Source organism: Notolepis coatsorum (genome assembly GCF_963971535.1).
Source record: "Notolepis coatsorum genome assembly, chromosome: 7".
In the NCBI taxonomy this organism is placed as follows: domain Eukaryota; kingdom Metazoa; phylum Chordata; class Actinopteri; order Aulopiformes; family Paralepididae; genus Notolepis; species Notolepis coatsorum.
Genome location: NC_140171.1, coordinates 114,569,422 through 114,713,600, shown reverse-complemented (window position 1 = coordinate 114,713,600; position 144,179 = coordinate 114,569,422). Strand labels below are relative to the sequence as shown.

At 43.3% G+C, this 144,179-nt stretch overlaps 2 protein-coding genes across 5 annotated transcripts; both read right to left on the bottom strand.

The window, feature by feature from the left end:
• Positions 1-1,371: 1,371 nt before the first annotated feature.
• LOC311232472 (uncharacterized protein) lies at positions 1,372-57,672 on the bottom strand. Of its 3 annotated transcripts, none has more exons than XM_084319283.1 (4): positions 57,537-57,672; positions 9,175-10,379; positions 8,843-8,953; positions 1,372-4,492 (listed from the first exon to the last, which is right to left on the bottom strand). In XM_084319283.1, the coding sequence occupies exons 2-4, from the start codon at positions 10,333-10,335 to the stop codon at positions 2,822-2,824; spliced, it is 2,943 nt and encodes a 980-aa protein (XP_084175409.1). In that variant the 5' UTR covers positions 10,336-10,379; positions 57,537-57,672; the 3' UTR covers positions 1,372-2,821. The 3 variants fall into 3 exon arrangements, with proteins under 3 accessions (XP_084175409.1, XP_084175410.1, XP_084175411.1); XM_084319284.1 differs by having other exon boundaries at positions 1,372-4,483; XM_084319285.1 differs by lacking the exon at positions 9,175-10,379 and having other exon boundaries at positions 57,537-57,644.
• A 16,820-nt stretch (positions 57,673-74,492) lies between these two features.
• scrn2 (secernin 2) lies at positions 74,493-138,257 on the bottom strand. Of its 2 annotated transcripts, none has more exons than XM_084318759.1 (9): positions 138,203-138,257; positions 137,295-137,457; positions 134,776-134,957; positions 122,504-122,703; positions 121,949-122,164; positions 109,228-109,393; positions 108,759-108,939; positions 108,468-108,624; positions 74,493-75,449 (listed from the first exon to the last, which is right to left on the bottom strand). In XM_084318759.1, the coding sequence occupies exons 2-8, from the start codon at positions 137,454-137,456 to the stop codon at positions 108,472-108,474; spliced, it is 1,260 nt and encodes a 419-aa protein (XP_084174885.1). In that variant the 5' UTR covers position 137,457; positions 138,203-138,257; the 3' UTR covers positions 74,493-75,449; positions 108,468-108,471. The 2 variants fall into 2 exon arrangements, with proteins under 2 accessions (XP_084174885.1, XP_084174886.1); XM_084318760.1 differs by having other exon boundaries at positions 74,493-75,080.
• Positions 138,258-144,179: the final 5,922 nt, after the last annotated feature.

The following is a 144,179-nucleotide window of genomic DNA, read 5'->3' as shown; positions in this document are numbered from 1 at the left end:
TCGATTCTCTCATTTCCTCAACAGCACACACACATATACACATACGGGACACGCTGTTATCTCAGTGAATACAGCTCTGATTATCCTAAAACTGGTAACAGACTCCTTACCTTAGATCAGATGTTCTCCAAAAAGATTATTCAAATTCCTGATCGCCATCCCAAATATCGATCGCGTTTATTGATTGATTATTGGCTGCTGTAAATATATATTCCAGGCTGCTTTCCATCTCACGATCACTTCCCTGTTCATCAGATCCCTCGCCAGCATAGTGGAGCGAGGAGGCTCCCCCTCCACAGATCCACCAGTATAATCGAATGGCCTGCAGTTACACAGGGATAGACGATAGGGGGCAGTATTTTCCCATCGGAGCTCCTAGAGGGGCTGCTGTACCAACGGGAGACTGTTGATGAAATATGAATTCAGATCGCTAATAAAAAAATCAAACGACAATTCACATCGGTGGCACTCAACGGGGGGCATGAAATGACGACATAACACGTCTGTGGCACTCAAAGTGTTAACATAGTATATTTTGTTCTTCTATATGAAATTGCAGTTGTCACTTTAAGAGATTAAAACAAGTGTGACATGGTCTGGAATTCTGGATATATAAACACCATCAGATTTGTCAAATATCAAATGCCCCAAAATCTCTTCTAAGAGGCCCATGGCTCCTAAAAAACCCACATTTCACTTGTATCGACTGGAATGTGTTTATAACATCACATTAGTGAATGAGTTATCTAGTCATTTGAGATAAATAAATACAAATTTCCTCTACGCCCAGTCGCCCACTAGCCTAGCTGTTGGCCAAAAACACCTTTCCTGGAGTTTTAAGCTAAGCTAGTGGTCCGTATCGGTTTCCATTAATTTGTGCTAAACTAGGCTAGCTTGCAGACAGATGGCTCTCTCCTAAACACAGAGGACATTGGTATCCATATTCTTGTCTGACTCTGGAGAAGACTGTAATTGCATTTCCCATAATGTTGTCATGTTATTTTTACAAACCGCCATCATCATTCTCTCAACAAAGGATTTCCATGACACCCTTCTGGTTGATAATGTGGCTAAGTTCACAAGTGGGTAATATATAATAATATATTATACATAATACAATGGTTCAACAGGTTATGAGCCATTAATAAGTCCTAATGAAAAATATTGACATTGCTTTCTTAAAACATTTCCAACTCTTTTTTGTTGTCAAGTGAAGGTTTGTGAAATGAAAATAAAAAAAGTAGAATAAAATAAATCTCGTTCCAAACGTCATAGCATTTAAAGCATTGAATTTGTTCCAAGATTTCAAAAGGGACCTAATGCAATCTTATTTATCTAAATGAAAATGTACTCACAATAAGAATGATCTACCGTAGCTTAGTTGTAAACATTTTTACTTGTTTGCTAAACTGACAGCTGCAAACTTACAAATTTTCTTTCTACAGGTTCCAGTGTCTGTGGAACGCAGCACATACATCAGAAATGTGACATACATTTTCCCCCCAGAGAAATCATATCAAGGGCTATAGCAAGTGGGCATGAAAAGGCAACTCTGTACTCCGCTATCAGTCTGCATTTATTCAATATTATTTACAAAAACAGTTATTTCACATGATGTATAGGCCTATATAATAAGGAAATGTGATTCAACCAAGAGGCTAAAATATAGAGTTCAGCTGGTAATTTAGATTTAAAGGTCACATATTATACCCCTTTTGAACAAGTTAATATAAGTCTCTGGGGTTCTTTTGAAGGTGTATGGTGAAAACACCACTCAGATCATGCAGTCTAGAATGTCTTTATGCCCCTCGGTTTCTCTCTGTAGCTTTAAATGCAAAGTAGGAGGGAGAGACAAATCTGAACGGCTTGTCTAAAGGCACAGTTTCTGAATATGGGCTGTGTGCAAAATCTGACTGGCTTGTCTTATTTCACAGTTTATGTGTTAGTAGGACCATCAGAGACCCAACTTGACAGTTTTTCCATAATATGTGACCTTTAAGCATAACTCTTAGGATAAGTTATTAAATTATATTGGGCTATTAGTGCTACAGACCATTTTATCTAAAGTTCTAAACAGACCCCGTCCAATGAAACAATTTACAGTAGTACAAAAAAAATGCAATAAAATGAAAGCAAATGGAAGTTATTAATACAAATTGTGTGTGGACCAATTCATTGAAACTGATGTGAGGCTTGCGCGAAGTAAACACAGTATTACTACTCCCGACTCTTGGGGCTCTAGCTCTGTCAATCATTGATTGGACATGGTTGTAGCCAATGAGTGTGGCTTTCCAATGATACCCCACCTGGGGATGTACGAATCAGGGATCTAGGTGAAAAGTCACAAGCAAAAACAGGAAGAGAAAAACCGCAGAATGAATTGAAGTCTGAGGAAAAAGAAACCAGGAACGCTACACAGTTTACCAAAATCACTCATTTCTGAACGGATTCTTATGAAATTTGGACATGTACTACATAAGACTTCAGGCTATGGACCCAGGGTGTTTCCCCAGCCATACCAATTTGTGGGGAAATATACTTTTGTATATTGCAACTACTACAGAAAAACGTGAGTACACAAGTTCAAGTTCTACTCAAGATCAGACCTATGTTACTCTATTTCATTAGCACTAAAAGTGAATTTTCTTGTTATCTTTCAAAAGAGACCAGGCTCATGCATGTGCTATAAGTATAAAGTATAGTGTTCTGGTTTGCAAAAAAAGTATGCAGTCCTCAAACAATTTTGGGGGCGCCTGTTAAGAGCTTAATAATAGGATCTATATTTGCTTTCATCAGATTGAATACGCATCCCAGATGCGTATTATTCAGCGTCTGCCGTCGATTTCACAACTCCCTTGTTAACAAGCAGCCTCAACCTTAGGAGTGTCTTTTTATTCTTTGCGTCTCCCGACACTTTCCCCTGGCTTTTAGGCACCGTCTCTAAAGGAGCCCATTGACTAAGGGAATCGAACCCTGGACCTTCTAGCTGTGAGGCGACAGCCGCGACAGTGTTAACCACTACACCACAGTATGACTTTTTGGCATGCGAGAGTGCACATTTGTATTTATTTGAACTTTTATCCCAGGCAAGGCGGTCCACATCGAGTTTGGTCGAGCACCATTTATGTTCAAGTTTGCGGGCCGTCCTTTTCAGGATACGAATATCCTGCGTAAACCAGGGAGTTGTTTTAGGAAGTTTATCTTGCACGTTAACATACGTGAGCTGACGACCGCTAACGATCTGTTGGGGTGTGTGCGTGTTCTTTTGGGTCAAGGAAATTTGAGCTTGCACGTTAACATATGTGAGCTGGCGACCGCTAACGGGTTGTTGGGACGTGTTCTTTTGGGTCAAGGCTGGTAGATAGTTATTCACCTGCGGGACTCTGGGATGAGGAGGATAGGGGGGAAATGATAGTAGGTCCGGCTTTGTCGGAGGTGGGCCAGGAGGGTACATAGGGGGGAACGGCAGATACGGCATGGCTCCCATCCCCCAGGCCGGAGGAGGGACAGCGGTGTTTACCGTTGAGCATGTGTATGGAGAGTACGGGCCTGCAGGATAAGTTGGCATAATAGGCGCAGCTTGGGATTGAGGCATGGGGTAGAGAGGATAGGTAGGATAGGAAGGATAGGTGGGATACGTAGGATCATGAGAAAACGAGGAGTGAGGCGCAACAGTACTTTGCTGGGACTCGCTTCCCTCCTCGTCAATGCTGCTCTTAACACCAGTATAGCCACGTTCAAAGGTTTGATTCACAACTGCGATGTCCCTCGGAGCCTCACTCAAGTCTTCCTTCACAACTGTGTTGTCCCTTGGAGCATCGTGCAAATCTCTCGTCACGTCTGCGATGTCCCTTGGAGCCTCATGCAAGTCTTTCTTCAAAGAAAACGGCTGGGTCGGGTGGCCAACACCAGAATTGCCCGATGACGAGGATCTACTCTGGCGTGTCGGAGAGTACACTCGCCTAGTCTCCTTTTCCCTCTTTTCACTATCCCGCTTTCCATATAACCGCTCCTGAATTCTATTTGACATTAGGCCCAACTCTTCTAATCCAAAATCCATGCCGATGGCCTGCAGTACATCCTGCATATGTCTGCACTTTTGCTCTTCTTCAGGTGTCACTTTACTCTTTTCCACCTCAGCCAAGTGGCTGCCTCCTGCATCCTCCCTCGGTAGAGACTTTTCACGAGATGGAGTGGGACAGGGTAGTTCAGTCATCCTCTCTTCACTGGCCAAGTCAACGTGGTCCTGTCCTAAGTTCTGCCCCCTGTGGGGTGCATTTGTCATGCTTTCCTGTTGCCTTGCTCCATCCACAGTGTTCTGTGGTGGGACATGATCTTCTCCAGGGGTCTGACAGACTATCTTTGTGAGCTTGCTGATGTCAACCCCTTTATTGAGCACGCTAAGGAAACGCTGGAAGCCCTCCTCTGCTGTGCTCTGTTCATCAGTTCCCCAGGAGAGTCCAGTGCCTTGGTTGGTCACATCCTGTTTAGGCTCAAAGGAAAAACACAGAGGCAAAACTAAGCAATCATACTTTTTCTGAGATTAATTTGTCGTATATGTTGTTGACTACTTGTAATTGCATGATGCTATACACATTTCTAAGGGTGTCATGATTAATCGACTCGAATAAATCGATTAGAAAAAGTTATTGATAAAATATTTAATTGGCGGCATTTAAATGTTCCAACGTGACTAATCTGACAGACATAGAAAAAAGGGGAATTTATTTAATTCAGAAGCAAGATTGTAAAAATAAATTAAAAAAAAATCTCTAAAATGACTATGTGAAAGTGCATGCTTTAATTAGATTTCAGTGTGCATTCATGGGGGAAATAAAATACAAGTAAAATTAAATGCAAATGTTCAATTGTCTGAAAAAAATATATTTTTTAAATAAAAATGAATTCATTGCTAAAATGCACAGATTAAATTATAAAATAATCGCTGAATCGGTTACTTAAATAATCAATTAGCAGCTCTACAAATTGTATCATCATTTCAAACTGAATATATATTCAACTAAGTAATCCATCGCACTACCAAAACCTTCGGAGTAGGCTTGGGCGGTATAATTGTTTTCATACCGTCATACCTTGCTGCGACGGTATGACTTTCATTTTCATCAGCGGGGGGGGGACGGGACCTAACAATATACTCGTTATCACCATACATAACGCTTATATTGAAACACGTTGACATAGCGGTTAGGTGGCGTAGCGGAGATTGCGTTCGTCACCAACCCCGGAGCTGTGAGCTGGATTCGCCTGTTCGAATCCAGCTCACAGCTCCGGGGTTGTCACCGTTCACACTAATACAATTGGCTGTATTAGAGGGTGGGAGAAGCTGGCGGAGTGGGTCCGGGTCGTTGTAAACAGCGACTCCTACAGTTCGGTCGGAGCGCTTGCTAAGCGCGGATAGGACCCGAGTGGGATAGTGTGATCCTTCCACACGCTACGCCCTCTCAGGGAGGATCCGCGCTGCCAGGTGAAAAGAAGCGGTTGATTGGCTGGACGTGTGTCGGAGGAAGCACGTGATAGCCTCCACTCTCCCAGATGATCTGACTGTGGGGGGTAAGTGCGCAGCGACCAGGAAGGGGATTGGGAATTGGCATACGACTAACATTGGGATGGGAGAAAATCGGAGGAAAATGGAGGGGGAAAAAGATAATAAAAAAAAAAAAAAAAAAACACGTCGACATTAGGGCCGTTCTTTCAACCTAAAAGTGCACTTTCTTCAACCTCGACCCTAAATTCCTTAGAAACCTGTGTTACCAAGTAAACAAATCACAGAACGATAGCCACGTTAGTTAGCCAGTGCCAGCCAGGTACCAACGCTAGCTCACAGAATGATAGCCAGTTAGCCAGCACCAGCCTAGTACTAACGTTAGCTCACAGAACGATAGCCAGTTAGCCAGCACCAGCCTAGTACCAACGTTAGCTCACAGAACGATAGCCAGTTAGCCAGCACCAGCCAGGTACCAACGCTAGCTCACAGAATGATAGCCAGTTAGCCAGCACCAGCCAGGTACCAACGCTAGCTCACAGAACGATAGCCAGTTAGTTAGCCAGCACCAGCCAGGTACCAACGCTAGCTCACAGAACGATAGCCACGTAACCCTCTGCTGGCGCGTGCTGTGCACTACAATAAATATGGTCAGTTAAAATAGATCTCAGAAGTAGGCTTGGACGGTATTACGGTATACCAGGATATGTCGAAATCCCACTGGTATGATTCTCAATACCGTGACGTCACAGACTGCTATTACACTGACACGTAGTTGATTGTAGTGCACAGCACGCGCCAGCAGAGGGTTACGTGGCTATCGTTCTGTGAGCTAGCGTTGGTACCTGGCTGGTGCTGGCTAACTAACTGGCTATCGTTCTGTGAGCTAGCGTTGGTACCTGGCTGGTGCTGGCTAACTGGCTATTGTTCTGTGAGCTAGCGTTGGTACCTGGCTAGTGCTGGCTAACTGGCTATCGTTCTGTGAGCTAGCGTTGGTACCTGGCTGGTGCTGGCTAACTGGCTATCGTTCTGTGTGCTAGCGTTGGTACCTGGCTGGTGCTGGCTAACTAACTGGCTATCGTTCTGTGAGCTAGCGTTGGTACCTGGCTGGTGCTGGCTAACTGGCTATCGTTCTGTGAGCTAACGTTAGTACTAGGCTGGTGCTGGCTAACTGGCTAACGTTCTGTGAGCTAACGTTAGTACTAGGCTGGTGCTGGCTAACTGGCTATCATTCTGTGAGCTAGCGTTGGTACCTGGCTGGCACTGGCTAACTAACGTGGCTATCGTTCTGTGATTTGTTTACTTGGTAACACAGGTTTCCCCCGCTGATGAAAATGAAAGTCATACAGTCACAGCAAGGTATGACTGTATGAAAACAATTATACCGCCCAAGCCTACTCAGAAGGTTTTGGTAGTGCGATGGATTACTTAGTTGAATATATATTCAACTCCTTTCTAGGGCTGGGCGATATGGAAAAAAATCATATCGCGATAACGATATGATAATTTTATTTTATTTCTCGATATCGATAATTATCGAATTGTTATAAGTATAACTTTTTTTTTTTTTTTTTTAACAACAGATGTATGTTTATTTTGCAGCAATTCTTTGTCATTGCCGCCATCTTTAGTGTTACAGCCCCTCACACTCCAGTTCTCAGGCTGCAGCTGGTTTAAAAGCTAAAGTAAACCGGCTTCTCTGCTGGCTGTGGCTCCAGAGGAGTTGAACAGTTCTGGCTCTGCTCGTTTATTTTCGATCTTTTGGCGCTTTTTTGGTGGACAAACCACCGCACATGTGCACTGTGACTCGTGACTGGAGTCTAGTTCTGCTAGCACACATAGCCTACTGTGTACAGACGGTTTCAAAATGTATTTTAAATTAGAAAGCAAACAAAATAAATGGACAAGAGAAAAAGAAATCTGAATTTGGTCAGTATTGTCATTTGGACAAGCAAAGCCATTACTTTAAGTTGCAGGCAAGAAAGACAAGTCTGTCCACTGTCTCTGGTTTTAAAACTGCCCTGTTGCAGGTAAAAAAAATAAAAAAATAAAAAATAAAAAAACGATTTTTCGATTTTTTTTTTATTTCGATATTCGATATCGATTATTAAAATATATCGCGATATTTATCGTTATCGTTATATCGCCCAGCCCTACTCCTTTCCACCCGCTACCTCTGCCAATTGAGATAGTATGACGACTGGCCCAAGCCGCAGGCAACACTGACTCGGGGAGTCGAGACCGGAGTTTCTTGCATTGGTGACGAGCGCAATCTCCGCTACGCCACCCAGCCGCATCGAGTATTTGTGTTCTTATGCACGATACAAAAGCGGGCTGAAAAATCATTTATTCGTGGCGCGCTCAGCGCCTAACGCCACACACACATTGTGAACGCTGTGAAAAAAAAAAACTCTGATTAACCCAATACTGGTAACCCAATACTGGTAACATACAGTCCTTACCTCAGATCAGATGTTCTGCAAAAAGATTAATCCAATTCCTGATCGCCATTCCAAATATCGATCGCGTTTATTGATCCAACGTTATACCCGGAAACACATAATCCACGCTGCTTCCAGTCCCCTCAGTGAATGCAATAGTTGCATGCCCCAGAAGTTTTACTACCTGTATACTGTGTTGTTTTACTACCTGTACCCCTCCCCCCCTCCCCCCCATGCTGCTATGATGCCTGAATTTCCCCAAGGGGATCAATAAAGGAATATCTTATCTTATCTTATCTTAAGTAAAACGTGGACCGGAGTTTTTTTCTTCTGATGCAGTCTCATCGAATCCAATGATGTGCAATACCATCCGGGAGACGATAGGCGGCGGTATTTGCCCTTTTCGAGCTCAGAGCCATTCCCAATGATAACGGCAGGCTGGATGGATGAAAAATTTATGGATATCGCTAATAAAAGAAATAACGATTAAATAACGAGAAAACTCGTTATTGGCACTCCGTGTTAAAAGTACCGGATTTGGTACCCATCCCTACACCTCACCGTCATGTTCTTGAAGACGCTTTTCCAGGCACTTCTTTTTATGTAACTTGTGTAACGTTAGCAGAGGTAGCAGCGGTAATCATTGGTATCGCACTTTCGATTCTCCATGTACACTGCCGCGCAAGAAAAGGTCCAATCTGATCAGCCTTAAATTTAGATTTAGACTTGTTTCTTGAAAAAAAGTCAATACAATTATTGAAAAGATGCATAATTTGTCCCATTTAATTAAATTAAAATATATTTTTTATTGTTGGCCAGTGGCCACAGAAATCGCACCTTCACCTGATGGGGAATGTGCATGATTACCATTTTCAAGGACCTTGTGGAAGAAGCTTACCTGTCCATTAGCTGGTCTTGTAACTTCACTCATTGGACACATCCTATTTTGACGATGATCCTCATAGTCTGGGTAATGATGGTCTTTCCCGTCTCTGGGTTTGGTGTGAACCTGATCAAAATGGAAGAAAGTTTTACATGTTAATAAAGAATTTGGACAAAAGATGGTGGCTGCTCGTTACAACACGAGGTTTGGGTTGATCAGTCAACAAAGCATGTATCGACAGTACACAATAATGATTGTAATTCTTTTATTTTTAAGAATTGGACTATTTGTTGCAATTTGATCGTGAATCTGATCAAAATGAAAAGTTAATCAAGTGATAAACATACCCTTGGAGGAAATCCTTCAGCTTGTGTCCTATCCCACAAATCATCATTGTTCCTGCCTTTAAAAGGTTCATCCTTGTGATATTCAAGTGGTTGTCTATATGTGAAATCTTCAGGTTGTTGTTTATGTTTCGGCAGTTGCCTTTGTTTGAATTCCTTAGGTGGTTGTCTGTATTTGAAATCATCTTCTGGCAGTTGCCTGTGTTCGAATTCATTAGGTGGTTGTCTGTATTTGAAATCATCTTCTGGCAGTTGCCTTTGTTTGAATTCCTTAGGTGGTTGTCTGTATTTGAAATCATCTTCTGGCAGTTGCCTGTGTTCGAATTCCTTAGGTGGTTGTCTGTATTTGAAATCATCTTCTGCCGGTTGTCTTTGTTTGAATTCCTTAGGTGGTTGTCTGTATTTGAAATCATCTTCTGGCAGTTGCCTGTGTTTGAATTCCTTAGGTGGTTGTCTGTATTTGAAATCATCTTCTGGCAGTTGCCGGTGTTTGAATTCCTTAGGTGGTTGTCTGTATTTGAAATCATCTTCTGGCAGTTGCCTGTGTTTGAATTCTTTAGGTGGTGGTCTGTATTTGAAATCCTCAGGTCGTTGCCTGTATAAATCATTAGGTGGTTGCCTATGTGTGAAATCCTCTGGCGATTGGCTGAACTTAAAATCTTCATCATCGCCCTCTGTAAACCTCCGGTGTTTCATTTTGTGTTTCTTTTCTTTGTTCTGTTTTGGTGAAGTCTCAGGGCAAGTTGAAAACTGTTTGATAGCAAGGGAAGCTTTCTTGTTTGTAATCTGGTCCTCGATCAACTGTAGTTCTTTCCTTTTCCGCAGTAGCTCCTGGTCCTCATTCCTAACTTCTGCATATTCTCTTTCCAAGTCATTGTCCACATCGGGGGTGATTCTGGGAGGAATGCTTCTCCCCGCCGGGCTTCTTCTCCGGTCCCTGTTCAATGGCTCTTTACTGTAGTTTTTCTCAGGCAAGTCATTATACTCCCAATTTCCCCTTGTCCTCTTCATGCTTGCGTGTTCCTCTCCACCGTACCCGTGGTAGGAATCCCTTGATGCGTCACCGCCGTGTCTTCGTTTGTCCTTCCGTCCGTTATCATGGTCGTCCCACTGTCTCCCGCCTCTGTCTCCCCAGGGACAGTACTCAGACTCCCTCAAGGTCATTCTCCCAAGATGATGTTGGCGAATGGGTGGTTTTCAAAGCTTTACTGAAACACAAGATTTTTTTTTTTTATTGCAATTGTTTTTAATAGATTAGATTCACTTTATTGTCATTACACAGTACAAGACAGTGCAACGAGATTGTGTACGTCCAACCAGGATGTGACAAATTCAATCAACAGTCAGTTGCAATATAAGACACATAAATAAACATGTACAGTAAAGTGCAATGGTGAGAATAAAAGATAATCATTCAAATAAAGTCTACATAAGATATGGCTATAGTATATATACACAGGTATACAGTGAGGTGCAGTGGGCTAAGTAGGGTTTTGATTCAGAGGTCTGACAGCTGAGGGGAAGAAACTATTCGTGGTACTGTTGGTTCTGCCTGGGAGGCTGCGGTAGCGTGCCCCAGAGTGAGTACCCCGCAGGCGGGTGAACAGTCCATGGTTGGGGTGAGAAGAAGCGTCTTTGATGATGTTCCGTGCTCTCCGTGAGCACCGCTTCTCATAGATTGATGAGAAGAATAGAGTGATAAGCCACAGCCGTACTTCACTGGAAAGCTCGGATTTATGCTCGATATTCTTGTGTATGTAAATAAATCAACTGATTACAACAATGTTAAATATTTCTACAAGTTAAGGATATTGATCCACAAACATTAGAACAGGAGCATGTACGGTCCACTCAGTAAATCTACCAGTTGAGTACATTCCAAGTTTCCAACTATGGAAAATAGCCGACTACAACTATTACTCTAGTATATGTTGGTCAGTTTAAATCTATAATAGCCAACCATTTCACCTCAGTCTTTAGTTGTTTTAATTTAAATAATTTAATTGATGACTGATTGAATTTTCTGTTTCAATATTGTTTTTGTATTATGTAGTCACTGTACCTCTCGACATCATTGTGAATGAGTTTGCTGTCAATGATCGTTCAAGATTCAATAAATATTGAATGAATAAACAAATTAACCAAGATGATTCTATCATCAGGGTTCGAAATTAACGGGGGCTTGGGGCAAAATGCCCTCGAAAATTTACCAAATGCCCTCGAAAAATAATTGACTCGCAGTGTGCGAGTGAAGATTACAAACGCTCCGCTGTTAATAGTTCAGAAACTACAAGTCCCACATTCCACAAGGCGCATAAACGTCCAATCACAGTAGCGTTACCTGCAGTGACGCGGCTGGTTTCATGCGAGTGAAAGGAAATGAGAACGCAGTACGCGCTGGAAAAGAAAGTCACAGTACCATAGGCAAGTTATACATTCAAAATCAGACAACGCAAAAAATTCAGCCAGCCATGAAGCCTGTTCATTTTTATTTTGAGCAAAAGAGAGATGAGGAGAAAGAGGAATCCGGCGAGGCAGCTAATGTTACCGAGGCGGATAACGTTAGCGAAGTTAGCACACGCACATACACGCACACTGTGGGCCAGCCAGTGACTTTGGTGGTGTGTGCTATTGCACAGATGCGTGTCTCGTTCACGTTTGCACACACACATACAGGGGGCGAAATTGGAGCCCGCCAAGCGCCATTGGCGGTCAGTTTTTACGTTTGGCGGGTGCCACTGAGAGGTCTGCCCGCCAAATAGTCATGTAAAAATAAAAAATCTGCGGTGTGTTTTGGTTTTACGGCAGTCGCAGTTTTTGGCAACCCCGTCTCTCACGGCGCGTCATCTCGTTGGCTTGTTTACCAACGTGACATCCGCTACAAGTATGATTATATAATATATATATTTTATAATAAAAAATTAAAATTTGGCTGGTAAGAAATATGCTTGGCGGGTAGATTCTTCCCATCTACTAGAGCCATATGGAATCCGCGATCACGGAATCGCGGAATTGAGCAATAAAAATGGAATCAACTATAAAAAAAATTAATTAATTTTTTTGTTTTTTTTGTTTTTGGGACTTGTACAGCACTTTGTTCAACTTTGTCAGTGCTGTAAAGTTTAAACCTTTTTAAATCTTAGACAAACAAAACACTTTGCTTTCATGAAATATTGTAAGCAGTCATTTGAGGCTTCATAAAAGCAGCACAATGAACACAAATCTGTCAGTGCCGAGTCCGACCTCATCTTAAATAACAAACGGCATTGCTTGTTGTAGTTAACAAAGAGAGGCAGAGTTGATTTTGCAAAAATATATATACCTTTTTATTTTTTTTAATAATCAAATTTTATTTTCATATTCTAATGAAATAAATGAATGAAGCTTCGAAGTATTTAAGACAGCCCTATTAAATGGACTGTTATATCTTATTAAATTGTGGACATTTATTCATTCCCACTTATTAGACACTATTTCTGATGGTAAAATGAGCGTACAAAGCAAAATACAGAATTCTGAAATATTAAAACGGAAAAAACGGAATTTGGAAAAAAATAAAATGGAATTTGGAAAAAAATAAAACGGATTTCATATGGCTCTAATGCCATCTACCCGCCACTGGACGGTGAGTCAAAAAGTTAATTTCGCTCCCTGCGCACATAGTAAGCCATCACTGGGAACGCTCAGAGGAAAGGGGGGCTGTGTGTGTGTCTCGCACTCTCTCCCCTCTACATCTCTCTCCTGAACCTATTTCATTCAAAAGGAAGACATTGATGGACAGTAGCTATACGTATAAATTATAGCTCAGTTGTAGCTGTAACAGAATAATGGTATTAACTTATTAACTATTATTCAAGAGGAGGAGGGGCACACTTGTCTAAGACAGCGACGATGCACATGAGTATATAATACCTGACAAATGCACCATGTTTATGTAGACAAGAATGGCTCTATGTTTTAATGTAGATTTATTTTTTCGTTTGGTGTTTTCTTTCTGTTTTGGTACTACTTCCCATTATATTCTCGGCTTAGTCTAATTTATCTTTCTATTTTTTATTTATTTTTTGTTATGGTAGAATTTTTCGTTTTTGTTTAGGTTTACTTATTATTCGAATGTCTTTATTTTTTATTTTCTGTCTTCAGGGGGGTATCAGTGTAACCTAGACGTTAGGGGTCCAGGTGTCTATGTTGTCCTTCAGGACTGACCCATGCTGATGCAAAATATGTCATTCATTGTATTGTCCTGAAGTACTGTGTGCAAAAAGAAAAAATATGCAATAAAGTATAAGTCATAAAAAAAAAAACTATTATTCAATAGCGTTTCAATTATAATGAATTAAATAATTGTATAAAGAATGGGCGGCTACGTGGCGTAGTGGGCAATGCGCTCGCCACGAATGCGGAGACGCTGGGCTCGCCGGTTCGAGCCCAGCGCTCCACATTGCTTTCAGTTTAGCTGGTTGTTAATACACATTGGCCGTATTAGGGGGTGGGAAACTGATGGGTGGGGATCGGGCGTTGTAGACAGCGACTCCTACAGGTCGGTTGGTGCGCCTGCGCAGTAGAATCAGGAAGTGTCGGGGGCAGCGTGAGCCTCCCACGCGTTACTCCTCGCCACTGAGAGATCGAGCTGCGCAGGTGAAAAGATGCGACTGCTGTTACCTCAAGTACCGGAGGGGACTTGTGCAATGTATGACTTAGTCCACATTGCAGCCGGCTTGTGGGAGGCAAGAAACAGCGTTCGTGACAGGGGAGGGTTGAATTGGATGATACGAAATTGGGATGGGAGAAAATATAGAAAAAAATGGGAGAAAAAGTGGATAAAAAAAAATTGTATAAAGAATTTTCCATGTTCTGTCATCTAATAATATATTCCATTGCCTTTCCTATCTGTATCAAAGTCAAAATGTTGGTATCGTGACAAGACTACAACATACAAAAGCAGCTTGACAACCGATATCCTATGCGTCTAGTAGGCATGGGCCAATTTGTGATTTTGGTGGCATGTGCTATTTGCACAGATGTTTAGCCCTTGAATGAATGAATGAAAACTTTATTTAACAGATTGCAGAATGGGTACAATTAGGGCTGTCTTAAATACTAATGTAATGGAGCGTCTGTGTGTCGTACGGTTCAGATGACGCGCAAATAAAAAACTTCATTTGGCGGAGCCGGGAGAGGGGGGCACTGGCTGCAGGCAGCAGAAGCACTGCAGCCAGGTGCTAGTCAGTTTGTGTAAATGGCAAGCACAATATAAATCATTCTTCATTACGACTTTAAAAACATAGCCATTAACATTACATAGGCCTACACACATCTTGCCATAGCGTTAGCAGTTTGTACTACACAACGCATGTTGAACTATGGTAGCACTAGCCCCAGCTAATAGTCAACGAAATGTTACCGTAGCTCAGTGCTTCTCAAACTTTTTCTGTCAGGCCCCCCTTTGGCAGACCAAAATATATTGGGCCCCCCCCCCCCTCGCCCCAACAAAATAGTCATGAAATGGGCCATGTTTAAATTTATTGAAATAACACCAATATCGTGACCTTTCAAATTGACAACACCTTCCCTCGCGAGAGCCACCTTGCCTCGCTGTGAAACAGCACTGCAGAATGGTCAGCTCCCATCTCCTCACACAGCGCAGAGAACAGGCGCGCTTTCAGGGCTCGGGTTTTGATGAAATTTACCACGTTTATAACTTCTGTCAAAACCTCATTCAGCTCAGGGCTAAGCTGTCTTGACGCTGGCGCTCTGTGAATTTACAGTGCGTCCATTGCGCGTTTGGCGAGACCCCCTTGATGAGCGCCTGTAGCCCCCTCCTTTTCCCTGCCATGGCCTGCGCACCGTCAGAGCAAAAGCCCACACAGTTCTCCCATTTCAGTCCATGTTCTGTCAGGTAACTGTCAATAATTTTGAAGAGCTCATGTTTTTGATATATTTGCAAAACAGCAGATCTTCACTCAGTGACTGGGAATTTACAAAGCGAACATAGGAAATAAGCAAACAGTCTTTATTGCTGTCAGTCTTTGACAAGGCAACACGCATGTCATCCTCAAGGCTCAACTTGGTCCTATATTTAGTTTTCAGAGCTGTCATGGATGAAAAGCCAGCTTCACACAGATATGTGGTGCTGAATGGTATCAACACCTTAACTGCTGCATCATGAGATACTTGGTACTCAGCACCACACTCTGAAACTAGCTCTCCAGGTGGTATCAGATGAGATTTCAATGAGTTCTTCAAAGAGTTTGGATGGAGATGTGTCAGGAAGCTTTGTCTCAATGTTGTCTGTAAAGTTTTTTTTATCGAGAGTAACTTGGTGATCCTTTTCTGTGTTTTATTAAATAATGATTTTCAGATTTTGAGAAATGGTCAAACTTATCCAAATATGGTATTTTCATGGAGAACAGTGCAGCTGCAACAGATAGCACTTTTGTGATAATTTTCTGTAATCCAAAAAAAAAATGTATAATAATCTCAAGGCTCCCCCTGTCATGCCTCTGCGCCCCCCCTGGGGGGCGCGCCCCCCACTTTGAGAACCACTGCCGTAGCTAGTGCTATTAGCTAGCAGCCTAGCAGAGGAGGAAATGAGAGTCTGAGAGGCGGGGTGTTTAAAGACAATGATAGCGTTTATTCAACATCCAAGAAGGCTAACATACAACTGTGTTTTACTAACTCCAACCGGGACTATTGCTGCTTTCATGCTGCTTGTTGATGTTATGAACTCCTCCTAACGTTACCGGAGCTGAAGGTGCCACACGCTAAAATGTCCGTGGGGACCCGGCGCCAACCCATAGATAGTTCCAACTCAACGAATTACGTAATCCACCACAGTTGCACTCAATATTTAAATAATGTTAGGGCCTAACAAAAATAATAGTTGGTTTCAGGTTGCCGACCGACCCTGCCGATTTAGGTGCGACCCAATATATTTTATGAGTTTAAAAAAAAAAAAAAAAAAAAAAAAAAATCTGATTTTTTTTTTTTTTTTTTTTTAAATAATAAAGTTTCATAGAAATCTTAGTCAAACATTTAGTATTATGGATATTAAACATGCTGGCAGAGTACATGCATCCATGTTGTTGTGAACATTTTAATTAAATAAAGAAATTCCCTATCCATAGTCGCCATGGGAAAGAATAAAATAAAAAAATAAAATAAAATAAATTCCCTACCTACCCATGGCCAAACTGACAACCAACCTGAAACCAACTATTAATTTTGTTAGGCCTAGTCTAAATTAGGGATGCACGATATTGATTTTTTTGACACAGATAACTTTATGCTCCTCAAGCCGATATTTATTGTATTATAATATTTTTTTTAACTGTAAATATATATATGTATATATATATATATATTTTTTTTTTATCAATTTTTTGGGGTATTTATAAGCTCCGACGTCATCGGTACTGCTATCGGTACTCGAGAAATTATGGATTTTTTTTTTTAGGAATTTAAACGTCACAAACTAATCTTGTTGGCAGTTGTCTATTATCTCTCCTGCCTGTGTCTCTGCCTGCTGTGCTCTCCTCTCTTCTCCACCCACCCACCCACCCACCCACCCCCACACACACACACACAGCTCTGCTCTCATAATGGACAGAACGAAATGTTCAAAAGTCTGGGTCTATTTTACTAAAGTCGATGCTGACAACGCTCATTGCCACAAGTGCAACAAGACATTTGCCAGTAATGTATAAGCGCTGGTACTTGTCAATGTGGCTGGCGGGGAGATAACGTTAGCTCCGAGTAGAGTAATGGCTGACAATCCGGAGGTAAATAAACGAACGAGAGCTTCTGATTGGTGGTAAGAAGAAGAGGTGGGTGCAAGCCGTGGGACGTAATTGGCAGATCGACTGTCTGTCTCCGAATCTAACGTGACTATGTCACAGCCAAGAAGGGGAGCGCTGGATTTGTGAAAAACTCCCTGTTCCTAAACCACACGCTATCAGTTTTACCACAGTACTGGCAAAAGGGAGGAGGCTATAATAAAAACAAGCGCCCTTCATCCAAATCCACCCACACCGGATTTCTTTTAACCAAAAAATGTATTATATGTTATCGGAGCCATCAATAACGTTATCGAGTTTATCGGGATGACGTCATAATTGCTGATATCGGCCCGATAATTATCGGCCCGATAATTATCGGCCCGATAATTATCGTGCATCCCTAGTCTAAATAAATGTAGACAGATACATAATTTCAAGCAGAAAACAAATCTTTCCATTAAGAACTGACAATCAGGGAATTTAAACATGGTTGACATTGTTTTTTTGTGTTTATATTAAAGAAAGGAAAGTCTAGTGCTGGCTGAGCATATTGTTTGTTTGCATTAAGTTAATACTTTGACAAATGTAGCCTAAATTTTTCAGTCAGTTCGGTCTTTGTGTGCCAAACATTATTTAAGGCTGTAAACACTGTAACACTGTAAACCTTTTTTATATGTGAATGAGAAGAAATGAGAAGCATGTTTAGATTTGAGTGTTATTTTTTTTTTTATAAAAATTAATGTATATCGAACCGAACCGAAAACCGTGACCCCAAAACCGTGATACGAACCGAACCGTCCATTTTGTGAACCGTCCCACACCTACCGTTTATCATAAAAATGCAGTGCCCCCGAAATACAAAAAAAGCCCCCGAAAATCAATTAAGGGGGGCAAAAAAAGCCCTTGAAAAAAAGTTAATTTCTAACCCTGAGCTTCGAACATAAAAAAAAAACGAAGTGAAAAAAAAAATGCATCTCCAAGGGAATATCCATTGGAGTTGTACACGACGGCGACGCCACACAAGACATTAATAAGGCTATGCCTATGCTGCTATGACTAATGTGTTACCAAGTTGGCTAATTTAATTGTAATCATCTGCTTTTGTAGGTGCATTGTCTGATATAATTATAAATTAAATATAATATAATTGTTTGCTTGATAGACGAAGGTTGCAACATAATTATGTAATGTCAATGCACCCAGGCAGCGCAGCCGAGTGAAACCTTGTTGGCTGCGGTCACAGTCACGAAAGGGGCTACTTAATTAATTAATCCAATCCACTTTATTTATAGAGCACATTTAAAAACAACAAAGTTGACCAAAGTGCTGTACAAGTCCCACAACATAAGATTTTTTTTTTTTTATAATTAACACTTTTCCCGCCAATTACGTCGTACGGCAGGTTTCAAGTTCATGCAAATTCTGCCAATAACGGTGTACGACGTGTTTCAAGTTCATATTTCAGTCATGGTATTCATATTTCACTCACTGAGCCTATTCCGTCCGGCCACTCGTTTATCGTCGCGAGACTCAATACACACACCGTGGATATGGATCCGTTGCCATAACTCAATAATCCACATGATTTGGGCGTAGGGGTGGACGGTATGGTCTAAAATTTATATCACAGTATAATTTGAAGCATAGACGGTAACGGTATATATCACGGTATCAGTGTTTCCGTTAGAATATTTTTTTTTGCCTGATAGGCAGGCTATATAAAGAATGACATCCTCAAGGCATGTAGATTTATAATATTTTAACTTAAAACTAGGCTACTTTTGCGTATAAAGTCATTATATTCCAAATAAAATAAGTCCCGAGTCGAGACTCCGTGCTGCTCCCATTGCAAACAGCGAGGCTGGATGCTGGATTTTGCTAGAAGCATATGTAGCTGCAGAGCCGCAGAACCATTGGCAATTCAGCCGTTGGGTGGGGGGGCGCTGTTGAGCGGGCATGTGACCAGACATAAAAGCGCCCATGGTTCTGCGGCTCTGCAGCTACATGCTATTCGCAACTCCACTGCTGCAGCCTTCCTCCCGCTGCAGCCGTCGTTATCATAACACTACACACATAATGTTTAGGGCTGTCTTAAATACTTCGAAGCTTCGTTCGATGGCACAAGCTTCGAACATAAAAAAAAAAATCAAAGTTTAAAAAAAAAAAAAAAATCAATTTATTTTTTACTTCGATTTGTGTGCGTGTGTGTGTGTGTGCGTGTGCGTGTGTGTGAGAACTACCCATCCCAGTTAGGACAGCCGAATCCCGTCCAATCTTTCGCCGTCGACTAAAGACTCACTTCTTCAACCATTATCTGAAATGATTAAAAAAAAAAAAAATCTAACTGGGACTAACCTTACTGTCATGCACTTGTCCTAATAAACTAACCTACACTGTAACACGCAACACTTTGATAAACATTGTTACTCAGCTGATAGAGTTGTACCCTTCTTGCTGTCTTGTCGTACAGAACTTGTAAGTCGCTTTGGATAAAAGCGTCAGCTAAATGACTAAATGTAAATGTGTGTGTGTGTGTGTGTGTGTGTGTGTGTGCGTGTGCATGCGCATGGGGCCATTGGGTGGGGCCGGGGGACAAATACACTGGAGGAAAGTAACCCAGTTCAGCACTGCCCAAATTATATCACTATTGCCTGTTTGAAGGATATCATCCTCAAATACATATACACCTACATGCCTTGTAGAATTCCACACATAAGAAAGAAAGACACTGGGATGAATAAACAAAATAGGAAATAAAATTTAGATAAGGTGCTACTGAGATGTTTTGGTGAGTTCTTTGTTTTTTGTGGAAGTTGCCCTTCTTAAAAATGCATGAACATTCACTGATAATTGGTCTGTAGTGGAGTCTACAAGGTCTACATTGCCGGACCATGTAGAATCCGGACCTTGTAGACTCACATAATTCTGTGCATAGTTTAGTCTACACAGGCCATATTTCAAATAATCAAAATCTTACTTCATTAATCTTAAACATTCTTGATTTGGGGGATTGGTAGTTCCCATGAAATCTGAAGTTGTTCAAACGACAACAGCGATCCACCTTGAATTAAATCACACAGCCGAGTGAAACCTTGTTGGCTCAGTCACGAAAGGGGCTACTTAATTAATTAATCCAACCCACTTTATGTATAGAGCACATTTAAAAACAACAAAGTTTATGAAAGTGCTGTACAAGTCCCACAACATAAAAAAAAAAAAAAAAAAAATCTTTATTTTTTCGAAGCTTCGAATTAAAATCGAAGCTCGGCCCCGAAGCTTCGATTGCCAAAAAAAGCTTCGAAGGTCAGCCCTAATAATGTTTACAGCAAACTGTAGTTGATCACCAGGTATGTTTTATTAACGTAGAATAATTCATATAAGAAAAACGATAGGGAAATCCCTTACCTTTCTCCACTGGTTAAAAATGCCAGGAACTGAAATTGAAACTTGCTGTGCGCCGCAGTGATATGTGTTTATTATGAAATGACAATTACGTGTCCACTGCGCGAAGCCTCCTAAATAACTTTTTCCAGTTTGCACATATCTATTATCTATGACTAATTCTATCTATTTTTAGGGGCAAATGCGATTGAAATAGTCGCGCTGTGGTTACATGACGTCATTGCTCTATTAGAGCTGCTCTACCGGTTACACGGTATAGTCAAAATCCATACCGTAGAGCAAATTCATACCGTTTATACCGTTTATACCGTCCACCCCTATTTGGGCGTATATTAGTATTATACAAACCGGAACTGGATCGCATCGATCCACATCATATAACTGGGATCTGTTGGCTCCACTCTCATCGCCCAACGGTACGAGGAGACTGACGTGAGTTTCAGCGTTTTTCTTTATCATTTTCGATACAAACTGCTCTGATCTATATATCACCCATACTACATAAATCATTTAACGTCAGTAAAGGAATTATAAACGACCCCCCCCCCCCCCCTCCGTTCACCCGCGGATGATCAGTCATAACGTTTAGGACCATGTACAGTTGACATTTTTAATATAACGTTGATCGATATCAAACGGCATTTGATAATCTAATATATGCATTTATGTCTATATCTAGAGCCATATGAAATCCGTTTTATTTTTTTTCTAAATTCGATTTTTCTCCGTTTTAATATTTCAGAATTCTGTATTTTGCTTTGTACGCGCATTTTACCATCAGAAATAGTGTCTAATAAGTGGGAATGAATAAATGTCCACAATTTAATAAGATATAACAGTCCATTTAATAGGGCTGTCTTCAATACTTCGAAGCTTCGTTCGATGGGCATGGGATTCGAATATGAAAATAAAATTCGATTATTAATATTAAAATAAAAAAATAAATTATCTTTTAATTTTTTTTGCAAAATCAACTCTGCCTCTCTTTGTTAACACTTTCAGTGCCACCAGGGGGCGCACGACTTAGTGCTTGAATGCCACCATCCACTTCAATGTTAACGTTAATATCGCCTAATCTATGTTTTAAATTATGGCCATGTGTCTAATCTGCCCGTCGCTTATCAAAGAATCATTTTCCAGTCAGTGCTGTCAAGGCAGATTGGTTTTTTATCACTTCATTTCCGTTTGAGAGCATTTTGAAAAGCACCCGTTTTGAGGTAAAAAAAACAGCCCATTCTGGGCCATTCTGTGATAATCGTCTTTTACTGGAATAAAAATAAACGCTAGATGATCAATATTATACGTACACGCACGCCCATTCGAGCCGCACACTGATAATAGCCGGTTTCATTTCCTCATGGATTTTACAGTGAAACCGATTTCACACATTTCACAAAACAGCTTATATCTTCATCAAAACGAGTCTGATTATCCTAACACTGAAAACATAGATTCCTTACCCGACATCAGATGGTATCCAACTGGTATATTCCAATTCCTGATCACCATTAGAAAAAATAGATAAGTGTATAGATCTAACGTGTATACAGTAGAACTCATGATCCGCGGCGCTCAGAGGATCCATAATGAACTCTGGTAACCCCCGGCTGCATCAGTGGACTGGAAAATGTGCAGTACAGGATTTTTTCCCCCATCCATCTTCATTGAGTCCATTCCAAAATCCCTGATGTCATCTGGGAGACGATAGGGGGGCGCTTTTTTCCACATCTGATCGCCGGCGGCTCTTGGGTAGGCTAGGGTAGGCTCGCGTGATGAAATATGATTTCAGATCACTAAAAAAAAAAAAAAAAATCCGAGAAATCTCGTGAGTGGCTTTCAACGTAACTATTATAAATCCGAGAAAACTTGTGAGTGGCAATCAAAGTGTTAACTACAACAAGCAATGCCGTTTGTTATTTAAGATGAGGTCGAACTCGGCACTGACTTATTTGTGTTCATTGTGCTGCTTTTATAAAGCCTCAAATGACGGCTTACAATATTTCATGAAAGCAAAGTGTTTTTTTTGTCTAAGATTTAAAAAGGTTTAAACTTTACAGCACTGACAAAGTTGAACAAAGTGCTGTACAAGTCCCACAACATTATTAAAAAAATTTTACAGTTGATTCCATTTTTATTGCTCAATTCCGCGATTCCATGAACGCGGATTTCATATGGCTCCATCTATATCTCACGTTCTAGGAAATACTGCAGAAAACGATAAAAACATATTTATACTCTAGACGGTATTTTCGTATGAATGTGTAAATGAAAAAGTAAAACGTTCCTACATCCTGAACGATAGCTAATCGATACAATACAATTTAAAAAGTTATAGCCCTGCAAAGAAGGTGAACATCTCCATAGACTTACAGTACTGGCAGAGAATGGTTTAGGATGATCAAAGTGGTGGCAGAGAATGTGTTAATATATATATTTTTTTTTCTCGAAGCTTCGAATTAAAATCGAAACTCGGCCCTGAAGCTTCAATTGGCAAAAAAAGCTTTGAAGGTCAGCCCTAGGTACAATACAGTACAGCTCAATACACACAAATGTTAAGGGGATGCAGACCAGAGAAAGACGTTTGTCTTGTTTACATCAGGGTCCCCCATTTTCAATTCATAGTGTGCACATGCACAGTATAATATGCATGTAATAAATAGTTTGTTAATAAACTCTGTTACTTGAAAAATGTTCACTGTGTGCTCCTAAATTTCTTTGTGTGCTCCTACATTTTTATTTAGATTTTATTCATTTACATTTTATTTTATTTAGGAGCACATGTTCTCCTTGGGAAAAAGGTTAGCGTAGAGCCCTATATATGACAACATTAACATGCAGCTAGATACTAGTTCTCCCAGCATGGTCTACCTGCTGGGCTGCAGCTAGATACTAGGGCTGGGCGATAAAACGATAACGATAACTATCGCGATAAATTATTTCCTCGAAATAAACATGAAACGTGGTCGCAAAGTTTCGATATATCGATTTTCCAAGCTTGGCTCCGTTCAGCCTCGGCTCAACACTCACTAACAACAACCAGCGTTACGTGATGACGTGCTTACGCACAACAGCTAACAACCAATCAGTGAAGGAGATGGCCGAGACCCGGAAGGAGGTAGGACTCACTCAACAACAAGGCTTGCTAGGCTAATTAGCTTGCATGGCGTTGTTTTATATATTTACGTGCCGAGTATGTGTGTGTTTTGAATTCTGAGGCCACGTGTATGGTAGTGTGGGATATACAGTGGACGCCGTTTCATATTGTGGCGGAAGAGAGTATTTTAGTGTCATATTTAGCACATTGTCATGGAATTCACCGCTTAGAACCAACAGGCTGGCTAGGATAACTAGCTTGCACGGCACTGTTTTATATATTTACGTGCCGAGTATGTGTGTGTTTTGAATTCTGAGGCCACGTTTATGGTAGTGTGGGATATACAGTGGACGTCGTTTCAATATATTGTGGCGGAAGAGAGTATTTTAGTGTCATATTTATTGTCATGAGATACTCCGCTTGTCGGCTAACGTGCGCAGACTGATGACGACATCAACTCGGCTTGAGACATTCGCAGCAGCATAAGAAGTTAATTAAACTTGACGGACATTATATCGACGATAATTATCGATATCGAATTATATGAAAATAATTTTATAATTTTATCGCGATAACGTTTTTGGTCATATCGCCCAGCCCTACCCTACATGTCTTTGACGGCGCACTTCATAACGTCCGACTGGGAACTGGGATCAAAATGTCTTCAAACCAGCTTTTTCCCAGAAAATCACACAGCCGATAACATCAGTGAAGCCCTCAGCGATGCAATCACAGATTGGGGTTTGGATGATAATAAACTGTCGGCCATAACCACCGACAACGCAGCAAACATCCAGGCTGCAGTAACAAAAAACCTTAAGTGGCCGTGGCTCAATTGTTTTGGGCACAACCTTAACCTGGCCGTAACAAATTCACTGGCAGACCAGAAGAATAAGACTGATGGGGCATTTGGAGTATGCCGGACCATCATAGCCGCCTTCTCCCACAGCTGGCCACGAAAGAGGGAACTAAAGAAAAAGCAGCAAGAGTTGAGACTACCTGAGCAGTCTCATAACGGTAAGCTTAGTTGGCAAATCATTATTCTATCCAAATTATAGGCTATCCTGTCCTTTGCTTAGGTTAGGTAAATAAGGATACACCTCTATTAGTTATTAATAATTATAATTTATAGCTTACATGCTTGCTTGCTTGCTGTAACTATGCAATGCTTCTATTATTAGCGTTTATTATTAGGCTATTATTATTATTATTTTCGGCCATTATTAAATATTAATACTATATTTCCATGTGCAGGACTGCCCTACTCGCTGGGGTTCGAAGCAACAAATGATTAGTCGGATAATTGAGCAAGCTCGAGCCATTCGACAGGTGTTGTCAGATGACAGACGGGCAACAAACCACCCGACATGGCAAGACATTGATGTCCTTAAAGCGGTCACCGCGGGACTGGAACCAGTTAGCACATTCACAGATGCGCTGTCGGGTGAAGCGTATGTGCAGGGCTGTATAGTGCGACCAGCTCGTCTCAAATTGCCCCTTTAATTGGCCGTTGCGATTGGTAAATAATATTTGGGGGCGGGCTTGCGAGTAGGGATTTCAAGCCTTGCATTCGCATTTCACTCCTAAATTATCCAAGCCGTGTGATGACGCCACTCACGTGAGCTGAGCACTCAGGTATGAGAGTGGGGAAAATCGATTGAGCACTCTGATAGACTGGCTGACTGTCTGATTTAGCTATGCCTATGAAGAAAAGTAAAGTTAGTATTGCTTCATATTTTCTACGCGTTCCACCTCCTAGTGAGCCGTCGAATGAAAATGTGACCGTCGAGAACATTGAGCCAGCAGTGGCAGTAGCCACCACCGCAGACCTGCCTTTGTACTAGGGTTGGATGCAGTTCCCTGTTGGTCAGTCTGTGTCTGTTATTCCATCTTCTTCTGCTCTGTTTAACGTTATACACTTCAAATAGTGCAGCATGTTTGAGAGTGCTCCCTTGACTGAGAGGATGGCTAGAGGATGGCCGGAACCACGAGAACTTTTATTAAACATTCTATTAAACATTCTGATATTTCCGCGGGTCTCGTGCAGTGGTCTCGTGCCACTGTCAACTAAAGCGAGCACTCGGAAGACACGCACCGTTTGACAGTGATATGCGCACTGACAGTCGCCGCAGTTGACATTTTCCAAGTGGGGGAAAATAAATCCTCTTCGTCCCGACTGTGTCCCGGCCCCGTGGAGGATTTTTCTTCATCCCAAATACATATTTTATTTCCCCCGGGACGACGGGGCGGTGTTAGTCTCAAGCCCTGTCGTCGTATACCATTATCGATCCCCAGGTACTGGTTCAAATGTGAACGGTACCCAACCCTAACTGTTCAAAACGAAACGTCCCATTAAACTAAATAGTTCAGATAGCTCCTGATATCAATGTCTTATAACACTGAGTCGATGCGTATTCGAGCTGAGGGCACGCTGAATATAGTCAATAGGGTCCAGCTGCAGCGCCGGAGAATCCTGGCCGTAGCTGGAGGCTACAGTATAGGGTCCAGCTGCAGCTCCGGAGAATCCTGGCCGTAGCTGGAGGCTACTCGAGTACACACAGTGGAGCTGGTTGCATATAGCGAGCATTTTGACTTGTTGCGTGGTGGCGATGTCTCGCAGATAATACAACTACAAGTATGATTATATAATATATATATTTTATTAAAAAAAATTATATAATTTTTTTTTTTAAATCAAAAACAATCGATATAAATAATGGTAAAATTGTTATTTAAAAATTTGCCCCTAAAAAATATTTTTTGCCCCTAAATTTCTCATTTAGGGGCAAGTGTGCCCCTAGTGAAAAGGCTTAGCGTACAGCCCTGATGTGACCAGCTCATCCATCCTCCCCATTCTACAACTAAAGGAGGACATTCTGGCTCCATCGGAAAGTGATGTGGAGTTAACCGCTCAGCTGAAGTCGGGGATGTTGGCAAAGCTGGACACCAAATATGACAATGCCTCTGTGCAAAAACTGCTGCGAAACTGCACCTTTGTAGACCCCCGCTACCGTGAATATTACAGCAATGATGTGGATGAGACAAAACGGGAGATTGAGACGGAGATGATAGTGCTGGGAAGGAGTCATGTTCAAATCAGAGTGGAGGAAGGAGAGAGCGCGCAACAAGATGCGGGAGAAGAGCAGCCCGCCAAGAAGAAGAAAGCAACGTTGGCCAGTCTGCTGGCAAGGAGAGCGGTTGCAGCGAGACCAGTCCTCACTGTAGTGGAGCGAGCACACGCAGAGCTGGTCGTGTACACACAGGAGGACGCAATCGACACGGGGGAAAACCCACTAAGTCAGTGGTGGAAGTTAAACAAGACACGTTTACCGTTGCTGTCCATGGTGGCGCGCAAATACCTCTGCATATGTGCGTCAAGTGCAGCGTCTGAGCGTATTTTCAGCACCGCAGGGAACACAGTGACACCCCAACGCGCACAACTAAAGCCAGAGAAAGTTAATATGCTTGTCTTTTTAGCAAAGAACCTATAGGTTGAGGTCCGCCAAATGTGAAATTGATTTGCCATTTCATATTCGGCTAGACGGCTACAGTACAAACCATATGCCATGCTTGTAGGCTTATTACAGGTTTTTTGTTGAAGTTATTATATTAATCCTTTTTATCAGACGGGCCGGCCCAAGTTAAGCTGTCCTCCTTAAGTTTTATAAAAAGTCTATTCCCCTTATTTTTCATTCTCCGTTGAACATTTATGCCATTTATTGTTTTCATATTAGGCTACAACCCGCCCTATTTATAGGCTAAGGGGATTTAATTTTTAATTAGGGCCTAAGTTGTAAGTTATTAATATTCAGCATTTTTATTTGTATAATTAGGCGGGCCCTATTTTTCTATCTTGCTTGTTCAGCCAAAAGTGCCATTTGTACTATTTTGCCCTTATGCAAGTCATTTTCATTCTCTGTTGCCATTTATTTATTGTTTTCATATTTAATTAGGGCCTAAGTTTAAGTTATTCAGCCTTTTTATTTGTATAGGCTGGCCTTATTTTTCTATCTTGCTTGTTCAGCCAAAAGTGCCATTTACTATTTTGCCCTTGGCAAGTAAGTTTCATTCTCCGTTGAGAACATTTGTGTGCATGTGTGTAAATAAAGTTATCTGAAACATATAGAAGTTGTAACTGTTTTATTGATGGAAAAATTACGAATGTATTACAACGGGGACACATTTTTAATGAAACGAATTTATTACAACAGGGATGATTTAAGAAAGACCTATATTATTATTATGTACACTGTGCATTATGTAACAATTTAAATATATCAGCAAATACATTTACGTTATTCTATAATGTATTTAATTGCACTTCTGCGTGCTTCCCACGTCACAAGCGACAAATTCTGTTTCCTAATGATTGATTGGCTATTATGAGTCACGTGAGGCGAACACAGATGTGCGTCACACTAACCTAACCTACGGTCTACCTGTATGCATTTCCTCTAACTCTGAGCAGCTGCTAAAGCTTAAGCAATAATAATATTAATAATATGATGTTATTGAACGATGAAGCGTCGAAGTTAACCACCGTCACTCCAGCCCACGATGAGCTCCCTGACCACAGATGGCTAACGTTTGGTCAAACAAGAGCTAAACTTGCACACACTGTCGCATTTGGACAATTAAAGGACTGCAGTCTGTTTGGATTTAAGCAAAACCCTCACGCCATGAGTCGACTCACCACCAGTGACTTCATCCAGCACAACGAGACTACGAGAGACGGAGGCACTTCTTTGGGAAGGTAATATAAAACGGGGTGAGCGAGTGTTGACATTTTTTAATCCTAATGCAACTGGCTCACGTCGATACATGGTGCCGGGCTGCCGGCCGGGCTAACTAGCTACCGTTAGCTCACGTCGATACCTGGATGGTGCCGGCAGGCGGCAGTGTCTACCTTCTGTGAGATTTGTTTACCTCAAGGTTGAAGAAAGTGCACTTTCAGGTTGAAAGAACGGCCCTAATCTCAACGTGTTTCAATATAAGCAAGCGTTATGTATGGTGATAATAACGAGTATATTGTAGGGCTGACCCCTATTAATCGATTAGTCGACTAATCGGTCGAAAGGGGCCGTAGTCGACTGGCCAACCTCTTAGTCAAAAGTATTACTTTTTTTTTTGTATCATTCTTTCCAAAAGAAAATAGGCCTAGACGCGTGGCTAACGCTAATGGCACGCATACCAGAGGCTAACTGCCTATGAAAACAGGCACAGATGCACTAAAAGAGGATTTCACCTAGGGCTGGGCGATATGGAAAAAAATCATATCGCGATAACGATATGATAATTTTATTTTATTTCTCGATATCGATAATTATCGAATTGTTATAAGTATAAAAAAATTTAAAAAAAAAACCCCCTTTTTTTTTTTTTTTTTTTTTTAACAACAGATTTATGTTTATTTTGCAGCAATTCTTTGTCATTGCCGCCATCTTTAGTGTTACATCCCCTCACACTCCAGTTCTCAGGCTGCAGCTGGTTTAAAAGCTAAAGTAAACCGGCTTCTCTGCTGGCTGTGGCTCCAGAGGAGTTGAACAGTTCTGGCTCTGCTAGTTTATTTTCGATCTTTTGGCGCTTTTTTGGTGGACAAACCACTGCACATGTGCACTGTGACTCGTGACTGGAGTCTAGTTCTGCTAGCACACATAGCCTACTGTGTACAGACGGTTTCAAAATGTATTTTAAATTAGAAAGCAAACAAAATAAATGGACAAGAGAAAAAGAAATCTGAATTTGGTCAGTATTGTCATTTGGACAAGCAAAGCCATTACTTTAAGTTGCAGGCAAGAAAGACAAGTCTGTCCACTGTCTCTGGTTTTTTTTTTTTATTGATATTCGATATCGATTATTAAAATATATCGCAATATTTATCGTTATCGTTATATCGCCCAGCCCTAATTTCACCCATCTAATGAACACACTAGACTAGACAAATATCAAGATGTATCCATCAGTGCAATTGCATGCTTTTGCAGAGGACAAGAAGCCTTCAGTCGACTCCTTCAGACATTAAGCACCCCCCACAGCCAAAAAAAAAAAAAAAGAAAAAAGAACTTTCAAAATATTATACCCTTTTTTTTTGTCGACTAACGGCAAATTTTGGCCAATCCTAGTCGACCATCCAAATCCTTAGTCGGGAACAGCCCTAGTCAGGGTTAGAAATTAACATTTTTTTTCAAGGGCTTTTTTTGCCCCCCTTAATTGATTTTCGGGGGCTTTTTTTTGTATTTCGGGGGCACTGAATTTTTATGATAAACGGTAGGGGTGGGACGGTTCACAAAATGGACGGTTTGGTTCGTATCACGATTTTGGGGTCACGGTTTTCAGTTCGATATACGTTAATCTTTATTAAAAAAAATTTTAACACTCAAATCTAAACATGCTTCTCATTTATTAAAAATAAAAGGTTTACAGTGTTTACAGCCTTAAATAATGTTTGGCACACAAAGACCGAACCGACTGAAAAATATAGGCTACATTTGTCAAAGTATTAACTTAGTGCAAACAAACAATATGCTCAGCCAGCACTAGACTTTCCTTTCTTTAATTAATATAAACACACAAAAACAATGTCAACCATGTTTAAATTCCCTGATTGTCAGTTCTTAATGGAAAGATTCGTTTTCTGCTTGAAATTATTATGTTTCTGTCTACATTTATTTAGACTAACATTATTTAAATATTGAGTGCATCTGTGGTGGATTACGCAATTCGGTGAGTTGGAACTATCTATGGGTTGGCACCGGGTCCCCACGGACATTTTAGTGTCACGCACCTTCAGCAATGTTATTATCAGCTCCGGTAACGTTAGGAGGTGATGGCATGCAGTGGGAAAGCGGCAATAGTCCCGGTTGGAGTTAATAAAACACAGTTGTATGTTAGCCTTCTTGGATGTTGAATAAACGCCTATCATTGTCTTTAAACACCCCGCCTCTCAGACTCCCATTTCCTCCTCTGCTACAGTAGCTACGGTGACATTTCATTGACTGTACAGTATTAGCTTGCGGGCTGCGTCGGGCTACCATAGTTAAAACGTGCGTTGTGTTTACGAACTGCTATGGCAAGATGTGTGTAGGCCTATGTAATGTTAATGGCTATGTTTTTAAAGTCGTAATGAAGATTGATTTATATTGTGCGTGCCATTTTTACACAAACTGACTAGCACCTGGCTGGCTACAGTGCTGCTGCTGCTGCCTGCAGCCAGTGCAGAACACCGGCTCCGCCAAATGATTTTTTTTATTTGCGCGTCATCTGAACCGTACGATACAGACGCTCCATTACCGGATAAATATATATATAATTAGTAAACTGTCGGGGGCATTAAGTGCCCCCTTTAACTGATTTTCGAGGGCATTTTGTCCATTTTCAAGGGCATTATGCCCCAAGCCCCCGTTAATTTCGAACCCTGGCCCTAGTATATTGTTAGTCATACCGTCATATACCGTAGCTAGCTATACATAGCCTAAACTGCTGTGCTGAAAGCTAGTAAACACAGCATCTCTATGGCTTAGTCACAAACGTGATTTATACAGAGACATTTGACAATTGCCCATTAATGGTTCATACATACTGTATAAAGACAACGGAAATCTATTTTATTTTTGTTAAACAGCCTAGGCTATAATCAGTCTCACTCATCAAAATGTTTTCTAGGTAACTTATGGTATCTCAAACTAATTAGGCCCTCTGCTATGACAAATGTATAATAATAATAATAATAATAATACCACTTTTTCTACCCCTTGAATTTTTTTTAACTACAGAAGTCTGCTGCATTTGGCTCACAGAGTGACTCCCCCCACTCAGAAGCAACCCAACGCTTTTTTTGAGCAGCATATAAAGTACACAAATTAGGCTCAACAGGGCAGTCGCAGAGTTCATCTGTATGGACCAAGTTCCAATATATATACAGTTGAGAAAGCTGGGTTCAGAAACCTTGTACAGCAACTGTTTTGAGTGCAAAAAAAGTTCTCCAGCATTTTGAATGCCAGTTTTTTTTTTTTTTCTTTTTATTTATTCTTGTCATTGTTCATTGTCGTTTTAAAATAAACAATAATGACATCTGAGAGTTTTTCCCTGATTTTGAGGAAAAGTATCGAAAAGTATCGAAATTAATATTGGTATAGTATCGAAACTAAAATGTTGGTATTGTGACAACCCTATTGTGTTCAGCTGACCCTCAGCTCGGAACTCGGCAGAATCTGCACTTGGCTCGCTGATAACAATCATTACACCTAGGGATGCCCCGATCACGTTTTTTGCCACCGATACCGATCACCGATCGGCGTGAGCCATATCGGCCGATACCGATCCGATACCGATTGTTTTTGATTAAAAAGAAATTAAAACTTTTTATATAATTTTTTTTTATATAAAATATATATATTATATAATTAGACTTGTACTTGTATTATCTGCGAGACATCGCCACCACGCAACAAGTCAAAATGCTCGCCATCTGCAAACAGCTCCACTGTGTGTACTCTAGTAGCCTCCAGCTCCAAAAAGGATTCTCCGGCGCTGCAGCTGGACCCTATTGGCAACGTTACGGTTCTTTGGTCATTTCACATTCAGCAAGCCCTCAGCTCCAATACGCATTGAATCAATGTTATAAGACATTGATATCAAGAGCTATCTGTAGCTACTGCTAGCCGGCTAGATGACGTTAAGACAGAACTTTAGTTCAATGGGATATTTCGTTTTGAACAGAGAACTAACGTCAGCTAACGCAAGCTAACGGAGGTATGAACATGGACTACTAGACTTTCTGGATCATTTGTTGATATCAGGAGCTATCAGTAGCTAGCCGGCTAAATACCGTTAGACAATGCCTACTAAACGTGAATAGTTGACTGGGTAATTTTGTTTAAACAGTAACGATAGCTAGGTAGCTAACGTTAGCTCAGGTCGAATGCACTACAGACTCGAGCAGGGGAGCCTCCTCTCAGTCCTCAGTGTTTACAAACTCTACATGGGGCGGGCGGGGCTAGGGAGGAGGAGCAGCGGCAGTTTGCAGGTTGTGTGTGTCTGAGACAGACAGCGAGTGAGACCTTCGCTTGATCGGTTTCCGCGATCGGCGAATATGACTCATTATCGGAATTCACAGATTGCATATTTATACTGAGTATCGGCCGATAACGATCGGTGGCCGATCGATCGGGGCATCCCTAATTACACCTGGGTAAAACAGAGTCCATTCTCTTCGGTTCAAACTCAGCAAGACCGACGGCTTCTCTGTGACAATATTGTCACAAGGAAAGATGAAATTACATCCTAGAGGCAAATCTTTCCTGTGACAAAATGGCATCCAATGTAATCAAAAAAAGTCAACCAACAAAAGGTCCAGCTGCAGCTCCGGAGAATCCTGGCTGTAGCTGGAGGCTACTAGAGTACACACAGACAGTGGAGCTTGTTGCGTGGTGGCGATGTCTCGCAGATAATACAAGTACAAGTCGAATTATATAATATATATATTTTATAAAAAAAAATATATATATAAAATACATTTTAATTTCTTTTAATCAAAAACGATCGGTATCGGATCGGTATCGGCCGATATGACTCACAACGATCGGTATCGGTGGCAAAAAACGTAATCGGGGCATCCCTATACCAAAGCACCTCAAAGGCACTAAAAACAAAATTCCAAACATCACAAAACAAACTGGTCAGTAGGCTTGGGCGGTATGACGGTATACCAGGGTATTTAGAAATCCCGACGGTATTGAAAATCAATACCGTCTAAACGGAGTTTTGTTGTAGTGCACACACGCGCCAGCAGAGGGCGAGACCAGTCCTCACTAATGGAGCGAGCCATGCAGAGCTGGTTGTCTACACACAGGAGGAGGAGGAGGGGAACCCCGCTTCAGTGGGTGAAATTAAATGAGACACGCTTACCGTTGCTGGTGCTGCGGGCTAACTGGCTATTCTGAGAGCTAACTGTAGTGTTGTGTACGATCACAACGGTGTTCATGCTTTACGGTAATGTTGCGACAGTGCTGTGAAAATACCGTAAAGCATTGTGGTAACGAGAGTGTGTGTTGTTGTGTGTAGGATGCTGCGGGCGAGCTGCTACCATTCTGAGAGCTTAACGTTAGCACTAGATGCTGCGGGCGAGCTGCTACCATTCTCAGAGCTTAACGTTAGCACTAGAGCTGCGGGAGAACTGCTACCATTCTGAGAGCTTAACGTTAGCACTAGAGCTGCGGGAGAACTGCTACCATTCTGAGAGCTTAATGTTAGCACTAGATGCTGCGGGCGAGCTGCTACCATTCTGAGAGCTTAACGTTAGCACTAGATGCTGCGGGCGAGCTGCTACCATTCTGAGAGCTTAACGTTAGCACTAGAGCTGCGGGAGAACTGCTACCATTCTGAGAGCTTAACGTTAGCACTAGAGCTGCGGGAGAACTGCTACCATTCTGAGAGCTTAACGTTAGCACTAGATGCTGTGGGCGAGCTGCTACCATTCTGAGAGCTTAACGTTAGCACTAGAGCTGCGGGGGAACTGCTACCATTCTGAGAGCTTAACGTTAGCACTAGGGATGCACGATAATTATCGGGCCGATAATTATCGGGCCAATATCAGCAATTATGACGTCATCCCGATAAACCCGATAACGTTATTAATAGCTCCGATAATATAATATATTTTTTGGTAAAAAAAATTCGGTGCGTGTGAATTGGAATGAAGTGCGTTTGTTTTGACTGTAGGCTCCTCCCGTTTTGTCAGTACTGTGGTACGACTGACAGCGTGTGGTTTAGGAACAGGGCGTTTTACACAAATCCAGCGCTCCCTTTCTTGGCTGTGACGTAGCCACGCAAATTTCTGGAAGCAGCGCGGACGTTAACAACAAAGATGGCTGCGTCGGTACTCGGAATTTCAGGAGGAAAAAGTTTGCTTGCTATTTGTAATAAATGCAATGCAGAAGTTCCACAAGGAGGGAAAAGGGCAACAACTTGCAATACATCCAGCCCGACGGGTCATCTGTGGCATCACCACCGCCACGACGGTGTGTTATTGTGTTAACTTAGAAGCCCACGACGACGCGAGGAGCTAAGCAAAGCTAGCCCCTTTCATGGCTGTGATGCAACCCTTGGTTGAATACGCAGTCACTTATTGCTCCGTAGTAGCCAGGTTAATTTGCACCACCAAGGACTGCTTAAAAGCTAGCGGCTTGAGCCCTTGGGTCATTTCTGTCAAACTTCTTTAATTTAGCAAACGACTCGTCAATAGGTACAAGCGTGCTCGCGCAGTCGTCGCGGGCCCCCAACACCGTGGCGGTGGTGATGCCGCAGGTGACCCGTTGTGGTGGTGATGTGAGGTGGTGATGTGTCCACTCAAAGCCTCTTTTTCAAGGCTCCGCTTTGAAAAAAGAAGAACAAAAAGCTTAGAGCGTCTTAGGTTGGATGCACCACAAGCTGTTGACGGATTGTGAATTTTCATTTGGAAAAATAAATATGGTCACTTTATCAGTCAAAACTGTTGTCTTGGCTTTTGTTTCTGTTGTCTGGTTAGGTCACATTTAAGTTGGTGTTAAGTTATTGTCCTGGGAAGTATTTTTATGTATTATTATTGTATTGTGATATGTTTTGTTTCATGTTGAAAAAAATATATATACATTAAAAAAATGTATAATACAATAAATATCGGTCATCGATATCGGTTATCGGCTTGAGGAGCATAAAGTTATCGGTATCGGTGTCAAAAAAACAATATCGTGCATCCCTAGTTAGCACTAGAGCTGCGGGCGAGCTGCTACCATTCTGAGAGCTTAACGTTAGCACTAGAGCTGCGGGTGAACTGCTACCATTCTGAGAGCTTAACGTTAGCACTAGAGCTGCGGGAGAACTGCTACCATTCTGAGAGCTTAAAGTGGAAAGGAAGCAGTGCGATAAATACATATTCATAGCATCACATTAGTATTTAGATAAGCCACAGAAGAAATCACGTTATAAAAATAAGCAGTTTCTAAGAAAAAACGATTTATTGTGTGCATTTCTGAAGCATTTAGCATTATGGGTAGAGCTGCCGCGGTATTGATTATTTCCTTATCGCACAAATTTGCAAAATATTTCCTACCGCCGCGGTTTTTACCGCACGCACACAAAATTAAAAAAAGTTTGAATGCATTTTTTTTTTTTAGTAGTAGTCTACTCTTTATAGCATATAGCCTGCCTCTAGTCTAAATGTCTATCTTTAGAGGATGACTTTGCAGCATGAATATTGTTTGGGATTCGGCAAGCACGCATTAGTTATTGAAAGTGAAACACGGATGCGCAGTTCACTCGGTGTCGCGGGCACCCCCCCGACCCTTTCTTATTATTATTACTATAAAGTTACTACTTTATAATAAAGGCATTCGTTTTGTGGCATTGACATTATATAGTTATACGTTCAATAACATCAGCGTATTTACCGGACCATAGCAAGCAATACTCTATTCATATCTCAGTTCCTTTCTTTGCTCAGAGCGTGCTGAGTTGTCCCATTCTGCGGTCTGTTAATAAAGTTTTCAATCAGACAAGTGTATAGAACAAAGGGCTTTTATTATAACATTCGTTGCAGACAGTAAAATCATTATGTCTCGTTTAGTACTCCTGAAGAGCGATGATAGTCCACTCCGGCGGAGAGTTAAAGCTAACGTTATTAGCTGTTGTGATGAACTGACATTCAGGACGTAAAAACGTGTGACGCGTCTCTCTTCTGACCAATCAGTGGTCTGCAATGTTTCACGTGACTTTTCTGGTACCCAATAGGGTCGCTTGGAACCTCGATAGACGAGTAGGGTATATCTGCAGAGCCGCAAGCCCAACGAGAGGGTAAATTATTATTATTATTATAAAAAACAGCGGTGACGCGGTATTCAGCCTACTCTGCGGTGGCCGTGATGTAACAGCGATACCGCGGTAATCGCGGCAGCTCTAATTATGGGCGCGGCCATTTTGTTGCTGACGTCATGCCACTGGTTGGGTGTATACACGGCTGGTACACTGCCTATAGTGAATGGGTCAGTCAGTAAATAAAATGTTGCCTACAAAACAACGGGACCGCTGTGGTTCTGTTTGTATTGCTCCTGGCTGTTCAAACTAATTTTACCATGTGAGAGAGAGGAAAGTTGGTTAATTTCCACAAACTACCAGTGTTGTTGTCACGTTGGCTCAGGCTGGCTGCACTCAGGCGGCGCGACCAGCCTGTTGGACAGGGAAGGAGGATCTGCAGCGAACACTTCATTGCCTCGGATTATGTTGTTGGGGTGGGATGTTTGTCCAGAAGACCACTAATCAGCTGAAGCCGGACGCGGTTCCCTCAGTCTTCGACAGACAGACCGGCGTTAGCTCTCAGGAGCGATCGCTAGCTAGTTGGCACCAGCCGGGGACCGGAGTTAGCTCTCGGGAGCGATCGCTAGCTAGTTAGCACCCGGGAGCGTCGCGGAGCATTCAGCCTGCTGGCTACCTAGATCCACTTCAACCAGCGTCGCGGAGCATTCAGCCTGCTGGCTACACAGCTTGTCGGTGTGCTGGAACCTCGGCAAGCTAACGGTAGCTGGCTACATAGCTTGTCTGTGTGCTGGAACCTCGGCAAGCTAACGGTAGCTGGCTACACAGCTTGTCGGTGTGCTGGAGCCTCTGCAAGCTAACGGTAGCTGGCTACACAGCTCGTCGGTGTGCTAATAGCCTCGGCAAGCTAACGGTAGCTGGCTCCAGGCTATTAGCACATCAATAAGCTGCTGGAGCTCCCGACGCTCGGCTGGTTGAAGTGGATCTAGGTAGCCAGCAGGCTGAATGCTCCGCGACGCTCCCGGGTGCTAACTAGCTAGCGATCGCTCCCGAGAGCTAACTCCGGTCCCCGGCTGGTGCCAACTAGCTAGCGATCGCTCCCGAGAGCTAACGCCGGTCTGTCTGTCGAAGACTGAGGGAACCGCGTCCGGCTTCAGCTGATTAGTGGTCTTCTGGACAAACATCCCACCCCAACAACATAATCCGAGGCAATGAAGTGTTCGCTGCAGATCCTCCTTCCCTGTCCAACAGGCTGGTCGCGCCGCCTGAGTGCAGCCAGCCTGAGCCAACGTGACAACAACACTGTTTTTTTTCACTGGTAGTTTGTGGAAATTAACCAACTTTCCTCTCTCTCACATGGTAAAATTTGTTTGAACAGCCAGGAGCAATACAAACAGAACCACCGCGGTCCCGTTATTTTGTAGGCAACATTTTATTTACTGACTGACCCATTCACTATAGGCAGCTAACCAGCCGTGTATACACCCAACCAGTGGCATGACGTCAGCAACAAAATGGCGGCGCCCATGTTGAAAACAGGGATATTATATTTGATTTTTCAGACAAATAAGATAGATTTCACATTTGATTATAGAACCCTGTCTTACACAAGGTACACAACAAACAAACTAGGATCACATTGCTCACTGCTTCATTTCCACTTTAACGTTAGCACTAGAGCTGCGAGAGAACTGCTACCATTCTGAGAGCTTAACGTTAGCACTAGATGCTGCGGGAGAACTGCTACCATTCTGAGAGCTTAACGTTAGCACTAGATGCTGCGGGCGAAGTACTGCTACCATTCTGAGAGCTTAACGTTAGCACTAGATGCTGCGGGCGAGCTGCTACCATTCTGAGAGCTTAACGTTAGCACTAGATTGCTGCGGGCGAACTGGACATCTCCGTGATTTGTTTACTTGGTAACACGGGTTGCCACCCCCCCCCCCCCCCCCCCCCCGCTGATAATGAAAGTCATACCGTCATATACCGTATACCGGGGTATTAGGTAATCAAGGTATAACTAGGGATGGGTACCGAATTCGGTACTTTTGAGGTACCGAACCGAAACACGTCGGTACTACCGAGTATCGATTCAAGTGAGAAACGGATTTTTTTTTTCTCGTGTCAACGTTCACACGGACAATAATATGCTTACCTAGGGCTGGGCGATATGGCCTAAATATGATATCACGATATTTTCTGACCTTTCGGCGATACACGATACGCATCACAATGTTTTTCTTTTTTTCCCCAAACAATTCATTATGAGGCTTACCAAGACAGTATTTGAGTTTGCAAGCTAACATTAAAGACAAAATAAAATACCCATGCATTTAGTATTTTTACATTATATATTAGATTTAGATTATTGGATTATTAGATTATATATTGCATATATTTAGCAATGAGATTATATGATTTAGATATGAAATATGATGAATTGAAAATGGGGGACCCTGATGTAAACAAGACGAAAGTCTCTCTGGTCTGCATCCTCCAGTCCACTGTTGTTGTATTGAGCTGTACTGTATTGTACCCATGCTGTAATCTGTTAATAATAACGTTTTCATTCATTCAGACGGCAAACAGAATCATTTTGATTGACAGTCGAGTCTGCCAATTACGTCACAGCGCTTGCACCCGCCCTGCTGTTCTTAGCACCAATCGGCAAGCGCGTATTAATTTTTTACTTCCGCCATTGGAGAGTTCAATCACTCAATGACAACAACAATGGTAGCGGTAGCTCCCCGAGGCAGACGTTTAGCTTTTAGCTCCGCAGGATGACTAAACGACTGGAGGCATAATGATTTTACTGCAACGGATGTTATAATAAAAGCCTTTCCATACATCTGTCCGATTGAAAACTTTATTAACAGACCGCAGAATGGGCACAACTGAGTCAGCACTAGTGATGTGACGATTCATCGATTTGCATCGGTGCGCCGGCATACACGTTCACGATGCGCGTGCACCGGTGGAATACGTGCGCACCGGCTAGAACTCAGGTTGAACTCGCGATGCATCTTGTTGTAGCGTCTTTGCGTCGGTCAAAACCGATGCATTAATATAATTTCCTCTCATCCACTTCTGTCAGCAGTGCACTGTGACTGCACACAGCTGATACTATACTACTAATACAGAAGGCGAGAGCCGCGTCACAGTTAACAACAACAAACAGTGGAAGTCGAGGACATGAATAGAATTGGGCTTCCTCTGGCTAACGCCGATCCTAGCCTAGTGTGTGACATCATCAACTACGCGACTCAGACGGTCTCTCTCTCTCTCCCTCTCTCCCTCTCTCCCTCTCTCCCTCTCTCTCTCTCCCTCTCTCTCCCTCCCTCTCTCTCCCTCTCCCTCTCTCTCTCTCTCTCTGTTCAATGATTTAACGTGGCCAAACGTTACAATATAAATACGAATTGGATAGTTGATGATAAACATTTAATTTCATTATCTGAAATATTATAAAATCATTTAAGTCTGCTATAAGCCATTATCCCTTTGTGTATGATTATTATTGTCTCACAGTAGTACATTGTGTGTGTGTTTTTAGCTAAAGTGGATAGAAAAGCAAAAGTCTTCTTAGGCACCCAAGAGTTTTTATATAAATCGTCTTAGTGGATTATTTTATTTTTAATAATAATATAAGCTGCATATAAGGAATACAACCAAATCCTCTGTCATACCATAAAATTGTATCATTATTTTGCATCGTGTTGAATCGCATCGTATCGCCCCGAATCGCATTATGTTGAATCAAATCGTATCGAATCGTATCGTATCGTATCTCAACAGGGGGTGAATCGTATCGCATCGCCCGGTCCTTCAAATGTATCGTTAATGTATCGTATCGTTGGCACCGTATCGAGATGCGCATCACATCGGCCTCAGTGAGGAGATGCACATCCCTAGTCAGCACGGGCTGAGATATGAACGACTAATGCTTGCTATATCTAGGTCGACCTCGGCCGTTGCTATGTAAATACGCTGATGTTATTGAACGTGTAACTATATAACGTTAATGCCACAAAACGAATGCCTTTGTTATCATAAGTAGTAACTTTGATGCAGTAGTGTGTGTGTGGGGCGGCGCTGTTCAAAAGTTTCAACTTGTGGACCAGATTGACGCGACACAATCCTCTTGGGCAAAACATCACGATATCCACGATACGTTTAAAAAGTGTATCGTTAACACTTTGGCTGCCATGGGTTAAATTCATTATCAACCGTAGGTTGCCAGCGCTATTTGTCTATGGAGAAAGTCCCCTTCTTTGCAGGGCTATAACTTTTTAAATTCTATTGCTACATTGCCATTATTAGGGCCCATTCAAAGTCCTATATGTATTGTTCATTGTGTAGCAACGTTAAACTTTTTCATTCACATATTCATAGTAAAGTATGGTCTAGTATAAGTATGTTTTCATCTCTTTCTGCAGCTTTCTCCAGAACGTGATATATAGCCCCAAATGCATTATATTGATGATGAAATACAGTTTGATGGCAATCGGCGCGATATAAAAAATTCCAACTGGACATGGTTCTAGAAGTTACTACACGTCATCTGATGTTGACCGGATGGCCGAGGGGGCATTTATAATTCCGTGGGCAGCGTTATACCATTCATCTAATGTGGGTCATATGTTCATCAGATCAGTTAGTATAGAAGACATTGAAAAATAACGCTGAATCTTACCGTATCTTCCTCGCGCCGTTGGGCGATGAGCGTGGAGTATACATTTTCCTATTATGGGATATATTTTTACCCGGTCCATCTCCAGCTTGTATAATGGTATATACGTCCAAATCATGTTGTTTATCGAGTTATTGCCAATCGATCACCGTGTAGCGTGACGAGCCAGAGTCACATGAACTATAGCGAGCGCCCGGAAGTACTACGGTCGTCATGACAACCTCTATTCAACATCCTGTTTGGCGATTGCGCCGATCGGCCACCAGATGGCGCTCCTGAACCGCCAGAGAGCTCAGTGGGTCCTGCTGGTGGATCTCAGGCCAGCGGAGGGGGAAAATGAATCCGATCGCAGATTTTTGAAATATTGATATAAGGACGCTGTACAGCGTCCCCCGGCAACTTTAGCATGGCCAGCAAAGACGTGAAAAGACGTGTCCCGGCACTCAAAGTGTTAATGAACTGTACCCGATATTTATATAATAGTCATATCGCCCAGCCCTATGCTTACCTAGGATTTGACTTGATTCAACAACAAAGCAGTCGGAGCAATGGCAAGCCGAAAACGGTCAAAATTGTAGTTATATGAAGTTTGGATTATTTTTTTCACGACTGAGGTAGGTACATAAATTTTTTTTTAGACTAAAGTACCGAAAAAAGGTACCGTTGGGTACCGGTATCGATTCACAGGTACCGGTACCGTATTGGTTCAAATGTGAAAAGTTACCCATCCCTAGGTATAACGGTATGAAAAAAGTCATACCGCCCAAGCCTACTGGTCAGACTACTGCTTGACCTTACTACTAGTCTAGAACCCACCTCACCCCTGCCCACTTTGACAACCTAGGACGGCTTAGAGTACACAACGGAGTACAGCAACTTGCAATTGGCCTGGTCTACAAGATACACTACACCACTAAGGTACCCATGTACATGTCGAAATACTTCCCAAAGGTCAGTGAATACCACGACACCAGAGGGAGCTCCACTAGTCATGTGCAACCCAGATTCGGCTCAAACAAGGGACTAAACAAAACACGTTTCGCAACTATGCAACAACAATGTGGAACGCCCTACCCACAACTGTAAAGGAATGTGAATCACTACCGACCTTCAAAACCTCTCTAAAAGAGCACCTACGGGAGACTGCAATCCGAAACTGGCCCCTGTAAATGTCCAAACCCAACCCCCTCCACTGTATTGTATTTGTACCCATTCTGCAATCTGTTAATAAAATGTTCAATCAATCAATCACTGTTGACACTAGTGCACTGCAACCCTGTCCGACCCGACGGGTTCGGGCTGGGTAGGGCTTTATTTTTAAATAAATAATTCGGGCTCGGCCGGGCACCGCCGTTTTTTTGTGCTTTTTTTTTTACTCTTATAACTAGGGTTATAGGATAACCTTCGTTTTCCTTAAGTTTCGTTTTCTCTTTCGCGCAAGCTCTCATCAGATAAACATTTGGATGTAATTACCGCAGCGCGCAGGGAGAACTCAGGGGAGAACTCGAGGGAGAACAGTGATGACCCTCAGGTGGATGAACAAATGAACCGGACCGAAGTGGCATTGGTTGTGTTGGAATATAGCCAGTTGGCGAAAGTTTTAATTTGTTCTTGGATGTATGTAGCCGGTTGGCGAAGTTTTGTTAACGTTGTTCAACGCGTTGCTGACGTCAACAGCGAAGTGGTGAGTAGGGATGGGTACCGAATTCGGTACTTTTGAGGTACCAAACCGAAACACGTCGGTACTACCGAGTATCGAATCAAGTGAGAAACCGAAGAAAAAAAAATTTAAAAAAAAAAATAAAAATAAAAATTCACTTTTTTCTTTTCATGTCAACGTTCACACGCACAATATATGCTTACCTAGGATTTGACTTGATTCAACAACAAAGCAGTCGGAGCAATGACAAGCCGAAAACGGTCAAAATTGTAGTTATATGAAGTTTGGATTATTTTTCTTTCGACTGAGGTAAAATTTAATTTCTTGAGACTAAAGTACAGAAAAAAGGTACCGTAGGGTACCGGTATCGATTCACAGGTACCGGTACCGGTATCGGTTCAAATGTGAAAGGTACCCATCCCTAGTGGTGAGTCTGATGTTTATTATTTGCTGGGTCGCTGCTGCCCTGTTTTGTTGTGCTTTCATTATGTTGCTCTGCTCGAAATCTGATTTCTGTTTTCTGTTTGTTTGTATAGTGACCAAGTAGGCTATTGTGTCGTGTGTGTGTGTGTGTCAAAGAAGATTCTATAGCCTTCAATACGTTTTACGAGGCTGCCGTGTGAGTGTCTAATAAGTAGGGAGGATTTTATCGATACGATTCCATTATCGATTCTGCTTATCGATTCGATTCTTTATCGATACCCTTATCGATACCTGATCAATTTATAATTTACATAAATAAATTGGAAATGCAACAGAACTACATTTACATTTAGTCATTTAGCAGACGCTTTTATCCAAAGCGACTTACAAGTTCTGTACGACAAGCCATCAGGAAGGGCACAACTCTTATCAGCTGAGCAACAATGTTCATCAAAGTGTTGAGTGCTACAGTGTAGGTTAGTTTATTAGGACAAGTGCATGACCGTACGGTTAGTTAGGGTTAGATATATTTTTTTTTATTCAGATAATGGTTAAAGAAGTGCGTCTTTAGTCGACGGCGAAAGATTGGACGTGATTCGGCTGTCCTAACTGCAGGGCTGTACGCTAAGCTTTTTCACTAGGGGCACACTTGCCCCTAAATGAGAAATTTAGGGGCAAAGAATATTTTTTAGGGGCAAATTTTTAAATAACTATTTTACCATTATAGTAGGGCTGGGCGATATGGCCTCTAAATGATATCGCGATGTTTTGACATGCATCAAAAATGCTTGATTTAACCCTTTGATGCATACAGTCACGCCAATATGATGATTATAATAAGTCCCTGCAACATATGTTTGCATTATTAAACCATGAAGATGCTTTAAAAAATAATTTAATGAAAATGTACTAAGAGTAGTCTACTGACACACTAATAAAAAAAATTGCTTACATCTAAGACAATTTATATAAAAACTCTTGGGTGCCTTTTACACAGTACTGTGTTTTCTATCCACTTTAGCCAAACACACACACACACATATATATATACACAGACACTACTGTGAGAAAATAATAATCACACAGACTTAATGATTTTAGAATATTTCAGATAATGAAATTAAATGTTTATATCATCAACTATCCAGTTAGTATTTATACTGTGTGTAACATTTGGCTACTTTAAATCATTGAATGTAGAGAGAGAGCGAGAGAGAGAGAGAGAGAGAGAGAGGGGGCGAGAACGAACAAGAGAGCCAGCCCCCCCCCTTCGCGTTTTGATAGTCTAAGCTGCCGTAGGTGATGACGTCACACTCAAATGTAAACAGGAAGAGATGGAGACACACGGAGATGGAAATTCAATGATATACAGAAATGAATAATAACCAATAAATATGAAGTTATGTTTAAACTTCTGTTGTCAAGCGTTGTCAATATAACTCACCCCCTTTCCTCACGAATGGAACTAGTCTTGTGGAGTCCGCTTTGACCGTTTTCCAGGGTTAGCAGAGATCGCTAGTTAGCTTAGCATAATCCTAATGGTAACCTTGGTTAGTAGCTACCGTTAGCTCATTGCTCGTGTCAATTAAATTGCATGTTATTAAAGGTCTGCGCTGGTCTGTCTAATGAAATTACAACCGCAACATTATATTGCACTGTACAGCCCTGGTTGTAGGCTAATGTTTTACTACAATTTGTATGGATTAATTTAGGAGTGAAATGCGAATGAAGGGTTGAAATCACCACTCGCAAGCTTGCCCCCAGATATTATTTTAAACTCGCACGGACCAAATTAGGGGGCAATTTGCGATCATATCATCGCAGTGTACAGGCCTGAACTGGGGTGGGTAGTTCATTCCACCATTGTGGGGCAAGGACTGAGAATAGGCGACTTCTCTTTGATGACCCTCCCGGAGCTTGGATAGGAGTAGGTCTGAGGCGGCCAGAAGATGCAGAGCGTAGGGGTCTAAGCTGGTTAGAATAACAACATGCAACTTGACATTTCTGATTGTCATTTATTGTTGAGCCCCCATGTCAGAAAAATACAAAAACTGTAAAAAATAAAACATTAACTATAGCCTACACTTAAATAAAATAATGTATTTGAGATTCTCTTAAAATGTATTTATTTTTTTATTCTTAAACTAATTTAATCTATTGAATAACAGGTCGTTATTCCTCTGACTTCTGTCTCACACACACACACACGAGCTCCCTCCCCGGGCCCCTGTCCTATAAGGTATTGGCTTGTGTTGCTACTAGCAGGGATTAAAGCAAAAAAAAATCTCCTGACTGAACTTTTTTTCTGGCCAAGTCATATTCTTATTTTAACCTCTACTGTATTTTTTTTTTAATAGCGTTAGCGTTTTAAGGGAGCCTACTTGTAGAGCGAGCCTACTGTCCTGACTGTGACTATAGAGACCCTACTGTTGTGTGCTGGAGAGCGTGAATGCAAGTCTTGTGGCTAGCTTCTGATTGATGGCGAGCTAGCACCCCTCCCCACTTTGAACCATGAACTAAATGGCTTGTTATCATACAAACAAGGGACTAAACACGTTTCGCAATTATGCCACAACAACAATGGACAGTCTCCTCCCCACCGTTTGTATATATTTATTTACCACCCACTCACTCACCCCCTCCTAATGTACAGTCTCCTCCTCATCATATGTATATATTTACTGTTAGGATCTCTGGGTAACAGTACTGTATATTTGCATATCGTATATGTGACAAATGTAACAGTACTATTACTATATACCTGTAAGGCATGTATGTCCCTATGTCATAAATGTCATGATGTCATGTGTATGTTGTGTATGTCATAAATGTCACTATGAATTGAAAATGGGGGACCCTGATGATGTAAACAAGACAAACGCCTTTCTCTGGTCTACATCCCCTTAACAATTGTGTGTATTGCTACTGGATTTACAAGATCCAGAGTGAATGAATGAATGAAAACTTTATTTAATACACGAGACCCACTTCTTGGGACCAAGTAAGGTTTTGTCGATAATCCAATGTATAGTTACAACCCCCCCCCCATCCCACCCAACCACCTCCAATGTACAGTTTCTTCGTCAAATGTATATACTCTTTTTAGACTATTTTTGTATCACAAACAAACAATAGGCTACTGTATTTGTAAATCTGGTATGTCATAAATGTATAGATGTAGCAGTATTGTCTATCTGTATGTCATGTGTGTCATATATGTTATGATGAACTGAAAATGGGGGACCCTGATGTAAACAAGACGAAAGTCTTTCTCTGGTCTGCATCCCCTTAACAATTGTGTGTATTGAGCTGTACTGTACCCATTCTGCAATCTGTTAATAACAATCAATCAATATTTAACAGATTGCAGAATGGGTACAATACAGTACAGCTCAATACACACAATTGTTAAGGGGATGCAGACCAGAGAAAGACGTTCGTCTTGTTTACATCAGGGTCCCCCGTTTTCAATTCATAGTGACATACAGGTATATAGTAATGTTACATTTGTGACATATATGATATGCAAATATACAGTACTGTTACCCAGAGATCTCCCGGACAAATGGGAGAAAGACGTTTATTGAGCTTAAAAACAATTGATACCGCAAATAACGTTCTGATTAACAAAGTCATTCGTTTTGTGGCATTAACGTTATCTAGATTTATCAACATTCATACATTTATCAGAAAGCGAGCGGCGCAAGCACACACACGAAACACCACCAACAACAACAACAACGACAACAACACACTGCTTGTCGCGTAAATAACGTTCTGATTAACAAAAGGCATTCGTTTTGTGGCATTCACGTTACCTAGATTTATCAATAGCAATAGTAATATATATGTTTCTTTAGACTAGAATAAGTCAAATGAACTTACGGTCTCGTAAAAAGTTGCCGCATGGTGTTGATGAGTCAAGTTTACTCGCGAGTAGAGCTAGACGCTAGAGAGTCTCAAAATGGGCGCTTCCCATTGGTGCTGAGCACAGCGGAGGCGGGTGAAAGGGCTGTAAACTCAGAACAATCTCGCCTTCTGGTTGGTTGCATTTGCCTGAGAATTTGCCGATTGCTCGCAAATGACTGTTTGGTGCGGCCGCGGTAGGGGAAAAAAGGATATTTGACGCCTCTGATTGGCTCAGGTTAAAATCCGTCACGACTCCAAATCAAATGACGGAATCTCCAAATCAAATGGACGGATATCCGTCCCAAGACGGAACGCTTTAATGCCTGTGCTACTAGGGCTGCAACGATTAGTCGACATAATCGACGACGTCGATTATAAAAAAATCGTCGACGAGAAATTGTTGCGTCGATTAGTCATAAAAAAAAAAAAAAAAAAAAAAACTTTATTTAATTTTTTTTTTTTTTTTTTTTTTTGCACTACCTATCTTTGTGAGAGTGGCTTCTCAGGGTTCCAGACAACATCATAACATGATGATCCCATAGCAAATTTTGGACATTGAAAACATTGTTCCCCTGCAGGAGATGATGATCAGACTAGACACACAATACACGCACTCCTCTCACTCACACACAGCGATCAGAGTAAGACACACACATACACACTCCTCTCACTCACACACAGCGATCAGAGTAAGACACACACACATACACACTCCTCTCACTCACACACAGCAATCAGAGTAAGACACACACACATTCACACTCCTCTCACTCACACACAGCGATCAGAGTAAGACACACACACATACACAAATTACACAGTACACACCTCTCACTCACACAGCGATCAGAGTAAGACACACACAAATTACACAGTACACACACTCCTCTCACTCACACAGCGATCAGAGTAAGACACACACACACACACACACGGACTCCTCTCACACACAGCAAACAAAAGTTATTTAAAGTACACTTCCACTTTAATTTGTATTATTTAATTTATTTATCTTGTTATGAGTGATTGCTGTATTGTTCTTCAAATACATTTTCATTTAAAGTGGCTTAAAGATCCAAATTCAAATGTTTCATGAGTCATTATTTTAATTTGCTATGGGATCATCATGTTATGATGTTGTTGTTTGGTCCTGACAAGAGTCTCAAAGTCTGAGGTGATGGTAGACAAGCAACTCTGAGGTCATGCTCAATGTCCAATCTGTTCCTCTGCTCTGTCTTCAGCTGGACCAGAGCTGAGAAGCCACTTTCACAAAGATAGGTAATTATATTTATAAAAAAAAAAAAAAAAAAAAAAAAAAACATGGTTTTCGATTAGTCGACTAATCGAAAAAATAATCGGCAGATTAGTCGACTACCAAATTAGTCATTAGTTGCAGCCCTAGTTGCTACACGGACACATTTGTATGTTGCACCACCACGGTACTTCCTGGCTTACAGAGTACAGAAGTAAACAAACAATCCCGTCTCTTATTATATGTGAACTAAAGAGTACAAGGTTTACACAACAGCCCCCACCTGCTGTTTTATTGTATTTGTACCTGTACTATCCGCTGTCAGCTGTTTATCGCTCTTTGTGAGCTTGATTAAATAGCGTTAGCTCACGTTAGATAGCGTTAGCTCCGCGGCTAATTTTAGCTCACCCTCAACTAAATCAATGACTAGGTTCTAAAGCATTCAAGTAGTTTTCACTGCACATAGAAGTAGCCAAACAGCGGGAGCATTTCGGGAGCATATTACCAAAACCCAGGCAATTTCGAGCCCTTAAGGAATCAAATAGTCTGCCATGGCTACATGCTAACGTTATTGCGCAACTAGGAAAAACCTGGCAGCGATAATGGAATCGAAAGTCACGGGAGCCACACAGTTCCAGGCATCGGCCAATTAGGAACCGGTTTTCGATTCCCATCCCTACTAATAAGTGAGCACTGGGACGGCATTCTAATAAGAGCGAAACAGGCTATGTAAATGCTTCTTAGTTTTCAGCGTGATAAGAGTTATTTAGGCAGACCTATTGGACATTTTCGTTTTTGTTTATTTATTAAGTTCATATATAAACAGTGTTTAGAATATTTAAAACAAAAAAATAATGATTGCGTTCGTCACCAACCCCGGAAACGCTGGATTCTCCTGTTCGAATCCAGCTCACAGCTCCGGGGTTGTCACCAGCTTGGCTGGCCGTTCACACTAATACAATTGGCAGTATTAGAGGGTGGGAGAAGCTGGCAGGGTGGGTCCGGGTCGTTGTAAACAGCGACTCCTACAGTTCGGTCGGGGCGCCTGCTAAGCGCGGATAGGATCTAAGGGCGGTAGTGTGATACTTCCACACGTTACACGTAGGGGTGCACCGATGTATCGGTATCGGCCGATAAGTGCCTTGTTGACTGCAATCGGCCTGTCGGCCGATAAGCTCGAGTGTGCCGATGGCAGTAGCCGATAAATTCAGTTGCGTCCTGCCAACGGCGCCGCCCCCAGTCCCCCACACACAAGCTACTGCATCAAAGTTACTACTAAATATTCAACATTCTCTTTTGAGACTCCGCTTCAGACTCTTATCATTTGGCACTAAAAGCTAAACATTGTCACCGATATGGCTGTCCGCAACATGTCATTAGTTGTGTACGCGAGGTGGTCGCTCAGTGACGATGCTAACATGAGCTAGGTTAGCTAGCATGAGCTACCGGCAGATAGAAGACTAACGTTACAGGTGAAAATGTGATCTATGTTGGAATACTCCTTTGCCAACTTGCTGTACTTTGCTTGCAGGTCTGCAGCCATTATTGCTGGATTATGAATAGCCCCAACTTTAGCCAACGTAACGTTATGGCTAAACCTTTAACCAGGGGTGTACAGTGCGACATATATATCGCACGTGCTACAGCAACAGCTGTCTGTGCGATGGATGGATTTACTTCAGTAGCACTGGTGCGATAGGGATTCGGTTCATATAGATACTCTTATTTTGAAAATCCTGTAGCGGGTCTCATTTCTGCCCACGCGCAGCTCCAGCTAGGCTCCGAAAGCTAGCAACGTTCAGGTGCATATGATACTCTTATTTTGAAAAAACTCTTGACAACTCGACGAGTCGTATCCGCCCTATCCATGCTTCTGCGTTATCTGCAAGCAGAGCAGCGCGTTGGTCGGTTGGTGCGCACTGCTGCGTTAACACAGCAGTGCACCTACACGTCCCGAAATAAGTCCGTGGTGTTTTTTCTTTCTCGCAACGGGTCAAATGCATCTACATGCTTTGCACCGTCGCCATTCCTTTATGCGCACATCGCCCGAAATTAACGTTTATGTACCATTACAATCACTACAACGTTAGCAAGCTAACAAGCTAATCCTGATCAGAGGCGCAGAGCCAGCAGACACAGTGTGGAAAGGGAAATGGGGGGGCACTCTCTCCCCTTCCCTGTGTGTGTGTGTGCGTGCATGCGTTTGGAAAGACGATGAAGTCACTAGTCAGGACTCAGGACAGGAGTATATTATAGTAAACTGAGGATGGACAGATAATGATGATATTCAAATATAAACAAGTTTCGAGAGGAGTGGAAGTTTGAAGACAGACTAGACTACAATATGATGCGGGGGTGGTGAGTTGAAACAGTGTGTGTGAATGAATGAATGAAAACTTTATTTAACAGATTGCAGAATGGGTACAGTACGGCTCAATACACACAATTGTTAAGGGGATGCAGACCAGAGAAAGACGTTTGTCTTGTTTACATCAGGGTCCCCCATTGTGTGTGTGTGTCTCCCAACCAACCCCACTTCTATGTTTCAATAAATTATTTGCATTTAAAACTATTAACGCTGACTCATTCCTTCAGTCTAGGGCTGGGCGATATGGCCTAAATATGATATCACGATATTTTCTGACCTTTCGGCGATACACGATACGCATCACGATGTTTTTCTTTTTTTCCCCAAACAATTCATTATGAGGCTTACCCAGACAGTATTTGAGTTTGCAAGCTAACATTAAAGACAAAATAAAATACCCATGCATTTAGCATTTTTATATTATATATTAGATTTAGATTATTGGATTATTAGATTATATATTGCATATATTTAGCAATGAGATATTATATGATTTAGATATGAAATATGATGAATTGAAAATGGGGGACCCTGATGTAAACAAGACGAAAGTCTTTCTCTGGTCTGCATCCTCCAGTCCACTGTTGATTGTTGTTGTATTGAGCTGTACTGTATTGTACCTATGCTGCAATCTGTTAATAACGTTTATATTCATTCAGTCGGCAAACAGAATCATTTTGATTGACAGTCGCGTCTGCCAATTACGTCACATCGCTTGCACCCGCCCTGCTGTTCTTAGCACCAATCGGCAAGCGCGTATTAATTTTTTACTTCCGCTATTGGAGAGCTCAATGAAAACAACAATGGCAGCGGTAGCTTGCCGCGGCCGACGTTTAGCTTTTAGCTCTGCAGAATGACTAAACGACTGGAGGCATAATGATTTTACTGCAACGGATGTTATAATAAAAGCCTTTCCATACATCTGTCTGATTGAAAACGTTATTAACAGACCGCAGAATGGGCACAACGGAGTCAGCACGGGCTGAGATATGAACGGCTAATGCTTGCTATATCTAGGTCGACCTCGGTCGTTGCTATGTAAATACGCTGATGTTATTGAAAGTGTAACTATATAACGTCAATGCCACAAAACGAATGCCTTTGTTATCATAAGTAGTAACTTTTGATGCAGTAGTGTGTGTGTGGGGCGGCGGCGGCGCTGTTCAAAAGTTTCAACGTGTGGACCAGATTGACGCGACACAAGCCTCTTGGGCAAAACATCACGATATCCACGATACGTTTAAAAAGTGTATCGTTAATGAACTGTACCCGATATTTATATAATATCGTCATATCGCCCAGCCCTACTTCAGTCCACTCAAAATTATGCTAATATTCCTTATGTTGACAGCCAAACATGGCACTGCAACTAAATAACACAAATACAATAGGCACATTTGTGACTGTTACAAATATAACACGTTTTATACTTGTGCTACAAGATTTTGGCCTGTGCTACAAAACCTCTGTAGCACCAGTGCTATGTAGGGATGCCCCCCGGACCCCGGTTTTAAACGGGAACCGGTACTATATTAGAAAATACCGGAGTATTTATAAGCTCCGACGTCCTCGGTACTGCTATCGATACTCTAGAGAAATTATTATTATTATTATTTAAAAGTTGCGAACGATCTCTCCTCTCTCTGTCTCTGCACGAGAAGCGAGTCGCAGCGAGTCATTATTACACACACTCCTCGCGAGTCGCGCTACACATACATACGGGTACTCCTTAATGAAAGCGCTGTCAATAGTATGCAGCTGCAGCACGTCAGACCGCAGCGCTTACAAGCCCCGCACATACAAGCCCTGCACACCTGATGTGCTGCGGCTGGAAGCATCTCAGCGCTGTCTCCGTGCCGACGCGCGCTGCACACAGACACAGACAGCTCTGCATGGACTGAGTCGTGATGGCGGATAGAGCGAAGCGTTCACAAGTGCAACAAAACATTTGCCAGTAAGGGTGGCAATACGAGCAATCTATCAAAACATTTGTTGGCAAAACACTATATTAGTTTGCAGAAATGCGCCGTATTCGACTGCCTTGCGCGCAGTGGTCCATCTGCATCCACGTCCACTGCAGCCGGTAAGCCAAGATACGGAGTTTCCTAGGCTAATAACGAATTATTACAAATAGGCTAATAAACAAAATAATTGTTTAGCTACAAATACTACAATCTAAAAACTTTTTATAGATCGTCAAGCTGAGGTCAGCCACCAATGTGTCCCAGTGAGCCCACCACACATCCTCCCTCTACCTCCACCACCCAAAGTCCTTTCTCCCTAGCAGCTAGAGGAAAGATGACAGAGGATAGGGTGAACGAGTGTCACAGGGCTGTGACAAAGTTTGTTGTCAAAGGCCTGCACCCGTTCTCTACAGTGGAGTCCAAGGACTTTAGGTAACAACTAATCATTCAGTGTATATCGTTTTTTTTGTATACATAGTTGTCTAACTTGTCTGTTGTTGTTATAAGTTATTATTGAAGCAGCTATTCCCACCACTCCACACAAATTTACAATAATTCAATCATTTCTAATCTTTACTGTAGGGAGATGACCAATGCTCTCAACTGCAAATATAAAAATCATAAAAAAATTATCAAAAAGAACCGATAAGAGTATCGATAAAGTACCGAACCGTTAAGCAGTATCGATAGGAGTAGTAGTATCGATAAAATCCTAACGATACCCATCCCTAGTGCTATGTGCAAAAAAAGTTAACGTACAGCCCTGCTTTAACGTTAGTTAACGCTAGCTTTCAGTTAGCTGTTCAATGCTATTAATAAACACAACCAAGCGAACCCATCACAGCTCCCCGTCAACACCCCTCTCTCGGGAAGATGGCATTTAAGAAAGTATCTGCTGTTAAAATGACACAAACAGTCGTTTTGTGGCATTAACGTTATATAGTTAGTGTTACACGTTCAATAACATCAGCATATTATTTACCCGAAGATAGCAAGCAAGGCATTACTCCGTTCATAGCTAAGTTCCATTCCGTTGCTCATTCCGTACCCAACTACCCATTCTGCAATCTGTTAATAAAGTTTTCAACCAGACAAATGTATAGAAAGGCTTTGTTTTATTATAACATTTGTTGCAGTAAAATCATTGTCTCGTTTGGTCATCCTGTGGAGCGATGGTCGGCGGGCAGCTAACGTATTAGCTACATTAAGTTTGTTGTGCTCTCGCAAGCAGATCAATGGCGGCATGCCCGAAAGTAGAAAATGAATAAACGCTTGCCGATTGGTGGTAAGAACAGCAGGAGGTGGGTGCTAGCGGTGTGGCGTAATTGGCCGAATCGACTGTCAATCAAAATGGTTCTATTGCATTGGTTGAAAGCTCTGGTTGAGAGAATAGTATCCATCTGCAGGCCGCCAGACGATACTGGGAGAGGGATAGTGATACATGGCATGGTGGAATTAATACCATAAACATATTTCTTGATGTTTTCTTTTTTTAAGTAAGTAAAGAGGCCTACAAATACAAACATACAAATATACAGTAGTTTAATTAAAATATATATATATATATTAAAAAAAAAAATTAAATTACAAATACTTATTTTTTTGACAAGTATCGGTATCGGTCGATTGTGTTAGTTGAACAATCGGTATCGGTGGCCAATTTTCATATCGGTGCATCCCTAGTTACACGCTCTCAGTGAGAGTCCGCGCTGCCAGGTGAAAAGAAGCGGTTGATTGGCTAGACGTGTGTCAGAGGATGCACGTGATAGCCCAGGCCTGTACACTACGATGATCTCGTCGCAAATTGCCCCTTAATTTGGCCGTTGCGAGTTGGAAATATTATTTGGGAGCAACGTTGCGAGTTGTGATTTCAACCCTTCATTCGCATTTCACTCCTAAATTAATCCATACAAATTGGATACATTTTTTTAAAAACATTAGCCTACAACCAAGGCTGTACGTGCACAGTGTATGTCGTGGTGCTATGAAAGAATCTGTCGGCAATGAATGAACTTACTGCGATCACCGATAGCCTGAGTGAAAAAAAAAGATTTGCGTGTGGAATGAATCTGGGTCACGCTATATACTTGGTACTTGTAGTCTATCGTGCGATTAAAGACCATGTCCCTATCTGCGTAGTCTATACATCCAACACCAAATCCCATAATTCCTAGCAAAACGAAACTGAATGTGGCCTCTTCCTTTCAATATGGACTATTGCATCGCCAAAGAAGCACCTCATTTCAATACATTTAAGACACAAATTTTGCTCTGCAAGAACAACGGAGTGGATATCAGTCCATCTTATGACAACCACGTCCGATGTGGAGAGATGATAAGATGATGATGATTGACGTGATGATGTTATGATTGATTGACGGGGAGTCGGACACGGACACTTCTAACGTTCAGGTTCAGCCATCGATTTGGTGAGTAGTAGTAGCCCACTATTAGGACGTGAAATACTGTCTACTTAAATTTATAAAATATCAACCTATCTATCTATCTAATAATGAGACAATATGCAAATAAGATAATACTAATAATTGTCACGGTGTCCCCGTATATATGAAATGAAAGTGGCTTGCAACTTTACTGCTGGTAAAATCACTGTTTATTTCTCGTTTAGCATAGTATTACATTCCACTTCTATAAACAATCAAAGTCCTACCGTAAGAGCCTCATACGGGTCAATTAAACCTTTTTGATTAGTCTTTCCTTCGAGCTAAGTTGGACTGAACATTTCACTGTCAAAAGCGCAAATGTAAATAAGGTTGCGTCGCAACACTGTTTTCAAAATAAAGGTCACATATACAAATACCTCTCAATTCTTACTAAAAAAAGTCCCGGATATACATAAACATTAATTGGCATAGATCTCTATAAACGGCCCAACACATTGATCACTTTAGGCACACACTGAAACCAGTAACATCACAAATATGAAGCAGGTAATTACCCATACAAATAATAAACCTTTCATGGGGTTATTTACAATAATAATTCATTTGATTTCTAAAGCACTTTTCATTGTGAAACAAATGTATGCAGAGTTTCTTGTCCTCCTGATTAATGCAATGGTGTGTGTGTTGTGGTGATCTCATTCAAGGAGCACTACACAAGCGCGCACACACACACACACAGTTTGTTGTTTTTGTTCTATTAGTGATTTACACACTTTCTCGGTTGGTTCATTATAAAAGATACAAACCTGAAAACAAACGCACTTAAATGTTAAATAAAAGGACCACAGTAATGAGGCAGGAACATATTTTTTTAATAATGGTAAAATTGTTATTAAAAAATTTGCCCCTAAAAAATATTTTTTGCCCCTAGTGAAAAAGCTTAGCGTACAGCCCTGTAGCCTCCACTCTCCCAGACCGACTGTGGGGGGTAAGTGCGCAGCGACCAGGAAGGGGATTGGGGAATTGGCATAACGACTAACATTGGGATGGGAGAAAATCGGAGGAAAAAAAGGGAGAAAAAGATCAATACAAAAAAAAATAATAATAATAATAATATTTGTCTATATAATAGAATTTGCGAATCAGGCTATAGAATGGTTGTTAGTTTTCAGCGTGATATGCGTTATTTAGTTAGACCTATTGGACATTTTCGTTTATTTATTAAGTTCATATAAAACCGTGTTTAGAATATTTAAAACAAATACAAAAAAAAGATAATTTTTCTTCTGGTTTTCACGCGGGCCAGGGCTTAAAATATTATTTACAGTCGGGCTTATTTTCGGGCAGGGCCTGAAGTTCACGGGCTCGGGCTGGGCACAGGCTTCATTTCAAGGCCCTTGCAGACCACTTGACACGCCCTGACTACACAAAGCTAGTGCTCCGGTCATGCATCCACTCAACTCAACTAGAAAATACAGCATCAGGCTATTCTAAAAGTATCGATACTAATAAAATGCCGTATTGAACCGTTTAACAGCTGGGTAGGTATCGAGATACTTTTCTAGTATCGGTGTATCGTGCAACACTAGTAAATACATTTATTTTGACATTCTGATTTAAGAACCTTCTAAATAAGAGTTACTTAATTTATCTGACTGCTTGTATTAATTGATGAAAAAGTAGCCATGTGCAGTAATATAGATTATAAGATTGAGGATGTAATACATTATTGAGCTGCATCGAGATGCATCGTAGAATCGAAATTGAATCAAATCGTGGACAGCTGAATCGTAACAGAATAGAATCGTGAGGCCAGTGAAGATTCACAGCTCTAATATGGGTACTACTGTAGTACTAGTTACCATGGAATCAAGTACAGGTGTGTACCCATGACATCTTTCTAGTTTCTCAATGTAAAAACACAGATTTCATTTAATAATGCTCCAAATCTGCCCGTCAAATGTCAGACCAATTGAATAAGTGGAACCATATATAAACCCTCTACATTGAGAAACGACTATGGCAAAAAATAAAAGCAAAATAAAAAGGCAAAAATGTGTTCAGAACCAGGTGTCTTAAAACTACCACTCGACTCCACGGCACAGGTCTAGATAGCAATCAAATATTATATTTCTATAGTGAGTGTTGTGGACTCTATGATAACCATACATGACGTCACGGCAGCTTTATGGATTCGCGCCTCCAGCATTCTCCATCTTTCGTGGTATATATAATAAATAGTGAAACACCTGTAAAGTACACACAGCTAGCCAGATGGTTCTGTTGGTATAGGGTTAGGGTAGCGAGGTTAACACGACGAGGCAGGGACCAGAAGTACGAGCTCAGCTGAGGACAAGCAAGGCCCCTCGCACTACCGCTAGCACCGTTGGCCTGATTATAGCTAACGTTAGCTAGCACTAACATGTGCAACGAGCACATCATGTTTAAGGTCGGACAGTGGTGTGGGTTTTAGCATCCAACTGACCAAAATACATACTTTCTGAAGATACGTTTGTATATTTGTCGTTTGTATATACGGTTGTTTAGCTAAAGCTAGCTAGCGACAGCTTAGCGATAGTTCGTTTTCTCTTCTATCACCCTGGTTTCTCCGCGTGCATTTACGTTACTTCAACTCACCTAATGGTTGGTTAATGCTGGTAATGATGGACAATACCTCCACAACTGGTGGTTTGCAGAACTATATCTAGAAGCATCTCTCCGTGAAACGGCAGCCACCGAGTAGAAACATTGGGGGTTGCGAAGTGAAATTACTCGTGTTCTGCAACGCAACGTCCACCAAGACTTCCGGTTACATGTTCCAAACTAAAAGCACCATTCTCCAGAATGGTCTGCTCTGCTGCTGTACCCAAAAGGTATTGATGTATTTTGCACATTAAAATAACGAATTCAATATTTAAACGAACATATTAGCTACAATACAAATTATGGTTGCAACAGTATTATCTATGGCACTACAACAAAGGCCTCAATAGTAACGTTACATCATTCATTCATTGATTGATTGATTGATTGATTGAAAACTTTATTAACAGATTGCAGAATGGGTACAGTACAGTACAGCTCAATACATACAATTGTTAAGGGGATGCAGACCAGAGAAAGACGTTCGTCTTGTTTACATCAGGGTCCCCCATTTTCAATTCATCATAACATATAATGACATACACGACATACAGATAGACATTACTGCTACATCTATACATTTATTATGACATACCAGATTTGCAAATACAGTACTGTTTGTGATACAAAAAGAGTCCAGAAAAGAGAGTATATACATTTGATGTAGAAACTGTACATTGGAGAAGGTGGGGTGGGTGGGGGACACTGTACAACTGTACAAGCAAAACTGTACATTGGAATATTGACAACCATACTTGGTCATTTACTGTACATTGGAGGGGGTTGGGTTAGGACATTTACAGGGGCCAGTTTCGAATTGCAGTCTCCCGTAGGTGTTCTTTGAGAGTGGTTTTGAAAGTGGGTAGTGATTCACATTCCTTTACAGCTTTGGGTAGGGCGTTCCACATTGATGTGGCATAATTGCTAAACGTGTTTAGTCCCTTGTTTGAGCCGAATCTGGGTTTAACATGATTTGTGGAGCTCCCTCTGGTGTTGTGATCGTGGTATTCACTGACCTTTGGGAAGTATTTTGACATGTACATGGGTACCTTGGTCGTGTAGTGTATCTTGAAGACCAGGCCCATTGCAAGTTGCTGTACTCTGTCGTCTACTCTAAGCCATCCTAGGTTGTCAAAGTGGGCAGGGGTAAGGTGGGTTCTAGGAGTAAGGTCAAGCAGTAGTCTGACTAGTTTGTTTTGAGATGTTTGTAATTTTGTTTTTAGCGCCTTTGAGGTGCTTTGGTACCATGAGGTGCAACAAGCATAGTCGTAATACCCTTGAATGAGTGCTCCTGCCAGAGTCTCAGGGTATTCTTGTTTACCAGTGAGGAGATCCGGTACAAGAATCGAGTTCGTTGGTTGACTTTTTTTATTACATTGGATGCCATTTTGTCACAGGAAAGATTTGCCTCTAGGATGGAACCCAGGTAATTTCTTCTTTCCTTCACATTGCCGCCGCTCGCCTACTCAAAGTACCCGCTCGGCTGACTACATAATAATAATAATAATAATAATAATAATAATAATAATAATAATAATAATAATAATAATAATAATAATAATACACTTTTCTATATTTCTATAGCACCAAGAATTGCAGCCTAAATTACTTCACAGCAGTGATGTATACTAAAATGATCATAAAATTGGCATAATTCAGAGATTATGTTCTTCGACTCCAGTGCCTTCAACACCATCCAGCCTTCACTGCTAGCGGAGAAGCTCTCTGTGATGCAGCTGGAGCACGGCTTGGTGGCCTGGATCAAGGACTACCTCACTTACAGACCGCCGTACCTCAGACTACAGGCCAGCCAGTCTGACGTACTGGTGAGCAACACCGGTGCCCCCCAAGGAACTGTGCTGTCACCCTTCCTTTTCACCCTCTATACCTCAGACATCTGCCACAACTCAAGCCGGTGCCACCTGCAGAAGTTCTCCGACGACTCCTCCATCGTAAGCTACATCACCAACGACGATGAGGAGGAGTATAGAGCCCTGGTGGAGAGCTTTGTGGGGTGGAGTGACAGCAACCATCTCCAACTCAACACCAGTAAAACCAAGGAGCTGGTGGTGGACTTCCGGAGGGGCACGAAGAGGCCCCCCCCGATTCCCATCACCATCCGAGGGGATGAGGTGGAGGTGGTGGAGTCATATAAGTTCTTTGGGGTACACCTGAACAATAAACTGTATTTTCCTCGACGACCAGTTGAACTTCTCCGCTCACATCGCAGCGACAACCAGAACCAGCAGATTCCTCCTGAGCAACGTCAGAAGGATCCGCCCCTTCCTGACAAAAGAAGCCACCCAACTCCTCGTCCAATCAACAGTCATCTCCCGCCTCGACTACTGCAACGCACTGCTTGCTGACCTCCCGGCCACCGCCACCAAGCCACTCATTCAGAACGCAGCGGCCCGCCTGATCTCAACCCTACCGAAGTCAGCCCATGTCAGTCACCCCACTTCTTAGGGACCTGTACTGGCTCCCCATTGCTGCACGAATCCGCTTCAAGGCCCTCGACCTGGCATACCGTGCGGCAAAGGGAACCGCTCCCGCCTACCTCTGGTCAATGGTCTCTAAATACACACCCTCAAGACCCCTCCTACGCTCTGCATCTTCTGGCCGCCTCAGACCCACTCCTATCCGAGCTCTGGAAGGGTCAAGGAGAAGCCGCCTTTTCTCAGTCCTTGCTCCACAATGGTGGAATGAACTGCCCACCCCAGTTAGAACAGCCGAAACCCGTCCAATCTTTCGCCGTCGACTAAAGACGCACTTCTAACCCTAACTAACCTTACTGTCATGCACTTGTCATAATAAACTAACCTACACTGTTTGTACTCAATACTTTGATGAACATTGTTACTCAGCTGATAGAGTTGTGCCCTTCCTGATGACTTGTTGTACAGAACTTGTAAGTCACTTTGGACAAAAGCGTCAGCTAAATGTATGTCGTGTATGTCATAAATGTCATGATGAATTGAAAAGATGAAGATGAAGAAGATGAATAGTTTTATTTTCAGTCTTTGTTTACAGATAAATCAAAAACACACATGTGTGGACTTTCAAAAGGAAAAGCAAAAAAGAAAAAATCACAAATGTACATATTCAAAGTAAGCTCACACACAAAATCCAAACTCAATAACCGAAAAAAGGAATAGGCCGAAGCACGTGCTTATTTTTGCCTATCCTTTACAATTCTTAAAAACTAAATATACTTTAATATAAGAAGGAACATTTTAAAATATGCTGCAAGATATAAATTTTTTTCTTTTTCTTTAAGAGAAAAAAGAAAAGAGAAAATAAATGTTTGATGTTTTACTCAAAACTGTACTCCTGAATTATTTTATCCTTCAGGGCCTTTATAAATCTCCCCTGAGAGGTACACAACTTCAACCCGTCACTAAGACTATTCCACAATTTAACTCCCAAAATTTAAACACATCTAGCTTTTACATTAGTTCTTACCTTTTTATATGTTTTAGAATACACAACCCTCTTAAATGATACTTTCCTTCTCTTGGTTGAAAGAGACATTGAGTCAAGTCAAGAGTTTTATTTGTCACGGCATACAAGTATACAAGCTGGTAGGTTCTTACTCTTAGCACGAAAAATTATCTCCAAGGTTTTTATGTAATTCGTCTCTCCCAGAGTTCTGTTTTTTCCTTTTTTCTTTATTTAGTTACAGTTTTGTTTTGTCACAGTTACAACACCCTGAAGAAGGCCATGTGTAGGCCGAAACATGTCGGTATTTTAAAACTTTCTAAATAATAATGTAAGCCAATTAATAAAGGCATTTTAAAATTGTAGAGCTGCCTTGGATCTCAACTTTTCTTCCATATCTACACATTTTAATGTGCAGGACTTTATGAATAATGGATTTGTCGATTCAAGATAACTAGCTTTATTTATTATTCTAATAGCTCTTTTCTGTAGTTTAAAATGTAAACAAGACAAAAGTCTTTCTCTGGTCTGCATCCCCTTAACAATTGTGTGTATTGAGCCGTACTGTATTGTACCCATTCTGCAATCTGTTAAATAAAGTTTTCATTCATTCATTTTGCATTGCTCTGTCTATTTTATGTCTGCACATTATGGATTGCTTTGCATTGTGCTTTATAAGATAAGATATTCCTTTATTGATCCCCTTGGGGAAATTCAGGCATCATAGCAGCATGGGGGGGGGGGGGGGGGGGGGTACAGGTAGTGTAGAAGACATACAGGTCACAGAATTATAGTACAGTGGAGAAGTAAAAACAAAAATAGAATAAAAGGGCAGTGTAAACAACTCTGGACATGCGCACATGGGCAACAAGGTGCGAGATGAGGGTATGTATGCCCTCTCAGTTATTTTGCCCTACAATAAATATGGTTACAATATATAATCTAAATCTAATCTATATAATCTAAAGAAACGAAATGCTAAATATATGCAATATATAATCTAGTAATCCAATAGTCTAAATATGATCTAATATATAAACAAAAAATGCTAAATGCAAAATATATGCAATATATAATCTGATAATACAATAGTCTAAATCTAATCTAATATATAATCTAAGAATGCTAGATGCTAAAATGCTAAATGCTAAACACATGCTCTGATGTAGTATACAGTATTCACATAAGGTGCGGTATGCATAAGGTAAGTATATTGTCCTTTTAGGTGGGAGTCAGCTACGTTCCTATAGTTGTATAGTTGGATGTCTGGCAGCAGTCCCTGCCCACTGTTGTGGAGCCTGATGGCCGCTGGTATAAAGGATTGGCCGAGGCGGTTTGTTGAGCGTCGGGGGGGTATGAGTCTGTGACTTAACGTGCTTCTCATCTTGACTAGCTCATCGTAGAGGGGGTGGGAGGGATTCTCCAGGATAGCAGCCAGCTTTGATTGATTGAAAACTTTATTAACAGATTGCAGAATGCGGGTGAATGAATGAATGAATGAAAACTTTATTTAACAGATTGCAGAATGGGTACAATACAGTACGGCTCAATACATACAATTGTTAAGGGGATGCAGACCTGAGAAAGACGTTTGTCTTGTTTCCATCAGGGTCCCCCATTTTCAATTCATATAGACATTTATGACATACACAACATACATGACATTTATGGCATAGGGACATATAGGTATTTAGTACTGATACATTTGTGACATAAGCGGTATTCAAATATACAGTACTGTTACCCCTAGATCCTGACAGAGTATATACATATGATGGGGAGGGGACTGTACATTAGGAGGGGGTGGGTGGGTGGGAGGGAAATATACATACGGCGGGGAGGGAATATATACATGCGGTGGGGAGGAGACTGTCTATTAGGAGGTGGTGGGGGTTTTGGGCATTTACGGTGGCCAGTTTCGAATTGCAGCCTCCCGTAGGTGCTCTTTAAGAGCGGTTTTGAATGTGGGCAGGGATTCACATTCCTTTACAGCTTTGGGTAGGGCGTTCCACATTGTTGTGGCATAATTGCGAAACGTGTTTAGTCCCTTGTTTGAGCCGAATCTGGGTTTAACATGATTTGTTGAGCTTCCTCTGGTGTAGTGGTTGTGGTATTCACTGACCTTTGGGAAGTATTTTGACATGTACATGGGCACCCCGGTCGTATAGTGTATCTTGTAGACCAGGCCCATTGCAAGTTGCTGTACTCTGTCGTCTACTCTAAGCCATCCTAGGTTGGCAAAGTGGGCAGGGGTGAGGTGGGTTCTGGGGTTCAGGTCAAGTAGTAGTCTGACCAGTTTGTTTTGTGATGTTTGTAATTTTGTTTTAAGCGCCTTTGAGGTGCTTTGGTACCATGAGGTGCACGCATAGTCATAGTACCCTTGAATGAGTGCTCCTGCCAGAGTCTTCAGGGTATTCTTGTTTACCAGAGAGGAGATCCCAAGTTTCAAGTTTCTTTAATAGTTGTCATACAGAAGTACAGAATACTTTCATACAAAATGCTTCTTACTGTTACGCTCCAGAGACTGTGCTTAGGGTGACCAGATGCAAAAAGTCCAAAAGTGGGACAACAGTAAGATTTTGGTGGGACAAAGTGGGACAACAGTACGATTTTGGTGGGACAAAGTGGGACAAAGTGGGACAGATAGATAATGTAAATTTTTTTATTAGAATAACTGCCATGGTCTTCACTGAATAGATTTAAATCAAAGGTTAAAGGTTAAATCAAAATAAATACAAATTAAATACCACCTAACATCTGTTTTAAATATTCAAACGTCATCACTTGACAGGAATGTCTTGTGTTTGATATTCCCTGTTAACAAAGAACTAGGGAAAACAGTGTAGTATAATACAAAAATAATAATACAAATAAATTGTGTTTCTATATTAGAATAACTGCCATGGTCTTCACCGAATAGATTTAAATCAAAGGTTAAAGGTTACCACAGTCGGCTGACCTGTATGAATGGGAGTGTTGTACTGTGTGATAGACACTTGTTATCTCAGCTGCAGTGACCTTGTCCGTCTGGCTATCATTGTTTGGTTTAAAAAGAAACGTATCCATAGATCTGGATGTTTCTTTTTGGTGAGCCACTTTCAAGTGAGACTCACGTCCACTGTGGCGCTTCAAGTTGTATTCTCCTCCATGCGCAATTGAAAACGAACTATGACACAAAACACAGAAAGCCTGCTGCGGATTGCCTGCCATCTGCCTCACCCAGTCATGTGTCGTTTGCCAGCCTTGGTTGTAACTGCAGGTCCGTTTCTTTTTACTGCTTTCCATCTTGAACTAGTTCGCTTGTAATGTTGTTGTGTTTTTTTTTACCAATCAGATTTGCGATATGAGGTAGCGTCACGACTCAGTCTCAGTCACGTCACAAGCAGGCAAGCAGCACGCTAAAGTACTATAACCAATCAGAGCAATGTGTGTGGACAAGAGGCGGGTTGCTACGTTTACTGTCTGTAGGGAGGGGCTTTTAGACACATGTTTTTTTTGGCTTCGAAAAGAGGGACATCCTCTCAATATGAGGGACGCGGGACATTTGGTCAAATGGTGGGACAGTACAACCAAAAGGGGGACACCTGGTCACCCTAACTGTGCTAGACAAGATAGTATCAAATAACATAGTATAGCATGTCATTTAGAAGAAGAAAATGAGGTCACAGTGTTCAGTATAGGCATATGTACAATGTTCTGAGTTACCATATAATATACAATACTATGCAGTGTACTAATGTACAGTACTATATAGTGCAAAGCAGAAATGGGATGAGGTACAATTTAGGTACAATTTACAGTAAGGTGTACGAGTTGTAGTGCAATCCTTCATCAATAAATATAAAGTGTGGGGAGTGGGTGCTACAGTGTGTCTGTTTAAAGTGAGTGTGTGCGTGTGGATGTGTGTGCTATGTGCGTTTGGTGGTTGTTGTTGTGTAGTGTTCATTGTTCGTTTAGCAGTCTGATGGCCTGGGGATAGAAGCTTCTTCTGAGTCTTTCTGTGCTCGCCTTGAGACTCCGGTATCGCTTGCCTGACCGCAGCAGTTCAAAGAGGCAGTTGTTCGGGTGACTGGAGTCTTTAATGATTCTCTTAGCCTTGCCCTTGCAACGCTTGTTGTAAATGTTCTGGAGGGTGGGGAGCCCCCCTCCAATTGTGCGTTCGGCTGAACGTGTCACTCTTTGTAGTGACACGGTACAAGAATCGAGTTCGTTGGTTGACTTTTTTTATTACATTGGATGCCATTTTGTCACAGGAAAGATTAGCCTCTAGGATGGAACCTAGGTAGGTAATTTCATCTTTCCTGGTGACAATATTGTCACCCACTGTAACCGAGAAGCCGTCGGTCTTGCTGAGTTTGTTATTTGAACCGAAGAGTATGGACTCTGTTTTGCCCATGTGTAATGATAGTTTGTTGTCGGCGAGCCATATGCAGATTTTGCCTAGCTCCGAGCTGAGGGCTTTTTCAACCTGTAACTTGTTCTTGTCAGAGACCAGCAGGGCTGAGTCGTCCGCAAACAGGAACAAGTTGCAGTCACAAGCTGACGACATGTCATTTGCATAAATTAGGAATAGTAGCGGTCCTAGTATGCTTCCTTGTGGAACACCACAGCTCACTGTGAGGGGGGGGATAGGGTACCGTTTACCTCCACCATCTGTTCTCTCCCCTCCAGGTAGGATTGTATCCAGCTCACTGATAAACTATCAAAACCTATTGCTTTTAGCTTGTCAATCAGAATGGTGTGATTGACAGTGTCGAAGGCCTTTTGTAGGTCCAGCAAGACCATGCCGCAGTATTTGCCCGCGTCCACCTCTTGTTTGATGTGGTCGTTCAAATAGAGAAGGCATGTGTCCGTGGAGTGGGATGTTCTGAAGCCAGATTGGAATTCGTAGATTAGATTTTTTTCCGCGATGTACTTTTCGATCTGTTCGTATACTATTTTTTCCATGACTTTCGAGATGGATGTAAGGATAGAAACAGGGCGGTAGTTGCCTGGGTCTAGTTTGCTGCCCTTTTTGTGCAGGGGTGTTACTCTCGCAATTTTGAAGTCCTTGGGGACGTGTCCCTGTTTTATGGAGAGGTTTATTATGTGTGTAATGACTGGGGTGATGGCGGCTGCTGAGTCTCTGAGGAATTTGGAGGGGATGTTGTCATGGCCAGTGGCCTTGTTCGGTTGGAGGGCGCTCAGTTTTTTGAGTACCTCATCTGTAGTTACCATTTCCAGTTTGAAGTCGTCTTTGTGGACGCCTAGGTTCTTGTAGTATGCTACTATGTGTTCTACCCCATACTGCCCTGAGTGGGAGGGTAGTTTGTTTACCAGTGTTGTGGCTATGTTTGTGAAGAAAGTGTTTAAGTAATTGGCTACATCCAGCTTGTCTGTGATGAGCGTGTTGTCCGTCTTTATGTTTATGTTTGAGAACCTGGTTTTAAGTTTTTTACTGCAGCCTAGTTGATTGTTGAGTAATTTCCAAAGTTCACGTGGTTTATTTTTGTTTTCTTCAGTTTTGTCATTGATGAATTTTTTTTTAGCAGTTTTGATCATGGAGTTTACGTCATTTCTTAGTCTGTTTCTTTCTAGTTTGAGTTCAGTCACGTGGTCTTGGAGTTCACTGCTCGTGCTTTTGGCAAGCTTTGACTGACTTTTACGAAACTCAGAGCATTTTTTGTCTCTGGCTTTCATAGCGGTCAGTATTTCAGTGTGCATCCATGGCTCAGCGCGATTTTTTACCCTGGTGGTTCTTAGGGGGGCCATGTTGTTTAGTATTGATGAAAATTTGGATTTGAAGCCAAGCCAGGTTTCTTCAACCAGTGTACCATTGAGTTCATCTGACCAGTCCAGATTCTCCAGTGTCAGTGGAGTGGGATGTTCTGAAGCCAGATTGGAATTCGTAGATTAGTTTCTTTCCCGCAAGGTACTTTTCGCCCTGTTCGTAGACTCTTTTTTTCCATGACTTTCGAGATGGAGGTAAGAATAGAAACAGGGCGGTAGTTCCCTGGGTCTAATTTGCTGCCTTTTTTGTGCAGGGGGGTCACTCTCGCAAGTCTTTGGGGACGTGTCCCTGTTTTATGGAGAGGTTTATTATGTGGGTGATGACTGGGGTGATGGCGGCTTCTGAGTCTCTGAGGAATTTGGAGGGGATATTGTCATGGCCAGTGGCCTTGTTAGGTTGGAGGGCGCTCAGTTTTTTCTTAGTACTTCATCTGTTGTTACCGTTTCAAGTTTGAAGTCGTCTTTGCGGACCCCTAGGTTTTTGTAGAAGGCTATGATGTGTTCTACCCCAAAATGCCTTGAGTGGGAGGGTAGTTTATTAACCAGTGTTGTGGCTATGTTTGTAAAGAAAATGTTTAAGTAATTGGCCACATCCAGAGGGCGGCTACGTGGCGTAGTGGGCAAGGCGCTCGCCACGAATGCGGAGACGCTGGGATCGCCTGTTTGATCCCAGCGCTCCACATTGCTTTCAGTTTAGCTGGTCGTCCGTACTAATACACATTGGCCGTATTAGGGGGTGGGAAACTGATGGGTGGGGATCGGGCGTTGTGGACAGCGACTCCTACAGGTCGGTTGGTGCGCCTGCGCAGTAGAATCAGGAAGTGTCGGGGGCAGCGTGAGCCTCCCACACGTTACTCCTCGCCACTGAGAGATCGAGCTGCGCAGGTGAAAAGATGCGACTGCTGTTACCTCAAGTACCGGAGGGGACTTGTGCTATGTATGACTTAGTCCACATTGCAGCCGGCTTGTGGGAGGCAAGAAACAGCGTTCGTGACAGGGGAGGGTTGAATTGGATGATACGAAATTGGGATGGGAGAAAATATAGAAAATGGGAGAAAAAGTGGATAAAAAAAAAAGTTATTGGCCACATCCAGCTTGTCTGTGATGAGAGTGTTTTCTGTCTTTATGTTTATAAATCTGGTTTTTAGTTTTTTACTGCAGCCTAGTTGGTTGTTGAGTAATTTCCAAAGTTCACAGGATTTGTTTTTGTTTTCCTCAGTTTAGTCATTGATGAATTTCTTTTTTGAATATTTGATCATGGTGTTTACATCCTTTCTTAGTCTGTTTCTTTGCTGTTTATGTTCAGCCACCTGGGCTTGGGGATCACTGTTGGAGCTTTTGGCAAGCTTTGACAGATTTGTATGAAGTTCAGAGCATTTTTTGTCTCTGGTTTTCATAGCGGTCAGTATTTCTGCGTGCATCCATCGCAATTTTTAAACCTGGTGGTTCCATGTTGTTTAGTATTGTTGATAATTTGGTTTTGAATCCAAGCCATGTTTCTTCAACTTGTGTACCACTGAGCTCATCTGATCAGTCTAGGCTCTCCAGTTCTTGGATGGTAGGGGAGAGGGAGTTCCACAGCTTGGGGGCAGCTAATTCGCAAAGGCTGCATCTCCGATTTTTTCTTTTGGCTGTGGTTGGGAACTTTCAATAAACCAGTAGTAGATGATCGTAATGTTCTTGGGGGCACATGGAAGAATGATGTTTTTGTCACTTTGTTAATGTGTGATTTAAAGTTGAGTCTATTATAACACCAATACTTGTAACATCAGGTTTCCCCATATTGCTCAGCAGCATTTTTCTTTTGGTTATAGGACCGACTAGTATAGGATTTCAGTTTTTTCCTCATTTAATTTTAGGAAGTTGTTTGGTCATCCATTTGTTTATTGATAAGAGACAGGCTGAAATGGAGTTAATAGCTGTAGGATAATTTGGTTCAGGAGAGATGTACAATTGTGTGTCATCTGTGTAGCTATGGAAACACATTCAAATGTTCTAGTTTTCTAATGATGTCCCCAAGTCGCAGCATGTATAGAGAATAATAGTGGACCGAGGCAGCTCCCTTGTGGAACTCCAAAGTAGGTGTCACGTTTCTCAGATGCATGATCTCCAAGCCTGATGTAATATTAGCTTCCTTTGATATGGTATTTTCCATAAGGTACGCTATATATATCGCTATATAAATCCAAGCCATTATTATTATTATTATTATTATTATTATTATTATTATTATTATTATTATTATTATTATTATTATTATTATTATTATTATTATTATTATTATTATTATTATTATTATTATTAGTAGTATTATTATTATTATTAATTATTATTATTATTATTATTATTATTATTATTATTATTATTATTATTATTATTATTATTATTATTATTATTATTATTATTATTATTATTATTATTATTATTATTATTATTATTATTATTATTATTATTATTATTATTATTATTATTATTATTATTATTATTATTATTATTATTATATTTTCTGAACCAGTTTAATCTATAGTCATAAAGAGGCGGCTAAGTGGCGCAGTGGGCAAGGCGCTCGCCACTAACGCAGGAGATGCTGGGTTCGAGCCCAGCTCTCGGCGTTGCTTCCGGCTTGGCTGGTCGTTCATACTAATACAATTGGCAGTATTAGGGGGTGGGAAAGCCAGTGGATGGGGATCGGACGTTGTGGACAGCGACTCCTACAGGTCGGTTGGTGCGCCTGTACAGCAGAATCAGGAAGTATCGGGGGCAGCGTGAGCCTCCCACGCGTTACTCCTCGCCACTGAGAGATCGCGCTGTGCAGGTGAAAAGATGCGACGGCTACCTCCTTGTGTACCGGAGGGGACACGTGATGCAAGGCTTTGTCCACATTGCAGCCGACCAGTGGGAGGCATGGTCTAACAACGTTCGAGACAGGGGAGGGTAGAATTGGATAATACGAAATTGGGATGGGAGAAAAAATAGAAAATGGGGAGAAAAAGTAGATAAAAAAAAAAGTATAGTCAGACGATTTATAAGGATATCATGGTCAATTGTGTCGAACACTGAGCTTACAGTAGGTCTAATAAGCTCTAAGACTAGAATTGAGACTTTATTTCCATCTGAGTTACTAATTATTTTAGTAAGAGCAGTTTCAGTGCTATGGTATGAGGTAGGAGTTTATTTGGAAACAATATATTTTTTTATCTACTTTTTCTCCCATCCCAATTTCGTATCGTCCAATTCTACCCTCCCCTGTCTCGAACGTTGTTAGTCCATGCCTCCCACAAGCCAGCTGCAATGTGGACGAAGCCTTACATCACGTGTCCCCTCCGGTGCTCGAGGAAGCAGCCGTCGCATCTTTTCACCTGCACAGCGCGATCTCTCAGCGGCGGGGGTCTGCGTGGGAGGGACACGCCGCCCCCGTCGCTTCCTGATTCTGCTGCGCAGGCGCACCAACCGACCTGTAGGAGTCGCTGTCCACAACGTCCGATCCCCACCCATCAGCTTCCCACCCCCTAATACTGCCAATTGTATTAGTATGATCAACCAGCCAAGCTGATAGCAATGTGGAGAGCTGGGCTCGAACCCAGCGTCTCCTGCATTGGTGGCGAGCGCCTTGCCCACTACACCACCTAGCCGCCCTTGGAAACAATTTCTTCAAGTATCTTGCTAATGAATGAGATGGTTGGATATCGGCCTATACATAGTTGATCAGTAGTAGTTTGGGTTTCTTTAGTAAGGTTTTTTTTTTTTTTTTTTTAACTTACATTTTTATTTTCATTTTTTCAACAACATACATAGACGACATTCATAGACAATACACAGTACATAAATTAAAACAAATAGACAAAAAATTAGTAAAGAAAAAGTGTGACATGGGTCCTTCGGTCCATTCTACATTTGCATTATTTATTTACATTTTTATTCATTTCCTTGTATCCTTTTCAAACCTCTGTGATGTCGTTACTTCCCCTCCTGTATTCTTCCCATTTTCCCCATTTCCATTCAAACTTTTCTTCTTGCAGCCTCAGCAGATGTGTGATTCTCTCCATTTCCTGTATCCCCTCTACCAACTCTATCCATTGATCCTTTGTCGGCACTTCTACCTTGTACCACAGTTTAGTTAAAGCTTTCTTGGCTGCCACTATCAATATCTTAATCAAATATTTGTCTTCCCCTTGGATTCCTTCCTGTGACAGATTCCCCAAATACAACACTTGGCCTCCCTGGGGTATTTCGTATCCTATTATTTCATTTATTATCCCTCCTATCTCTTCCCAGTAGTGCCTTATCTTCTGACATCCCCAGAATATGTGTGTATGGTTCGCCCCTTCCTGTCCACACTCCCTCCAACATGTTTTCTTTGCTGGTGTGTAATTGCCCTGTATTTCTGGTGTTATAAAGTATCTACCGGTAATTATATTTTTCCACCCAAATTCCCTCCATATCCTTGATCCTGTGGTTGTTTGTTGTGTCTTACATGTGTCATACCATTCCTCCTCTGTTATCTCTATTTCCAACTCTCTTTCCCACTTTTCTTTCACATACAATGTTGTATTTCCCTTACTGTCCATTATTGCCTGATATAGTGCTGATATCACCCTCCCCTTCCGTCCTTCGTATGACTTTACCATTATCTTAATTACCCCATTCTGTTCTTTGTCTCTATCTTGCTTTATTTCCTTGTTATAGTAGTCCCTAATCTGTAAATATCTAAAGTGGTCCCTATTCTCTAGTCCGTATCTTTCTTTCAATTTTTGTAGAGTCTGCATCTCCCCTCCTTCTGTCATCGTGCACATTGCTGTTATACCCCCCCCCCCCCCCCCCCGTTCCCACCTCTTGAACCCATGATCTTTTATCCCTGGTCTGAATTCGTTGTCGTGTGTTATCCATCTCAGTATCTTAGATTCTTTTTCTAGCTTGTATTTCTTTACTATTGTGTTCCATATGTTTATAGTGAATCTGGTAATTGGATCTAGTAGTTGTTCCTGTCTTCTGAACAGCTCCCTATCTCCTATCAGTGCCTGCACTTTGAATCCCTCTCTTTTGGTTTCTATATCTTTCCATTTGGCCTCATAGTTCACATTGCACCAGCATGCTACTGTTCTAAGCTGTGCTGCATAGTAATAGCTTTCTAAACTGGGTACTGCCATCCCTCCTTTCTCCTTTGGTAATTGTAGAGTTACATATCTGATCCTTGGCATTTCCCCCCCCCAAATGAATCTTGATATCTGTCTATCCCATTCCCTAAATTGTTTTTGTGGTATTAATATAGGTAGGGATTGAAATAGGTATAGTAACCTTGGTAATATGTTCATCTTAATGATTTCGATCCTTGAACTGAAATCTAGGGGCATCACCGTCCATCTTTCTAGATCTCTCTTGATTTTTAGTAAGGGTTTTTACTATGGCTGTTTTGAATGCATCTGGTAATCAGAAGCAATCTATTTATAATCTTTAGGATATTATTTGAATTACTTTTAAATATTCGCTTTAAAAATGCAGGAACTGGAGGAGTTACGTTCAATGACAGTTTTATAGTTTGGTTGAATTTTCCCATGGTTACTTTTTTGCATGGTTTACAGATAGTATCTGTGTTTGCATCAGGGGTAATGCTAGCTCTGATTGGGGGCAGTGTTGAGTAGCTGGTCAATGGCGGAGAATAATAATAGAGTTTTCAGCATTCTCTGTGATAAACATAGAAAAGTAGTAATTTCTAGCCACCCGTATTGCTTTGTTGTAGTTGTGGCTTCTTTATACATATCGCAGTGAACTGTGAGCTTAGTTTTCCTCCATTTTCATTCGGCAACTCTACAGATTCTCTTAGTCTGACCAACACGCACTATTGTTTAACCATGGGGATATCTTGTCAGTTGACTTGGTTTTGACCTTCAATGGAGCAACAGCATCCAGTGTTAATGATATGGCGTTGTTGAGATTTTCAACCATGCACACCACCACACTATCATCGTTCAACCTCAGACTTGTCTTCGTCAGCTAGCCCTTCCCCCATTTCCTTAGTCTCTGACTGGTTAATCTTTTCTATCCTTATTAAAGTTTGTTTGGCTTGTTTTATTATCCTACAGTATGTAGCATCTTTGAGTACTCTGAAAAGCACTACATACTATTATGTATTATTATTATTATTATTATTATTATTATTATTATTATTATTATGTTGTTGTTGTATGATAATAACAGCTATAGTTTTGATTAGGTAGTACCTAAATGGATACATGCAGTTTATGTGGAGTGTATATAGGCTATAATATAAACATTGGACATTGTACAGATCCACTCGCAGCAAGAGTCCACAGACCTCCACTTTCACATCCCAGTCATCTAAGGAAAAGCTGTGTAGTAGCAATGTTTGATGGACGTCAAAGCAAACCATACAACCTGCAAACAGTAGTAGCAACCTCTTGTAGCTCTGCTTACTAGTAGTAGCTATACAGGGGTGTAGCCAGAAATGCTGGGCCCTGTTCACATGATGCACCCCCCCCCCTCCCCCCACAACTCATATGAGTGCACGTCCAGACAAATTCATTGACTTGTCGTAAAGGAACACGTCAATATTTTGGGAATCGTCTTCTCCAGAGAGAGACAAGAAGATATATGCCAGTTTCCTCTCTGTGCGTTCAGTAGAAAGCTATCTGGCTGCACGTTAGCCTAGCTTAGCACAATGAATGGAAGCGGACAGTGCCGGTTAGCCTAGGCATTGTCCAACTAACACCTCTCCCAAAGGCTAACCGGCACTGTCCGCTTCCATTCATTGTGCTAAGCTAGACTAACATTCAGCCAGATAGCTTTCTACTGAACGCACAGCGAGGATACTGGTAACTAGGGCTGTCCCCGACTAAGGATTTGGATGGTCGACTATGATTGGCCAAAATTTTCCGTTAGTCGACTATTGGTTGACAAAAAAAATATTATATTTAATTTTTTTTATCATTCCATTTGGGCTGTGGGGGGTGCTTAATGTCTGAAGGAGTCGACTGAAGGCTTCTTGTCCTCTGCAAAAGCATGCAATTGGTCCACTGATGGATACATCTTGATATTTGTCTAGTCTAGTGTGTTCATTAGATGGGTGAAATCCTCTTTCAGTGCCTCTGTGCCTGTTTTCGTAGGCAGTTAGCCTCTGGTATGCGTGCCATTAGCGATAGCCACGCTTCTAGGCCTCTTTTCTTTTGGAAAGAATGATACTTTTTTTTTTATAATAATTTTTTTTTTATATTCGACTAAGAGGTTGGCCAGTCGACTACGACTCCTTTCGACCGATTAGTCGACTAATAGGGTTAGCCCTACTGGTATCTATCTTCTTGTCTCACACTGGAGAAGACTAAATTCCCTAAATGTTGGCGTGTTCCTTTAATGTTAAATGTTCCTTTAAATAAAGTTAAAGTTATTATTAATGATTATACAGGCTCATCCATAGTGGAAATAAGGGCAGCACAATGCCTTATGTTTTAAGATCTGTCATAAAAAGACACATTTACTTTAGCTTCAATAGCTTAGCCTCTACACCCCAGAGCAGCTTTGGGGGAAGCAACAGTTGTGATTGGAGGATCAAGAAAAGAGGGCAGGATTTGAGATAGGGCAATTGGATCACCTCTTGGAATTGCAAATTAGAAATCTTATATTAGAACTTTCTTAATACCACAATAGTCAATATCACTTGTACCTGCATATTTTTTCAGTCATGAGACACTTGACGAACAGAAAGAGCACATTCTTTATTTGATCCTTCTCTATGGGGAGCCAACAAATGACCCCCATTCACTTGCAAGAATGAATAACATCTTAAACAAATGCCATACTTAAAGGGGCACTTCACCAAAAACGATGTTGATTTATTTCGCATATACTCTCACACACACCCCAAACCTCTAAATAGTTTTTCACACATTAATTCAGTTAGACAGTTATTGAAAGTTTTAATGTGGCCACCAGTGATGTCATCGGGGACATTGAATCCTTGTGTCGTGTTAATTACAGCAAAATTAATTGATGTAGATAGAAAATAGCCTTGTCTTATAGGGACTGCTACCTTGTCATTTAATTGAGCTGTAATTAACACAACACAAGGATTCAATGTCCTCGATGACATCACTGGTGGCCACATTCAAACTAATTTACTCTAGGCGGCCGGGTGGCGCAGCGGAGATTGCGCTTGTCACCAATGCGAGAGACTCCGGTCTCGAATCCGGGTGTCAGCATTGCCTCCGGCTTGGGCCGGCCGTCGTACTAACTCAATTGGCAGAGTTGGCGGGTGGAAGTCGATGGGTGGTAATCTGGCGTTGTGGACAGCGACTCCTACAGGTCAGGTCAGGGGGGCGCCTGCACAGCAAAAGACAGGAAGTGGTGAAGGTAGTGTGACCTCCCACGCATTTTTTGGTGAAGTGCCCCTTTAAAGTAATTGTGCGGTGTTGTAAAGCTCTACATACGATACGCCTATATGCAGTCTACATCATTATACTCTCTAATGAAGTGCAGTCAGCACTCCCTGGGATGATCCAGATGATGAATGCTTTAAACACGTTGGGAGGTTTAGACAGTCCGTCTAAACAGTCTTAATGGTGGAATGGTGTCGGGTGTGTTTCGTGTGAGCGAGACCCGAAGCCAAACGAACGGGGAACACAGGATGCAACAGTCCCAGGGCCATCTCCGAGCTGATCTGCGAGCACTAGAAATCTCCACCAGAGGGCGCTGCAACAGAGGACAATTGAGAACACATTTGCGAGTACAGTATTGATTGATTGATTGATTGATTGATTGATTGATTGAAAACTGTATTAACAGATTGCAGAATGGGTACAATACAGTACGGCTCAATACAAACAACTGCTAAGAGGATGCAGACCAGAAAAAGACTTTCGTCCTCCACTTTCAATTCATCAAGACATTTATGACATACAAGACATACAAATATACAGTACTGTGTAAGAAAAAGAGATAATGAAAAATATATACATCCGAAGGGGAAGAAACTGTACATTGGAGGGGGTTGGGGGGGGATTTTGACATTTACCGGGGCCAGTTTCTAATTTCAGCCACCCGTAGGTGCTCTTTGAGAGCGGTTTTGAAGGAGCTCGGGTAGGGATTCACATTCCTTTACGGCTATGGGTAGGGCGTTCCACATTATTGTGGCATAATTGCAAAACGTGTTTAGCGTTTAGTAGCGTATAGCACAAGCGGTGGTGTAGTGGTATCTGAGGTTGTGGGTATACAAAGGGGTGGTAGGTATACTGTGGTCACTATACAGTTAGATTCTACAAAGCATGCAAGTGTAGTGTAAACCTGTGTAAACAACGCTTATGTTTTGGGAAGCTATTTTCAAAAGAATGTAAGCCAACCAGCGTGTGCGCCACGAGTGCACTGCAGCCAGCCAACGCCTGGGGAACCACTTTCAAATGCCTCACTGGCTTTTCAGAAAATCAGCTACCACTTAAAACTCATTAACCCTTTCACTACCACCACAGAAGGTTAACCCTTTCACTACCACACTACAAACGGTTATTGTGGTAGTGAAAGGGTTAACCTTCTATAATGTGGTCGTGAAAGGGTTAACCCTTTGCCGTGTGGCAGTGAAAGGGCTAACCTTCTGTATTGTAGCAGTGAAAGGATTAAACATTTGGTAGTGTGGTAGTGAAAGGGTTAAAACTGCCCTGGGCTCCGACCGTCACCAGGATTCCGACCCTAGAGTCTCTAGCCTGTCAGAGGTGACAGGATTCACCAGAGTTCTAAGTACACCAGCTTGCCTTGGGCTTTATACAGTATGTCACCTAAACCACAGCTTAAGGAATTCAAGTTGTTATATTGCCTGGGTTTGGACCTAGTTTTACATGTGACTAGCATAAATGAGCCTGCCTGTAAAGGTCTTGTGTGGTTCTATTAAAGCCCATTTTCATTCAAATATGTTGAGGTGAGAAGTCATTCCTCCCATCAAATTTAAAGGAACACGGCAACATTTTGGGAAATTAGCTTATTGTCTTCTCCAGAGAGAGACAAGAAGATAGATACCAGTTTCCTCTCTGTGCGTTCAGTAGAAAGCTATCTGGCTGCACGTTAGCCTAGCTTAGCACAATGAATGGAAGTGGACAGTGCAAATACATTTTCCGGTATCCCGTTCCCACTTTATCTAATCAGGAGAGAGAACTCCACACTGCAAAAATTATTTAAGCAAATGTGTCCTTAAAATAATTTGCCAGTGCAATAATCAAATTTGGTTTGGCAGGATTTCCTGAAATAAGTAAAAATATCTAGGGTTCTCTCTTCTGATTGGATAACGTGAGAAGGCATACCAATTATTCCCCCCCTCCCCGTTTACTGCAGAGCGGAGGGACTAGGAGACCCATGTTACTGACCAGACACTCTATATCAGTGATGGCTATTTCTTTTTATAACTCTTTATTTTGGTTAATTTTCTCATACTTTTTCACATTTTTGCATAAACAATTTTTTCGTTGCAGTATGATTTCACGTTTGCATAGACGTTTTACCAATTTTTCAGGATTTATGAACAGTTACATAAGCATTTCACAGTTACATTAATAATATGACAACTACCACCACAAGACAAACATGACTCACAGGACAAAACAGTGGTGTATGGGGGGAGCTGTATTTGCTCTTGTTTGGTCGGGTCTGTTATGGTTGTGCTAATAATAATAATAATAATAATAACTTTATTTGTATAGCACTTTTCATACAGAGGTTGCAGTTCAAAGTGCTTCACAACAGTAAAAAAATACAGGCATAAGCGGGCATAAAAAAGATAGACAGGTAGCAAGGTATGGCAAATCACAGTGTTTCACATTAGGATCTAGCATCCCAATAGGCTCTCCGCTTACAGTTTTCAGTAACACAAATAATAAAAATGGTTTAAATGATTCAGTTTAAAAATAGTCAAAAAATTATAAAATAGAACAGACAAAAAATACAGGCATGAGCGAGCATAGCAAGGTATGGTAAATCACAGTGTTTCACATTAGGATCTAGCATCCTAATAGGCTCTCTATTCAGTAATACAAATAGTCACAGTGTTTCACATTTGGATCTAGCAATAATAAAAATAGTTTAAAATGATTCAGTTTAAAAATAGTCATCAGTAAGAAGTAAAAAGTGCAATAACCGACACATGAATTTGATAGGCAGGGTATGGTAAATCACAGTGTTTCACTTTAGGATCTAGCATCCTAATAGGCTCTCTATTCAGTAATACAAATAATAAAGTAGTTTAAAATGATTAAGTTTAAATTATAAAATAGAACGGACATACAACAACAGTAAAAAATGTAAATAGCAAGGTTACAGTAAAAAGTGTGAAAAATTGTTTAAAATGATTCAGTTTAAAAATAGTCATCAGTAAGAAGTAAAAAGTGTGATAACCGACACATAAATTTGATAGGCAGTGTAAAATAATGTTATGGTTTGACACCAACCCCAAACGCACGACACAAGAGAGTAGGAATTCAGAGTTGCCAAAAACAAGGGCTTGTTTATTGAGACTAATTAATGAGCACAGAATAGGCAAGTCAAACAAGACAGGTAAATAAGCAAGGGGGAAAATGTTCTGCTGCTCTGCAGCTTCTCCCGTGGTGGTAGTAGGGGGTAGCAGATGCTGACGTCTGAGCCGCTCTGCAGACCTCTCTCGGCAGAATCTCCGAAGTGTTGCGGGACCGAGAGAGAGAGAGAGGGAGCGAGTCAACAAGGGTGCAGGTGGAACGAGCAGGAGAACAGGAGAGGTGACTTGTACCCAAATACAAAAGTTATCCAAGTGAACTAATCTTCGTGTAAATACACACAGTGAGCAAAGTTCCACAACACAATCCCAAGTGAATATCTTCGTGTAAATACACACTGTGAGCACTGTTCCAAAACACAATCCCAAGTGAATATCTTCGGTGCAAAAATAGACACTGAGAGTGAAGTCCAAAAAACAATCCAATGTGAATAATATCTTCGGTGTGAACAACACACAGTGGGAGATGTAAAGTCCCAAAAATATTATCCCAGTGAGAACAACAAAAAGGCGATCGCTGGGTGAGTGACTGTCTGATAAAAAAGGTGGTAATCTTCAGTGTTATTAAAACACACGAAAACGGAATTTGATCAAGACAGTCAGTAAAAAACTCACCCAGACGTAGTGCGTAATGAGTGCTGGAACAGCAGCGGAGCGAGCGCGTCGCCACAGGGAAAAGGTGTCCAAGAGGAAGGCTTCTTGGAATATCCTGGAGGTAAAGCACAGAGAGCAAACAGCAGCAGCAGCAGGAACGGAGAATGCAAACAGAGAAATATCAAAACGATCCAACAAAACTAGAGTGGAGAAACGGGGTATAAATAATACGGGATTGATTGATTGACAAGCAGTGACAGCTGGGGAATGTGATTGAAAAGCGTGCGGACGGGAGAGAACCAATCAACGACGTCTCTGACGACGTCACTGGGAAGAAGCGTGTGAATGGGGGAATTGAATGATTAACAGAAACAAATGAAAACAGAGCGAGGTGGTTTAAAGGAACAGAACGAGTGAGTGAGCAAGGACAGAAACCTCACAGTACCCCCCCCTCCACGGGAGCCACCCGGCGACCAGGCCGACCCGGCTCGTCAGGATGGGCACGATGGAAGTCAGTGATCAAGCCGGGATCCACGATGAGCTGCCGGGAGACCCAGCTACGCTCCTCAGGGCCGTAACCCTCCCAGTCCACCAGGTATTGGAACCCCCGGCCCCGCCGACGAACGCCCATCAACCGGCGGACCTGCCACTGGGGGTGACCATCCACCAACACGGGAGGCGGCGGATCAGGAGCTGGAGGCATAAGGGGACTGAGGGAGACGGGCTTAACCCGGGAGACATGGAACACGGGGTGGATGTGCATGGATGCAGGAAGTTTCAGGCGCAGGGCCGCCGGACTGAGTACCTTCAGGACCTTGAAAGGTCCGACGAAACGGGGGTTGAGCTTCTTGGCCGAGGACCGTAGCGGGAGGTCCTTTGCGGAGAGCCACACCCTCTGCCCAGGGCGGTAAGTCGGCGCAGGAACCCGGCGCCGGTCGGCACCACGATGTCCGGAGCAGCGCGGTCCTGGTGATCTCCCAAACTCGTCGGCAGCGGTCGAGGTGGACCTGCACGGAGGGAACTGCCACTTCCGTCTCCTGTGCGGGGAAAAGAGGGGGCTGGTAGCCCAGGGAGACCTCAAAGGGGGAGAGGCCGGTGGCGGAACTGACCATTGAATTGATGGAGTATTCAACCCAGGGAAGGAAACGGCTCCAGGATGCTGGTCTCTCGGCTGCCACACACCGAAGAGCAGACTCCACGCTCTGGTTCATCCTCTCCGTCTGCCCGTTAGTCTGGGGATGATAACCAGAGGAAAGACTGACCGTTGCCCCCAATCCCTTGCAAAAGGCCCGCCATACCTGGGAGGTGAACTGGGGCCCCCGGTCAGAGACGATGTCCTGGGGAAACCCATGAAGGCGGAACACGTGGTGCGTCAGGAGGTCCGCCGTCTCGGCCGCCGAGGGAAGCTTGGAGAGGGCCACGAGGTGAACCCCCTTGCTGAATCGATCCACCACGGTCAGAAGGCAGGTGTTCCCCTGGGAGGAGGGCAGACCAGTGACGAAGTCCAGCGCCACATGTGACCACGGACGGCTCGGAACGGGAAGTGGCTGCAAGAGCCCGGAGGGTGCCTGGTGAGAGGCCTTGCTGCGGGCACAGACCGTGCAGGCCAATACGAACTCCTTGACGTCGTTCCGCATGGTGGGCCACCAGAAACGACGAGCCAGGAAGGAGAACGTGCGATGGACGCCAGGGTGGCAGGCGAACCGGCTGGTATGGCCCCACAGCAGTACCTGGGACCGGACAGAGTCGGGGACGAAGAGACGACTCCTAGGGACGTTGCTAGAAGCACGTTGGAAGCGTAGGGTACGCCTTACCACACCCTCGATGCCCAAGGTGATGGCTCCAACCACTCGGGCCTCCGGGAGGATGGGAGTTGGGTCCTCAGAGGGTGGAGCCCCCTTGGAGTGCATCCGGGACAGGGAGTCGGCCTTCGTGTTGCGGGAACCGGGGCGGAAGGTCAGCGAGAAGTCGAACCGACTGAGGAAACTGGCCCATCTCGCCTGCCGACCGTTGAGGCGCCTGGAAGCGCGGATGAACGTCAGGTTCTTGTGGTCCGTCCAGATGGTAAAAGGCTCCTCGGCACCCTCTAGCCAATGACGCCACTCCTCCAGCGCAGCCACGACCGCCAGCAGCTCCCGATTGCCGGTGTCGTAGTTCCTCTCGGCAGGGAGGAAGCGACGCGAGTAGAAGGCGCAAGGATGCACCTTCTGGTCTGAAAGAGAACGTTGGGATAGGACAGCGCCTAGGCCAGAATCCGAGGCGTCCACCTCCACGATGAACTGTCTCTTGGGGTCAGGGTGGAGCAGGATAGGGGCGGAAGTGAACCTTCTCTTGAGGGATACGAACGCAGCGCATGCCGCTGGGGACCAGTCGAACGGCAGAGCGGGGGAGGTCAGCTTGGTAAGTGGCTCCGCCACTTGACTGTAGTTCCGGATGAACCTTCGGTAGAAGTTGGCGAACCCGAGGAAACTCTGTAACTCCTTCCGAGTGGTGGGTTCTGGCCAATCCTCCACAGCCTGGATCTTGCGAGGATCCGCTCGGGTCAAGCCCTTCTCAACGATGAAGCCCAGGTAGTCGACGGAGTTGGAGTGGAAACGGCACTTCTCCGCCTTGACGAAGAGCCGATTGTGGAGGAGGCGCTCCAGCACACGGCGGACATGCTGGATGTGTTCCTCGAGGGTCCTGGAAAAGATGAGAATGTCGTCCAGGTACACCACCACGAACACCTCCAGCATGTCACGAAGGACGTCGTTCATGAGTGCCTGGAATACCGCCGGGGCGTTGGTGAGGCCGAACGGCATTACTAGGTACTCGTAGTGGCCCCTGGGGGTCTTGAAGGCGGTCTTCCATTCATCGCCCTCACGGATACGGACAAGATGGTAGGCACTCCGGAGGTCCAGCTTGGTGAAGAACGAGGCCTGGGTCAGTGGCTCGAAGGTGGAGCTCATGAGAGGTAGAGGGTATTTGTTCTTGATGGTGATCTCGTTGAGCTGACGATAGTCGATGCAGGGTCGCAGGTCCCCATCCTTCTTACCAACAAAGAAGAACCCGGCCGCCACCGGGGAGGAGGAAGGCCGAATGAGTCCTGCTTCCAATGACTCAGAGATGTAGAGATCCATTGCCTTCTTCTCCGGGACAGTCAGACTGTAGAGGCGGCTGCCGGGAAGGGGAGCCCCTTGGCGGAGGTCGATGGCGCAGTCATAGGGGCGGTGAGGTGGAAGGGCCTGAGCCCTGGTCTTACTGAAAACCTCCAAGAGGTCGTGGTCCGGAGGCAACTCACCAGCGGGCCTCCGGGGCGGGGGACAGGACGCCGCCTGCAGACACAGGGCGTGACAGGAGGAGCTCCAGCCCCTGATGGTACCGGAGGACCAGGCGATGTGGGGCTCGTGCAGCGCGAGCCAGGGCCTACCCAGGACCACCGGGACAAGGGGGGATTGGGTGATGAGGAACTGGATTCTCTCGACGTGGTTCCCAGCGATGGTCAGCACGACTGGGCCGGTGCGTTGAGAGATGTCGGCCAGGCGGTGTTGGTCCAATGAAAAGATCTCCAAGGGCCTCACAAGGTCCTCAAGGGGAATGTTGGCTCGGGTGGCGAACTCGAAGTCGAGGAAATCTCGTCTGCCCCTGAGTCGATGAGGGCCTCCACCGTGGCACGTTGGTCCCCCCAGGCCAGGGTGACGCTCATCAGATGGTCAGGTGGTGCGCAGCGCTGGGAATGGGAAAAACGGCTCACCAGGATCTCCCGGGGTCTCGGTGAGCCTGATCTTTTGGCCGGGTGGGGCAGTCGGCGATTCGGTGTCCCGCACCTCCGCAGTAGAGGCAGAGACCGGACCTGAGCCTTGCCTCACGCTCCGCCTGGCTCAGATGAGAGCGTCCCAGCTGCATGGGTTCCTCCTCGCGAACCGAACGGGGGGGCCTGCTACCACCAGTAGTGTTGAGGACAGGGCGTCCAGGAGTGACGTCATGCGTCCGGGGAATCCGGGGTGCCTCAGGAGGTAACAGTCGGGTCCTCTCGCGCCTTCTCTCCAGGAGGCGTCCGTCAATACGGATGACGAGGCTAAACAGATCCTCGAGGGAGTCGGGCAACTCCCGGGTAGCGAGCTGGTCCCGGACTGCGTCACTGAGCCCCCTCAAGAAGGTTAGGCGAAGAGCAGGTTCGTTCCATCCACTCTCCACCGCCGCCAGTCGAAACTCCAAGACATAGTCCGTCACCCTGCCGCTCCCCTGTCGGAAAGTCCCCAACCGGGCTCCAGGGTCCAGACCTCGGGCTGGATGGTGGAACACTCTGCGGAGCTCCGCCACGAAGTCTGGATAGGAAAACACAAAATCTGCTTCCATTGCCCAGGAGGAAGTGACCCACTGGGCAGCATGGCCTGAAAGCAAGTTCGTCATATAAGCCACTTGGGACCCACGAGCAGAAAAACGGCTTGGTTGATGACGGAAAACCAACTCACATTGCATGATGAATGTGGCACACTCCTCGGGATTGCCGTCGAACAGCCGTGGGACGGAGAGACGGGGTTCCCGAGGTGCGGGATCTGCTGGGGCTGCGGGGAATGCTCCTGAAGGTTGTGAGAGATGAAAAGCATTAACGGTGTCGCCCAGCGAGTGAAGCTGAGCGAGAATGTCGGACTGTTGTCCCGCCATAGCGGCCATTGACCCTTGCATAGGCAGGACCTGATCCCTGAGACTCTGCACCGCAGCCGCAGCCCGCTCTAATTGGAGACTGTGATCCCTGGTCAACTCGACTTGATTAGCAAGTGCGGTTCTGACCCTCTCTGTGTCGGCTGGGGTCGTCATTTTGGTTGGATCGTAATGTTATGGTTTGACACCGACCCCAAACGCACGACACAAGAGAGTAGGAATTCAGAGTTGCCAAAAACAAGGGCTTGTTTATTGAGACTAATTAATGAGCACAGAATAGGCAAGTCAAACAAGACAGGTAAATAAGCAAGGGGGAAAATGTTCTGCTGCTCTGCAGCTTCTCCCGTGGTGGTAGTAGGGGGTAGCAGATGCTGACGTCTGAGCCGCTCTGCAGACCTCTCTCGGCAGAATCTCCGAAGTGTTGCGGGACCGAGAGAGAGAGAGAGGGAGCGAGTCAACAAGGGTGCAGGTGGAACGAGCAGGAGAACAGGAGAGGTGACTTGTACCCAAATACAAAAGTTATCCAAGTGAACTAATCTTCGTGTAAATACACACAGTGAGCAAAGTTCCACAACACAATCCCAAGTGAATATCTTCGTGTAAATACACACTGTGAGCACTGTTCCAAAACACAATCCCAAGTGAATATCTTCGGTGCAAAAATAGACACTGAGAGTGAAGTCCAAAAAACAATCCAATGTGAATAATATCTTCGGTGTGAACAACACACAGTGGGAGATGTAAAGTCCCAAAAATATTATCCCAGTGAGAACAACAAAAAGGCGATCGCTGGGTGAGTGACTGTCTGATAAAAAAGGTGGTAATCTTCAGTGTTATTAAAACACACGAAAACGGAATTTGATCAAGACAGTCAGTAAAAAACTCACCCAGACGTAGTGCGTAATGAGTGCTGGAACAGCAGCGGAGCGAGCGCGTCGCCACGGGGAAAAGGTGTCCAAGAGGAAGGCTTCTTGGAATATCCTGGAGGTAAAGCACAGAGAGCAAACAGCAGCAGCAGCAGGAACGGAGAATGCAAACAGAGAAATATCAAAACGATCCAACAAAACTAGAGTGGAGAAACGGGGTATAAATAATACGGGATTGATTGATTGACAAGCAGTGACAGCTGGGGAATGTGATTGAAAAGCGTGCGGACGGGAGAGAACCAATCAACGACGTCTCTGACGACGTCACTGGGAAGAAGCGTGTGAATGGGGGAATTGAATGATTAACAGAAACAAATGAAAACAGAGCGAGGTGGTTTAAAGGAACAGAACGAGTGAGTGAGCAAGGACAGAAACCTCACAAATAAGATAAAATTAGCATAGAAAAGTAGGCAGGGTAGGAATAGTGCAGGTAAGTCATTGAAATGCCTGAGCAAAGAGATAGGTTTTAAGCTGTCTTTTGAAGATGTCTAGCGAGTTGGCTTCCCTGATGTTTTGGGGTAGTTTGTTCCACAGTTTTGGGGCATAGTTGATAAAGGCTGCATTACCGATCCTCTTTTGACTGTTTCTGGGAGTCTCTAGTAGTCCAGCAGCTGATGATCGCAGTGTTCTTGCTGGCGTGTAATTTATTAGAGTGTTGGTGAAGGAGGTCTTTATTTGTCTGACGGCTTATATATTGTCCATTTCAACCAGCGTCTGTCGTATGTCTTGGCTTTCGTTCTCAGCAAGAATGTCATTTTCTCCATAGCGTTTATTTCCTCCACTATTCCCTTCCATGTCTCTTTGTCTGGAGCGATCTCCTTGATCCAGCTCCTTGTGATGGCCTTTTTCCCGGCAATTGTCATGATTTTGAACAGGTATAAGTCTTCATTGTGGATAGTCTCCTCTGTGGTCAGACCCAGGTATATCAACTGGGGTTCAATGGGGAATTCGTAACTTAGAATTTTGTACATTTCCTGGGTAACACTCTTCCAAAATGGTTGCACTTTATTACATAGCCAAAAGATGTGAGAGTGGTTGGCATTCATCTGTCCACACTGTCTCCAGCAGGGTTGTTGCCCTCCCATTTGTTTGCTCTTAATTTGCGGTGTGATAAAGAATCTCATCACATGTTTCCAACCAAATCCCCTCCATCCTCTAGAGAGCTAGTGGATGAGTGTTGTGTCTCACATATAGAATGCCAATCATCCTCTGATAAAGTTATATTCAATTCACTTTCCCATTTCTTCTTCACATTATATGAATCACAGTTGTTGCGAATTTGTAAGCTTTTGTACATTTCCGATACTATTTTCGCTGGAGTTTGCGAGTACGCCACCTCCATCATTCCCACCACTCCGTTACCTCCTGCTGAAATCTTGCTCTTGATTTCTGTATCATAAAATTGTAAATATCTAAACAGATTGTCATTTCCCAAGTTGAATTTTTTCTTAAATTGCTCAAAGGATATGAAGTTGTGGTTTTCTAAAAGTGTAGGCTACATATGGCTGTTATACCCCTATCTCTCCACCCATCAAATGTGGTGTCCAGGGACCCCGGGCCGAAACTGGAGGTCTGGGAAGGCCATATCAGAAGTCTACTGTCTTCTTTTGATTTATATTTCCTGACCACCTCTTTCCAAACCGCCAGGGTATGGTCCACTATTGAATTACTTCCTTGTTGTGCTGTGTGGTCTTTCCCCCCCAGTCTGGCCTGAGGCTGGACTTGCTCTAGGTGTGTCTCTATATCTTTCCACCTGGCCCGGTATGTTCTTGAGCACCAGTAGACGGCGCATCTCAGTTGGGCTGCATAGTAGTATTCTCTTAGGGTGGGTAGGGTCAGACCTCCTCCCTCTTTTACAATTAGCAGTGTTTTAAATTTCCCTATAGGTCTGCCTCCTGCCCATATGAGCCTAGAGATCTGTTTGTCCCATGCTATGAATTGAGAGTCGGGGACTCTGACCGGCAGTGAGAGGAAGAGGTACAACAGCCTTGGCAATACATTCATTTTGATCACTTATATTCTGGTACTGAAATCCATCATGTGCGTGGCCCATCTCGACCAGTCCTTCTGTAACTTGTCATAAATCTTATTATAATTTGCCGCTTCCAGTTTGCACATATCCTTGGTGATAATCACTCCCAGGTATGTTATTGATTCGGCTTCCCAGTTCAATTTGTAGTCACTCATTCCTCATTCCACTACTGGGTGAGAAGTTAAAGGTGAGAATTTGGGTTTTTGTGACATTCAACTTGTATCCTGACATCCAACCATAATCGTTTAGTATGGTCATTAATTTGGAGAATGTCAGGTTTGGGTTTTGGAGGTATATAATAATTGTCGTCAGCGAAAAGGCCTATCCGGTGTTCACTCCTTGGTATCTGAATGCCCGTTATGTCTTTACTTTCTCTGATGGCCTGAGCCAATGGTTCCACGAAAATCTCGAAGAGGGCAGGGCTAGCACAGCAACCCTGGCGCGTCCCTCTGGATAGTTTGAATCTGTCCGACAAGTGGCCGTTAATCTTTACTCTAGAGTTTGGGTTGTCATATAGAGCTCTTATACAGCGGATGAATCGGTCGTCAAATCCAAATCTTTCTAAAACTCTAAACAGGAAGGACCACCTGACCCGGTCAAAAGCTTTCTCTGCGTCTAAACTCACCAGGGCTGCTGGGAGTTGTTGTTCTTCCACCTGCTCAATCACGTGTAGGGTGCGCCTGACATTGTCCTGTGTCTGTCTGCCTATTATGAATCCCGTTTTGGTCCTCGTGAATCAGGTCAGGCAGGATGTCCTCCATCCTCCTAGTTAATATAGATGTGAACAGCTTGTAATCCCCATTTAACATCGATATGGGACAATATGATTCGCAATATTCTTTATTCTTCCCTTCCTTTGGTATGACAGATATCACAGCCTCTTTCCAGGATAGGGGGGCCTCTGCCTTTTCAAGTGTCCAGTTGAAGGATTCTAAAGATCTTATACCACTCGTTTGGAAACCCGTCACTCCCTGGAGTTTTATTTGCTTTCAATCTTCCTATGGCTATATCTAGTTCTTCCTTCGTGATGGGGAAGATTAAGGCTTTGTTCTCTATTTTCCCTATACTCGGGAGGTCTAAGAATGACAAGAACTGTAAAAATGTTCCCTCGTCTTCCATCTCGGGTTGTGAGTATAGCTTTTCATAGTATTCTTTGAATCTATACGTTGAATTTCTTCGGGTTCATAAGTCGCTTCCTCTGATTGGGGATCCCTAATCTTGTGGATAAAGTGTCTGTTTTGTTGGGCCCTGAGGCGTTCTGCTAGGATTTTGGTCGCCCTAGGTCCCGATTCATAAAAGGTTTGTTTTGCATATCTCAGTTTCTTTTCTAATTCTTCTCTCCCCATCTCTTCTAGCTGCGACTTTATTCCCTTCATCTGGTCCCTGTTAGCCTCCCCCTCCCCTCCCTGTACTTGTTTCTCGAGTTCTCAGGTCCCTCTGTAGTTCATTGTATTTTAATCGCCTGTTCTTGTGTAGGTGGGCCGTCTTTGAGATTAGGTACCCCCTCATAATCGCTTTGGTTGTGTCCCATAAGATGGTCGGTTTCACTTGGCTGCCCACATTGTTTTGAATGGATTTGGTTATTTCCCTCCTGATCTGATTCACGAGGTCCTCATTATTTAAGATCCCTACATTTAGCCTCCAGAGTGTGTCTCGTTGTCTGTTGTTCAGGTGTATGGACAAATATATCATATTGTGGTCTGAGACGTCTGCCGTTCCTATTGAGCAGCTCACCACCCGGTGTCTCTCTCTCACATCTATTAAAAATAAATCTAGCCTGGAATGTACCTTGTGAGTCGCAGAATAATGAGTAAAATCTCTATCTCCTGCATTTAGGTTTATCCACACCTCCATCAGCCCCGCTTTCTTAATCAGAATATTCAGGTGCTTTGATCTCTGAGAGTTGTGTCTGGATTAACTTTTTTTTTTTATCTTCTTTTTCTCCCCATTTTTCTATTTTTTCTCCCGTCCACAATTTCGCATTTGTCCAATTCTACCCTCCCCTGTCTCGAACGTTGTTAGGCCATGCCTCCCACAAGCCGGCTGCAATGTGGACGAAGCCTTGCATCACGTGTCCCCTCCGGTACTCGAGGAGGCAGCCGTCGCATCTTTTCACCTGCACAGCGCGATCTCTCGGCGGCGAGGGTCTGCGTGGAAGGGACACGCCGCCCTCGTCGCTTCCTGATTCTACTGCGCAGGCGCACCAACCGACCTGTAGGAGTCGCTGTCCACAACGTCCGATCCCCACCCACCAGCTTCCCACCCCCTAATACAGCCAATTGTATTAGTATGAACGACCAGCCAAGCTGGTAGCAACGCCGAGAGCTGGGCTCGAACCCAGCATCTCCTGCGTTGGTGGCGAGCACCTTGCCCACTGCGCCACCTAGTGTCTGGATTTACTTGTTGTATCTAGAGAATAGTTCAGTATAGTATTCCAGTCCTCTGCAGATATTAGTATCCCTTCCGCCTCAGAGGTTATTGTATCAAATAGGAGTTTAAAGAATTTTCTATCACTCTCAGGAGGGGTGTATGTGTTCACTAGGGTTATCATTACATTGTCTATTTTACCTTTAACTATCGAGTATCTCCCTTCTTTATCCTCTCTCTCTTTTATCAACTCAAAATTGAGAGTTTGAGATTAGGGTTGCCACTCCCCTCCTCCTGTTGTTCTTGCAAGAACTAAAAGATTTATTCCGATATCCAAACTTTCAACTTTTCATGTTCTGTTTTCGACATGTGTGTTTCTTGTAGGAAGATCACTTGTGTCTTCTCTCTTAATTTTTAATAATTCTACTTCTCTTGACTGGGTTACTAAGGCCGTTGACGTTTAAAGACGCCATTTTCAAGTTATGTGGTCCCGACATTCATTTTCCAGTTCTTGCAAATATTAGCGGCTTCCCTTACCATACATTCTTTCCCAACATTTAACATATAACATTTAGCACACATATTGACCTCCAATCGAGGGGGGAACACCCACTCCTCTTTGGCATTTACCCCGTTGGTAGGTGCGAGGGAAGGCCCCTCATAGGGAGGGGGCCCTTCGCTAAGGGTGTGAGACGAGGTGACCAACTGAAATCCCTCCATCCCTTTAGTCCAACGTTAACCGCTAAAGAAAACGTATGCTAATAAAGATACCTTGCTCCTCCCGGGCACTTATTGAACATTGCCGTGACCACCGAGGTCGATCCGAAGGATTCTACTCATTGTTTTTTAGGATGCATGTACTCGCTGAGCCTCTCTCTTGCTCTCAGTGCGGCTACTCGGCCCCTCTGTCTGCCTGGTGCTGATGCCGGTGGCTGATCCCGCTTCTCGCACCTCTGCGATCCTACCCCTCCATCTCCGTCCTTTTCTCCTTCCAGTTCTTCCACCTGGATGTCTCGTCTCTTCAGCTCTTTGTGCGCCTCAATTGCGCTTGTGTAGGTCTCGACTCCGGTGTCCCAATGGATCCTCATGTTGGAGTATGGAGTTTGGAAGCGAATTCCTTTATCTTCAGTGCTTTTTTAATGCAGTTGTACTCCCTTTGTTTTTTTGCAATTTCGGTTGCGTAGTCATGGTCGAAGTTAGGGATGCACCGATCCGACTTTTTCAGTCCCGATACCGATACCTGGGTTTGGGTATAGGCCAATACCGATACCGATCCGATACCAATTGTCCAAATTTCGTTTACAAAAAAAAAAGAAAAAAGAAATTAATCCACGTTTTATTTTTTTATATATTAAAATATATTTTGTTTTTAAGAATTGTAAAGGATCACAAGTGTGTTTTTGATTTGTTGTAAACAAAGACAGAAAATAAACTTCATTCATTCAATTAATAAACTGTATGCCTCACTGTCACTGTGTGGAAGAGACTGGGATCATTCTTTTGTGCAAGGCAACATCAGGCTTGACTTAAAACATTACTTTCCTAACTTAGTGAAACTAAATGTAACAAATTAACACATAGATATAAATGTACTGAATGGTTATTTCTTATTTTATTTATTATTAAAAAGAAAAAAATCTGATAATTTTCTTTTACCGATACCCGATCCAGCTATTTTACTGATATCGGCGGCCGATACCGATACCAATATCGGATCGGTGCATCCCTAGTCGAAGTAGATCGTCTTGTTACCCAGTTGTATCTTTCCTTTCTTCCATGCATCTCTCAGCACCAGCTCTTTGTTTATGTACTCCTGGAAGTTGACGATAATATGCCTCGGCGTGGCCTGTGCACGATGGGCTCCTTGCAGCTTGAGGTCTATGTCCGGTGGGAGTGATAGCTCACCTTTAAGAAACTTTTCGTTTAACTTTGGAACCGAGTCTCCCTCTTCTCCTTCTGCCACCCCAAATATGCAAATATTATTTCTCCTCGCCCTGGATTTCAGATCGACTAGTTTGTACTGTGTGACTCGGTGTTGCTCTAAGCTCGTTCTGAGCGCCTCCGACATCTCTGTTATCCAGTCCTCCATTTTCTCCACTCTGCTTTCCACCTCCTCCACTCGCTCGTTCAGGCTCTGAATCTCCGCCACAATGTTGTCGAGTCTGTTCTTTATGTCTTGAAACAGCTGGTTTACCTCTCGCCTCCTTTCGTCACTGTCCCTCCTGAGTTCGTCTTTTAATTCGGCTTTTAGTTCCTTTATCGCTTCAATTATGCTTGCGTGGTCCATGCTCTGCTTGAGTATTGTCTGCACGCTGTCGGCTTGTCGCACTTCGTGTAAGCTAGCGGCAGCGTTAGCTTCGACATCAGATCCCTCTGTGGTCTCGTTTTTCGAGTTATTGAATGTCTTTTTTTTCGGTCCTTCCCTTTCTTTCTCCCACTCATCTACCTTTCTGTCTTGGATAAATGTGTTTTTTTATTTTAAAGTGGATGAAATCTATATCGCCCGGGAGTTCGGGGTTTTTTTTTTTTTTTGAAGATCATGACAAGAATTTTAATAATGTCCGCAAACTCCTTTTTATCCCAACTTATGTATGATGTTTCGAGCCGTGTACAGCCCTTCTTCTTCTTTTTTTTAATATTTTTTTATTATTGCAAAACAAAAAATATTAAAAGTCAGTACTCAACACATAATGCATAATGAAATTAACAGTCAAGGTGGTTAAAATTACATGCAAGTACAGAAACAAGACAAAAAAAAGTCTATAATAACATTTTAACCGTATACAGTGTATATCCAGCGAAATTAACAATTATATAAATGTTTATATAGGACATACCCCTAATACCTATTTTCTAAAACCCTACACACATATGCTCTAGCTCGAACCCCCCCCTCCCGGACCCCTCCTCGGATAGTACCTCCATTATCCCTCACTCCTAACCAGACACTACCATTATAAGCTAGCTTTTATTCTCTCCACCACTTCTACCCACATTGACATTTTGGATTCGTTGAGACCCAGAATTCTTGCTGTAGATATTTCTTGATATATCACATCGAGATATGTAAGAGACCAAACTTTCCGGCACATTTTTTCCGGTTGAAACCAGCGTGATGCGATCAGTTTTTTAGCTACTGTGATACCCGATAAGACCAATCTCTTTAGCTGTGGATTTACTGCAAACTCAAAAACATAATTTAAAAGCAATACAGAGGGGTGTACTGGTATATTCCAAGATACGAGTTTTGATAATTGATGGGTCACATCTTTCCAGAATGCCTTAACTGGTGGGCAGTCCCAATACATGTGCATAAATGTCCCTTCATCTCCATTTGTACATTGGGAGCATTTTGAGTCCTGTTTCAGGCCCATTCTGTTCAGTCTTATAGGAGTCAAGTATGTCCTGTGAATATAGTTAAGATTGATTTGTTGATGGTCCGGGTTCCTTGATGTAAGACGGACATTTGCCCATACTTCTTGCCAATCAAAGTCACTTTCCAGGTCTGGAATATCCCTCCTCCAGACAGTGTCTAGTTGAAGGGTTTCATACGAGGACGTTAGTAATTGATAATAAAAACCTGATACAAAACCTCCCAATGTTTCTCTTTCATAGAAAAATTTGTGGTATCTGTGGTGTTCAACTGGTATGTGTAATGGAACACCGTGAGACCTCAAACATAGGCGTAACTGTATGTAAAAAAGCCATGTGGACTCGGTGAGGTTAAACTTTGTGCATATTTCTCCATAACTACAGAAGCCCTGGTTATTAAAAATATCCCCTAATGAGTGTATGCCTTGCTCTTCCCATATAGGGAATCTTATAGGACGGTTTCCCATTAAGAGTGCATTGTTATTGAATATGGGAGTGTGATTATGCCATTTTTGAGGGTTAGGATATTTTTTTGTGTTTCCCGCCATGTTCTGATTGCATGGGTAATTATGGGGCCAAATTTCCGCTCACAGTGCTTGATTGGAAGTTTAGTGTGTGCTATGTCCTTCAGTCTCTGTGGGGCTACTATGTTTTCTTCCAATTCTCTCCAAGATACCAAAGCCTGGGGATCAAACCATATTGTCAATGGTCTTAATGTGAAAGCCTTAAAATATTGTAAAAAATCTGGAACTGCCATGCCACCGTCTGCTTTATTTCTCTGTGCGGTGGATCTTTTTATGCAAGGTGGTTTGTTATTCCAAATAAATTTGTATGTGGAGGAGTGTAATCTTTTCCAGTAGCCCTCTGGAGGGGGTAACGGTAGCATTGAGCTGATGAAGTTGATTCTTGGTAATACATCCATCTTAACTATTGATACCCTTGCCTGTACTGAGTTTTTAAGTTTTGCCCACCTGTCCAGGTCGTCTTTGATTTTGTTCTGTATTTTTGTGTAATTGTGCTTCACCGTTTGTCTTATGGTGGGAAATATTTCCACACCCAAGCATCTAAAATGTTTTACCATGGGTATCGCACCTGGGAGGGTTGTGTCTTTTTTTGCATGGATGTTAAGTGGAAGGAAAGCCGACTTCGGCCAATTTATTTTAAATCCCGATAAATCACCAAAGTTCTCTATCAGCTTGAGTAGATGCGGCAATGTGGTGTTTGGGTTTTGCATGAACAATATTACGTCGTCCGCATATAAACTAATTTTATGTTGTGTGCCCTTGATTACGATTGGTTCTATGTATTGGGATTGTCTTATATATTGTGCTAAAGGCTCTAATGATAGATCGAATAGTCCGGGACTAAGAGGGCAACCCTGTCTGGCTGAGCGTGATACCGGAAAGATTTCGGAGATGAATGTGCCTGTTGTAATCATGGCCGATGGGTCCTTGTATAATACTTTAATCATATCAATGAATCCTTTTCCTAACCCCATCCTTTCTAATACTGCCCATAGAAACGACCATTCCAGCCTGTCAAATGCTTTCATAGCATCCAGGGATAGCATCGCCTTAGGTGTGGTGTCCTCTTTGTCTGCATCTAGTACGTGCAGTATTCGTCTTATGTTATCATTGATCAGGCGACCTTTTATGAAGCCAGTTTGGTCCGGATGAACTAAAGACGTCATATGCTTTTGCAATCTGATGGCTAATACCTTAGAGTACAGTTTGACATCGGTTCCGAGGAGGCTTAAAGGTCTGTAACTACCGCACTCGGTGGGGTCTTTGTCTTTTTTGAGAAGGACTGAAATGAGTGCGATATTGTGGTGTTTATGGAAGCTCCCCTCCTTGACTGAGTATAAGATCATATTTAGTAATAAGGGTCCAAATATGTCCCAACAAGAAAGGTACATTTCTGATGGGATACCGTCTCTTCCCGGAGCCTTACCATTTTTCATTCCGGATATGGCCTTCTTGAGTTCTTCTAATGTGATCGGTGCTTCTAACTGTTTAGCGTCGTCCTCCGAAAGTTTAGGGAGAATAATTTGATTGAGATATGTGTCCAATTTGTTTTGATCAAAGGTCGTTTCTGAATTATACAAGTCGGAGTAGAATTCTTTGAATGTATCGTTTATTATTTTGGGGTCTGTTACAAGTACTTGTTGTTTTCTAATGGCAGTTATATCTGCAAATTTTGCATTAATTCTTAATCGCATGGCTAATAGGTGACTAGGTTTAGAACCTTGGAAATACTGCTGTTGTCTTGTGCTGCGTATTTGCATTTCCGATTTTTGTCTGTATATTGCATTGATCTCTGTTTTTAGAACGTTAACTTGATTTTCTAGTCTAGTTGAGTTGTTGTATTTTAAAGAATTAAATAACGTTGAGTAAAGCGTTTCCATTTCAGACAGTTTTGTGCATTGATTTTTGCGCAATATGTAGGAAAATCTATCCGTGAAATCCTTGATCATACCCTTTACCGACATCCATATTATTCTGGGGTCTTGCACCGCGTTCGCATTCTCCCGTAGGAATACTGTGAGAGCTTCTTTGAGATGTGTAATGAATTCCTTGTTGTTAAGCAGCATAGTATTAAAACGCCATCTTGGGGCCCGGGAAGATAGTATACCAAATGTTGCTTTTAGGATTAAATAACAGTGATCTGAAAGCGCATTGGGTATCATTTCCACTTCATATTTATCAAATAGTCTCGGGGATGCAAAGACGTAATCAATTCTGGATAATGTGTTGTGTCTCGCCGATCGACAGGAGTACTTTCGGGTCGTGGGATTAAGTGAACGCCATAAATCAATTACCCCTGTAGTCTTTGACCAATCTTTTAATGCTTTAGATGAATTTTTTTGTTCGCTGGAAAAGGCAAGGTAAGATTTGTCCATCCTTGGATTCCAAATGGCATTAAAATCTGCACCTATTATAAATGAGTACTCGGGATGGTTTAACATTTCACCGGTTAGTGAAGTGAAGAAACCCACTTCGTACAAATTTGGGGCATATACCGCTGCCAACGCTATTTTCCTGTTATTATGTACAATCCTAGCTATAGTTATACGCCCCTCAGCATCCGACCATACCCCTTTTAATTCGATATTTAATTTACGTCTGACGACTATGGCTACACCTCGAGTTCTCGTACCAAAAGAAGAGTGACTAATATTATGGTATATGTTATCCGCTAACGTATCTATGTCTTCCTCTAAAATGTGCGTTTCGCTTAGTAGAGCCACATGTTCTTTTTTCATCAGTGTGAGCACGCTTTTGCGTTTGTGTTGTTTGTTTATCCCACCGGTGTTCCATATCATTATATTCAAACTAGCCATAATCTATGCATGTTTTTGTGTAGTTTTTGGTAATGCTTCTGGGAGTTCGGTTTTCTATGTGTCCGTGCCCTCTAACGGCATACCGGAAGTCCCCAGTGATGGCTATTTAACGCTTATTTTAAAGGGGACATGCATTATAAATGGCTTTTTCAGTGTTTAGCATTGTTTTATAGTAATAGGGGTTAGTATAAATGGGTCTGTGTCTCTAATTACCATATTGGCCGATTTCCTCTAAGGCGTCTGTTACACACAGGGTGTTTTCGTTTCGTTTTCAAGATGAGTTTCGCTTTCCAGAGCGCAACGTAGTGACAGCCGAGTTAGACATTTGTTTTGCGATCTGAGCACTTTCGTTTTGTCAGAACGAGGCGTGGTCAGACCGCAACGGATCGCGTCTCGAATTCAGCACTGAGCATGCGCGGGGAGGTAGTTATTGGATGTGCCAATACACTTCCTGCAAGAAATCAACAAGCCACCATCTTTAAATGCCTCCCTGAGCTATTTAGCCAATGTAGCACTTATTTTTCAGCAAAGAAAGTGCAATAAAAGTGCAATAAACAAAACGGATACATTCACTGTGTGTTCTGCCTCTCATTTGTTGATGAAACAAAACTAACATCAACACAATTGACCACCAATAGCGGATAGTTTAGTCTCACAAAAAGATCTCCGATGTTGTTAGCTACATGCTAACGTGAATGGAATATGCCAGTACAACAGTATAGCATTGTGGCTAGCAGCTAACGTTAGCTCACGTTAGCCAGCCAGCACCAAACTGATGATATCAGGAGCTATCAGTAGCTAGATAACATTAGACAACATTAGTGTATTAAACAAAGGTGAATAGATGACTGGGCCATTTTGTTTAATGCTTGTTAAGATTGAAAGAGGAGCTCTGAGCTAACAGGGTCTGATAGCTAACGTTAGCTCACGTTAGCCAGCTGCTCATGCAATCGTTAATGCTAGCAGAATGAATGGATGTAAACTTTATTTAACATATTGCAGAATGGGTACAATACGGCTCAATACAAACAATTGTTAAGGGAATGCAGACTGTTGTAGCTTGGACTGGGGTCCTTATAACAATAACTTGACACATGGTAGCTGCAGCTATTTGGGACAGCTCTGTCGTCACCAGACGTTGGTGAGGGCACGCAGATGTCGGTATCTACTGCGCATGGGCGTTGAGCAACAACGGCTCCGCGCAGATTACATGACACGTTGTCGGCGAGTTTTGGCGAGTATCCAAAACGAAAACACCTTTTCAGAGTTGTCAGTAAGGCAACGCGTTTTCCTGCCAAAACGGCATTTCTATTTAACTGGGAAAGCAAACGTATTCATTCAGCAACAAAACTGTTTAACCCTTAATTCACTATAATTTACCCTTGGACAACAATAAACCCGGTAAACCATAAGAGGAGCAACTGTGGACATTCAATTCATTCAACATCTACAACTTTGGTACAGAGTGAAAAGGCACAATAGCGGGTGCATCGTGGACGACTGTCAACAACCCAGGAATGACAGTCGGCCACTACAGGATTACTTCCTCAAACAGGGTGCCGCCGAGTCCGACAGACAGCAGAGAACGAGCGAGAGAGGAGAGAGAGAGATAGAGAGAGAGAGAGAGAGAGAGAGAGAGAGAGAGAGAGAGAGAGAGAGAGAGAGAGGGGACTTTGCAGGAGTGTGTGTAAAAATGTGTGTGCGCCGGCGCGCCACGGGGATGAGTCTTCTCTCACACGCTCCGTGTGTCCCTCTCTCTATCTCTCTCTCTCCCTCTCTCCCTCTCTATCTCTCTCGGGAGCAGCATATCACTGTCAAATATCTTTGCGCATGCTCCGACACGCACGCCCGTATTCAGATCCGTACAATAATAATCACAGAGGTATATATTGTCATTTGAAACAAGTTACCAATGCATTGTCCCGTGGGATTATGCCCCCCAGCGGCTAAATTAATTAGTATCCCCCTCAATGTCTCTATATCTCTCTCTGTCTGCCACTCGCAGACTGTGTGGGTGACTGTCTTTCAAAGCGCTTATGGGCGGAGCCCATCCAATAACAGCCTGAAATCCTGAGGCTGGAAAATGAGGCTTTTGAGTACTTCATTAGAAATATAAAACAATGAATTTTTTGGAGAAAAAAAACATACAGATGTGTTCAATAGACTCACAGGAATTGTGTAAAGTTGCCCAAATAGTGCTAGGAATAGCAATGCATGTCCCCTTTAACAAAAGAAACAGCACCTTTAACTCATTTAGAATGTTGACGAGGCAGGCTGAACTCAACATTCCGGAATCCTCAGGCAGCCTGTGAGCTGAGGATTGAGGAATGTTAAAGGTAGTAAATGAGGTAAATGTGAAGCGTATCTTATCGTTCATCAGCTGAGCAAACCGATTTTTGAATATCTGAATAGATATATAATAGGCCAGCCCTCTATTGGCCATATACTATCTATATACCAGCCACACTACTGAACTTCATAAAAGTCAGACAAAGCTTTGCAAAAGCTCAAACAGTGAACTCCAAGCTCACTTGGTTGAACAAAAAATTCAAAGAAACAGACTAAGAAATGATGTAAACACCATGATCAAAACAGCAACAAAAAAATCACCAATGACAAAACTGAGGAAAACAAAAACAAACCACGTGAACTTTGGAAACTACTCAATAATCAACTAGGCTGCAGTAAAAAACTTAAAACCAGATTCTCAAACATAAACATAAAGACGGACAACACGCTCATCACAGACAAGCTGGATGTAGCCAATTACTTAAACATTTTCTTCACAAACATAGCCACAACACTGGTAAATAAACTACCCTCCCACTCAGGGCATTATGGGGTAGAACACATAGCATACTACAAAAACCTAGGGGTCCACAAAGACGACTTCAAACTGGAAATGGTAACAACAGATGAGGTACTCAAAAAACTGAGCGCCCTCCAACCTAACAAGGCCACTGGCCATGATAACATCCCCTCCAAATTCCTCAGAGACTCAGCAGCCGCAATCACCCCAGTCATCACACACATAATAAACCTCTCCATAAAACAGGGACACGTCCCCAAGGACTTCAAAATTGCGAGAGTGACCCCTCTGCACAAAAAGGGCAGCAAATTAGACGCAGGCAACTACCGCCCTGTCAGTGGCGGCCCGTGGGTGTTTCGCCACTAGGGGCGCTATACCAAACATTTTGCAAACATGTACAGTACCACGCAACAGACTCATGGCAAGACGTGAGCGATTCGACTCACGCTCACGGCAATGAATCGGCTCTTATGAACGAGTCGCTCAGCTGTTACTACAACAACACACAACCAGTCAAATAAAGTATAGTCTAGACTCTAATTCACAACTTGAAACACAATATATAAATAGAAAAGTTAGAAACAAAACTCGCCCCGTCTCCAAACACAGGCAGATCTCTCCCTCTCTCCTTCTCTCTCTCACACACAGCGCGACGTGGAATCGATTCGTTACACAATCAGACCTATTATATACCAAGAATAACTTCAGTATGAGTACAGGGCTGTACACATATTTTGCATATTGTTAAACGAGCCAAGGCTAGCTATTAAACTATCGATATGAATCGAAAATCTGGGACCCTGATGTAAACAAGACAAACGTCTTTCTCTGGTCTGCATCCCCTTAACAATTGTGTGTATTGAGCCGTACTGTATTGTACCCATTCTGCAATCTGTTAATAAAGTTCTCATTCATTCATTCATTCAAACATAGACGATATTGAACAAGCCATAATCCACGTATTTTCAATCCAAACACGAGAGAGAGAGAGAGAGAGAGAGAGAGACTCACTGTTTAGTTGACACGTCCAGGGCAGGAGGGCTTGCCTTGATAAAGTAGTGTATCACTGTTGATGTATTCCAGACCACTGTCCACTGTGTCCAGACTGCATCCGCCATATAGCTTATTAGCCAAGTGTTAGCTTGTTAGCAGCACCACACAACAGTCACAAGTACTTCATTCCTTTGTCCATTTCCGCTCGAACAGACTGCAAACTACCTGGCGTTCTATCGCCATGCTCTAAGACAAACTCTAACCTTAACCAACTTTGAAAGAGTGCCTAAGCTTAACAGTCTAAAGAACTTGCAGTCACGGCACGCTCTAAGACAAACAACCTAGGACCAACCTAGGAACCAACCTAGCCGGAATAAGCTAGAATTGGAACATTAGAAATTGGATTCGGCCAATCAGAGATCGTCTCTGTGAAATTCTGCTACGGAAAAAAATACTGGCGTCGGCCAATCAGAGAGCGTCTCCGCGAAATGCGGCTACAGAAATTCTTGACGCTACTGGCTAGACCGCTTCAAATCGCGCCCGGATTCCAACATAATAGTCATATTTCAACGCACAACGCGTTATGCACTGATTGGCTGTGACGGATACAGCGATCAAACTGTGACGCGCACTCAGAGCGCTATCGCGTCTAGCCCGGGCCGAGAAATACGAAAAAATAAAAAAAATAAAAAAAACGTGATGTCACTTCCTGCTCAGGAAAACAAGTGTTTTTTTATTTGAGATAATAACGTTATATTGTGCATTGGAAATATAAACACTTAAAATGAGTAAATATTATTCATTTTAAAGGGGAACTCCACTTTTTTTGGAAATTAGCTTATTTAACATCTTCCCTGGAGTTAGACAAGAAGATGCATACCTTTTTTGTCTCTGTGCGTGCATTTTAGCTTTGGGAATAGACGCTCCGTTAGCATAGCTTAGCTTCATCACTGGAAGTGAGGCAGGACAGTAGCCTTACAGTTCCTTACAGTGTATTGCAAGGTCTGACATTGACCAAACTTGATATGCATGACCTTGGTGGGCTCTAGGTCAACTCCTGAAAAGGGGGTCAATGTCAGACCTTGCAATCAAAAGTTAGGGGGCGCACTGAAATTATGGCAAGGGTTATTAGCCCCCTAACTTTTGATTGCAAAGTCTGACATTGACCCCCTTTTCAGGAGTTGACCTAGAGCCCACCAAGGTCATGCATATCAAGTTTGGTCAATGTCAGACCTTGCAATACACTGTAAGGCACTGTAAGGCTACTGTCCTGCCTCACTTCCAGTGATGAAGCTAAGCTATGCTAACGGAGCGTCTATTCCCAAAGCTAAAATGCACGCACAGAGACAAAAAAGGTATGCATCTTCTTGTCTAACTCCAGGGAAGATGTTAAATAAGCTAATTTCCAAAAAAAGTGGAGTTCCCCTTTAAACATGTTTATATTATTTATAGGGCTATAAAACAAAAAACTAAAAAGTTTTATTTTCTTCTTCTGTGATTTAACAGCAGGTGGGTCGGCGCCCTTGCGCCCCTAGTGGCAGAGCCGCCACTGCGCCCTGTTTCTATTCTTACATCCATCTCGAAAGTCATGGAGAAAATAGTCTATGAACAGGTCGAAAAGTACCTAGCGGAAACAAATCTAATCTACGAATTCCAATCTGGCTTCAGAACATCCCACTCCACTGACACATGCCTTCTCTATTTGAACGACCACATCAAACAAGAGGTGGACGCGGGCAAATACTGCGGCATGGTCATGCTGGACCTACAAAAGGCCTTCGACACTGTCAATCACTCCATTCTGATTGACAAGCTAAAAGCAATTGGTTTTGATAGTTTATCAGTGAGCTGGATGCAATCCTACCTTGAGGGGAGAGAACAGATGGTGGAGGTAAACGGCACTCTACCCCCCCCCCCCCCCCCCTCACAGTGAGCTGTGGTGTTCCACAAGGTAGCATACTAGGACCGCTACTGTTCCTAATTTATGCAAATGACATGTCATCAGCTTGTGACTGCAACTTGTTCTTGTTCGCGGACGACTCAACCCTGCTGGTCGCTGACAAGAACAAGTTATATTATCGTACTTGGCCATCGCGTCCCACTCTTAAGCCTATCGAGATATACCTCATCTCATGTACCTATTGTACTCCATCAACGAAAACAAAAATACGCCCATCACCTGCCGGGCCCCGCCCCTAGGCGTGCTCTATAAGATACTCGGCATGGTCACCAAACACTCTTCCTCTATTTTCGTTTCCATCATAAATCGGTCGCAAGGCGCCTTATGTAACTAGTTGTTATGAAAAGATTAGAGAAATTGCGTAATGTTGAATGCTTACCGGAGGTTTGCTTACCCCTGGAATCTTCGGGGCATGTTTCAGCGACACGTCGGGCCTATTCTGATGTTTCCTCGTCTGGTGGCAGCAGGACAAGGAGCAGCGTGCAAGGTTTGGCTATCGAGCCGGCTTGTACACAGGTAGGCCCTGTGTCATCAGGCATTGATGTTGGTGTTAGTAATGCGGTGGAGTGTGTTTTGGCGCCAGGGGCGAGGTGGCTTGGTGATCGTTCCACTGCAGTGGACGATTTCCTGGCTGTCCTGGAGCATGCTGCTTACACTAATGCTACTAATGCTACTGTTAATGCTAATGTTGATGCTGAAATGGGTCGTTGTTCTAATATTCCCCGCCGCGGGGCGTTGCCGCTTTTCCCTCCTCTTGCCCGGTTCATTGATGAAGGTCAGTCGGTTGCTAATGTGGGGGGTTTCGCTGAGTCTTATTTACCTTTTTTACAGGTAAAAGGGCTAACAACAGGGTGCAGGCCGGGTGTACCGTGGCTACGTAGCCAGGTAGCTTTGATCCTGTGTCCCGGCGGGGATGAACGATGTCCCACCCGGCCGATGCTTGAGAGCGAATCGAACTGCCGCAGCCGCACCATCAGACAGCAGCACAGAGAACAGCTTGCGCACATGTTCGAAGGAGGAACTCTTAAAGGGCCAGTAACCTTATCAGAAGACTAGAGTGCGACACTAGCTGGAGCACATCACGCTGAACGATTACACTGGCATAAATCAATTACCCTTTCCTGTCAACAACAACATATTAAAGGGCTATTACAGAACAAAGTAGTCTTATTAACAGGGCTTTCCTACAGTAACCCTCTCGGAGCAGCGGCGGGTGTCTATCCTTCACGCGCTCGGGGGTTTCCGTCTGGGAGGGACGGTCACGGCGCTGCAAGTGATGCGCCTGCTCGGTATGATGGCATCTGCTCACACGGTGGTTCCTCTTGGCCTCCTCTTCATGAGGAGGATACAGAGGTGGTTTTTCTCTATGGGAATAGATCCGGTGAGGGACAAATGGAAACGGTTGACGGTTCCTTTGTCGATATGGGGAGATCTCGCCCATTGGAGGAGGCTGGGTATCCTCACCATTGGGGTCCCCATGGGCAGCAGGCGCTCACACGTCACGGTCTTCACCAACGCCTCTCTCACGGGTTGGGGAGGGACGTGTCGGACCAACGCAGTGGGGGGCAGCTGGACGAAGGTCCGTGCTGGCCCGTCTACCCCGCACATCAATGTGTTGGAATTGAAGGCGGTCCTCCTAGTCCTCAAACGGTTCGCCCACCTGGTGGTAGGCGAGCACGTTATGATCAGAACGGACAGTATGACGGCAGCGGCGTATATCAACAGGCAGGGTGGAACTCGTTCCATCCGCCTGCACCGGGCGGCGGTCGAACTTTGGCTGTGGGAATCTCGCAGGCTGCGCAGTCTGAGGGCGCTCCACATCCCTGGTGCAGAGAATGTGGGTGCGGATATGATGTCTCGGGCGGTCCTCGTTACGACGAGTGGGAACTCCGCCCCGACATAGTCAGGCAGATCTGGGATCGCTTCGGGGAGGCCTCGGTAGATCTGTTTGCGAGCCGACGCTCTCACAAGTGCCCCTTGTGGTTCTCGGTCAGTCGAGCAGATCAGACCCCCTTGGGGGTGGACGCCTTCTCGATCTTTCCATGGCCGCCCGGTCTGCTGTACGCCTTTCCTCCTGTACAGCTGTTGGGTCAGCTGTTGGAGCGGATACGGAGGGAGCGCAGGACGGTGATCCTGGTCGCACCGGACCGGGGCACGGCAGTGTGGTTCCCGGTCTTGATCCAGCTACTGGTCGCTCCGCCTTGGGTTATTCCTTGGTCGGCGACGGCCCTCTCTCAGCAACACGGGTCGCTGTTCCAGTACCCGGTGTTGAGCCAACGCCTGTTAGTGTGGCTGGTGGGAGGGTAAGTCTGGAGAGGATGGACCCTTCTGTGGTTAATACCATCCGGAATGCGCATGCTCCCTCCACTGTCGCGCTTTACGCGGGCAGATGGCGTATGTTCCAAGAGTGGTTTAAGGCCGGGGGCCGGGACCCAGTCTCCTGCCCCCTGGATGCTGTCCTTGGTTATCTCCTGTCTCTCCTTGGTAGACTGTCGGCTTCGACGGTGAGGGTATATGCAGCAGCTATATCCTCCTATCATGAGGGGTTTGAGGGGGATGTCTTGTTCAGCCACCCTCTTGTGAAGTGTTTCCTGCTTGGCGCTCGACGCGTTAAGCCGGTGCAACGCTCTTTGGCTCCGAGTTGGGATCTTCAATTGGTCCTCGGTCGGTTGTCCTTGGCCCCGTTTGAGCCGCTTGAGCAAGCGCCGTTGGGACAGCTGTCTTTCAAGACCGCGTTCTTGCTGGCTGTCACCTCCGCTAAACGCGTGGGTGAGCTATGTGCTCTTTCGGTACATCCAGAGTGCCTGTCTTTTCGTTCCGATTGCGGTGCCACTCTGCGGCCTAATCCTGCTTTCGTGCCTAAAAATATCCGGAGTTCCTTCCGCTCCAGGGATATTGTGGTTCAGGCGTTTCATCCGCCTCCTCGCGCTAGTGAGTTAGATGCGGGCGTTCACCTGTCATGTCCGGTCCGTGCTTGGGCCTCAGCCGTACTCAGGACCTCAGGGTTACCGATCAGCTTTTTGTCTGTCACGGTGGTTCTCGTGCCGGTAAGGCATTATCGAAACAGCGCCTGTCCCATTGGTTGTGCGAGGGCATTGCCCTCTGCTACACATTGGCCGGGCTGGATCCCCCTGGGGGCGTCAGGGCGCACTCCACTCGTGGGGTGGCTGCCTCTGCCGCTCTGCTGGGTGGGGCCTCGGTGGAGGACATCTGTGCTGCAGCTTCATGGTCCTCCCCGGGCCCCTTTGTAAGGTTTTACCTCATGGACATGACCGGGGGTTCTGTCTCCCAGGCGGTTCTGGGGTCTGTGGCCTTTCCTGCTTCCCGTCCTTTGGTAGGGTAGCAGGAGTGTGTGGGTATGGGCCACAGTGTGTTGGGTCACACGTGGTTCCGCCTGTGCTGTGTGTTCAAGGGGTTCTAGTTCCCTCTTGCTCGCACTTGGGTGGAGTTGACTGCGCCCCCCCTTCATTAGGAAGGATGGGGTGACGGGACTCCCCAACCCCTTGATGTGGGCTTACGGGTCCTCAGGGGGTACATCTGTCGGGCCTCGCGTCCGCTCTACCCCATATCTCGATAGGCTTAAGAGCGGGACGCGATGGCCAAGTACGATAATATAACGACAGGTTATGTATATAACCTAGTTATATGAGTACTGGCTAAGCGTCCCGCTCTTAAGCGGCCCTGAGTTCCCTTGGGAAATCTTTTCCTGGAAACGGGTTTTTTCTGCGAGGAAAAGTGTTTGGTGACCATGCCGAGTATCTTATAGAGCACACCTAGGGGCGGGGCCCGGCAGGTGATGGGCATATTTTTGTTTTCGTTGATGGAGTACAATAGGTACATGAGATGAGGTATATCTCGATAGGCTTAAGAGTGGGACGTGATGGCCAAGTACGATAATATAACTTGTTCTTGTCAGCGACCAGCAGGGCTGAGTCGTCCGCGAACAAGAACAAGTTGCAGTCACAAGCTGACGACATGTCATTTGCATAAATTAGGAACAGTAGCGGTCCTAGTATGCTTCCTTGTGGAACACCATAGCTCACTGTGAGGGGGGGGGGGGGGTAGAGTGCCGTTTACCTCCACCATCTGTTCTCTCCCCTCAAGGTAGGATTGCATCCAGCTCACTGATAAACTATCAAAACCAATTGCTTTTAGCTTGTCAATCAGAATGGAGTGATTGACAGTGTCGAAGGCCTTTTGTAGGTCCAGCATGACCATGCCGCAGTATTTGCCCGCGTACACCTCTTGTTTGATGTGGTCGTTCAAATAGAGAAGGCATGTGTCAGTGGAGTGGGATGTTCTGAAGCCAGATTGGAATTCGTAGATTAGATTTGTTTCCGCTAGGTACTTTTCGACCTGTTCATAGACTATTTTCTCCATGACTTTCGAGATGGATGTAAGAATAGAAACAGGGCGGTAGTTGCCTGCGTCTAATTTGCTGCCCTTTTTGTGCAGAGGGGTCACTCTCGCAATTTTGAAGTCCTTGGGGACGTGTCCCTGTTTTATGGAGAGGTTTATTATGTGTGTGATGACTGGGGTGATTGCGGCTGCTGAGTCTCTGAGGAATTTGGAGGGGATGTTATCATGGCCAGTGGCCTTGTTAGGTTGGAGGGCGCTCAGTTTTTTTGAGTACCTCATCTGTTGTTACCATTTCCAGTTTGAAGTCGTCTTTGTGGACCCCTAGGTTTTTGTAGTATGCTATGTGTTCTACCCCATAATGCCCTGAGTGGGAGGGTAGTTTATTTACCAGTGTTGTGGCTATGTTTGTGAAGAAAATGTTTAAGTAATTGGCTACATCCAGCTTGTCTGTGATGAGCGTGTTGTCCGTCTTTATGTTTATGTTTGAGAATCTGGTTTTAAGTTTTTTACTGCAGCCTAGTTGATTATTGAGTAGTTTCCAAAGTTCACATGGTTTGTTTTTGTTTTCCTCAGTTTTGTCATTGGTGATTTTTTTTTGCTGTTTTGATCATGGTGTTTACATCATTTCTTAGTCTGTTTCTTTGAATTTTTTGTTCAACCACGTGAGCTTGGAGTTCACTGTTTGAGCTTTTGCAAAGCTTTGTCTGACTTTTATGAAGTTCAGTAGTGTGGCTGGTATATAGATAGTATATGGCCAATAGAGGGCTGGCCTATTATATATCTATTCAGATATTCAAAAATCGGTTTGCTCAGCTGATGAATGATAAGATACGCTTCACATTTACCTCATTTACTACCTTTAACATTCCTCAATCCTCAGCTCACAGGCTGCCTGAGGATTCCGGAATGTTGAGTTCAGCCTGCCTCGTCAACATTCTAAATGAGTTAAAGGTGCTGTTTCTTTTGTTAAAGGGGACATGCATTGCTATTCCTAGCACTATTTGGGCAACTTTACACAATTCCTGTGAGTCTATTGAACACATCTGTATGTTTTTTTTCTCCAAAAAAATTCATTGTTTTATATTTCTAATGAAGTACTCAAAAGCCTCATTTTCCAGCCTCAGGATTTCAGGCTGTTATTGGATGGGCTCCGCCCATAAGCGCTTTGAAAGACAGTCACCCACACAGTCTGCGAGTGGCAGACAGAGAGAGATATAGAGACATTGAGGGGGATACTAATTAATTTAGCCGCTGGGGGGCATAATCCCACGGGACAATGCATTGGTAACTTGTTTCAAATGACAATATATACCTCTGTGATTATTATTGTACGGATCTGAATAGGTACATGAGATGAGGTATATCTCGATAGGCTTAAGAGCGGGACGCTTAGCCAGTACTCATATAACTAGGTTATATACATAACCTGTCATTACAGGTTGAAAAAACCCTCAGCTCAGAACTCAGCAGAATCTGCACCTGGCTCGCTGATAAACTATCATTACACCTGGGTAAAACAGATTCCATTCTCTTCGGATCAAAACAAACTCAGCAAGACCGACGGCTTCTCAGTTACAGTGGGTGACAATATTGTCACAAGGAAAGATGTAATTACATACCTAGGTTCCATCCTAGAGGCAAATCTTTCTTGTGACAAAATGGCATCCAAGGTAATAAAAAAAGTCAACCAACGAACTAGATTCTTGTACCGGATCTCCTCTCTGGTAAACAAGAATACCCTGAAGACTCTGGCAGGAGCACTCATTCAAGGGTACTACGACTATGCTTGCACCTCATGGTACCAAAGCACCTCAAAGGCGCTAAAAACAAGATTACAAACATCACAAAACAAACTGGTCAGACTTCTACTTGACCTTACCCCTAGAACCCACCTCACCCCTGCCCACTTTGACTACCTAGGATGGCTTAGAGTAGACGACAGAGTACAGCAACTTGCAATGGGCCTGGTCTACAAGATACACTATACGACTAAGATACCCATGTACATGTCAAAATACTTCCCAAAGGTCAGTGAATACCACGACCACAACACCAGAGGAAGCTCAACAAATCATGTTAAACCCAGATTCGGCTCAAACAAGGGACTAAACACGTTTCGCAATTATGCAACATCAATGTGGAACGCCCTACCCAAAGCTGTAAAGGAATGTGAATCCCTACCAACATTCAAAACCGCTCTCAAAGAGCACCTACGGGAGGCTGCAATTCGAAACTGGCCACCGTAAATGTCCAAACCCCCCACCCCCACCCCCTCCTAATAGTCAGTCTCCTCCCCACCGCATGTATATGATCTCTCCCCACCCTATGTATATTTCTCTCCCACCCACCCACCCCCTCCTAATGCACATTCCCCCCCCAACCATCATATGTATATACTCTGTCAGGATCTATGGGTAACAGTACTGCATATTTGCATATCGTATATGTCACAAATGTAACAGTACTAAATACCTGTATGTCATGTATGTCCCTATGCCATAAATGTCATGTATGTTGTGTATGTCATAAATGTCACTATGAATTGAAAATGGGGGACCCTGATGTAAACAAGACGAAGGTCTTTCTATGGTCTGCATCCCCTTAACAATTGTGTGTATTGAGCCGTACTGTATTGTACCCATTCTGCAATCTGTTAAATAAAGTTAAAGTTCATTCATTCATTCATTTCACACAAATCATATTAACACATATCCACACACCACACACACACGCACACGCACATGCACACGCACACACACCACACACACACACACACACACACACACACAAACACACTGGTGTCCCACCTCCTCACTGGTAAAACTTGATCTCTGTGTCCACACAGTCGAAGAACAGGTCCCCCAGCTCCTCCCCGGGCAGCTCCCCGCTGAGCATGGCCAGTATGTCACTCAGACACTGGGACTCCAGGTCTCTCAGAACCTCATAGACAGGTAAGCCCTCATCCTGAGAGAGAGAAGAAAAAAGAAAGAAAAAACAAAAGAGAAGAAGAAAGAATCTTAAAACGTCAAATCAACAACACATCATGAATGTGACCCACATCAGGATTGGGACCATCCTCCCAGGTCATCAGAACCCACCGGGTTGGTCTCCATGGTGTTGAGCGCCACCTGGTGGGCCTTGTACAGATCATGCCGGCGGTCCACCTGGCTCTGGAAACGTGGTTGCTTCCTGGCGGGATCATCTGGGCCATACTGCGGGGAGACCACCCTCACCACCGGGGTGATGCACTCCGTGAAGACAAAAGGCTTGAATATAGACCTATCGGGCATGGGGGGCCAGGGAGAGATGGAGAGAGAGAGAGAGAGAGAGAGAGAGAGAGAGAGAGAGAGAGAGAGAGAGAGAGAGAGAGAGAGAGAGAGAGAGAGACATTCCCAATGACTCAAAGTTCTGTCTAAATGTAGAAGACGTGTGTAGAATGGGGAAGGATTATCGGAGTATCAATCTAAAGCACTTCCCATCCTGGTTGAACCCCCCCCCCAAGGGCGGGGCTTGAGATAGGTCAATTAGACCTATTGGTTAGTGTAGGTTCAGGTGGGAGGGCTGTACCTGGAGGGGTCTGGGGTTGCAGTGAGGAAGTGGATGCAGGGCAGGCTCGGGTCTCTGGGCAAGATGGACACCATGCTGCCGGTGGTGCGGAAACCCCCAGAGTCCATGCAGATACCGCTGGACTTGTCCCTCAGAATGGACATCATCACCTCTGCAGTCACAGAGCCTGTGGCGGGGTGGAGGAGGTGACACAAGCGTGTGTGTGTGTGTGTGTGTGTGTGTGTAGGGGGGGTGGATTATTTCACCGTTACTGCATATGGTTTTCATAATTTTCATAATAAACAAGTTATGTAATAACTAGGGATCTCAGAATTAATGCTTTAACTTTGGAGATTAATTTAAATTATTTAAAGCATTAAAATAAATGTATCTAGATTAATCTATGGAGTGAAAAATCTTCAATTTTAGCGCCGCGGATATAAGAAAGAGGTCTAGCTGAGTCAATGTTGATGGTTATGTTGAACATTTGTATTTCACAGTAGAGAAACTGTATTCAAAGAAAGCTATTAAAATATTCTTTGAATCTAAATATACTTTCTTTGTGTTGATTTTATATTAATTCCATGATTTTACTCAAGTAAATATCTGTTACAAGCTTTGGTCTTAAAGGGGAACTATTTTACTATTTCTTTCACTATTTGGGCACTTTTACACAATTCCTGTGAGTCTATGGAACACCTCTGTAATATATATATTTTTTTTATTCATTGTTTTGTATTTCTAATCAAGTCCTCAAAAACAGCATTTTTCTACCTCAAGATTTCGAGCTGTTTTGAGCCTGGGCTCCTAAACCACTGCGCCGGGCCTGCTGAGCGTCGTGTTCGCCTGAACATTAACATGCAGCAGTGACTATATGACATCACATATAGGCACATTTTCCAAACGACTCAGTTCAGTGAGGGTGAATATTGTGAGAGGAGAATTGGAAGAATGCGCCAATATGAGAATTTTGAGACATAGATCATATTAATATAAGTTCACATAGCTAGGAAACAATGCTAAACACTCAAAAAGGCCATTTATAAGATAGTTCCCCTTTAAGTAGAAAAATGCTATTTTTAATCTAGATTAATCTAGATTAATTACAGAAAATTGTGAGATTAATTTGTTAATTTTTTTTAATCTATTGACAGCACTAGTAATAACTCATGAGGTAGGTGGAAGCTGCTAAGTGTTCAAAAGTGGGTACCACTGCTTATTCTGGAGTCACCACCATGGACGGAAATGAAGATTAAAGGGGACCTAATGGTTTGCATTGTTTTTTTTACAGAATGAGGTGTTGTCCCACTCCCAACGCTGACAAAATATATGCATTGTGCCTTTTCTGCAGTTCAGCTGTGACTGAATAACCCTCCCTCTTGATATGAGCCATTCAGAATTGCAGCCACAATCGTCGTAGTCAGTGAGACCTCGTATGCACGTATAATATGTGCGTGTGAAGATATCTTGATCAAATGTGTACAAGATGCCGGATCACACGTAATTCTTCTCTTTTCTATCTAAAGTTGAACCATAATTTATGACAACATTTTTAACTGTAAGATTGCTATGCTGTATCTTGAGTCATATTTGATCTGCAACGTCTAGTCTGACAGTCTGATCTGAATTTCATTCAAAGGTACAGGCTTGTGCACAACTGCTAGATGGTGCATGAGTGGCTCGTTCGTTACAGGCACAGAAACAGCCCGTTGAGAACAGGACTGAAACAGAGAGGTATAGAGGCTGATATAATGAGAACAGGACTGAAACAGAGAGGTATAGAGGCTGATATAATGAGAACAGGACTGAAACAGAGAGGTATAGAGGCTGATATAATGAGAACAGGACTGAAACAGAGAGGTATAGAGGCTGATATAATGAGAACAGGACTGAAACAGAGAGGTATAGAGGCTGATATAATGAGAACAGGACTGAAACAGAGAGGTATAGAGGCTGATATAATGAGAACAGAACTGAAACGGAGAGGTATAGAGGCTGATATAATGAGAACAGGACTGAAACAGAGAGGTATAGAGGCTGATATAATGAGAACAGAACTGAAACAGAGAGGTATAGAGGCTGATATAATGAGAACAGGACTGAAACAGAGAGGTATAGAGGCTGATAGAATGAGAACAGGACTGAAACAGAGAGGTATAGAGGCTGATATAATGAGAACAGGACTGAAACAGAGAGGTATAGAGGCTGATATAATGAGAACAGAACTGAAACAGAGAGGTATAGAGGCTGATAGAATGAGAACAGGACTGAAACAGAGAGGTATAGAGGCTGATAGAATGAGAACAGGACTGAAACAGAGAGGTATAGAGGCTGATAGAATGAGAACAGGACTGAAACAGAGAGGTATAGAGGCTGATAGACAGGACTGAAACAGAGGGGTAACGGAACGTAGGCCAAATGCGTCCACATTTTTATAGGATTCTATCACATTTTCATAACAATAGCACCCTGCGCCGTTTTCATTGAGGTTTCTTACAAATTAACGATGCTTTATCTTGTCCTTTATATGCCGATTATCATTAGAATCTTAAATTGTACCATATGTCCCCCTTTAGACAACATAAGTAACGCTACCAGCGCACTTTTGTTAAGATAATTAGTTGGCCATTCTCGGTCGCTATACCGAGGTCGCAGTAATAGTTTAACGCTGTTCAGATCACGTCGGAGAATATAGACACGTCCCAGTGACCTGCAACCTGTGCTAACGCTCTTGGGAAATGCAGTGTTGTAGTTCTCAACATTTTCAGCCTTTAATTTTAAACCAATGCTGCCATCTACTGACAACAAAAAAGTGTTGTCTAATCGTCACCTTGAGAGCTACTTCCGTATACAGCGCCGCCCCAAACCCATTCTAGAGATTCCCACTTTTTGCTGGGAGTGGGGCGTGGCCGTATTTGGTCCCAGACAATAAGAGTGGCTGCAATTGGTCACTGTGACGCAGTGTTTCTCAACTGGTGGGTTGCGACCCAAAAGTGGGCCGCGGGGCCATTTTGAGTGGGTCGCGGATGTGTGTGTAAAAAAATAAATTTAAAAATACTGCACTACCTATCTGTGTGAAAGTGGCTTCTCAGCTCTGGTCCAGCTGAAGACAAAGCAGAGGAACAGATTGGACATTGAGCATGACCTCAGAGTTGCTTTGTCTACATCACCCCAGACTTTGAGACTCTTGTCAGGAGCAAACAACATCCCCAGTTATCCCATTCGTTCCCTGGGATGTTAAGCTAAGAAGTCTGCTAAGAAGGATATATTATTTATTATTATTGTTCTGAAGGATCAGATTAAACCGAATATATATATTTATTTATATATATATATTTAATTGTATTTGTATATCCCCTGATATCCCTTGTATGTTCCTTGTACAATATGCATTGAATATCCCTTCTAGTCTACTGAACATCCCATAATAGTCTCCATTCTACCATTGGACGAGACCTTGGTGCCAGGTCGCCATACCCCTCAGACCAGGTTCAATCGTACCGCTCAACATGTATGGACAAGTCCTAGTTCCGCGTAGGAATATGTCTACCGCACCACTAATGGTACTATTTGTTCATAGTGCGTATATATACTGCGCTATTAAAGTAGAGCTTTCTTTTAGTCCAGTTCCTTACCCTCCAACAGAGTGACAGACGCAAAAGCCTCCCCGCGAACCACGTGTGGGCAGTAAGGCCAATTCGGCCCAGTATCGGCATTGAGACATCGTGTATATTAATATTTGAATAGTCATATTTGGCACTATATCGTCGAGTTGGACGTATTCTATTAAGCTAATAATAGTCTATTCATATGTAGTGCCTCGTGCGGTAAGAGTTCTATAGTAATCAGCACCCCCATCGTTTCGGGCATCAGCTGGACGCTTATCCAGGGTGGTTGACCCCACGTGAAGCTGCACCCGAGGAGCTCCAGGCCAAAGAGCGAGTGGACCTGTATATTGGATTATTCTACCGACGACGGCTAGCCTTCCCCGGCTTGGATTATGCTTTGAGTACTTTGATTATTCTATGGATAAAGGCCAACACTGCGGTGTGTTGGAAATACCCCCCTCGGAGAGGACGACAGGTGAGAAGACGCTCTACACGACGAGGTCGCCTCACGTCTCTCCATCGTGGACCGGAGGACGCCGGCCACAGAGAGTCCAACTGCTTTCATCTGTGGATCAAGGATCGCTGGGCACCGGGTCGCACGACTGTGGGCTCTCCCAGGATACCCTCGGCCAGACGGGATACAGCCAGACTCTACCCCCCCCCCCTCCAGCTGTCCTACAAGCAGTCGGAACCTTCCCCTAGTGTATCCAGCTATATAATCATTCAAGTATCATTGCTATTGTTCCCTAAATATTCCAGGTTGTATATTTGCTTCCTGCGCAATCAGAGATTGGACATTCGATATTGATCTACCTACGAATACTCATTTGCCATAAAAGTGCATACTATTTCAAATCATAAATGTAATTAAGTGATCGTTGTACATACCTTTTGCTATGTATTATTAATAAACGCAGACTTTCGACTTGGTACATTTGTGTTGGATCCGTTTCATCAGGTGGGAGTGTTTATCATAATTATTTATACCTAGTACTGGGTGGCCAGAGTCTAAAGTACAAGAGGTAGTGGTAGTAAGTATCATATCTAACAATACAGTCAGGGAATTGTACCCCTCAGTTACAATTGGTCCTTCGAGCCGGATGGTAATCAGTGTAATATTAATATAGTGTTATTAATATTAAAATGGCCTATGATGAACACTCCACGAAACGATCCTCCTAACCAACAACGCCCGCGGCGCAAACGACAGCTCCCTCAGTACCTAGAGGCTTACGCTGTCAGTCAACAACCTAGTCTTCTACCAACAGTAAACGCGGTAAAACTAGAAAGTAAAATTATGTCTAACCCTAACGACCAGGCTACCCCGACCATAGAGGCCCCTATGGGTTCTAACGTAACTGACCCAGCTCACGGTGGGGACCAGGGGGAACCAGACATGACTTTACACCCCGCCAATACCGAAAAAGTAGTCCCCGACGAGTCCCGGGAGGAAGACAACACTACCGAGAGAGAACTCGGCACGGAAGAAGATGAGGAGAGCACCGTGGAGATAGAGCTCCAAGACTCCGCACGGAGTACCCAAAGGGACGGCTCCCCTATACAACCGTCTTCTCCCAGCGAGGCAGAGAGGACACTACAGCAGGCATTCCTCGTCAGCCTGAAAGCCTCTACTGAACGCGATAGACTCCAGGGTGAACGCGATCGATTGCAGATACAGCAACGGAGCGAAGAAGAGCACATACGCCTGGAAATAAGACGCATTCAGATGGAAGAGAATATGGCAAGAGACCGGGCCGACGCCCAGCGCGCCGCCACCGGTGCCCAGAGAGAATCGGATCTCACCAAGCGCGAAGCCGAGCGCGACAGAGCACAAGCGCAACTAATAGAACAGCTGATCAGAAGGACAACACCCCCTCCCTCCACCAGAGGCTCCAGGAACTCGTCTAGACATCACTCCAGGGCGGCATCCCCTAGCCGAGTAAGCGACCTTGAACTTGACCAACAGACGAGGTTTATACCCCCCGCAGACCCCCTTCCCCAACCGGTCCAAGCGAGACCCAGCCACCGGGAAGGAGCAGCATACACTGCGGAGAGGCTAAATCAGAGACTACAAGCCCTGGATGACCTAACGGAAGACGAAGAGGAAGAGGAGGAGAACCACGCCCGACGACAGCACAGTACTCTACCGGACCAGGAGGTCCAGTACAGCCCAGGCTATACCCCCGCGGAGCTGCGCTACAGACCCCCGACGCTATTCACGGGTGAGCACGACGCACGACCCGCACCGAGGAACAGCACCTGGACCAGCGGGCCATGGTACACAGCCGGTACCAGCCCACGCCAAGGAGCAGGAGGAGACTCGCCTAGGAGGCCTCTCCCCCAACGCTCGCCGATGTATCAACAATCCGCGTCATACATTGGCACACCTATGGTACCAGACTTCACCCAGGAGAACCGGGCCCAGTATACGGAGCTCCGCATGTGTCTGGAGACAATGTTGGTGGATGTCATTGATGAACGCCATAAATACGCGATACTACTGAAGCATTTAAAGGTACCCCGCGCGCACAACATAGCGCTCGCCTACGCCACTTCCACGACCCCATACACCGCAGCGCTGGTAGCGTTGGACCAGAGATATGGACGTATATGGGATTACGTGATCCAGGAGATCAGGCACATCGACCGCCTACCCCCAGCAACAGACAATCGAGCACTGGACGACCTGTCCATCAGAGTGCAGTCCCTAGTAGGGATGCTGGGAGCGCAGAGGGAAAAGGGTAGGCATGAACTATACGCCAACTCAAATGTAGAGAGGATCTTGGAGAAGCTACCGCCCGCCCGACAGGAGCGCTTTAGGCGGCAGAGAGACCACCGAGACCCTAATGGCCCCGAACCGAACCTCCTCGATCTAGCCGACTTCCTGGCGAGAGAAGTCAGCAGCTTACGGCTAGATACATTCGGACGGAGCACCCCTGGCTCCAGAGAAGGAACCAGGAGACTAAATGATGGAAGAAGATCGGTGACTGTCATGCACCAATCGGAGTCAGTGCCAAGCAGTAGGAGCCACAGTACCCCCTCAAGAAAGGAGAAGTGGAAGATAGTGTGCCCCTACTGTGAGAAAGAACACTGGCTGTCACAATGTGACTCATTCCCCAAGATGAATGCGGAGGAAGCGAGTCAATGGATAAAGTCCAACAGACGCTGTTTTCGCTGTGCGCGATCACACATGGCAGCCGAATGCCGCTTAAAGAAAAAGTGCAGTCGGTGCGATGGAGCCCATCTGGACATACTCCACGACAGTAACAGACGGCGGCCTCCACCCGCACCATCAAGCAGCAAAGCAAGCGTCATGTACATCGACCCCGCCAGCAGCAGCGGAGCCAGAGTGCTCTTAAAGGTAGTCCGTGTGACATTGAGCTACCAGAATAAAGTCATGGACACTTACGCCGTCCTTGATGACGGGTCAGAGAAGACCCTTCTGCTCGCGTCCGCTGCGGCCCAGCTAGGGCTGCGGGGGAGCGAAAACCAAATGACAATTCGGACAATAAGAAGAGATTTGAAAACGATAAAGGGCGAGAATGTCTCATTCTCTATCGCAGCAAGCGGCCAGCCCGAGCGACGGTACAGGATTACAGACGCTTTCACCAGCCAAGAAATAGGACTCTCGCGGTACACATACCCCGTAGCCAAGCTGATGGAGAAATATGTACATCTACGCAAGCTACCGATCCCACTCATAGACGGTGCTACCCCGACACTGTTGATAGGCTCCGACCATGCAGACCTCATTGTCCCGATAGACCGGGTTCATACCGGACCCAGAGGCTGTCCTGGTATGTCCGAGGACAAGGCAGCGAGCAGCGAGACCTGGATGGCCACAATCCCAGGAGAAGCCCAAGAGATGACACTAGGACTAGTGTGGCGCTTCAAAACAGATTCGCTCCACTATAGACACAAACCCCTGGCCACGGAGCAGGGAAGGTCGACGGCAATACCGACCACCAGACGGAGTGTGTACAGAACACTCGCCCGACAATATGACCCGTTAGGATGTATACTACCGTACACCACCAGGGCAAAGATGATTGTACGAGCATTGTGGGACAAGGACCAGGGCTGGGACGACCCCATTCCCGCACACCTTGCATCCACCTGGAGAGAGTGGGAGATGGAACTCCACTCACTCCCAGGCGTTAATATAAGCCGAAGCTACTTCCCACCCACGGTGAGGCCAGAGACATGTAAAATGGATTTACACGTCTTCAGTGACGCCTCCGAGGTCGCCTACGGATCAGTAGCCTACTTGCGGGCCCAAGAAGAGGGGGGAGAGATCTACACAGCATTCATCCTCGCCCGCTCGAGAATAGCCCCACGCAAGCAACAGTCTATCCCACGTCTAGAGCTCTGCGCAGCCCTCGCAGGAGCGCATCTAGCCACGCTCATCCAACGTGAGCTCACCATTCCGGTGCATAGAACAATCCTGTGGTCAGATTCCACGACAGTACTCGCCTGGATCAAATCGGATTCATGCAAATACAAAGTCTTCGTGGGAGTCAGAGTCACTGAGATTCAAGAGTTAACCGGAGAGTTAACCGGAGAAGCAAACTGGCGCTATGTTGATACAAAACACAACCCAGCTGACGTCATCACCCGGGGAATGTCCCTAGATGACTTAACCCGTCATAACATCTACAGTGACGGACCAGCATTCCTCAAGCTCCCGGAAGGAGATTGGCCCACGCCCACCCCGAGGGAAGCAAGTGACCAGGAGGCTGAGAATAAGAAACCCATGTTCTGTGGATTGAGCACTGTTGTCTCCGCAGACCCCAACATAGACGAACGCATTACCATAGAGAGTGCGCAGCAACGAACATTCCTGCGGCACCACCCAGAGATTAAGTCCCCCGCTGATATGTCAGCAGCTGACTACGAGGAAGCAGAACTGCTTCTACTGCAATGAGCCCAGAGAGACTCGTTCCCCGATGAACTAGACTGTCTACAGGGAGGAAAGCCCGTCCCATCAGACAGCAGATTGATTTATCTGGCCCCCGAGAGTGACACACATACCCTCATCAGAGTGGGTGGTCGCCTGCGGAGAGCCCCCAATTTACCGGATGACATTAAGTACCCGATCGTATTGAACAGCCGACACAAGGTCACAGAGCTGATTATAAAGAAATACGACGAGGATGTACACCACGCAGGAGCAGAGAGAGTCTTTGCGGAAATCAGACATTGTTACTGGATACTTCAAGGAAGAGAGGCGGTGCGACGCTTCCAGCGAACCTGTCTAGACTGCCGAAAGTGGCGCGCGCAGCCCAGCATACCACGGATGGCTGACCTACCTCCATGTCGCCTCCGACTCGGCGACAAGCCATTCCACTCAACAGGCATGGACTGTTTTGGCCCGCTGCACATAAAGAAAGGAAGAGGCACCGAGAAGCGGTGGGGTATTGTATTCAAATGCATGACCACCAGAGCGATACATATCGAGCTCCTTCCGACCATGAGCGCAGACTCATTCCTTATGGCCTTCCGAAGATTCACATCACGGAAAGGAAAACCGTCTATATTATTGTCCGATCACGGGACAAACTTCAAAGGCGGAGAAAGAGAGCTGAGGGAGAGCTTCCAAGCTATGGGCCCAGAACTTAAGACCCACCTCGCTCCAGCCCAGATTGACTTCCAATTCAACCCCCCAAACGCACCCCACTTCGGTGGAACTTGGGAACGAGAAGTACGTTCTATAAAGACAGCCCTGTACGCAGTACTTGGGGCCCAGACTGTGGCGGAAGAAGTCCTAATGACAGTCCTCACGGAGATTGAGGGAGTATTGAACTCAAAGCCCCTCGGTTACGTCTCCAGTGATGTAGCAGATGTCGACCCAGTCACCCCCAACACCCTCCTGATGGGGCGGCTAGATCCCGCGTTACCCCAGACAATGTACCGGCCTGAAGAAGCGAACGGCCGACGAATGTGGAGGTACAGCCAAGTATTAGCCGTTTTGGAGCAGTTTCCTACTGCACTACCTACCGTCTCTACAGACCCGCCAGAAGTGGGTAAAAGAGAGAGACAATTTGACGGAAGGAACAGTCGTCATGATTATTGACCAGTCACTACCCAGAGCTATGTGGCCGGCTGGCCGCGTAAGCAAAGTGATCACCGGTGCCGATGGCAAGGTCCGAGCAGCTGAAGTACTCGTCCAGGGGCGCATTTACACCCGTCCGGTGGCGAGGCTCATAGAACTGCCCCGACTCCCAGACACAATCGATGATGACCATGACCCTATGACTTTGTGAGTTGACTGACCCTTACAGCGAACCCTTGAGTGGTAGACAGTGCGGTTAATCTGTCTCTGCTTAACTAATTGGGTTGGGACCAATTAGGGGGCGGCTGTTCTGAAGGATCAGATTAAACCGAATATATATATTTATTTATATATATATATTTAATTGTATTTGTATATCCCCTGATATCCCTTGTATATTCCTTGTACAATATGCATTGAATATCCCTTCTAGTCTACTGAACATCCCATAATAGTCTCCATTCTACCATTGGACGAGACCTTGGTGCCAGGTCGCCATACCCCTCAGACCAGGTTCAATCGTACCGCTCAACATGTATGGACAAGTCCTAGTTCCGCGTAGGAATGTCTACCGCACCACTAATGGTACTATTTGTTCATAGTGCGTATATATACTGCGCTATTAAAGTAGAGCTTTCTTTTAGTCCAGTTCCTTACCCTCCAACAGAGTGACAGACGCAAAAGCCTCCCCGCGAACCACGTGTGGGCAGTAAGGCCAATTCGGCCCAGTATCGGCATTGAGACATCGTGTATATTAATATTTGAATAGTCATATTTGGCACTATATCGTCGAGTTGGACGTATTCTATTAAGCTAATAATAGTCTATTCATATGTAGTGCCTCGTGCGGTAAGAGTTCTATAGTAATCAGCACCCCCATCGTTTCGGGCATCAGCTGGACGCTTATCCAGGGTGGTTGACCCCACGTGAAGCTGCACCCGAGGAGCTCCAGGCCAAAGAGCGAGTGGACCTGTATATTGGATTATTCTACCGACGACGGCTAGCCTTCCCCGGCTTGGATTATGCTTTGAGTACTTTGATTATTCTATGGATAAAGGCCAACACTGCGGTGTGTTGGAAATACCCCCCTCGGAGAGGACGACAGGTGAGAAGACGCTCTACACGACGAGGTCGCCTCACGTCTCTCCATCGTGGACCGGAGGACGCCGGCCACAGAGAGTCCAACTGCTTTCATCTGTGGATCGAGGATCGCTGGGCACCGGGTCGCACGACTGTGGGCTCTCCCAGGATACCCTCGGCCAGACGGGATACAGCCAGACTCTACCCCCCCCCCCCTCCAGCTGTCCTACAAGCAGTCGGAACCTTCCCCTAGTGTATCCAGCTATATAATCATTCAAGTATCATTGCTATTGTTCCCTAAATATTCCAGGTTGTATATTTGCTTCCTGCGCAATCAGAGATTGGACATTCGATATTGATCTACCTACGAATACTCATTTGCCATAAAAGTGCATACTATTTCAAATCATAAATGTAATTAAGTGATCGTTGTACATACCTTTTGCTATGTATTATTAATAAACGCAGACTTTCGACTTGGTACATTTGTGTTGGATCCGTTTCATCAAGTGGGAGTGTTTATCATAATTATTTATACCTAGTACTGGGTGGCCAGAGTCTAAAGTACAAGAGGTAGTGGTAGTAAGTATCATATCTAACAATACAGTCAGGGAATTGTACCCCTCAGTTACAATTATTATTATTATTATTATTATTATTATTATTATTATTATTATTATTATTATTATTATTATTATTATTATTATTATTATTATTATTAGTTATCCCATTAGTTCTCAATCAATCAATCAATCAATCAATCAATCCTCCAAACTTACTGTAGGTCTGTTATGCTAAGCTAAGAAGTCTGCTAAGAAGCATAATTATTTATTATTATTATTATTTTATTTCATTGGGTTTTTAGCCCTAGTTGCACTTTTGTTGCAACCCCAGTTATCCCATTAGTTCCCCCAAACTTAGGTCTGTTATGTTAAGCTAAGAAGTCTGCTAAGAAGCATATTGTTTATTATTATTTTATTTCATTGGGTTTTTAGCCCTAGTTGCACTTTTGCATCAACATCAACAGGGATGAGCATGTCACTAATGCAATCTTGTATGGGGGGGTGCTAAAGGTGAGCGATAAAGTGGCAGTCAGGAGAATGAGGCTGGCAGGTCACTGCCAGAGACACCATGAGATGCCAACCAGCAAACGTGTGCTGTGGGAACCAACACACGGGCATCGATCACGAGGACGTCCCACATTAACCTACGTGGACGTACTCAGGAGAGATGCGGGAACAGAAAGCACCGGCGAGCTAGCCAGATGCATGGAGGATCGGGATGACTGGAAGCACTGATGGAGGGCCCGTCCGAGGACGACCTAGATAGATGCAAGGAACCCCAGTTATCCCATTAGTTCCCCCAAATTTAGGTCTGTTATGTTAAGCTTAAGAAATCTGCTAAGAAGCATATATTATTTATTATAATTTTATTTCATTGGGTTTTTAGCCCTAGTTGCACTTTTGTTGCACTTTTTTGTGTTTATTTCATGTTTTTAACAGTGCATGAAAGATTGTGTATTACTGTAAAAAATATATATATATATTGAAATAAAAACTTGGTTAAAAAATGTGGGTCACGACTTAATGACTAAGGAAAATGTTGGGTCCCGAGGCTAGACCAGTTGAGAACCACTGGACTAGAGGCTGCTAGAATGAGAACAGGACTGAAACAGAGGGATATAGAGGCTGCTAGAATGAGAACAGGACTGAAACAGAGGGGTATAGAGGCTGATAGAATGAGAACAGGACTGAAACAGAGAGGTATAGAGGCTGATATAATGAGAACAGGACTGAAACAGAGGGGTATAGAGGCTACTGGGATGCATAGTCTGAGTAAGACATGTTTAGGGGACCTCAAAGACCTATGATATTAGTTTGTTGAAAAGACGAAAATATGTCCCCTTTAAGGAAGAAGTTGCGAGTATCACTAGTAGGTTTTCACACAGACAGTGTGATAAATGTCCTGCAGTGCTGCAATAAGGTCTCCTACCCCCCCTCACCGTCGTGCTGATGGAGGAGTGCCGTGCCTCCCTTGTAGCGCTGCTTGGCCAGCTCCATCCTGGCGGGGGGGTTCTCCGGGTTGAACACTTGAGAAAAGCTAAACTCTCCTTGACCGTCCCACCAGCCCTGGGCCTGAGCCACGCTCCTCAACTCCGGGTGCTCCGCCGTGATCTCAGTGCCGATGGTCAGCTGGTTGGAGATGTTTTTCACCCCCTCTGAGAAGAACAAGGACCTTCACAGTTATTACATGAAGAACCGGTCATTGTTCACAGATTGGAGATAAGCACATCGAGTCTCAATACAAGACTTTAGCATTACATGGGAAATGGACATCCTGTTGTTTTTTTTGTTTTCTTTACCAAATGCAACTATAGGTCAAATATAGCAGCAGGCTTTCAGAAATGAAGGCCACATACCTTGTACTGTAAATCTATGAAATTAATAATTAACATTGAATTATTAATAACATTTCATGCTAAATTATGTGCTAGTCCCAACAACTAGAAGGCTGTTCACTCTGCACCCTCTGTGGCGTTTTTGACAGGCGACCTCACCCATGACTTTCTGTGCCACCCATAGCCTGCCAGCCGTCTCCAGGACCCAGGCCTCGCTGCGGTCCACCAACAGGAAGGTGTTGTGGTAACTGAAGGGCTCCGCCTCCTCCCGACAGGGCCCCCCCTGGCCGTGTTGCTCCAGGAGGCCTGTGATAACGGTCACGGCCCCTGAGGCGCTGTCCCCACGCTCCAGCCCCAAGCTGCCAAACAAGAGTCACGCTAGGTCGGTCGGAACAAGAAATACTGTGTCGACTGTTGAAAGTGTTTATTGAGAGTGTTATAGAAAATGTCATGTTTCTCTGTTCTAAATACATATTTCCTTGTACAACGCTTTAAACTAGTTTAACTAGTCAAGACACTAGACGACAGTCTGATGGTGTTCTTAAAACAACTTAAAAGAACACGCCGGGGCGCCCGAGTGGGGCACCGCATTACTGCCTCGCAGACCTACGCGGCCGACCCGGGTTCGCCTCCCGCTCCCGGACGGACTTTGCCGCATGTCCTCCCCCACATCTTCTCCCGTTCTCCCACTCCTCTGTCGGTCATATCTGACCATAAAAGCTGTAAAAATGCTAAAATAAATCTTTGGTTGCTTGTTTTAATTATTTCCCTTACTTCTATGATGTATTTTTTCTATTTTATTTAATTGTATTGTCCACTTTCCCTGTTACCCTTCGAGATACTTTTTTGTCCTCTCACCAGGCCGTCATTGTAAATAAAAATGTGTTCTTAAAGGAACACGCCAACATTTTGGGAAATTAGCTTACCGTCTTCTCCAGAGAGAGACAATAAGATATATACCAGTTTCCTCTCTGTGTGTTCAGTAGAAAGCTATCTGGCTGCACATTAGCCTAGCTTAGCACAATGAATGGAAGCGGACATGACCGGTTAGCCTTCGGGAGAGGTGTTAGTTGGACAATGCCTAGGCTAACCGGCCATGTCCGCTTCCATTCATTGTGCTAAGCTAGGCTAACATGCAGCCAGATAGCTTTCTACTGAACACACAGAGAAAAACTGGTATATTTTTTGTATCCACTTTTTCTCCTATTTTTCTCCCATCCCAATTTCGTGATTCCAATTCTTCCCTCCCCTGTCTTGAACGTTGCTAGACTATGCCTCCCACTGGTCGGCTGTAGTGAGGATAGAAGCCTTGCATCACGTGTCCCCTCCGGTACACGAGGAGGCAGGCTGTCGCATCTTTTCACCAGACAGTTCGAACTCTCAGTGGCGAGGAGTAACGCGTGGGAGGCTCACGCTGCCCCCGATACTTCCTGTTTCTGCTGTACAGGCGTCACCCAACCGACCTGTAGGAGTCGCTGTCCACAACGTCCAATCCCCACCCACCGGCTTTCCCACCCTCTAACACTGCCAATTGTGTTAGTATGATGGCCGGCCAAGCCGGTAGCAACGCCGAGAGCTGGGCTCGATACCAGCATCTCCAGCATTAGTGGCGAGCGCCTTGCCCACTGCGCCACTCAGCCGCCCAGAAAAACTGGTATATATCTTCTTGTCTCTCTCTGGAGAAGACGATAAGCTAATTTCCCAAAATGTTGGCATGTTCTTTTAAGGGTCAGGACAGCTTGACTTAGATATGACATACAGTATGTCCAAGAAAAATCACATTTTGTTCTTTTCTTTGTTGTCTTTTGTTTCATATCAATCTTGTGTGAGATACGACAAAACCCCTAAACCCATCTTTGTTTTCCATTTTGTCATCTTTGTTTTCATTTGTCATTCCAAACTGGTGTATTTAGATTGCATTTGCCTAGTAGAGACATGGCTAAATAATGACACAGCTACATCAATAATGATAGAGGCTTCTCCACCAGACTATAATTTTTATCAAATACCCAGAAAAAATAGAAGGGGTGGAGGAGTTGCAGCAATTTTCTCCTCAAAACTCTTGTTTAGAATCACGGAACTAGGCAAGTTCATGTCGATGGAATATCTTGCCATTGAGCTCAAAACAGAATCAACCATTATCGTCACAATATACCGACCGCCCAGACACTCACCAATATTTATACAGGAGCTCTCTGAACTGATCTCATTATGTGTTACCGGATATGATAAGGTGATCCTAAATGGAGACTTGAACATCCATTTTAATAAGAAAACAGACTCCAAAACTATAGAGCTAGAAAATCTACTGGATAGCTTTGACCTAACACAACATATAACAAATGCAACCCACAAGCTTGGAAATACATTAGACTTAGTTATAACAACAACTGGGCTAAGCATAACAAATGTCTCAATAACTGAATTACCTGTCTCCGACCATCACTGTATATTTTTTGATATTCAAATAACCCTTACTAAAACAAAAAAATAAATCATAGTTCAAAAGAGGCTCCTAAACGACAAGGCTGAATCACAGTTCATTAATCTTATCAGACTACATGAACCACACAATCATGACAGCTCTCTAAATGAAATGGTAGAAAATCTCAATGATGCACTGTCATCTGTATTAGATTATGTCGCCCCACTAAAAATGAAAAAGAAAAAAACCAGAGCCTCGCCCTGGCTGAACTATGATGCGGTCAACAAAGAAAAAAGGAAATGTCGTGCAGCAGAGCGAAAATGGAGAAAAACAAAAACCACCATATGCTGTGATATATACAAAGATGCTTTAACTGCTTATAATAAAACCATCCGCTTAGCAAGGAAAGACTACTTCTCTAAAATCATTACAGAAAATGCTGGAAACTCCAGAATCCTTTTTTCCACTATTAATCTACTACTCAACACTGCCCCTACACCTCCTCAGTCATCAGCGGTTAAGTGTGAAGAACTTGCACTATTCTTTAACAACAAAATAACCTTGATCAGGGCCAGCATTACTCATGATGGAAATAAAGCTGATTGCAGCAAACCGTGCAATGTAACCATGAGAAGTTTCACATGTATCACATTAGATGTACTCTGCAAAACTGTCTCAGAATGTAACTCCTCCACCTCAGACATTAACCCTATACCTACAGCTTTCTTCAAACGGGTGTTTAATAGTGTTTCAAGCCCTGTGCTAGATATCATAAACACTTCCCTTAGAACTGGTATTTTCCCAGATGCCTTTAAAACAGCAGTTGTAAAGCCATTACTAAAAAAACCTAACTTGGATAGTAATGAAATGGCAAATTATCGTCCAATATCCAACCTACCATTCATTAGCAAAGTACTTGAAAAGATAGTTTCAGTTCAAATAAATTCCTTTCTTGAAGAAAACAACATCTTAGGAGAATTTCAGTCGGGATTCAGAAAATATCATAGCACTGAAACTGCCCTCACCAAAATAATCAGTGACCTCAGGCTAAACTCTGACGAGAATAAGATCTCCATCCTTATCCTGCTAGATCTCAGTGCAGCATTTGATACAATCGATCACGATATTCTAATCGATCGTCTTGAAAACCTTGTCGGTTTCTCAGAACATGTGCTAAGCTGGTTCAAAACATACATCAGAGGGAGGAAATTAGACTAGGAGAGCACATGTCTGATATATACGACAACAACTATGGAGTTGCACAAGGGAGTTGCTTAGGTCCTTTACTCTTCTCCCTTTACATGTTACCGCTGGGTGATATCATCAGAGAACATAATGTAGATTTCCATAGCTATGCGGATGATACACAACTGTACATATCTGCTGAACCAAATGATACAGCGATTAGCTCCATTACAGACTGCTTACTGGCAATAAATAAATGGATGAGTAAGAACTTCCTGAAACTAAATGAGAACAAAACTGAAATTCTAATTATCGGCCCCAAAACTAAAAAAGAAACGTTAATAAAGAACCTAGGAGGACTAACCCCTTGGATCAAATCTGAGGTCACAAGTCTCGGGGTCATCATAGATTCAGAACTGAACTTCAATTCTCATATTAGCAAAGTAACGAAAACATCATTGTTCCATCTCAGAAATATAGCAAAAGTACGACCATTTATTAATCAGAACGATGCTGAGAAGCTAATTCATGCATTCATATCTAGCCGGTTAGACTACTGTAATGCACTTTTCACAGGTCTCCCTAAGAAAACCACAGAAATATCTACAGCAAGAATTCTGGGTCTCAATGAATCCAAAATGTCAATGTGGTTAGAAGTGGTGGAGAGAATAAAAGCTAGCTTATAATGGTAGTGTCTGGTTAGGAGTGAGGGATAATGGAGGTACTATCCAAGAGGGGGTCCGGGAGGGGGGGGTTCGAGCTGGAGCATATGTGTGTAGGGTTTTAGAAAATAGGTATTAGGGGTATATTATATACTAACATTTATATAATTGTAATTTCGCTGGATATACACTGTATACGGTTAAAATGTTATTATAGACTATTTTTGTTTTATCTTGTTTCTGTACTTGCATATATTTTAACCACCTTTACTGAAAGTTTCATTATGCATTGTGTGTTGAGTACTGACTTTTAATAATTTTTGTTTTGCAATAATAAAAAAAATATAAAAAAAAAAGAAAACCACAGAGAGGCTTCAGATAATCCAAAACTCTGCAGCCCGACTGCTAACTAGAACCAAAAGGAGAGAGCACATTAGTCCAGTCTTAGCTGCTTTACTTTTTAAGGACTCGAGCCACCCGAACAACTGCCTCTTTGAACTGCTGCGGTCAGGCAAGCGATACCGGAGTCTTAAGGCGAGCACAGAAAGACTCAGAAGAAGCTTCTATCCCCAGGCCATCAGGCTGCTAAACGAACAATAAACACTATGCAACAACCATCAAATGCACACAGCACACACACCCACACGCACACACTCACTTAAACAAACAACACACTGCAGCACCCACTCTCCACACTTTAGATCACACAAACACACTTTATATTTATTGATAAAGGATTTGCACTACAACTCGTACACCTACTGTAAATTGTACCTAAATTGCACCTCATCCCATTTCTGCCTTGCACTATATAGTATTGTATATTAGTACACTGCACAGTATTGTATATTATATGGTAACTCAGTTACGTCTATTCTGCATCGAACATTGTACATATGTCTATACTGAACACTGTGACCTCATTTTTTTTTACTTCTAATTTACATGCTATACTATGTTATTTTATTTCATACTTATCTTGTCTTGCACAGTCTCTGGAGCGCAACAGTAAGAAGCATTTTGTATAAAAGTATTCTGTACTTCTGTATGACAACTATTAAAGAAACTTGAAACTTTACACTGGCTTCCTGTAACATTTAGAATTGACTTTAAGGTCCTTCTCCTTACATACAAAGCTATAAATGGACAGGGACCTAGCTACATCACCAACACGCCAGCAAGAACACTGCGATCATCAGCTGCTGGACTACTAGAGGCTCCCAGAAACAGTCAAAAGAGGATCGGTAATGCAGCCTTTATCAACTATGCCCCAAAACTGTGGAACAAACTACCCCAAAACATCAGGGAAGCCAACTCGCTAGACATCTTCAAAAGACAGCTTAAAACTCAAATCTCTTTGCTCAGGCATTTCAATGACTTACCTGCACTATTCTTACCCTGCCTACTTTTCTATGCTAATTTTATCTTATTTTACACTGCCTATCAAATTCATGTGTCGGTTATCATACTTTTTACTTCTTACTGATGACTATTTTTAAACTGAATCATTTTAAACTATTTTTCACACTTTTTACTGTAACCTTGCTATTTAAATTTTTTACTGTTGTTGTATGTCCGTTCTATTTTATAATTTTTAGACTATTTTTAAACTTAATCATTTTAAACTACTTTATTATTTGTATTACTGAATAGAGAGCCTATTAGGATGCTAGATCCTAATGTGAAACACTGTGATTTACCATACCTTGCTATGCTCACCCATGCCTGTATTTTTTACTGTTGTGAAGCACTTTGAACTGCAACCTCTGTATGAAAAGTGCTATACAAATAAAGTTATTATTATTATTTAATTGTAAGTCTGACCAGAGCTCTTTCTCACTTTCTGGTCAGACACTTGTGTTACACTTGTCTCCGATTATAAACTGAGGATACTTTCTGTGGCCACAGAAAATAAACTACTATCTGAATTTCTACAGTTCACTGTCTTGGCTTCTTTAAAATATTACACAACAAGAGCCAGTGGTGGAAGAAGTACCATTCTGACCAAGAAATGATTATCCATGCCTTCGTTTCTTCTCGTCTTGACTATTGCAATTCAGTTCTCACCTGCCTCAATAAATCATCCATAGACCGCCTCCAATTCATCCAAAATACTGCTGCAAGACTGCTAACCAGATCAAGCAGAAGGTGTCACATTACTCCAGTTCTGGCCTCCTTGCACTGGCTTCCTATAATTTTTTGAATTAATTTCAAGGTCCTGGTGCTCACTTTTAGAGCTCTGCATGGCCAGGCACCAGAATATTTAACCGACCTGCTGGTCATTCATTCCTCGCACCAGGTTGATCACCAAAGGTGACAGAGCCTTTCAATCTGTAGTGCCTAGACTCTGGAATGCCCTTCCTCGTGGCCTAAGAGCTGCAGCGTCTGTTGATATTTAAAAAAAATCAGCTAAAAACATTACTGTTTAAACAGGCTTTTGGGTAATGTTTGAGCTTCTCCTCCGGGTGTAAAATATGTCTATTGTTTTTTTTCTCTGTGATGCATTGTGTTTTTGTTCTGTTTCTTATCACTTGAATGGTTCTTGCTTTTTATTTTTATATTTTATTTACATTTAAATTTAGTCATTTAGCTGACGCTTTTATCCAAAGCGACTTACAAGTTCTGTACGACAAGTCATCAGGAAGGGCACAACTCTATCAGTTGAGTAACAATGTTCATCAAAGTGTTGAGTGCTACAGTGTAGGTTAGTTTATTAGGATATTTCTGCTGTATATTTCTGCTGTATGTAAAGCACTTTGTGAGTTCTCTCTGTGAAAAGTGCTATACAAATAAACTGTACTTACTTACTTACACAGTTCCTTTACTTAAGTAAAAGTAGAAATACTCAGATAAATGAGTATACTCTGGTAAAAGTAAAAGTCCTCCATTCAAATTCTACATAAGTAAAAGTAGAGAATTATTTGCTATTGAATGAACTTAAGTATCTAAAGTAAAAGTTCACATTCTACATGACGTTTTTGTGTATCCATTGACCTCTATAGGTCATGTTAAAATGGTATGTGGTCCAGTTACGCTGCTCTGATTACGTCCTCTTGAAGTTGACAGGCTTCAAATGTGAAAGTATATACTTCATACAATCTTTATTTTGTATATATTGTGTTTTCTATGCAAAATCCTTTTCCTCAAAGTAACTAGTAACTGATGGGTTCAGATAAATGTAGTGGAGTAAAAAGTATAAAGTTCCCTAAAATTTAAATTAAAAAAAAATAAAGTACAAGTAGCTCGAAATTGTACTTAAGTAAAAAAAAATTATGTTTAGGAGCACTTCACCAAACAACAATGCTGATTTATTTTGCACATAATCTCACATACATCCAAAACACAGTTTTGCACACATGAATTTAGTTTGACAGTTATTGAGAATAATTTTTTTTGAATATGGCCACCAGTGATGTGACCGTGGACATTGGGTCTCATTCACAAACATTGCCAAAAGATTTCTCTTAGGGCAACCATCTTGGAACTGCCTAAGACAAACTCGCCGACAATTACACCCGTATTCACCAACGTGTGGAGAACCTGTCTTAACTCATTGGCCGCCAAACCCGACTTTACTCGGGTTTCGTCACCAACCTTTGAGCGCCAAACCCGACTTTTCTCTGGTTTTGATCCTTTGATATTTTTCCTTTGATCCCCGTTCTAAACACTCACTCGGAGCTGCCTGTGTCTCCCTGGCACAGCTGCCTACGTTGGAATTGCAATGGCGATCGAATCCTGCCAGGTGGCAGTATCGCCTACCTTTTGAACTGGGGATATCAGTTGTCTTCCAGTACCGAGTTACCTCCGGCTGCTTCCGCCTCGGAGTGGATCAAGACATAGCAATCGGTAGGAGATTTGGTGCCTCAGACCTATTCTTTCCCGTATGATAGCCATGCCCAATATACACGAGTAATTGCGATCGCCATGGGACGACTGGGCTTTATTCATTTTGGAGTACCTTCTGACTGAGGTAAGGTCTATTTTAGGCAACCTGCTGGTATTTTTTTAACCTAAAACATGCTTTTGTACCGATCAGTGTCGTATTTTACCGGACCTAAAACATGCTTTTGGTAACGATCGCAGTTTCAGGGTAAGACGACCGGGGGCCCCCCTTGATGATTTTGTGAAGACACTTATGTATATGGTATATACCTTTGATTTGGAAGTATTTGGGATTTCAGGCGAGCAACCCGAACGATTTGGGCATAATGCATATAACGCGTCATATCTCGCGATCTATGAAAAAAGACTGGATTATTTTCGAAAGGGGCGATGTTTAGCATGGAATAGCGCACAAACTAAAGTATGTAGAGATGAACTGGTTAGTCAGTGTTGGACTATGAACAATGCCTGTCAAATTACCCATACTATTGTCTCCATAGCTATAATACAGAACACACGATGGGTCCGCAAACATCGCTAAAATGGTCAATAACGCTGGCGCCATTGAGTAGAGATGGGAAAACAGCATGGCGGTCAATGAGTTAAGTGGCCAAAACGATCCCAGCTGGGATGCCCACAATGTGGAATGTCAGTCATTGACAAACATGAACGTGCGTTCCCGTTTAGTTCATTTGCATACAGACACGCCTCCGGCAGCTCCTTATAAAGCCAGCCAACAAATGAAATCGCAAAAAGTATGACATCAAGAGTTAGACACCCACACCTGTCCAGCTCATTATAATGCAACTGACTATAGGGCGGCTACGTGGCGTAGTGGGCAAGGCGCTCGCCACGAATGACGGAGACGCTGGGCTTGCCTGTTCGAGCCCAGCGCTCCACATTGCTTTCAGTTTAGCTGGTCGTTCATACTAATACACATTGGTCATATTAGGGGGTGGGAAACTGATGGGTGGGGATCGGGCGTTGTGGACAGCGACTCCTACAGGTCGGTTGGTGCGCCTGCGCAGTAGAATCAGGAAGTGTCGGGGGCAGCGTGAGCCTCCCACGCGTTACTCCTCGCCACTGAGAGATCGAGCTGCGCAGGTGAAAAGATGCGACTGCTGTTACCTCAAGTACCGGAGGGGACTTGTGCTATGTATGACTTAGTCCACATTGCAGCCGGCTTGTGGGAGGCAAGAAACAGCGTTCGTGACAGGGGAGGGTTGAATTGGATGATACGAAATTGGGATGGGAGAAAATATAGAAAAATGGGAGAAAAAGTGGATAAAAAAAAAATAATGCAACTGACTATGATGGGCCGTGTGGAAATGGTGGCCAATATAGGTAGCGGAAGCGCTTTGCGAGCGATCAAAATGAGATTAGATTAATGTATTGTCATCATACAGCTCGTGGCCACCTGCCGCAGCACACGAGCGCACACACACGCGCATGCAGTACTGTATAGTCCAAGTGCGTAATGAACGCAGTAGGCTTATATTATTTTAATGACTTGTTTTATTAGGAGATCACAGATACTGCGCTGCCCTATAGTAGTACAGTCCACCAGTCCGCTCATGGTACGCCCGACTCTGGTGGCCTTAATATGCATACTGTACTTACTGTACGTATAGGGCAGAGCATATAGTATCTACTAAATCCTAATGAAACAAGTAATTCGAATAATATAAGCCTACTGTTCATTCATTAGACACGTAGGCTATACAGTGTGCGTGTGTGTGTGTGTGTGGCGCAACAAGACTTATGGAATATTAATACAGTCTATTCCACTATAGATATATCCACGCGATTAGCTTTAGTTCTTATTTATTTATCCACTGTCATTTGCAGTGTTGGTGTAGTAGGCTACATAGTGTATTTCAATATCTGTTTTATTGATTAATGATATATTTTAAATAATGCAGGTTATAGGTATATAAAACGACAAATGTCTGTCCCATTGTACCAATAAATGGGATATATTGCATGTTGGCTATAACCTGCATTCTTTCAAATGTATAATTAATCAATAAAACAGATATTTAACAAATAAGAAATACAAATGCCACAGAAGGCATTAAATAATTATTATTTTCAATCATTTCACAATAATTGCATAATTGTGTTTGAATATCTGAGTATTCTTTAAATATAAAACGTAATTTTTATCATACAAATATTGTCATATTTATTTAAATTATGATTAATTAATTCCAAGGAGGCCTGTAGAGTTGACATGAAGGAATCACTATGATTCCTCCCAAATAAAGCCCTTAAGAACACGGAGAACACCAGTCTGTCAAGTTAAGACTGCTCTTCAGCGCTCCTAAATCCTGCTCTTAGTTAGGGCCGAATCCAAGACAAGGGACGGTTGGTGAATCCCAAAATCGGACCGAAAATGTCTTAAGTGGCCCTAAGAGCAAATGTTTTGTCTTAAGTCCATTGGTGAATGAGACCCATTGAATCCTTGTGTTGTGTTAATTACAGCTCAATTAAAAGACACGGTAGCAGTCTCTATAAGACAAGGTATTGCTATTTTATATCTACATCATTTAATTGAGCTGTAATTAACACAACACAAAGATTCAATGTCCCAGTGACATCACTGGTGGCCACATTCAAACAAATTTACTCTCAATAACTGTCAAACTAAATAAATGTTTGTGAAAAATGAATCAACATTGTTTTTTGTGTGTATGTAAACAAAGACAACTTAACCCATTACCCGCCAAAATCACTGTTCAGCGTTATTGCCCGCCATGCGTTGTCTGCCAATATCGCTGTACAGCGTGTTTCAAGTTCATATTTCATATTTTCGTCATGGAATTCATATTTCACCCACGGAGCCTTGTCATATGCTGCGGGAGCCATCACAACTCTGCAACGCTTCAATACCGCCACCTGGTGGCCGATCGGCAAGTTGCCAAACCGGAAATGCCCGTTTCAGCTCGGTCCGTCCCCTAATTCCGTCCGGCCACTCGTTTATCGTCCCGGGACTCAATGCACACACCGTGGACATAGATCGTTGCCATAACTCAATAAACAACATGATTTGGGCGTATATTAGTATTATACAAACCGGAACTGGATCGCCTCGATCCCCACCACATAACTGGGATCTGTTTGTTCCACTCTCATCGCCCAACGGTACGAGGAGACGGACGTGAGTTTCAGCGTTTTTCTTTATCATTTTCGATACAAACTGCTCTGATCAATATATCACCCATACTACATAAATCATTTAACGTCGGCCACGGAATTATAAACGACCCCCCCTCCGTTCACCCGCAGATGATCAGTCATAACGTTTAGGACCATGTACAGTTTACATTTTTAATATAGCATGGATCGGTATCAAACTGCATTTGATAATCTAATATATGCATTTATGCCTATATCTCACGTTCTATGAAATACTGCAGAAAACGATAGAAACATATTTATACTCTAGACGGTATTTTCGTATGAATGTGTGAATGAAAAAGTTAAACGTTCCTACATCCTGAACGATAGATAATTGATGTTGAATGGGCCATAGTAATGTCAATTTAGCAATACAATTAAAAAGGTTATAGCCCTGCAAAGAAGGTGAACATCTCCATAGACAAATAGCGCTGGCAGAGAATGGTTTAGGATGATCAAAGTGGTGGCAGAGAATGGGTTAATGGGCTGAGGGTAAAAAAGGTTTTCACCTTTGTACAATTTGTCATGTTCAAATAAAGTGTAGGCCTACAAAATAAGTGCTCAGCTACAGACTTCAAGGCATTTATCTATGTATTCAGCATGATTATTATGATTATTTGTATATTGGTGCAACTATGCATCTTTAAAGGTATAATCTGTAATGTCATCTGTCAACAGTGACCTCTAGGCAAAAGTGTGCATCTTGGTATTGCACTTTGTTTAATTCTCTTTTTTAATGTCTGACGTGTGGGTTGGAGTTGAATGGGGATAGAGGGAGGGGTTGCTATTGCTGGCCACACCTCAGGTTCTGGAGAAATTCACAGTATAAGAAGTTACTATCTATTGCGGGCTACACTTAAGGTTCTGATATAGTAACGTATTATACTGTGAATTTCTCCAGACCTCTCTTGGCCGGACCTGATGTGTGGCCAGAAATAGCAACCCCATCCACTATCCCCACTCAACTCCAACCCACACATCAAACCAAAACCAAAAATGTAAACAAATTGCAATACCGAGCACAGCTCTTTTGCCTAGTGGTCGCTGTTTGACTGCATTACAGATTCTATCTTTAACAACAGGATCCTTCTGCTCACCGGACTAGGTCCATGCCAAGCAGGGCCTCTCCGGGGTCGACGGGCTCGCGGGTCCATACGGCCTCGTTCCCAATGCAAACCCCATGCTCATTCGCCCCCATCTCAGCCCCCCATAGCCAAGCGGGTCTACTGAGGACCACTGCATTGGTACACTCTGCCTGTGGGATCTGAACGTATGTGCACTGCAGAGAGAGAGAGAGAGAGAGAGAGAGAGAGAGAGAGAGAGAGAGAGAGAGAGAGAGAGAGAGAGAGAGAGAGAACAATATTGCAGAGTGTGAGTTAAAGGCCATCATTCCATGTATAATGTGCCATCTAACATCTAATAGTCAGGCCAACGCTGCCTTGATACTGGTATTTAGCTGGTAGAGTGTTCTAATAGTAAATTATATTAATTGCCCAGACTTACCCACATGCATTCAGATTAGTATCTCTAATTACTAGTTAATTAAATATTAGTGGCATATAGATACCTCAGAGCTAAACCATCCTGTTGTTGTCTGTAATAAACGTTTGAACAAACTGACCCTGATCTACATTATTATTCAACTGATCATTATTATTATTATTATTATTAAATCAAATCAAATCAAATCAAATTTATTTATAGGGCCCGACAACACACGTTAATGTCCCCATGGGCCGTACAGGTCTTCTTTAAACAAGTCAAGAAGACAACATAACAATAAGTCAAGAACAGAACAAGAACACCATAGGGTCCAAACATTTTTTAGATGAATGCAAATAAATGAAAGAATGCAAGCACTCCCAGACATACCCCACGCGAAGGTAAGGAAAAACTCACTAAAACCTAACAATAGGGAAAAAAAGCTCCACAGGCAATGTGGAGGAGAGAAACCTTAGAAGGGCCGTTCAAGGGGGGATCTCCCTTCTTAGATGTCGGTGATAGTAGTGTTGCAGACGGACAGTTGGTAAGCATGCACTCATGTGTGTGGTGAGACACAGATGAGTGCATGCAATAGCAACTGTACATTTTGAAAAATTAAAGATAGAGCTAATAGCGATAGCAACTGAACATTTTGAAAGATTAAAGATAGAGTTGATAGCGGATCTATTTGAGGCACAGGGGCGGCGCAAGAGGGTCACGTCCTCCCCGTCTTAGTCACGGGACATTCAACACTCCGGTCGTTGCTCAGGGACAGCCGGAGACAGGGGGAAGGGGGGTGGCGCAGAGAGGGTCGCGAACTCCCCGACATCATCGCGGGACATCCGGCACTCCGGTCACCACTACGAGACCTCCGAAGACAGGGGGGCACGCAGAGGGGGTCGCAATCTCCCGGCCTTCGTCACGGGACGTCCAACACTCCGGTCAACACTCCAGGACAGCAAGTCATAGGAAGACAGGGAGACGGGACAGGCGTTAGACAGCTCATGAGATTGTAGTAGGCGGACATAGCAATAGATACAAGTGGTAGGCATATATGTGAATGGAGTAGATATATGAAGTAAGCGTATTATGTGAATAGAATAGAAGTACTTAACCCAGCAATGAAACCGCGTTGACTGTTAATCTGTTAACAGTCTGTTAATCAGTTGACAGGACCACGGACAGACGGCGGTGAATAACTGATCCAATGCCTCGGAGGTGCATGTAGAGCAGTCACTACAAGCTTGGCCAAGACCCCGAGGCATCCATCACCTTGGTCAGCGCCAGGAGACGGGTACTCAGAGAGAAGGGGGAGGGAGGGGGGGGGGGGGGGGGGGAGAGGGGGGGGGGGGGGGAAGAGTTAGAGAGTTCCCATGTTTGTGGTGCTGCAAAGGAGCAGACATGTAGTACCCTGTAGTGCCATGTAGTACCCCGTAGTGCCATGTAGTACCCTATAGTACCCCATAGTGCCATGTAGTACCCCGTAGTATCCTGTAGTACCCTGTAGTGCCATGTAGTACCCTGTGGTGCCATGTAGAGCTATGTAAGCCATGTAGTACCCTGTAATGCCATGCAGTACCAAGTAGTACTCTGTGGTACCATGTAGTACCCTGTACCCTAACTAAACTACCCTATAGTAAACTACCCAGTGGTACCATGTAGTACCCTGTACCATAACTAAACTACACAGATTAATCTAAAGGTCAGTCCCCGACCAGGTGAGATCAAGGTAGGTTGATTATTATTATTATTATTATTATTATTATTATTATTATTATTATTATTATTATTATTATTATTATTATTATTATTATTATTATTATTATTATTATTATAATAATCTGTATTTATCATACAGGAATTGCAGCCCAAAGTGCTTCACAGCAGTAGCATTGCCATACATGGAGATATAGGCATAAAATTAGCATAAAATCGAGAGAATAAAAGCATGAATAAAGTGCAATAATCATACAAATACACATTCAATTTGCATAAAATTGACAGAACAAAATAGTGCAATACTTACAATCCCCACTCTGTTGGATATCAATTACACAATAATAAATCAAGAGTTACCATTGCTGAGCCTGACACCTGTCACAATGTTAAGCAGCGTTCGTGTCAACCTAATTACCTCCACCGTGGACCCTGGTGGGTAAGAGGCCGCGGGGCAGTACACCACCTCCTGGACCTCATCTCGTGGACGGTCCGAGTTCTTCCCAAAGATCACATGGTTATCGCGAGAGCCAGGAGGTAGGGACACAAAACAGTCGCACGAGAGGGGAGGTTCTGCCATCCTAGGGAATATAAAACCAGTCACACTTTTTAAGGTCTCAGTGACTACACAATGGGTTATTAATCAAATGTGACTTTGTACCAATGTTACGTATCTTTATTTGATTAATTAACAGTTTAGGCCACTTATCTATCACCGATTCAAATAAATAAACACCTGAATTCAAATAAACCATGATGTGTCAGCAGTCAAATGATGACTGCATTTGTATACAACAACAAATTTATGTTATTGTAGGCTACTTCAAAAAGGCAAGTTCGTCTTAAAGGAGCCCTTTCCCCACTCATATTTGGGAAGAAAAAGTCAGATTCTACCGGGTGCACTGCCCATCCGTTTCACATGGGGATTAGGAGGCAGTCTTGTGCCGAGCGTGCAGATCACTTTATTGATAATCTTCACAAATCCGACCGGCACGTTGTCGCATATTATCATCACTCATGTCGACAATCACACTGCAACATTGCATATCGTTTGATTCGGAAACCCATGTAATAAAAAGTGTGCGATCACAGGTCGTGGCTGGCGATACAGAACGCCCATTTGATCAAATGTTTATTATTATGAGGACAAGGCCTGTGTGGAGCGACGCGCCCACACTGTCAGTTCCTTTTTGAAAACGAAAGAAAGCGAGACGCCTGTCATTTCACGTCAGTGTGTGGGGTGTGTATGTGTATCGCCATAAGAGGTTGAGCAATAGGACTACTGTTACTACAGCTACATTGCAATCCTGCTGGAGAAAATGTTACCTTTTCAATCGCAAGACCGGACAGCTAGCGGGGAGAAGGCAGGTTGTAGCGACACTGTATCACGTGACCAAAAAATAAATCCAGGTCTGTACTTAAAGGTCTCGTCTCGCCTGCCCCCACCGCCAAATCACTATCTGCCAATAGACTGCAAGCAACCCTTACCCAACAAACTATTTTAGGCTCATGCATGACATGATATTATTTATTATCATGTTATTATCTGACTTAGGCCACTAAGTAAACAGGTCTACTTAAATATTTTTTTTTAATTCTCATTATTTCAATTGTATTTTTCCTGAATAAAAAAAAATCACAGTATAGTAAGTATTGTGTGCGTGTGTGAATTAGTCACGATCTCTGACATAACAAATATCACTGAGTTGGATAGTGATACACCTTTCCTCGAATATAGAGTGATACATGAATGAATGAATGAATGAATGAATGAATGAATGAATGAATGAATGAATGAATGAATGAATGAATGAATGAATGAATGAATGAATGAATGAATGAATGAATGAAAACTTTATTTAACAGATTGCAGAATGGGTACAATACAGTACGGCTCAATACACACAATTGTTAAGGGAATGCAGACCAGAGAAAGACATTTGTCTTGTTTACATCAGGGTTCCCCATTTTCAATTCATATCGACATTTACATACACAACATACATGACATTTATGGCATAGGGACATACAGGTATTTAGTAAATCACTCTGTTCACCTCATAATATAACCAACAGCTGTCAGCTGAAGGCCCATTTCAAACTGACACATCAAATAGAAAAGGACCACTCTAAAATCTGTTGCTTGCATCATATACTGTATTAAAAAAAACGTTGTCAATGGACGAGGCTGCTGGCAATTCAAACCTGCCAGACAGCATTGCAGGAAGTGACACTACATACATACAACGCGGTATGTGAGTAACCACCGAGCACCGATTATCGTTGTTGTTGTTATTATTATTATTATGTTGTGATATGTCTGGTATTGGGAATATGGTCAGCTTTATGACAGTAGCATGATCGCCTTTCACACATTACAGCAGCGCACATGGACAGTTCGATTTAAAAACTAGTCTGAGCTTCTTTTCACCCCTCATCTCGTTAACTTTTGGCTGCGTTTCAAGATTCATATCGAGCACCTGGACAATACAAGTGCTCAGTCTGCCCAGCTTTGTAGGTGGTGTTGAGTCGTTTTGGGGCGCAAGAGAATGTCAAGGCGGCATGGTGGTGAGTGGTCTCCTCGTGTCACCGTGTATAGCACACTTTTGGAATGCTGAAGGCAGCAGGCTTGGATTCTTTTCTGAGAAGACAGCCTGTTACCTGAACAGCACTTGGCTACTTCCACACCCCCTCCGGCCTTTCATCTCCCCGGAGCGTGCTGACAACAGCCGCACATCCTGTCTGTGCTAAGACACAGTAAAAATACCATGAGAAGTAAACACCCACCTGAGCCCATAGACAGACACACCCAAGTAACAACTTGTACATACACACACACACACACACGCACGCACGCACACACACACACACACACACACACACACACACACACACACACACACACACACACACACACACACACACACACACACACACACACACACACACACGCACACACACACACACACACAGAGAGAGAGAAACTCAATAGGTATCTAAAACAAACATAATGCAAAGGCATACAGTAAAGGGGCAAAATCACTTTTAAAACAAACACTTAAGACAGTGTTAAATTATTAAATGATCAAGTTGATACAGAAAATCAATAGTGTCCCATAAAAGAAAAACAAAAAAACTGAAAGTGACATTTTTCAGCAACTGAGGAAAAACTCCCATTGATCCACAAACAGTTTGACAATTAACAGGGCGTTGTCTTTGTTTGTCTTGGTTCCAGTTTAATAGGCCATTGTCTCCAGTCAATGATCACAGTAACGGCAATTATGACCATTATAAAAAAGAAACATTCTTATTTTTCCTAGAATAGTATTATTTTTGTTTTATTTCCTCAAAAATATCAGATTTTCATGCGACCTGCATCAGTCTAATAGTCATACTACTAACTATAATTGACACTATGAATTTCAGTCATAAAGATTTACATCAGCTTAAAGAGGTGCAAACTCTAGTTCACTATAAGAATGAATGAATGAATGAATGAAAACTTTATTAACAGATTGCAGAATGGGTACAGTGCAGTACAGCTCAATACATACAATTGTTAAGGGGATGCAGACCAGAGAAAGACTTTCGACTTGTTTACACCAGGGTCCCCCATTTCCAATTCATCGTAACATATATGACATACATGACATACAGATAGACAGTACTGCTACATCTATACATTTATGACATACCAGATTTGCAATTACAGTACTGTATTTGTGATACAAAAAGAGTCCAGAAAGAAAAGAGTATATACATTAGGCGTAGAAACTGTACATTGGATTGGGTAGGTGGGGGTGGGACTGTACATTGGAGGTGGTTGGGGGGGGGGGGGTAGGAGTGGGGGGGGGGGGGGGGGGGGGGTAGGAGTGGGGGGGGGGGTTGGGTAGGAGGGGTGGGTGGGGGACACTGTATAACTGTACAAACAGCACTGTACATTGGATTATGGGACTGTACATTGGACTGTACATTGGAGGTGGTTGGGTGGGTGGGGGGGGGGTGGGTAGGAGGGGTGGGTGGGGGACACTGTACAACTGTACAAACAACACTGTACATTGGATTATTGACAAGACCATACTTGGTAATTTACTGTACATTGGCGGGGGTTGTGTTCGGACATTTACAGGGGCCAGTTTCGAGTTGCAGTCTCCCTTAGGTGTTTTTTGAGAGTGTTTTTGAAAGTGGGTAGTGATTCACATTCCTTTACAGCTTTGGGTAGGGCGTTCCACATTGATGTGGCATAATTGCGAAACGTGTTTAGTCCCTTGTTTGAGCCGAATCTGGGTTTAACATGATTTGTGGAGCTCCCTCTGGTGTTGTGATCGTGGTATTCACTGACCTTTGGGAAGTATTTAGTCATGTACATGGGTACCTTGGTCGTGTAGTGTATCTTGTAGACCAGGCCCATTGCAAGTTGCTGTACTCTGTCGTCTACTCTAAGCCATCCTAGGTTGTCAAAGTGGGCAGGGGTGAGGTGGGTTCTAGGAGTAAGGTCAAGCAGTAGTCTGACCAGTTTGTTTTGAGATGTTTGTAATTTTGTTTTTAGCGCCTTTGAGGTGCTTTGGTACCATGAGGTGCAAGCATAGTCGTAGTACCCTTGAATGAGTGCTCCTGCTAGAGTCTTCAGGGTATTCTTGTTTACCAGTGAGGAGATCCGGTACAAGAAACGAGTTCGTTGGTTGACTTTTTTTATTACATTGGATGCCATTTTGTCACAGGAAAGATTTGCCTCTAGGATGGAACCCAACTAGGTGGATAAACTCTAGTTCACTATAAGAAAGGTGGGTAATAGTTCACTATAAGAAAGGTGGGTAAACTCTAGTTCACTCTAAGAAAGGTAGGTAAACTAGTTCACTATAAGAAAGGTGGGTAAACTCTGTTCACTCTAAGAAAGGTAGGTAAACTAGTTCACTATAAGAAAGGTAGGTAAGGGGGAGCTCCAGTAGCTCACCACGTACCTCGAGCGCTATTTCGGCGCCGGGGACAACCGTGCTCGTCACGGATCTGGGGTTTAGCGAGTTCGAATCCCGGACTGCAGCCGTGCCTTTCCCAGAGTGTCTTCCCCCCCATCTGAACCCCTTCAGCCTGTTTCTGTCGGTCGTCCTTGACCAGAATAAATGCGATAAACGTATAAAAGAGCCAGGGGAATGGCCAAAGTTTAAAAAAAAAAAAAAGGTAGGTAAACTAGTTCACTATAAGAAAGGTAGGTAAACTAGTTCACTATAAGAAAGGTGTGTGAACTCTAGTTCACTATAAGAAAGGTTGGTCAACTCTAGTTCACTATATAAGAAAGGTTGGTCAACTCTAGTTCACTATAAGAAAGGTTGGTAAACTCTAGTTCACTATAAGAAAGGTTGGTAAACTCTAGTTGACTATAAGAAAGGTTGGTCAACTCTAGTTGACTATAAGAAAGGTTGGTCAACTCTAGTTCACTATAAGAAAGGACACTACAAATGTCCTAACCTAGTTGTACAGTAAATGACCAAGTAAGGCTTTGTCAATTTTCAAATGTACAGTGTAAAATGTGTGTGTGTCCCCTTCCCAACCCCCCCCCCACCTCCAATGTACAGCCCTCACCCAACCCACCCAACCCCACCCCACCCAACCAACCTCCTCCAATGTACAGTTTCTATGCCAAATGTATATACACTCCTTTTCTGGACACTTTTGTATCACAAACAGTACTGTATTTGCAAATCTGATATGTCATAAATGTATAGATGTAGCAGTACTGTCTATCTGTATGTCATGTATGTCATATATGTTATGATGAATTGAAAATGGGGGACCCTGATGTAAACAAGTCGAAAGTCTTTCTCTGGTCTGCATCCCCTTAACAATTGTATGTATTGAGCTGTACTGTACTGTACCCATTCTGCAATCTGTTAATAAACTTTTCAATCAATCAATCAATGGTCAACTCTAGTTCACTATAAGAAAGGTTGGTAAACTCTAGTTCACTATAAGAAAGGTTGGTAAACTCTAGTTCACTATAAGAAAGGTTGGTAAACTCTAGTTCACTATAAGAAAGGTTGGTAAACTCTAGTTCACTATAAGAAAGGTTGGTCAACTCTAGTTCACTATAAGAAAGGTTGGTAAACTCTAGTTCACTATAAGAAAGGTGGGTTTTGGTGGTACCAGCTGTCAATTACAATATTTAAAAAAACATGAAATTGGTCTTCATCTTCATTTCCAGTGGGAGGAGACAGTTTTTGAGCTCTGTGGTTCAGAGTTGCTTTGTAAATACACACATGCTCCTGCTAAGCAGTAGTATATAGAGGGTCAGTTTCAACCTCTCCCAGAGACACACAGGCGTTGTGGCACAGAGGCCCCGTCCCTTGGAGTCTGCCATGTGAAGTGGGGGCCCCGGCCAGAGGGAGATGAGGGGTGTTCAGGATCGGAAACAGCTGGTGGATAGCCCAGAGGATATTAATCTGGGGGAAAGACGGGAGGATGAGAGGCCACCTAATAAAGCCTGGTATTACTGCTGTGGAGGTGTGTGTGTGTGTGTGTGTGTGTGTGTGTGTGTGTGTGTGTGTGTGTGTGTGTGTGCGCGTGCATGCTTGTACGTCTGTTTGTCTGTCTGTCTTCCTTAGATATTACTGGTGAGCTGGTATTACCGGTGCAGAGGTGTGTGTGTGTGTGTGTGTGTGTGTGTGTGTGTGTGTGTGTGTGTGTGTGTGTGTGTGTGTGTGTGTGTGTGTGTATGCATGCTCGCACGTCTGTTTGTCTGTCTGTCTGTTTGTCTTCCTTAGATATTACTGGTGAGCTGGTATTACTGCTGCAGAGGTGTGTGTGAGTGTGTGTCTGTGTGTGTCTGTGTGTGTGCTTGCGTGTCTGTCTGCTTGTCTCGCGGCCTTCCTGAGATATTACTGGTGGTGAGCTGAAAAAAGTCTGTGTATGTGTCGAAGGGTCTGTCCGTCTGTCCGTCTGTCTGTCTATCTGCCTGTCTTGTCTTGTCTGTCTGTCTGTCTGTCTGTCTGTCTGTCTGTCTGTCTGTCTGTCTGTCTGTCTGTCTGTCTGTCTGTCTGTCTGTCTGTCTGTCTGTCTGTCTGTCTGTCTGTTCAAGTTTCAAGTTTATTTATTAGTTGTCATACAAAAATACAGAATACTTTCATATGAAATGCTTGTTCCTGTTCTGCTCCTGAGAGTGTGCTAGATAAAAAATAAAATAGATAAGTAAAAAAAAGACGTCAAAAGTATGTAACAAGTGTAAACAAAAGTGTTCAATATACATATATACAATATACAATAGAGTAGGAAAAAAAATTAGTAACTGGGTTACAATACAATATAAAGT

Coding starts and splice junctions, on each gene's coding strand:
- scrn2 (XM_084318759.1), bottom strand. CDS start 137,456: ATGGCAGAACCTCCCCTCTCGTGCGACTGTTTTGTGTCCCTACCTCCT. Junction 122,704..134,775: donor CTTGGCATGGACCTAGTCCG/GTGAGCAGAAGG, acceptor CTTGTTTGGCAG/CTTGGGGCTGGAGCGTGGGG. Junction 108,625..108,758: donor ACACCATGGAGACCAACCCG/GTGGGTTCTGAT, acceptor TCTCTCTCTCAG/GATGAGGGCTTACCTGTCTA.
- LOC311232472 (XM_084319283.1), bottom strand. CDS start 10,335: ATGACCTTGAGGGAGTCTGAGTACTGTCCCTGGGGAGACAGAGGCGGG. Junction 8,954..9,174: donor CTGAAGGATTTCCTCCAAGG/GTATGTTTATCA, acceptor CATTTTGATCAG/GTTCACACCAAACCCAGAGA. Junction 4,493..8,842: donor CAAGACCAGCTAATGGACAG/GTAAGCTTCTTC, acceptor TTTTCCTTTGAG/CCTAAACAGGATGTGACCAA.